Source organism: Misgurnus anguillicaudatus, chromosome 20 (assembly GCF_027580225.2).
Source record: "Misgurnus anguillicaudatus chromosome 20, ASM2758022v2, whole genome shotgun sequence".
NCBI classification, from domain to species: domain Eukaryota; kingdom Metazoa; phylum Chordata; class Actinopteri; order Cypriniformes; family Cobitidae; genus Misgurnus; species Misgurnus anguillicaudatus.
Window position 1 is genome coordinate 26,494,156 of NC_073356.2, and position 144,179 is coordinate 26,638,334.

Below are 144,179 nucleotides of genomic sequence, written 5' to 3' on the forward strand. Positions count from 1 at the left end.
GTAAGACTCTTTACCTGAAAATTTGTGTTCATATTATATTTTAATACAAATAGCATAAGTAATAATGTTTTTAACAACTTTTCATTTCATTTTCGATAACTCCGCGTTTTTAACATTTGCGCTATAAAGAAATTTTTTTGCTGCAGTTTCGCGCTTTTGGACCTGATAACATTGAACACAAAATCTTCAGTATAAAGAACAATCAATGTACCAAAAAAAAAAAAAAAAAACGGTAATGAATTACGTCATGTCGGCAAATCCGTCATGAAATGCACGCTACTTTACAATGATCGTAAAAGCATGCTATCAAATATTTTTGGGTTATTAATAAAAAATCTAAATATGCTGACTGGAATTTACACACAAGTTAGTATGTCGAAGCTTGTTATGTATATTTTCATTCAAAAATAATTTTTAAACAGTATCGGAAAGTAAAACGACATTTTATAATAATGCGAACAATATTAGCCGTGTGATCAAACCTTTCATTTAAACATGCTACTTCATGTATTATTTCTTCGTGCATTTTATACCACAACAGAAACAACTGAATCGTAACAAATTTCATGAAATATCATTAAAAAATGTTTTTTAGATTCCTATTGGTTCAGGAGCAGTGGTGTGATATGACCTCAGCGAATAAAGCCCTCCCATCTTGTACTGTTGCCTAGCAGCCATCTCACTGCTCATCATGCCCTCTAGCGGCTGTGCCTGTACATTACAAACAACTGCGCCCTCTTGTGGCCAGACCATTTCTAAATAATGCTTAATATTGTTGAATCTTTAAATAACTGCAACTAATCACATTCTGAGTAGCTAACAAATAAAAAGTTTGACATGCACCTTCACATGTTAACCGCTAAGAACCAACACGAGTGCTACACAACAAAGTTTTTCCAATTCAAGCGTACTTTTTTGTGATTGGACAGGCGGCCAGTATGATAATTTTGCTCTGACGTCACTTCCCAGTTGTTCAATGCGCCATTTTCTCGACGCTAAACGGCAAGCACAATAAACGAGTCCTGATTACAAATACTGACGATTACTTTCCATCGCTGTTTTCTATAGTTGAGAAAGTAAAATTGTTGTTTGAACATCCTATTCTGCTTCCACATCATCTATCATCGATTTTGGCATGCGCACGGATCATTGAAAGTAGCTAAATCCCCTCCCAGAATCGGTGTGGCGCTGAAAAAAGGTAATGTCCTCACAATTAGATAGCGCGAGGGAACATTAGCCATTGCGTTCAAAATGTAATCGGCTCGGTATGACGGCGTGGTGAGCAGGAAGTAGGCTACAACGTAGCTCATTGCACGATAGAAATTAGTTTATGTGACCTCACTGGGTTATTAAGAATCGCGCTGGTTACAACGATATTAAATCATATTTCGTTGTAGGGCGCTTAATAGATTGCAAATTGTAGGAGACGCAGATATTTAAATTTATCACATTTGGTGGGGTTAAGTGATGCTTATAAATAAATAGCTTATCAGGTTGTGCAAAATTAGATATGCGGTTGCGCAGATGTAAGTTATGCGATGCACATGGGAACTTATGCATGGATGAAGCTTTGTATTTGATCGTTGGATGGCGGGATGAGACGTACCTTATTTCTGTCATACAGTCAAGTACACTTCATTATCCTTTTCAAAAACTCGTTTGCAGATGTCATTTTTGCTTGTCCTTCAGATTATCATCGTGTTTTGGTGTAAGACCATTTTGTTGCATTAAATGTATCACATTGTTGCATTTTTAGCCTGGTAAACTACACTTATTGTTGGCTCTTAAGACAAAATGTTAAACGAATAAATGTAATCGGATAATGCATTTTCAACAGGCAGAGATTTACATTTAGCCCAAATCGCAACGTGAAGATATAAAAAAAGTAAAAATTATTATGACATTATTGTCATTACGATTGAGGGTGTACCCACATTCTCAACATTGTACTACGACAAAAAAAGATTAAAAAAAGAAACTGTAATGTGTTCATGGTTTTATTTATTTTTTCTGATTTAAAGTAAATAAAAAGCATTGGGAAGCCAGAACCAATCACATTTTAAAGATGCAGAAATTATTGTCAACACAATTAAAGTTAAATTAATTAGACTACCATGTTAGGTAGTTTTTGTGAGTCAACAGTTTTTTTTTTACATATTTGCATTATTAAGATAAAAAGACAATTTTTGGACCTGAGTTTTTTAAAATCAAAAATAAAAGTTTTTAATAATAATTAAATGTAATAAATTAATAAAACTGTAATAATACTACTAACACCAATAATAAAGGGCCTAGTTTTCTCTATAAAATAATACCTGTTTGCAAAATTATTAATACATTTATATCTTCATTTGTTCATTTTAATTGAGGGTTAAATAGGACATTTTCATGAACATCAACCTTGCTTGAAACTCCTTTTGAATTATGCATGACAAGCGTGACATAGTTATATTAAAATTTAATCCCCTTACCCTGGTATAGGCCAATTTGGAAATACGTTATATGTACATCATGCCAATTTAATGTTACCATAGCCTCAGGTCACGCCCACGGACGACTGGATAAAGGTCTGATGCATATGAAACACTTTTTTGGAGACACTTCAGTGATCGTTCTCCGATTGGTTGAACAAGATTTCTGCAAAAGAACGCTTTCATGTTTACATAAGTGACAATATTCTATAGATCAAGGTCGAATAAACGCTGCAGGTTAAAAAGGTATTTTAACGTGTTTGCTATTGTTGTTATAAAGTTTAGTGACGGTCGTGAATGATGGTTGCACGCTGGCCTGTTATCATTGGCAACATCTGCAAGCTCCTAAACATGACGCGTGATTGGTTGCCTTATGTGTCAGTCAAATGGCCTCTTCTGGGGCGGTCCTTCGCCATTCAAAGTTGCCATGGTTCCCAGATTTTCAGTAGTAAGGTCTGGCTGCAAGAGACGACTGTTACCACAACTATGGGATAACTTATGTGTGTATAATAAGAAAAAACTATATAAGAAGAATTGTTTTTGTTTGCCATAGCATAATGTTAGGCATAATTAAAACTCTTGATTACTCATCATAGACATTATACACTAAATATGTCATATTCTGGATTATACTGTACTACATAAGTATAACTGATTAATTTCACAGACTGAGTGAAATTTGATCTATTGTTACATTGACAGTTTATTCAATATCTGCTATCTACATCAGTTTCCATAGTAATGAAACAGACTGTAGGCTAATGAGTTGATTTTGTCGATAAGAACTGAGTGTGGATGAACTCGGTATGAAAATAGTAGGCAGAAAACTGGACATTTGCATGCCTTGTCTCGATTTACTCACTCATCCACACTGTGCATTGTGCGTGTTGTGCATATGTGATTTTAAGATTTGAAATGGACTTAAAAAAATCACATTTTGTTGAAAAAATTTAAATATCTGTGTGTTTATCTTCTTTTTTTTTTGTTCAGACTACAAAATCTAAACTGATTTAGATCAACTATGCTAAACGAATGGGATTTCAGCTACCTGTCTGAACAAAACCTGATTTCTGCCACAGTTTGTTAGTGAGCTGTTATTGTATCTTGCATAATTGAGCTATGATTAAAAATGACTGTACATAAAAACAACAAATATTTACATATTTACATTTATCTTTTTCAGGTGCGGAGCCATGTACCAGTTTCCAGTCAGAGGGTTGGAGAAGATCCGTAGAACGAGAAGAAAAGTGAAAAACATTCTTGGAGAATTCGGACTAGAAGAATGTCTCAGTTTAGGCCAGGTATGTTTGTGTATACAATAAAACATGACTAAAGTGTTAGTCTTATGCTGCGTTTACACCAGCCGCGGTAGATGCGTCAATGTTAAGTCAATGTGAAGACGCGTTGATGCGCATCTGGAGGTCTCTCGGCGTGAATGAGGCGTTTAGCGTGGTAGACACGATTCCCCCTCATTTGCGCGGCTAGTTCGCGCAAATTGACCGTTGCAGTGTCAATCGCACCAGTTGAAAATTTTGAACTTTGGCGGAAAAAACGCGCTGCGTTAACCAATCAGGAGCGTGCTTTAGTAGTGACGTGATTACAGAAAGCGAGCGGAGTGATGCGAATCCAATGAGGCAAATTTCCGCGTGAATGTCTCGATGACTATAATTTCGCACTTTCTCGCACGTATGAAGTGAGTACACTCAAGCAGCAAACTAGGCGCGGTAGACGCGATTTTGATACCTCAAACGCGGCTGGTGTAAACCCACGGTTAGAGATGTTCCAATCAGGATTTCTGCAGACGATATCGATTACCGATTTGTTAGCTTTGTGATCGGTCGATACCGATTTTTTTTTTTTAACTGATATGCAAGCTCTTTGATGACTGTAACTCAGTCCCTCCAGAAAAACGCGATTGTGCGATCGCGCGATATATTGCATAATCAGCCAAAGACCTCATATTTATGCGGGGCTGCATTTTTTCCAAATACGGCGCACTTTCGCCGCATTAATTACATATTTCCGCGCATAAAATATGCGGGCTTGCATGATTTCATAATCTCCGCATTTTCGTAGCAAAAAGTCACATATATACATTAGCAGAACATTGAAATATGTTGCATTTACTTCCCAAAAGCGCAGCCGTGTCCTCTATTGCCATGGGAACGTTATGAAGTGACGTGATTATGTGACGTGAACATCATTGCAGCTTTTGCAAGTTTCCGCAGTTTTTGCAAATTCCGCAATTTTCGCAAATTCCGCAATTTTCGCAAATTCCCGAAATTCCATTGCATAAATTGCATAAATATCCCGCATATTCCATCGCATTTTTTAAGAAAACGTGCCGCAAAATAGAGGATTTTTGCCCGCAACAATCACAAAAAACCCCGCGTTTTTCTGGAAGGACTGGTAACTGTTCAATTTTTTTGTTTACTTGCAGTAATTGGGTAAATTATTGTTTTAATAGAGAATCAAATAAATAAGCACAACAAATATTTATTCTGCAAAGATATATTTAATATCTATTTAAAAAGGTTTATGTCTCTTAAAAGTAATGAAACTATAACACTTCACAGTCCTTACAGTGTGAATATAATAAACACGCATTGTTATGAAGTACAACAGTTCTTTAGTCAAGAACAGAGAGTGATTTTATTGAAAGATGAATAAGGTTACTGCAACTTTAAGACGTGAGAGAGATCGCTCCATTCACGTGCACTGATGACAGGCTGCTGTGTGCGCACGGCGGGTGTACGCAGACAAGAGCATCTGTGAGGAAATGAAAGTTGAAATGCTCAAAATTTTAAAATGCATGCAAATGATAAACTTTTGGCATGATGATGCAGTTGTCCGCGATAGTTATGTGTTGTTTACGCTGTTTGATGGGTATGTGAAGACGCACCGTGTTGTTGACCGGAACGCATCCTCATAGAAAATAAACATAGGTAAAGAGAGAAAACCAAATCTGTATGTCGCACATGAGCAACGGGTTGTAAAAATGCTCGCACTGCATAAAAATGCTCTCTAATTGCAGCCGCATTAAGGATCTCTATGATGACAAAGGTAAACAGAAAGAACGGTCTATGAGATCGGCAAGTTTAGCGAGTACCGTTCGAGTCATTTAATGCCATTATCGGTCGATACCGATTGATCAGAGCATCCCTAGTTTACATGGGAACCAAATAAACCTTCCTATAAATTACAAACTAAAGTGTAACCTAAAGTAAGGTTTTTTTTCTTTACAACAGGACCTCCAGGAGTTTTACCCAGGAGACAATATTTTTGATGCCACAGACTGGAACAGTTTATCTGATGGATTTGATGGCCGGTGGAAAAAGAAGGTGATCTTTAAACGTCACTCTCTTGTTAACCTAAGCACTAATAAAAATAACAATAAGTTTTGTCTGAAATTCTAACCCATCCTTCTTATCTCATCATCAGTGGGATTATCGGACCCAAGGACTATGCTGCAGCTTGTGTCAGTTCTCTACCAGGTCCTGGCATACTTATAAAGTCCATATTCAGCGTTACCATGACGAAGAAGAGCGTCTGTGCAGGCTTTCATCCTGTAATTCCTGTCCATTTATAGCCCACCCCAAAGTTGTGTCCAAGCACCTCAGATTGTTCCACATTGAAGAGCCAATATTAGAACCGTCTGAGGTCCCCCAGTTCCCTCCAAAAGCTGTGAACGGATGTGTATTCCAGTGTCGAAGATGCCACATGCAGGATACTCTTTTGTACAGCGTGAAGAAGCATGTTCTCCTCTACCATTTCTCGTCCACCTTGAATAAATATGCAGGGCAGAGATCGGAGAGGGAACTCATAGCCCTAGGAGACATGTCTCAGAAATTCTACTGCAAAAGATGTATGGTGTCGGCTGAAACGTCGGAACACTTAATTTATCATCTTTTAACTTCAGCGAAGCACAGGGAACTTGATGTGCACATCAGATCTCTAATACTCGAGACTGAAAGCAAAAAACAGTATCCTGCTCTCGCACCGAAAGCCCAAGGACCTCCTGCTGTCTTAATGATGAACGATCAGCCAGGAGTGACCGCTACACTGGCTGCTGGTGGGATTAAAGCGGTGGAAAATGGCGGCTCTGCTGTCCTCGCTTCCTCTGGAACCAACCAAGCATTTCTTCCCACTCAAGCATCTGCCCTTGTTCAGCTTGCTAGTGCTGAGGCGAAGGGCTTACTGAGGCCTGGAGTACCGATGGCTTTTCAAAACACCCAAATGGTGAGACCTGCATCTGCTGTGCCTCCTGTGCCAAGTGGCATTCCTCCCCAACAGATGTCTGTGAATTTTGGTGTCCCTAGTCAGCCCCGTCAAATCCTCCTTCCACCAGGCGTTCGCCTTAATGTGCCCGCTGTTAGGCCATCAGCACCTCAATCCTTAATTGTTACTCCAAGATTCCCAGTAAATCAGCCCACCCCTGGAGGCACCATGCTAACTTCTCAGTCCCTTTTGAGTCATTTGGTCCCCACTGGCAACAAAGTCGATGGCTTGCCCACCTACACTTTTGCACCTTTGCAGGTCTTATCGGTCCAGGGAAATAACGTGCAAGGAGTCAACAAACCACCACCGCCCGTGTCCCAGAACAACCTGCCTATTCAGCAAAGCAAGCCAAACCCTGCTTTGCCGGTTCCCAAGCAAACCAAGAAATGGATCACGTGTCCAATTTGTAATGAACTTTTCCCATCTGATATCTACGAGTCCCACCCGGAGGTTCACAAAGACTATTCGAAAATGCCCAAGCTTGGTCTGGCTGCCCGTGCTCCATTTCTGAAAAAGATGCCAGACAAGACCGTGCAATGCCTGACGTGTAAGATCTTGATATCGGAAAGGGGCGTTTTTGAGCATCTCCTCCATGGCATGAACTGCTTATTCTGTACAGGGCTGTTTTACTCCATCAAGCAGCTCGTCGACCACATGCAGTATGATCATAATATGACCGAGAAGAGCAATTGTGACTTCATGAGGCGAGAATACCGGCTTTACACCGATGAATCGGGGAATCTGCTTTTTCCCTATTTCGACATCAGGACCACAGCTCCTAAGTTAATAATGGGTGAAAGGGAGCTCAATCTCGCGCTGGTGACCAGCTCCCTCGATCTGATCTTTCTGAAGATGTTGCCCAACAATCCTCAAGCTATTTGCAAGATGCCCACACCAAATCCTGATAACACCGAGTGCCCCTTTTGCACCGAGAAGCTTCCAAACAAAGAGTTGTATCACATGCATCTCAAAGAAAAACACTTCATTGTGCCTACCCTGCACGCTATACTTAAAACCCCATCGTACAGATGCCTTTACTGTGGAGGTGTGTACACTGGAAAGACCACTACCAAGGCCATCATTGTCCATTTAGCTAAATGTCGCAGTGCACCCAAGGGTCTAAAAGAGCCTGATAAAATGAGTTCTGGATTAGCTGTTACTCCTAGACCAAACAGAGCAATAATCTCATACCCGACCCACCCGAAACAGGTCAGTGGTCCGACCCCAGCTTCAGTCCAGCCTTCTGTTCCTGCCATACAGCCACCAGAAACCGAAGCAGAGATACAAAGCAAGTTGCGTCTGGAGATCGCTTTCAAAGAAGCCATGGAGGCAAACAGGAGAGAGCGAGAAGAAAGGTTGGCAAAGAAAAAGCAGCTGGAGAAAGAAAGATTGGCTGCTCTTACCGTCCCCACGCCTGAGATAATTATTGATCCCTCCGTGAAGTTTGCATTGGATCCCTCCGGAATGGAGTTGCGCCCCTTCGAAGAGCGACGTGATTTTGTCAATCGATATTTCAATGCACAGCCCTATCCGCTCAAGAAGGAGGTGGGTGCCCTGAGTAGCCGTTTACTGCTCAACAAAGGAGACGTTGCTTGCCAGTTCAGCAAGCACCGCACCAAATGTATGAAGACCTTACAGAAAAACAAGGCTGCGGTACTTTTAGGCTTCAATATGGCTGAACTGATGAAAGTGAATCACAATCTTCTTATTCCAGAGATTGAGCCTGAAAAGGTGGCTAACTCGACAGAAGCAGCAGATACGGAGATGGAGCAAGACTAGCTTCCCAACAGCCTAAACTGTTATGTTGTCCATAAAACAATGCAAAATATAAATTCACACTAAATCCAGTGTTAAAGAACTGTTAAACGAGTTAAAACTTGAGAGAATGAAACAAGCAGAAGTAATACTTGTTTTGGTTTGGCTGCTGTTTATTAACGTGTCCGTATGAATACTTTTGTTTTACGTTCGTTTTAGCTCTTCATATTAAAACGTTTATAATGATATGTTCATTAGTTTTTGGTATTCCCTTACTTCATGTGTTTATTAACTTACAGACGAAACTTGATTTTGTAGCCTAGTTATAGTTCTAGGGTTAAAAACTTCAATGTTTGTGCAGTTACAACTTTTCTTGTTTGCCAAAACATCTAAACTTTTTTTTGGACATTTTCTTTATATAAATTTTGAAAGCATTTAGGGAAGTAACTCATTTTCTTTTTATGTTAGACCATGTATCTCTCTATAGTAATCTGTTCCATGTATTGTCAAATATTTTCTGTTCTGCCTTATTCTTTTATAAATATGATATTTAAATAATAGTTTTGATTGTTCAGATTTTTGCCAGTTGTTCAGATTTCTCTCTGTCCAGTAAGAATGATTGGTGTTTAGAGGAATGGTCTACTCATTTTCAATGTCGAACTATGTTATTGCCTTGGCTAGGAATTGTTGATGCATCCCTCTATCGTCTGTTTGCGTGCACGTAAGCGCTGGAGCGCGCTGCGGCGCTTCGATGGCGTTTGGCTTGGCCCCATTCATTCGGTGGTACCATTTAGAGATGGAGTTGGAGGTGACCAAACGCGTCGGCGTTTTTCCTATTTGGGACGAGTGGTTGTACGGGCAAGTTTGGTGGTACAGAGTAAAACGTAGTGCTTTTCTAAGCGGATTTAAAAGAGGAACTATGTTTTGTGGCGTAGTGGCACTTTTGGGAGTACTTCGACTCGGCGCAGTAACACCCTCCCTCTCCCATTATGAGAGTGAGAAGGGGAGCGGACTTTTCAGGCGGGTCAAAGTGCTCCCAGGGGTGCTGTTGCGCCATAGAATATAGAAGGGCGCTGCGTTTTGTTTTGTACCACCAGACTTGCTCGTGTGGGTACTCGTCTTGAATGGGAGGAACGTTGATGTGTTTGGTCGCTTCTGGCTTTGTCTCTGATTGGTGCCATTGAATGGATGGGGCTAGGCTGGGTGCTGTCGAGGTGTCGCGGCGCGCTCCAGCGCTTGCGTGCGCGCGCACAGATGATGGAGGGATGTGTCAACAATTCTTGGTTGAGGTAAGGGCATAGTTTAGTATTGAAAATGAGTAGACTATTCCTTTAAGTGACATTCTATTCAGTGATACTGATATGTGTTTGGAAGGGGATTTGTGTGCAGTACAAGTTTAGATTTTTTTGTAAGCATTAGTTCACCAGTTTCACACTGAGCATAGTAATGATGACATCAAAGGTTGTGTAAATAAATTTAGAGTATATACACGCAAATGCATCTCATTTATTATCTTAGATATTTAGTTAATAGTGGGTATTGTCAAGCCATATTGTCATTATTCAGAAAACAAAATAAGCTAGCCAGTGTTGAAACATGTAACATGTTAAAACATTTCACATTTGCTAATACATTGTCAATTGATGATGCATTCAATTAAATATAAAGGATTTTAAAAAATAAGAAGTTTAGTGTTATGTGGGTTTTGATCTTAGAAACCTATTGATCTTATAGTGTTTTATGGTAACGCTTTACAATACGGTTGTATTTGTAAACATTAGTAAATGCACAAATACATATGAACAAACAAAGAACAATATGGTTAATATCATGTAATCATTCTTGTAAATGTATACTAGTCAACATTTGAAGTGGATCAAAAAAGTTTATCAAAGTTGTCCTAAGGCGAGAATGGATATTAGGAATTGGTTTTATGTAAACTTTTATTAAAGGTTTTGATCCACTTCGAATGTTGTCTAGTGTAGTTAATGCCAATCCCAATACAGTTATTCATGTTAGTTCATGGTGCATTAAGTATTGTTAACAGTTACAACACTTGATTTTATAAATGTATTAGTAAATGCCAAAATTAACATGAACTAAGATTAATAAATGCTATAAAAGTATTGCTCATTGTTAGTTTATGTTAGCTAATGCATGAACTAATTCTGCCCTACAAAGCCGAAGCGCAGTAACTATGCATTTGGTCAAAATTGAGTTAAGTGTTGTAATGGGCTTTGTGAGATCTGTTGTGTCTTTTGATAAAGTCTCCTGGTTCAATTTTGTCCCATTTCAGAGAAACGTGTGTGCCAAAATTGCAGTAACATGTTTGACTGCCTGGTGTAAAAAACTTTAACATTTTTCTCAGTTTCAGTTTTTGCATAGTTACTGCACTTAGCCTTTGTAGGGCAGAATTGTTAACAAATACACTGTTATTGTAGTTTTCTAAACAAAATTATAATTTATGACATCATTAATTTAGCATTTTTTATCTTTAAAATTAATAACCAAATTATTACCAAAAGCCAATAAAAGCCTAATATAGATAGGGAACTGCTCCAATATGTTTAAAAAGCATCTCATGATCTGTAAGAAGCTGCTTGATGAAATCCCAAAAGAACATTTTTGCAAATTCTTGGCAAAAGGTGTGTACATGGATATAGCTATAATGTAGCTATAACCATTTTAAAATTTAGCAAAGTTTCGATGTATTTTGGATTTGGTAACAACAACATTATTACAATGTGATTCCCATATCTCTGATGTCAAAATTGCAGCATAATTTACGTCACAACCGTGCAGTTCCCAGAAAACTCGAGCAGTGTGATAGTTGACATTAAGTGTAAAATTACAAGCAACAAAAGTTAATATTAATTTGCAAAAAAATTAAACATAATATTATAACAGCCTATAGCAGGGGTCTCCAACCTGTTTGTAAGCAAGGGTTACCACAATGGAAAAAACAATTTGGAGGGCTACTTTTTATATAGTCTACTGAAATCCTTTTTTCCTTTTATTTAAACCATGTAATAAAAATATTGAAATTGAAGCTATTAATGAAATGTGTTTTTGCTGGCAAGTTTTTGCGGGCCAGTGGTCTCCATGTTGGAGACCACTGGCCTATAATGTAGGCCTTAGGTGAGTATATACAATCATGAGGGATGTAATAATATTAAGTTCCATAACTTTTACATTCAGTCCTGCCTATTTTTGATTACGCTATATTAATAATACCAAAATGCATAATGTATATATATATATTACTTACTTTTATATGTATATATAAAATAATATATATATTGTAAATGTTATGTAAAATTATATGTGTGTGTGTGTTTGTGTGTTTTTTTTATTTATTTTTTTTTTTTATTGAAATTGTGAGTGGGGGGCTTTGAAATATTATTGTATTGTAGACAATGGGAAAATATTGAAGTAAAAAGGCTGAGTTCACAGATCTATCTACACCATGCTGCTTATATCATTCGGTTAAGTAAAGTTTCTGGAGAGTTCTTCTCACGACAAAAACGTCTGCTCCAATCCAGTAGAGGGCGATGTTGATATTTAATCCTGCGTTAGCCGCCGCCATTGAAGTACTAAAGCGCAAGTGAGCGTTTGATAAATATCCTTAAGAATCACATAACACACGCTTAATCCAAAAAAATTGAAGTGAAATCGAAAATTGTAAGTTTGTAGGGTAAGTATTGCAATTCAGGTTTCTTTATTTTATTGCCCTATACGGAAAATAACACGCAGCATCTGTGAGAGTTTTCTAGAATATTGAAAGCAAGTAACGTTAAAGTTAAGCTAAGAGCTAACTAGAAATTGAATTGCACTATGTAAACAATCAGCATCGCATTGTATGTTGTTTATATTTTGTATTAGTTGTGAGAAACGCAGCTTTAACTGCTTTTTAATAACATGTTAAGATATGTGCCATCTGTACACACGATTATGTTAACACCGGTTTCTTATCATCTTTTTTGTAGGAAGTGTATTTGAATCTTAAACACCATGTCTTACATGCTCCCGCATCTTCATAATGGCTGGCAAGTGGACCAGGCTATTTTATCTGAGGAGGATCGTGTTATAGTTATTCGATTTGGCCACGACTGGGACCCTACATGTATGAAAATGGATGAGGTTTTGTACAGTATTGCTGAGAAGGTATTGCATTTGCCAATCATTCAATTGTCTTTGATACAGGTTTTGGATTTGGAAAAACTAAAATCAAGTGTTTCCTTAGGTAAAGAATTTTGCAGTAATTTACTTAGTGGACATTACAGAAGTGCCCGATTTCAACAAGATGTACGAGTTGTATGACCCTTGTACAGTCATGTTCTTTTTCAGGTAAGTTTAAAGTTGGCTGTAATAATTGTGTACATTATCCCACATGTATATGGATCAAAACGCAATACTGGCTCAAAATCAGATGCCTGCTTTTTACTTCAAACGCAATACGCCAGCCAAATATCAAATTATTTCATGATTTACTCACCCTCGAGCAATTTGAGATGCATATGTCCATCATCTTTCAGACCAACACATTAGAAACAAGTCTTGACTTTCAAGCTCAAAAATGTGCATCCATTATTCACAGAAGAAATCCACACGGCTCCAAGGGGTTAATGAAGGTATTTTGTGGGTAATCGATGTGATATTGTGTGTAGAATGTCTATATTTTTAACTTTAAACTAGAATACTAGCTTCCGGTAATCATCTTGTACTCACAAGATTCACTGCGCAGCGTACCAATGACAACCAATGCTCACTATGATTAAACTTTTGCGAATCGCACAATTCTGAGATGGCATTGTTACTTGAAGCTAGTATTTACAGTTTATAAGGTTTGAAATATGGATATTTTTCTTACAAAATGTAATTGATTACCTGCAGAAGGCCTTTGTCGATCCATTGGAGCTGTGTGGATTGCATCTGTGAAGGATTAAGGCACTTTTTGGCGTTTAAAGTCAGAAGTTGATCTCTTTACCATTATAAAGCTTTGAAGAGCAAGGGCGATAACTAAAATGACTCCAAATGTGCCTGTCTACAAGATGATGTACAAATGTATCTCAGATTACTTAGGGGTGAGTAAATCCAGGGCCCAGTTTTTCAAAAGTAATCCAGTAGGATTTTGGATAACGGATTGGATCAAATCTTGAAAATGGGTTTTTCAAAAGAAAAAACGGATTACATAATCGGATTAGATCACGTAATCCAATCTTGGCTTTGATCCGGATCAAACCTTTAGTTTGGGTTTTTCAGAACTTTTTTGTAGGATTTGGATCACTTTGATCCAAAAAATCTGGATTAAACTGATCCCATCAGAAGGGTGGATTCAGCGTGGATTTCATGCCCAAAATGTAATGAAAACTTTAAAAATGTATCAAATAATAATATATTTGGATCTTGCAGTATCTTACAAGATATCCTATTTATTCATAAGGTTTTAATTTTATTTATTACACGGCTCTCTGGAATGCTTGATTCTGATTGGTCAGTTGAGACATTTGCAGGTTCGTTCTTTTCGAATAATAACCGCTCCAAAATAATAACGCATAGCCGGGACTACTTTTACGAGTAAAATCGCTCCGCGCCAATAAAGATTACTGTTTGTTTAGCGCCATCTTGTGACAAACACTGGACAACCACGACAAGACACAGACAGCTTACTGAGACTGAACTTGACAAAATAGAGCATGACAGCTACGAAACCAACACACAAAAAAAAATACAGAATGGGCATTAAAACTTCTCAAAGACTGGCTAAAAGAGAAATAAATGGAGACAGACAAGTATGAAGCAGAGGATCTTAATAAGGTATTACGATCATTTTATGCATCTGTGCAAAGTTTCGCGGAAGGATAAAAATGTTAATTTAAAACAAATATGCCAATAAAATGTTTCAAATTCATATTCATGTCCAGTTTTTTTCTTATGTGACAAGTAGCCGTGTAATAGGCTTGCCGCGATAGTCGGTGAAACGGTGATAACCGGTGCTTCAGCCTCTCACCGGTTATATCACTTGCCCACCGCGACACCGTCTTTACCGTCGTTTTGATATTTTCAAGTAATTAAATCATTTAGTTTCGTTAGAGAGAGCAAACACTTACAACTGAAAGTGTCTGTTGTCTGAATTCAGCGGGGCTGAACGCGCGTCACGTCACAGAGCAGCCGCAGGTGTCAGATTTCATTTGTTCCTGTCAGAGTTTGCAAGGCGAGCTGACTGACCAGATGATGACAGAAGCCGCGTGCTTTGCTCGTTTTTGTTATTATATACATATATGATGTTTAATATAAGCGAGATCGTTTTGTTGTTGTGTTTTTCATCAAGAAAAATATTAAACCCATCATTCAAGCAGCGCTTTTATCGAGAAGTAGCCGGTTGCTCTGCTTGGGACTGGCGGGTTCTGTGAGAATTACCTGCGCACATTGACTCAAGCACTTAAGTAAACCAGCTGTTGCACACATATCTATGGTTGCACTCACATTGCACGCAAATTCATAGGCGATTTAACGCAGCTTACGCAAGCGTTGCATTTAAACAGTTGCGTAATTCAAAAGTGAAAGTAAAATGTGCACGTCTGCATGCGCATTTATAAGCCCCTCCCACTAGGTGATACCGGGATCACCGAGTTTGTGACGCGCTGATTAACCGGTGGGAAAATGATGTCACCGCGGCAACCCTACCGTGTAATAAGCGGGATAATGTAGAGTCAGCCGGTAGTTATCGGGAAATAAGCCCCTTCAGTGTGATACAAGACCCTCCGCTTCGCGTCGGGTCCTGATCACACTGTCGGGGCTTATTTCCCGATAACTACCGGCTGCCTCTACATTATCCCTTACTTGTTCATCAGTCATGCTACAGTAATTAGGTAGGCTTTAACATATTCAGCCTTTCAGTATAGGCCTACAGCAAAGTCGAAAGAGTTTGGCATCATAAAATAATCCCCCAAACAGCTGTCAAAATTGACCAAAAACAATACATTTTATTCTGTCACTGATTGATATATATATATATAAATAAAATTCAGTGTTTGTGTTGTAGTAGGTCTCAGATGAGCAGACTGGAAGAGGATGGGATGGGGTGGGGTTTTTTCATTTATTTTTTAAATGTGTGTGTTTTCATTTTAAATAAAAATAAACTTTTATTGACCCCACACCAGCTATTCTACTTATTGCTCTTTAAATATCTATAGTTCTACATTGTGATTTCCTATCCTGTTGGAGCCCTGGTAATCCAGATTTAGTGATCCTGAAAAGTTCCTATCCGGATCAGATTGATCCAATCCGATGTTGCTTTAAAAAACTGGCTCAAAAGTAAGCTGGATTACGTGATCACGGATCGGAAAAAAAAGGATTACTAAATCCGGATAAATTTTATCTGGATTAAGCCTTTTGAAAAACCGGGCCCAGGGGTCATTTTGATATTTGGCTGGATTATCCCTTTAACTCTTTCCCTGCCAGCGTTTTTAAAAATTGCCAGCCAGCATTTATTATGATTTTTACAAAAGTTTAATGCCTTCCAGAGAATGTTCTTCTTTAAATATATAAACATGTATAACGTTTCATACTACCTTCATTTGTTCTCTTTTATCACCTCTCAAGTATGGTAAGGTTTCTTCAAAAATACCACATTTTGAGCAAAAAGGCTGAGATGATTTTGTTTTTGTGAGGGACTTTTGATAGAGATCAGATTCAGAGGGATCATCAAAACATACACAGAGTTCTAACTGTTTGCCTAACTGGACGTTCACACCAGACGCATTAGAGGCAGCAAGTGCGGGTGATTTACATGTTAACTCTTTCGCCGCCATTGACGAGATATCTCGTCAATTAAGAGAAAACGCTTTCCCGCCAATGACGAGTATTTCCGTCTTTCCGCAATACCACTATTATCCACTAGGTGGCCTTCCGCAACTTTTTAAACCCGGAAGTATTGCCCTATAGCAAGCTGCTGCATGTCTGTGTCTGTTTTAAAGATCGCTTTGAATGGGATCTCTATGAAAAGTCTGTCACAAAAATGGAATTATCTCTGCTTTTTGCTCAAAATGTGGTGTTTTTGCAGAATCCTACCCATATTCAAAAGCTGATTACAAAATAACTACTGAAGGTAGGATGAAACAGGTTTTTTTTTTTTTGAAAGCAGAGGGTCTGTTCTTTCATTTGGTATATTGAATGTTTATATATTTGAAGAAGAGCATTTTATGGAGGGCATAGAACTTTTGTGAAAATCATGAAAAACGCAGGCGATGGCTGTCAACTTTAAAAAAAAAATCTGGCGTATAAAAAGTAAAGTCAATGCAAAAACGCGATTAGGCATCCTGCGGTGCGGCACGAATTGAGCGTTGCCGGGGGAAACGCGCAAATTGAAAAATCTAAACTTCGGCAGATTTGCGCTCCGCGTTAACCAATCAGGACCTTGCAGTATTAGTGACGTGATTACAGGAAGCGAGCGGAGTCTCAGCGGAGTCGCAGAAACCCCTCCCATGACACAAATTTCCGTGTGAATGTCTCGAATGACTAGAATTTTACGTGTGAATGAAGCGAGTAAACTCAATGGGGCGGTTTCCCGGTCAGGGATTAGACTACTCCTAGACTTAAACACTTTTAAGAGCTTTCCAAACTCTTTGAAGCTTTACCTCAAAATGCACACAGGTAATGTTTTTAGTAAGGCATGTTACTTAAAACTAGTTATATTTCCTAAATAAACTAAAGCCTAGTCCTGGATTAAGCTAATCCTGGTCCGGGAAACCACCCCAAACTGTTCAAACGTCCAACTATGCGCGATTAGCGCGTTTTTGCCGCCTCTACCGCGGCTGGTGTGAACGCGCCATAAGGGGTTGGTTTTATACGTTGGGTAAGAGCGCCACCTGGTGGATAATAGCAGAAATACGTATTGCTGGAACAACTCGTCTCGGCTTTTCTCTTATAGGTCACGTTCTTCCTATCCTTATGTTAGAGTTTAAATGCCACTGAATTAATTTTGTGCAGTTAATTAATTAATTTGACAGTAAATCAGTAAATTTCTGTCCTGTGTGATTATTATTATTATTTTTTTAAACTATAAAGATTTATTTGAAATTAAATCTACATAGAACATTAAGGCAAAATAATTTGCAGTCATTTTATGATATAGTTTAGTTGTTGCTGTGCGTGCATGCGTGTATTTTATATTATAATATGTGAAGAAAGACATATCTTGGTGTCAAAAAGTGTCCCAATCTACCTTAATTTATCATATTTATTGCAAGGATTTGTAATTTACCATTTGACGAGAAGGCTTTTTTAAAAAGATATTGTGTAAAGTTGTCTTCTCATACCTTTTGCAAACTAGTTTATGGATTAACGGGTACAATTGAAATGCTAACTCTGCTTACTCTCTGTCTTTAAATTTACTGTCATAAGTTTCTTAAAGATCATGCTACTTTTAAAGTGTGTTATTTTCCTTACAACGTGTGTATTTATTCTTGTGCATTTAAACCCCAGGAACAAGCACATCATGATTGATCTTGGAACTGGTAATAACAACAAGATTAACTGGACCATGGAAGACAAGCAGGAGATGATAGACATTGTTGAGACCGTCTACAGGGGCGCCAGGAAAGGACGGGGTCTTGTGGTGTCTCCAAAAGACTACTCTACTAAATACCGATACTGATCTCTGCTTCGATATTTATTCATTATATATATTTTTTTCTTCAAAAGATGTGCATGGTTGGACTAGATCTGTGCATTCAGCAAAAACCTCATCTAGACTGCTTGTATCGTTTGATTTTTCAACCCATGTTTGAATGTTTTACACTTGTGGTCATTTGTCTTTTTATAGTTCTGTTTTCTTTAAATGCCAGTTTATAATAAATAAACGATGATTTCATGATTTCTACTGTTAAATGATTTCTGCTGTTTGTTCAAGCCTCAGTTTAGCCTGGCTATGCTAGTAAGTTATTTATCAGATTAAAATACCAATATTTACATATGAAGAGCTTAGATGCGAAACCTGTGCATCTGACATAAAATATTAAAAGTTTTTTAATCTGAAGGAGGCTATTTAAATATTTAAAATTACTTTTGTAGACATATATTAATTTCTTTCAGTAAAAAACAAATAAAACAATTGAAATGGTTGACTTAAACTGAATATTGAAGGAAAAGCAGCTATAGAGCCCAGAATAAATGTGAACTTTTTCAATTTTCAATATTGTTTAAACTGCATCTTATGGTGAAATTCAAGAAACTTCTTGATAAAATGCCATGTGTATGATTTTAGAAGTTGTAGAAAAGGGTGACTATACTGCAGATGTTAAAATATAACAATTTTGATTTATTTTGGATACTTTGTGTCAAAAATCCTATAGTTGTGTTATTTTGTAGTGTTGATGAGTTGACTCTTAGTAGGGGAAAATAATGAGTAAGTGTTTCCAAATATTTGACTGTATATACACCACCACTGACCCCTATGTTCCCTATAAGGTGGTTTCCCAAACACAGTTTAGATTAGGCCAGGACTGGGCCTTAAGTAAGGATGTTACTTTGTATAAACTAACATTGCAAAACATTAGGCTACTGGTGTGCATATTGGGACAAAACAATGGCACTGATATTTTATAAGATATGTAATATGTGCAAGCTGTTTTCAGCTCAAACTAGCACTATTATAAAAAAGTCTTGGACTAGACTTATGGTGTGTCCAGGAAACCACCCTATAGGCCTATCTGTTTTAGCAGGGTCATTTTGCTCATGTTTTAATTTGAGAATTTTTTTATATTAATTTTATGCATTATACACATAGGCATAAATCTTAATTTTAAGCAAGCAGCATGAAAATAATTGTTTTATGTGTTTTATAATTTTTCACGCATAAACTATGCAAAGTCTCACTCTAAAAAAACAAACGGTGCTATATAGAACCAAAACTGTTGCTTTGGATCGTAATCATAGAAGAACCGTTTTTAGTGCCATATAGCACCGGTGAAGCACCAGTGAAGCACCTGTGTAGAACCATATAGGGGCCATATAGAACCACTATAGCACCAAATATGGTTCTACATAGCACTATATGGTTCTACACAGGTGCTTCACTGGTGCTTTACAGGTGCTATATGGCACTAAAAACGGTTCTTCTATGATTACGAGCAAAGAACCACTTTTGGTGCTATATAGCACCGTTTGTTTTTAGAGTCACTGATGCACTTAACAAGAGCCATGAAAAATTGCATACCACAATCGTCATTATATTCCTATAGGCCCTATAGCCTAATGAGTATATTTTAAGGTCCTTGATGTTGCAAAGTTTTGACAAGATCCAAATACTCGTTTTGGTTTAAATTGTTAACACAGATTAAACTGACTGTTCTGCACCACAATTTGGTAAGATGTTTTTATATGATTCGTATGATTGGAATCTGGGTATCTTTCGATCATTCCATATCTGTTTTCAAATAAAAAACTGAAAAAATTAATTTTTCATTTCCATTCACAAAATAAAAAAAGAAACTACTAATTGATACATTTTTCTCACTGAGAAAAGTCTTGAAGTGGGGAAAGCAGAAACGGCAATGACATAGTAGGACACACAGATATATTAATTATAATATGATTTAAAAACTTTCTGCACACCTTTCACAAATGGGTGTACAAAAATGCTCTGCAATGAGTGTTTGCATATTTTGCAAAGAATACAATGTGAAAAGACATTTAGAGCTGGCTGTTGCCAGCAATGAGGTAAGTTTATTGTTATGTAAGGAAAGATTTGTTATAAATGCAGGACATTACGCCAAAAAATCAGCCTGCAAAAGCAAATTGTTTTTACTGATGATGATTGTGTCCATGGTTGGATCGAGAGGGGGTGCAAGGGTAGGCTATGCCCCCAAATCATCTCATTTCCAACATGGACCTTAACCTTAAAAAAGACTTGATAAGAGAATAATACTGTATAGTATATAACAATAGATATTTATAATAGTTATACATTTAGTAATATTTAATTTAAATTAATCGCATACAAAATAAAAGTGATTTTTTATGTGTGTGTACTGTGTGTAATTATTATGTATATTTAACCACACACACATACATATATTCATTTCAGATTTTTTTATTTATATATCATTTTTTATTAATATATAATAAAGAATACATAAAAATATAAATAAATATATATATATATATACACATGTAAATGTTTCTTAAGTATTGTATTTATATATAAATAATAATTACACACAGCACACACTCATATATTATGCCCAAAATCACTTTTATTTTGTATGCAATTAATCGCGATTAAACTTTGCCCAGCACTAAATTATATACTCCTCATAATTTTACTCCGTAATTTTGACTAATATAATATGGTAAATTACACTTACAGCACCAAGACTTATGAAATTTATTTTCACATTTTCTCCCCCACCACTTTTGAAAATCACATTTACCCATTTAGGAGAAATTGAAAACACACACACATAAAATATCGGAAACCTTGGATTTGACAGCAACATTATAATGGTATTCTGTGACAAATCCAGCTGACAAATTCATTTGTATATCAAATTTCTCATTAAAGCAGGAAAGGATTGAATTCTTGCCAATAAATCACTCCTAGGCTACTCCACTTTGTTTTTTTTCTGCAAGATCTTCATACAGTGATTAAGAAACCTGTAGGTTACATGCTTTCTTTCATAAACTTAAACCAAAAGGGTGCAGGATAAAAATAAGTACAGTATATGCTCTTAAGGTTTATCTTCACCTGATCCGAACACTGCCTATATGCTACATGTCATCGTCAGCACGATGATATAAGGTTATTGACTAGGAATTACTAAGCATAAATACAAGTCTTAAAGTCACTTAAATCACTGACAGTGTAATTTGTCAATATTACTGACTGCAAAATATTTATTGGTGATATAAATATATTGCAAAAAGAGTCACAAATAACTATATTAGAAAAAAATTTAATAGAATCGTTTATCCTCCAGCTGGACTGGGAATATGAATTGGCGGTAAGCTTGGCAAACAGTGGACACATTTTTTATTAATAATAAAATAAAAGAAGTCTCTTTTAAAATAATGCATAGGATATACCCAGTTAAGCATGTGTTGGAAAGGTTTAAATTGAATATTTACTCATGTGGTTTTTGTCAAGGTGAAAAGGAAACCATTTTTCATTTATTTTTTCATTGTATACACAGAAAGATGTTTTGGGTTGAATTGGAAAGATTTATTATAAAAAACTGAACATTGCTTTACAGTTAACTGGACTGGACATATATACTTCAATGATCAAACACTTGATAAAGAAAAGGAATATCTTATTCAAATGTTGATTTTACTAGGGAAATTTCACATTTATAAAGTAAAATGGTCTGACTCCAAACCAAACTTCTTTCACTTTAAAAATGAGCTTAAGAATTAATTAAAAAATATTTAACCCAGGGCTGGGTAACTATAGGACAGAACACATTTCTGGGTTAAAATTACCCAAATAATGGGTTGTTTTAACCCAACTGCTGGGTTATTGTTAATCAACCATGTTGAAACAACCCAGGAGTTGGGTTAAAACAAACCCATTATTTGGGTCACTTTAACCCAGAAATGTGATCTGTCCTATAGTTACCCAGTCAGGGGTTAAAAACAACATAATAATTTTTTATATGCTAAAGAACTGTAACGGTAAAAAATCAGACAGAGCTCACATGATTACAAGCAAATATGACATTGCTAGTTAAATGACACCTTTTTCTTTTCTCCTTCTCTCTCTCTTTGTAAGTTATTTATTTTAACTCTGGCTTGTTGATTGTATAACAATTGTATACTTTTGATTAATTGCATATTTCTCATTGTACTGTTGTTGATTGAAAATAATAAAAATAAAAAAAGAAATCATACGGAGGAGTTTGCTTTGAAATCGCTCTCGCAGAACTTTGACGTCATCCGGCTGTCCTTGCGGCGCCACATGAAGTCGAACAAGATTCGTTGAAAAAAAGGAAGAAACCATAAATAAGAGCTATACTCATTGAGAATGTTGATTGTGCTCCCTCGGCAGTGTCATAGTGGAATAGACTTTTTGATCATTTAAATTGTAATAATATATGGTCAAAAAGATTTTTACTTACAAACAAAGTAAAAAAAGTTTCTTATAAATTACATCATAATATATACCCTAATAAAGGTTTAAAGTAGAGCTGGGCATAGATTAATCTAGATTAATCTCATACAAAATAAAAGTAATTTTTTGCATAACATATGAGTTTGTGATGTGTGTAAATATTATGTATATTTAACCACACACACATACATATATATACATTTAAGAAATGTTTTACTTAAATATCGTTTTTTATTTCTATATAATTTAAAATATATAAAAATAAAAATAAATATATATATTCACATGTAAATGTTTCTTAAATACATACATGAATGTGTGTGTTATTATATACATAATAATTACACACAGCACAAACTCATATGTTATGCAAAAAATTACTTTTATTTTGTATGAGATTAATCTAGATTAATCTATGCCCAGCTCTAGTTTAAAGATTTTCTAAGAAAAATATTCAATTCTAATTTCGACACCAAATGTATTTTTTGTCAGAATGACACTGAAACGCTTCTTCATATGTTTTGGTTGTGCACTCAACAGTCTTAGAAATATGTTGGTTTGTTTATTTCAAATAAGATTATTAAAGGTTTTTTATGAGTCCTAAAATTGTTATTTTTGGATTCTTTGAAGGAGACTCAAAAGCTTGTTTTATAATAAATCTGATTTTGTATTTGTATTGTATTTGTGCAATTTTTTTAACTGTAGACCAATTTATTTTGTATTTTTACAAGAGTTAAAACAGTATTTAAACCATTTTATTTTCTCTCAACAAGAAAGCACTCAAAACATGCACAGTTTGCATGACTTATAATCTTTTCAATGTTTTTAATTTGTGATTTCTCTTAATTTGTCCTCCTTGTTTTTTCTGATATGAGCCATTATAATTCTTTTTTTGTTGTTTTTGTTCTTTATTAATTGTATTACAATTTTTAATGTGATCTCCGTGATTTTCGTGTTGAAATATTAAGGGGGGTGGGGTCTAACCGATGGATCTGAATATTCTGAATTACCCCCACAAACAAACTACGCCTCTGTCGCGTAATTATCTGCACCTGGATCACACCGACCTTATAAATGCGATATCAATTAGTCGAAGGTGTAGATGTTATGCCCGGCTCCTGACTGGCACGTAACATGATATTAAAGCGGATTTTTCCAGCATTATTGATAAGTTGGGAATTTGTATTATTTACATTAGCCCACCTTAACAAAGAAAATGCAGAAATAGAGTCGCTTAAAGCAAACCAGTATCGCGTAGACGATACAGGGTTGTACGTGAGAATCCCCGACGCACGAAATGAGAGCCCCAATCGAATAAGCAAAACTTTAACGCGACAAAGTGAGCCAGACGATAACTTCTTGACCGAATCTTCTTTCAAACGACATGCATGTTTGACGGGCCACAGTTTGGATAATACGTTTCGCAATGATGACTTTAACCAAACTACACTGAAGAGTCCCAAACAAGATGATTTTGAGGAGCTTCTCGATGGATCTAAGTCAGTCACCTGGAAACACCTAAAAAGTAAGAATCTGTGCTAGTAATATCTGTATGCTAATTTGAGGGTTGAACTGTGTTATGTTCGAGTAATATATTGGTAAAATCTGTTTATCAAGCGTATCAGAGGAGTTGGGATGGATTTTCGGTCTCTGAAGTATATCAGCCAATGTTTCATTGTGGCAAAGATGTACTTTCTATCAAGTTTGCAATGACCCGACACTCAGATCCACACCTGATGATCCGTAAGTAGGGTACCTTTTAATACACAATGTCATGAACTAAATGTTTTACAGCATTGATTAATCTTTTTGTTAAATGTAGGTACAATTGTTTGTTTGTTTGTTACTTCATTGTATGAACACGTATGTTTGATTTCCCTGCTGAAAAATCCAGCATGGACCAGCATGGGAATTATGTTGGTGTATGCTGGTTTGATGCTGGTTTAGCTGGTGGTCACCAGCATACCATCACCAAAACACAACATATGCTGTGTCTTCCTGGTTTGACCAGCATGGGATGCTGGTGCTAATGCTGGTTTGGTGCTGGTTTAGCTGGTGCTAATGCTGGTTTGGTGCTGATGCTGGTTTAGCTGGTGTTCACTAGCAAACCAGCACCAAAACACAACATATGCTGGTTGTGCTGGTATGCTGGATTTTTAGCAGAGTTGTGAATTAGTACATGACAAACATGTTAAAATAAGAAACACTGCATGGGAATTGTTTAGTATGAACTAATGTTGAACCTTGGCTTAAAACATTCTGAAATTGAAATTTGTAAACACAGCTTTACCCACTTTATTGTCTTTTTTTCACTTTTCACACCACAGGACTTTATAAAAATGTTCTATGTGTCTTGTGTTTTTTATTAGTATTAATGATCAACTTACAAGTTTAAGTAGATAGAAAGAAGAGAAACTTTATGTTGGCTTGACAAAGCCTGGCCTGAACATTTTAAACAGTTTATCAGAAGTTGAAGTTTTTATTAAGGCTGATTTAGTAGTTTAGCTGGTTGTTAGCATGTTTACTATAAAGCTAGCATGATTAAGTATGAAGCTAGCATGATTAAATGTGGTATAGCATGAAGCTGGTGTGGTGCTTGCGTGGTGCTGGCATCAAGCTAACATGATGTACCATAAAACTAGCATGATGCTAAAGGACAAGTTCGGTATTTTACACTTAAAGCCCTGTTTTCAGATTGTTTGATGAAATGGAACGCTTTTGACTGAAAGTTGGACATTTGATGCTGGCCAGAGAATTTTCTGGTTTTTGTTATATCACCTCCCACCTCTACAATGTGTGTATAGGTGCACTGGAACAATCCTTCCTAACGTGCATTAAACTTTCGTTTACAAAGACATGAAACTCACGGAGTGGTCAGGGGTGTTCACTGATATGCTCAACAAAAATCGGTGCAAAAGACGCATTCCAACAGGTTTTATCGTAGTCAACTCCATTGACTTGTATTAGATGTGCTGTGAGGTACAGTATTACTCCACGCCAAGAACGTTGTTTGTATTCTTGCAATTGGCAAAGGTGGATTATCGCCACCAACTGGGCTGGAGTGTCTATTATTCAAGCTCTCAACGGAAGAATATACGGGTGTGAGGCGTTTGGAAAAATAGGTCCACAAGTTTACAACGAATGTTAAAACACCTGTTGGAAAGCATCTTTTGCAGCGATTTTTGTGTGAGCATATCAGTCAACACCCCTGACCACTCGGTGAGTTTCACGTCTTTGTAAACGAAAGTTAAATGCATTTTAGGAAGGATTGTTCCAGTGCACCCACGCACACATTGTAGAGGTGGGAGGTGAAACAACAAACACCCGAAAATTCTTGGGGCAGCCACATATGTTGAAATTTCAGTCAAAACCGTTATTTCATCATAAACAATCTGAAAACAGGGCTTTAAGTGTAAAATACCAAACTTGTCCTTTAAGTGGGCACCATTTCTCAGAAATAAAAAGATTTAAAAAGACAAATGAGAGTTCACAATATGTGACCCTGTCTGTGAATATAATCTAAACATGCATGAGATTAGAATCAACAGTTTGATTTCCATCACTGACTTCAGTCTTACATGATGTTACTTGGTCAAGATTAGCGATACCAATATTGTATTTTCACAGAATGTTCACTTTAAGTAGGATGACTATAAAATGACTTTAGCTGGGTTTTTACATACTGGGTCACATAACTTACCTGACTTTCAGCACTTGTTTTTATTATTACTGCCTCAGTTGGACAGTTTTTAATAACAAAATGACAAAATACACATCAAACATTCTATTTTAAGCTTGTACTAAAATAATGCAAAGTGTAAGTGTCTGGTAGTATATCAACGAACTACTTTAAAATGTACACGTTGTTTCATCATATTAGCTGTTTGGATTTCTCAGGACAGCCACAATATAATTAGCTGGCGCAGTTCAATTACCTTCTAACTAAATGACGTCACCCGCTGACATTTCCGACTTCATTAAATAACATTTACAAATTGCAGCCATCTTTACTAATCAAATGCAGATTTAAACATAAACTAAAAAAAATTATTCATTGAATTTAATCTTTTTTTTTAAGGTAAGTGGTTGCAATCAATTTATTTAAGCTACATTTAAACAAAAAAGAATGGTAAAGTAAAATAAAATATAAAACTGTTGTTTAAATGTAGCTTAAATAAATTGATTGCAACCACTTACCTTGAAAAAATGTATTAAATTCAATGAATCATTTTTTTCAGTGTAATACATACATATTCATGCCTAAACTAATCTTAAAACTACATTTTGTGAACCAGAAAAAGTAATATTGAGAGGGCTATATGTCCAAGTTGGCTCTGTTTCAAAATGAATTTGGTTACACGAAAACTACCCAACACTAATAAAATGACTCAGCTGGCTCAACTCAGCCCAACAGGTTTTTAGAGTGTACAATACTTTCTCGATAGAAAGGCAAATGCATTCAAAAGCGTGATTATATGACGATCTTAAGACTCATTAGCTCTTTAAGGAAAATGAGCCAACCCCCTTGTCTCTGACACGTTGATGTAAAGATATTTTGACTGTTTATAATAGGCTTTATCCCCAGCTGCACTACTTCCTGAACTTTAGCCAGGTCCTTGTTTCCTGTCTGCCATTATTGGACAAACTGATTAATCCAGGTGTGCCTGACCTCAGTAGTCAAAACAACAATAATCAGACACACCTGGATTAATCAGTTTGTCCAATAATGGCAGACAGGAAACAAGGAGTTGGCTGAAGTTCAGGAAGTAGTGCAGATGGGCATAAAGCCTATTGCATGTGACCTGTCAGAGTTTATTGCATTAAGTAAATGGGCATTTAAAAATCTCCTGTTTTAGGATTTCTGTAAGTCAGACCTGATTAGAAAATAGTACACTTCTTCAGACCAGTCTGAAGGTCTGTGTAAAATTGTGGAAAGCTGTCGTACAAGTTAGTTTTGTCAAGCCAACATAATAAAATTGCAGATATAACTGAGTGAAGGGAATGTAAGAGAATTGTAAGTTAGGAGAAGTGATTTAAGCAGGGCTGCATTTTCTTTTTTTAATTACATAAAAGAGCTTTTAACACTTGTGAACGAAATCCCAATAATAATGGGTAATCCTTTCACCCCAGTTTGTGTTATTATCATGAATTTTGATATAATATGTTTTCAGAAAAAGTGGCTGGTTCGCACACACACAAGCAGTGCAGATGCATGAAAAGGAGTCATGGGTCGTCATTGTTTTTGAGGATCCTTTTTAAAGAGTGCTATGTTCACAACTGGGTAAGATTCTTTTACTCTAGACTTCTCTTGGCTTAAGCCCGGTGCACACTGTGAGATTTCAGCCACGATTTAGCTGTCTGGGACAAATTTTGAAATCCTAAAAGAATCCTGGAATCCTAGGCTAAAATCTGCCATCTCTGAATGCTAGTTTGACATGTTCACAAACAGCCGATTAATGACGTTGCGATCAAAATTATCCTCTGACAAAATTCTGGCAGTGTCAAAAAATTGAGACACAATCCTGCTATGTGACATCTCCATACGACAACCGGCAGATTAAGAACCAATAGAAGCATAGAACCCAATGACGGAATTAGTGTGACAATAACAAACCGAAAACAGGTTTTCGTTTTTCTTTTTATGCTCAAGACAAATAATGATTAAAATGAATGCTAGATGTTTGCTAGCCTTCACTTCAGCGTATGTTCACCCAGCAGTTGCCAATTAATGACCTAAAACTACGGACACGTTTGTTTGCGTCCGCCCGATTTTTGAAAGTCTTTAAACTCGTACAGTCTGACATTTGACAAAATCTGAGATCATACAATGTGACATGGATTTAACTACGAACTTGATCACACAGTGTGGCAAGCAACAATCCTTAAAAGACTATTTAAAATTGCACAGTGTATACCGGGCTTTATTATGAAAATGCAGTATACATTTATTATAGAAGTCCATGGTGAAGGTATTCCGGTTTATACATGGAAATGTGAAGTTCTTGTTAAAGGGACACAAGGCAGCATTTTTATGTTAATAAATCATCTTCGTAAGTCGGTATATGGTTAAATGACTCATTACATGACGAATGAAGACTCTCTCGCCCGCCCCTACCGTCTGTAGGAAGAATACCCCACTTGCAAGTTCTCTGTATCCGACCCGGTGTCCTTCAGTCTCGTAAAGTCTCAGATATAAGAAAGCATTTACTCCCAGACACTAGGGGGAGCTAGTAGAGAAATAATACTCAGACTTGCCTTGTGTCCCTTTAAAGCCCACAATTCAGTTTTTAAATTGTTATATTTGATACTCAAAATAATTAAATTAAAATGTTTGTTCTTTTTAGTTATCAATATAGTAAATGTTGGTGAATATTACACTGTGGGATAGTTGTATCTTTATATCTGTGTTTTGAAATGTTAATTAATTTAATAGATTTCAAGCATGATACTTAAGTTAAAGGCGCTCTAAGCGAATCTGCGAGACTTCACTTTTTGTTGATGTTTGAACTGTTTTCAAACAAACGGAGCATAGCTAACTCCTCCCCCACCCTTCTGTGCTTTCATGAATTCGCCCAACCCCCACCCCCAAAAACTTTTTGTTTATTGGCTGGAAAACATTTTGTTTTGTGGTGGGAGGTTTGGCCACTGTGTTTATATTGAAGTTTGTAGAGCCTGTGCTGTCTACAGAGATCGCTTTTTACAGTTTGATCAGCAGACAGGCAGCAAGCAGATAGTGAGATGTTTGCTGTATGTAACAAAAAATGTTTTATGGTCTAAGCGCGTGAATTCGCTTAGAGCACCTTTAATGGTTCCAATATAATTTATACAGCCAAGGTAGGTAAACGGTTTTGTCATTCTCCTTGGATGTCCATTATAGTTTTTTATTATCTACTAAAATCAATTACTGTGGTAAGTGATGGGGATCCGAACATTATGTTAAAGGCACATTATGTACGATTTTTGCATTAAAATATCCAAAAATCACTAGAATATTATGCATTTAGTTAATTTGTGTACTTGCATTATCCCAAGAATTTGAATCCAGAGAAATGTTCAATTTCGGAAAGGTGTTGTGTCCTACCTTCGTTGCTTGTCAATGACATCATATCCGCATTTTCCTTAGTTTACGTTTTTTACTGCTGTAGCAATCACAGATGTCTTTGACTTTCATATGGTGCTGCGCTGGCTGATCAGTGTATGACATCAAAGTATTGCAAGAGCGATTATAAGTGCAGTAATGTCGAGACGCTCTTTCGTGACAAAGCTTGACAATAAGGATATCCCAATGGCAAGGAACTGTCACAAAAATTTATCATGTGCTTTTCAGGCATTGCGAATTTAAATATTGCAGAAAAAACGTGCAAAGAGTTCACATTTTCTTGTGTATTATTGCGACGTATTTACCCCATACGTATTTATTTCAGAGTAAACAGTGTCAGTTCTGTGTAAATATAAACCATTCAGGAATTAAACACATGGGTAACAGTATATTGGATATGTGCATTGTTATATTTATTTGTGCTGTTGCTCATAGTGTGGTTATTTTATTAACGTTTACTTTTTTTACAATATTTATATAGGTTTGCTAGTAGTTTTTGGTGTCATAACCTTATTGATTAAGGTTACATGCGTCAAAAAAAATAATCAGGCATGTTGTTTTTTGTTTTGTTTAAGTACTTTTTTTGTGGTGAGACCGGGGAAAATTTTGGCAGGGCGGCAAGTAAAGATCTGAACCACCAGAAAAAAATCCTGGTTTAGCCCATAGACTGTAAAAAAATATGGACGTAGTGTCCGTGACGTCACCCATTGGCTTGTGAAGATCGCTTTTGAAGCTTAATGTAGGCGTTGCCTGCCGTCGCCATCTTGGCCGCGCGTCCCCGCGAATTACTCGCGGAAAACCGAAAATGGGTAAAGAGGCGGGATATGGGTGAAGCTTAGGTGAAACCACGCCCGCCTAGCGCGAGTCTAGTGACAGCAGTGGCTGTTCAACCGACACTCAAGCGGCCACGCCCTTAATTATGCAGAAGTTTAAGGCTTAATATAATCTAAACGGATGAGTTACAAAAAAATTCACCCCCCTCACAGTTGTCATGAAGGGCAAAATTAGCTATATAGGCCAAAAACACTTTTTGTACCAGGCTGTAAACATATTATTTTCTACTGTAAAGTTGGCCATTTTTAACATGGGAGTCTATGGGAATTGACTCCCTTTTGGAGCCAGCCTCAAGCGGCCAGTCGATGAATTGCAGTTTAAGTCACTTCCGTGTTGGCTTCATTAGAGAGATCGGAAGGTTGCCCCTCGGTTTAGCCCTGCTCTACAAGTCGCAAGTCACTTCCTTGATGTTACTTTGGCTCGGTTGGTAGGGCCTAAAAAAAAATTTGTTTGGTTCCGGTTTCCGACCGACCCTGCCAATTTATGTGCGACCCAAATTTATTTTATGAGCTTGGGGAAGAAATAATACACATTAAATAAATACACAAATAAAAAAAATTTGAGGCGAACTATAATTTACCTTTTAGTACAGCACCGTTTTTGTAAAGCACGCGTCCTCCAGCAACAAACAAAGCAGCTACACAGTCGTTAACACAATAGTTCACAGATCGTTGTCGCCACTTACCAAAGCACTGGTAAAGTGGTAATTTTTGGTGTGCATTCGAGATGCTGTTTCGTGAACAGCAACGTGATCTTTTGCCCCGCCGAAAGTTGTAAATTACAGACAAAAAAAGACGAGCTGAACAACGATATGCAAGTGGGCTTTTCTCTTCCAGAGAGCACAAACCAAGGCTCATTTTTGCTGGCAGTAAGTGAATTATAATATTTGAATTTATGGTATTATGACCAGGGCTTGACATTAACACCGCCAAAAGCGGGTAAGATTTCGGCCGTAAGGCGGGTCTGTTTTCTTAAATGTTATGCGAAATGATAAACAATACGCAATGCGACACTGGGAAACTACAACTTCCATGAGCATTCTGCACCCAGAGCAACGCACAGAGATCTGTTGAGAGACGCGCACGCGATCAGCGGGGCGTTGCGGACCAAAACGTCACCTTCCAGAGAGCGCGCGAGAGCTGATGGATTTGCGAATGCACAAGAGGACGCAGTCTGAGCGCATACACACTTCGGGAAAGATAAAACAATTGCATGGAAGTGATTGATTGGATATAAATTGCGTGCAAACTCTCAGGGCAAGAGCGAAGAAAAATTCAGCGCATACCTGAATGCACACGAAATCAAAAGAAACCCGCCATCGAGAGGTTCGCGCATCATTTTAATGTTACAATAATGCCCTCCCGACATTTGTCATTAAAAATCTTAAATCACTTTTATCAGAAACCATTTAGCTTATAAAATACATCTGCATGACAGTAAAATTAATGTACATATCTTGACAGTATTTACTGCTGTTGTTAATAAATATTTAAAGTGGTTATCGATGGGTTTTGTGTTTATCTTTTCAGTTTAGAATTAGTGTTTCTTCTACACCCCTGTTCTACTTTTAATATATTCATTCAAAGTTAATCTATTTATGCCTTACTTACTAGCATGTTTTTCATGCATCTTATATGATCTATACTGATATACCAGCTATATACCAGCTAAATGTTGTCTTAATTCGGGTAGTCAGACTGCATTTGAAATTCAGTCTGCATGTAATTTAGCAAGTAAATTTGCTCGAATTAAAGTAATTTTAGGATGCCAAAGTCAAATTTAATCATATACAATTCAACTTTGGCTAGTACCTTTGAAAAACAACTAGCCACTTTGGCTGGTGAGCAAAAAAGTTAATGTCAAGCCCTGATTATGCTACAAAGAGTTCCACTTTTATACTTTAGCCACAGGCTCACGTAAGATATTTTTCATATCATACAGACAGATTCAACACCGGCCTCCACATATTGCGTTTCGTTATTTATTTATTTTTTTACTTTAAAACACGCAGTGTATTCGTTCAGCTGCATTTACTGCTCTCTCTCGCTCTCTCTCTCTCTCTCTCTCTCTCACACACACACACACACACAAACACAATTAAAAAGAGATAATCCGTGGAGATCCGTGGCTCTGCGCTGCGTGAGACTAACACGCAATATGGCCAAAGTCACCTCAAATATATCCGCTATTCAATTTAAATATTTAACAATTTCCTACCTATCCCTTGCTGCCACTGTAAAAAAAAATAATAATAATAAATTCCCTACCGACCCATGACCTAAACTGACAACCAACCAGAACCAAACTTTTTTTTTTATGCCTAGGGTATTGCAGCACAAAGGTCATAGGTCTGATCTCCAGGGATCACATATAAAGTGTGTATCTTAAATGCATCATAAGTAGCTCTGGATAAAAGGCTTTAAGGAGGTTGCGTCACTGCCGCCATGTTTGCAATGCCTCCAGGTAGCCCTGTCAGATACTGCACAAAAACTATCCCCCAGATGATGTCCTTTAACAGTTGACCCTTGGCTTATTTTTACTGGAAGGCGGGACTAAAGCGTCCATATTGATGGTTGTGATCTCCCCCATTCAAAGCAATGTCTATAATATTAAATGTCTTTGATAAAAGCCCTAACAACCCAAATAATATTTTAACAAATAAACGTCTTGTCGCACTTTAAAATTATATTTATAAAAAAATAAAATGCCAGCTCCCGTGGTAAATGGCAGGCAGTTTCGTTTGTTTTCCCTCTCCCTATAGGTGCGTACGATGGTCAAAGTGAAAAATCAAATGTGATTTTGTTAGTTATTGTTAGTTCTGCTTACGACATAGAAACGTAAAACCAAAAGATCTGCATATTTGTACAGCAGAGTGAAGCAAAATTTACATCAGGATAGCAAAGGACACCTGCATTCACGAGCTACATTTGCCGCAATGTCATCAGCCAGATAACAGAGGTACAGTGTTCGATCTGCTTGGAGACAGTTGTTTGTGGAAAGAAATTTGCAACACAAGATTTGCTTGGTAGTATTTTTTGTGCCAAACTATATTCCCTTATGATCACTTACTGCTTTGCCAATGACATCATGCAGTGTTGACTGTTCTCAACAAATCAAAAAATATCAATGCAGTCCTCTGATGACTGCTCGCCTGAACAGTTTTTTTTTCAATTTTCAATTTGGCTGTTTCTCACTGAAAAAAAGATTCATTTAATTTAATAAATTTTTTAAGGTAAGTGGTTGCAATCAATTTATTTAAGCTACATTTAAACAAAAAAGATTAGTAAAGTAAAAATATAAAACTTTTGTTTAAATGTAGCTTAAATAAATTGATTTCAACCACTTACCTTAAACAAATTGATTAAATTCAATGAATAATTTTTTTCAGTGCAATATGCATTCTTCAGCGATCTTGCATCCTTGTGTTCTCGCTCTACGTCATTATTAACCGTCAAATTTCAATTCCAATTGTCAAAAACGCAAGTACAGAGGACGCATGAAAATACCTGGATGTGTTCTTGATATCGAGGATGCATCGATTGCAGACTTGCGTGCTGAAATCGCTTTACGCCCCATAAGTCTTTGCTGCAAAACGATGGCAGAGGAAGTATTAAAAGGAAGTATACATTTTAAGTATTAAATACAAAAAATGCAAATTTGATATTTAAATGTATGTTTTATTGGCATATAACAAGTAATCTTAATTGAGTTTCTTATTTTAAATTATTATTATTATTTCTTGACAAGGTATCTGAAATATTTACGTATTGGCCATTACAAAATGACATAATAAAAATATGTGATTATGAAGATTAATCACATAGAAAAATAAATGATTTTTGGCATATGTGTGTGTGCTGTGTAATTATGTATATGTAAATACACACATTCATGTATGTATTAAAGAAACATTTACATGTGTTTATGTATTTTTATATATTTTATAATATATAAAATAATAAAGTGTGTATATAAAAATAAAAAAATTCTGAAATGAATATGTATGTGTGTGTGGTTGAATATACATAATACTTACACACAATACACGCATTACGCAAAAATAACTTATTTTGTATGCGATTAATCGCGATTAATCTTTGCCCAGCACTACAAATAATGTATATACTAATGCATGTTGCAATGTTGAATCTGGGAAGGTCAGTTGACCAACAGGTAGATCGTACACGTCTCAATTCTCACAATAGCATTCTGTGTTCTCGCGACTCAATTTCATTCTTCTAAGGTTGCCTGGCAAGACCAATCTCTGAGAACGCAAGTCCGTTATTTGCGTTCATGGAATTAAGAGCCAGCCTTTGTATCTACTCTCTTTTGAACTTTAAGGCTTAATATTATTTAGACGGATGAGTTACAAAAAATTCACCCACCTCACAGTTGTCATGAAAGGCAAAATTAGCTATATAGACAAAAAAAAATTTTTGTACCAGGCTATAGACGGTTTCATCGGACGCACGTGATACACGTCTGGATCCGAACTTTACTTCTGGTTTCGTTTTTTCAATGGTCTGACTAGTTACTAAACTGATCTCCTGAACAAATGCCTCGTCGAAAATAACAAATGTTTTGGTTTCCTAGGTAATCTGTGTTTTTGCTTGTTATATAAATAAACTACGTTTAAAGTACTTTGTTATTTATTCTTAGCGGAGTTTACCGGAAGTTACGTGTGGACCGCGACAGCCGCTTGTTTATGTTGTTACTGCTGAAACGGTCTATAAACATAATATTTTCTTTTGTAAATTTGGGAATATTAACATGGAAGTTAACTCCCTTTTGGATCAAACCTCGAGCGGTCAGTCGATAAATTTCAGTTTAAGTCACTTCTGTATTGGCTTCATCAGAGAGATGGGAAGGTTGCCCCTCGGTTTGAACGTGAACTGACAGATACACTTAATCATGACAATATCATCTTAATTTTTATGTGGAAGCCCCGTCATCTCAGTCTAATGTAGTACATGTAAAGGTGAGTTTAAACATTTTCTTAATTTTTATGTTGCTGTTATTTAAAAGGTGGCTTTGGCTCTTTGAAACATGCTGCCTTGCATTTTTGACTGTTTTTATACTCTAAGCTTTGCCCTCCCTGTTAATATATATATCTCAAACATCTTTAAGGAACAGACCAACTATTAACCAACATTCTAAATAATTCTTAATTTCACAGATTAGAGGCGAAAAGAAATACTTTTCTTCAAGAGTGCTTTACTTTGATCGCCTTCTCTTGAGGAATTTGTCTGGCATCGCCACTTGTCATGCTAACATCCTACCTCACAATATGCCTTCTACTGAAGCATCACCTGAAGTTGTTTGTGGAAAGTCATATATGATTGTGAAATGGCCATCCAAGATGATAATAAATGCCAAAGTGTTTGGTGAGTGCTTCTTACTGATCTATAATTTTTGTAGGTCTTTCTAATTATATATTGAAACATTTAACTGTTAATCCAGACTTTACATGCAAAACAGCTGTGTTTACAGAGCTTTCAGTAAAAACTGTCAATTAAGGTTGAGTTAGTTTGTGTGATTGTTGCAAAAAACACTTAAAGTATTTACAGTTGACAATATTTTTAAACTAGTTAGACAATACATGAAATTAAGAAGCTATCAATTTTTTAACAAGGTGTGCCCATGCCTGAATCCTGCCCAGTCCTTTGGAAAAATCAACATAGTGTCTTTGTGAAAATGAAGCACTCATCAACTGAGGTATGACTCTATCAGTGTACATTTGAAGTTTTACGTTCATTTTTGTTTTAAAATCTTACATGTTGCAAACTACTAATTTGTGCCATGTCTCTAAAGGGCTGTATTGTCCAGCTGGATTATCTTGATATGACTGGAGAAGAGCGAAATATCACCGTGTCCTGTGTTCAACACAAAGTCCGATTTGAAAGATCTGTCCGAACACAAAAACGGGACTCATTTGATTTTACTACTGCTCCAAGTATTGTCACTACCACAGAATTTAAAGTTCCACCTGGTTTAACAACGGGTGAAGATTTATTTGAAGATTTTAGGTCAGATTTAAATTTGGATAATTCTGACATGTGGGATGTTTATGTAATTCCTACAGTTTCTCCCCATCCGCTTGATGAAACGCTTACAACCAACACACCAGCAAGTACCTCTAAAAAGCCAGACTTAATCACTGAATTTGTGAGTTCTACAGGGGAAGCAGTTGTAGATGTTTGGCCAGGTTTTGATGAGTATGATCTATGGGACCTTATTTCCACAGTTCCTTCTAAGGTACTTAAAGAAACAACCCATCAGACCTTTACAGCATCAAGCAGACCTTTTCAGTCAAACGCTGCTACATGGGCAAGCACAACCAAAAGCGTGGTGGATACTGCTCGTGTCACTGGTGCTAATGATGAGTATGAATTTGGGGTGAGGTTCTCAGTTGTGCCACGGGTTTCATGGAAACCTGAAGCTGTGACATCAGTTCAAGATATGACACCTACTAAAGCACCAGCCATTACTGAGACAATGTCTTCACCCAAAACATTTGTTGAACCTACTTCTGAAGCACTTACCTTACCTGAAACTTTGCCTGTTTTTGTAACAGATGTAAAAGTCACCAATGCAATGTCCCCTATCACAGCCTTGGAGGAGTTTTGGTCATTTGGTGCTTCAACAAAAGAAATTACATTGGATTTTGCTCGCTCAGTTAGCACCCCAGATGTTATATTGCAACCTTTCGCACCTGCAGTCATGATTACTGAAGCACCAGCCATTACAGAGACAATGTCTTCACCCAAAACATTTGTTGAACCTACTTCTGAAGCACTTACCTCAGCTGAAACTTTACCTGTTCTTGTAACAGATGCGAAAATCACCACTGCAATGGACACTATAACAACTTCGGTAGACTTTTGGCCATTTGAGGCTTCAACAAAAGGAATAACATTGGACTGTGCTCCCTCAGTTAGCAAACCAGATGTTATATTGCAACCTTTCACACCTGGAGTGATGGTTACTGAATCACCAGCCATTACTGAGACAATGTCTTCAACCAAAACATTTGATGAACCTACTTCTGAAGCACTTACCTCAGCTGAAACTTTACTTGATCTTGTAACAGATGGGAAAATCACCACTGCAATGGACACTATAACAACTTCGGTAGACTTTTGGCCATTTGCGGCTTCAACAAAGGGCATTACATTGGATTGTGCTCCCTCAGTTAGCACACCAAATATTATATTGCAACCTGTCACACCTGCAGTGATGGTTACTGAAGCACCAGCCATTACTGAGACAATGTCTTCACCCAAAATATTTGATGAACCTACATCTGAAGCACTAACCTCAGCTGAAACTTTACCTGTTTTTGTAACCGATGCTAAAATCACCACTGCAATGGAAACTATCACAACTTCGGAAGACTTTTGGCCAATTGCTGCTTCAACTGAAGAAATCCCATTGGATTGTGCTCCCTCAGTTAGCACAACATCAGTTTCACTGGAAACATACACGACTGCTGGAGGAACCACCTCAGCTGAAACTACACCTGTTGCCACAGATGGTAGTAGTACAACTGAAGAAATACCATCTGCAACCACTCCTTTAGTGAGCACTACAGCAGTTTCATTAGAAACGTCAACACCTGCAAGTACAACTTCTGGAAAGACTACCTCAGCTGAAACGACACTTGTCGCCACAACTCCCCATGAAACTACTTCTGCTGTTGAAACTAGCACTGTTGTGGGTACTACAACTGAAAAAATAACAACTGCAACTACTCCTTTAGCTAGCACATCAACTGCAACTACTCCTTTAGCTAGCACAACAACAGTTTCATTGGAAACATCAACACCTGCAAGAACAACTGTTAGGGAGACTACTTCAGCTGAAATGACACCTGTCGCCACAACTCCCCATGAAACTACTGCTGTTGAAACAAGCACTGTTGTGGGTACTACAACTGAAAAAATAACAACTGCAACTACTCCTCTAGCTAGCACGACAACTGCAACTACTCCTCTAGCTAGCACGACAACTGCAACTACTCCTCTAGCTAGCACGACAACTGCAACTACTCCTCTAGCTAGCACGACAACTGCAACTACTCCTCTAGCTAGCACGACAACTGCAACTACTCCTCTAGCTAGCACGACAACTGCAACTACTCCTCTAGCTAGCACGACAACTGCAACTACTCCTCTAGCTAGCACGACAACTGCAACTACTCCTCTAGCTAGCACGACAACTGCAACTACTCCTCTAGCTAGCACGACAACTGCAACTACTCCTCTAGCTAGCACGACAACTGCAACTACTCCTCTAGCTAGCACGACAACTGCAACTACTCCTCTAGCTAGCACGACAACTGCAACTACTCCTCTAGCTAGCACGACAACTGCAACTACTCCTCTAGCTAGCACGACAACTGCAACTACTCCTCTAGCTAGCACGACAACTGCAACTACTCCTCTAGCTAGCACGACAACTGCAACTACTCCTCTAGCTAGCACGACAACTGCAACTACTCCTCTAGCTAGCACGACAACTGCAACTACTCCTCTAGCTAGCACGACAACTGCAACTACTCCTCTAGCTAGCACGACAACTGCAACTACTCCTCTAGCTAGCACGACAACTGCAACTACTCCTCTAGCTAGCACGACAACTGCAACTACTCCTCTAGCTAGCACGACAACTGCAACTACTCCTCTAGCTAGCACGACAACTGCAACTACTCCTCTAGCTAGCACGACAACTGCAACTACTCCTCTAGCTAGCACGACAACTGCAACTACTCCTCTAGCTAGCACGACAACTGCAACTACTCCTCTAGCTAGCACGACAACTGCAACTACTCCTCTAGCTAGCACGACAACTGCAACTACTCCTCTAGCTAGCACGACAACTGCAACTACTCCTCTAGCTAGCACGACAACTGCAACTACTCCTCTAGCTAGCACGACAACTGCAACTACTCCTCTAGCTAGCACGACAACTGCAACTACTCCTCTAGCTAGCACGACAACTGCAACTACTCCTCTAGCTAGCACGACAACTGCAACTACTCCTCTAGCTAGCACGACAACTGCAACTACTCCTCTAGCTAGCACGACAACTGCAACTACTCCTCTAGCTAGCACGACAACTGCAACTACTCCTCTAGCTAGCACGACAACTGCAACTACTCCTCTAGCTAGCACGACAACTGCAACTACTCCTCTAGCTAGCACGACAACTGCAACTACTCCTCTAGCTAGCACGACAACTGCAACTACTCCTCTAGCTAGCACGACAACTGCAACTACTCCTCTAGCTAGCACGACAACTGCAACTACTCCTCTAGCTAGCACGACAACTGCAACTACTCCTCTAGCTAGCACGACAACTGCAACTACTCCTCTAGCTAGCACGACAACTGCAACTACTCCTCTAGCTAGCACGACAACTGCAACTACTCCTCTAGCTAGCACGACAACTGCAACTACTCCTCTAGCTAGCACGACAACTGCAACTACTCCTCTAGCTAGCACGACAACTGCAACTACTCCTCTAGCTAGCACGACAACTGCAACTACTCCTCTAGCTAGCACGACAACTGCAACTACTCCTCTAGCTAGCACGACAACTGCAACTACTCCTCTAGCTAGCACGACAACTGCAACTACTCCTCTAGCTAGCACGACAACTGCAACTACTCCTCTAGCTAGCACGACAACTGCAACTACTCCTCTAGCTAGCACGACAACTGCAACTACTCCTCTAGCTAGCACGACAACTGCAACTACTCCTCTAGCTAGCACGACAACTGCAACTACTCCTCTAGCTAGCACGACAACTGCAACTACTCCTCTAGCTAGCACGACAACTGCAACTACTCCTCTAGCTAGCACGACAACTGCAACTACTCCTCTAGCTAGCACGACAACTGCAACTACTCCTCTAGCTAGCACGACAACTGCAACTACTCCTCTAGCTAGCACGACAACTGCAACTACTCCTCTAGCTAGCACGACAACTGCAACTACTCCTCTAGCTAGCACGACAACTGCAACTACTCCTCTAGCTAGCACGACAACTGCAACTACTCCTCTAGCTAGCACGACAACTGCAACTACTCCTCTAGCTAGCACGACAACTGCAACTACTCCTCTAGCTAGCACGACAACTGCAACTACTCCTCTAGCTAGCACGACAACTGCAACTACTCCTCTAGCTAGCACGACAACTGCAACTACTCCTCTAGCTAGCACGACAACTGCAACTACTCCTCTAGCTAGCACGACAACTGCAACTACTCCTCTAGCTAGCACGACAACTGCAACTACTCCTCTAGCTAGCACGACAACTGCAACTACTCCTCTAGCTAGCACGACAACTGCAACTACTCCTCTAGCTAGCACGACAACTGCAACTACTCCTCTAGCTAGCACGACAACTGCAACTACTCCTCCCCTCTAGCTAGCACGACAACTGCAACTACTCCTCTAGCTAGCACGACAACTGCAACTACTCCTCTAGCTAGCACGACAACTGCAACTACTCCTCTAGCTAGCACGACAACTGCAACTACTCCTCTAGCTAGCACGACAACTGCAACTACTCCTCTAGCTAGCACGACAACTGCAACTACTCCTCTAGCTAGCACGACAACTGCAACTACTCCTCTAGCTAGCACGACAACTGCAACTACTCCTCTAGCTAGCACGACAACTGCAACTACTCCTCTAGCTAGCACGACAACTGCAACTACTCCTCTAGCTAGCACGACAACTGCAACTACTCCTCTAGCTAGCACGACAACTGCAACTACTCCTCTAGCTAGCACGACAACTGCAACTACTCCTCTAGCTAGCACGACAACTGCAACTACTCCTCTAGCTAGCACGACAACTGCAACTACTCCTCTAGCTAGCACGACAACTGCAACTACTCCTCTAGCTAGCACGACAACTGCAACTACTCCTCTAGCTAGCACGACAACTGCAACTACTCCTCTAGCTAGCACGACAACTGCAACTACTCCTCTAGCTAGCACGACAACTGCAACTACTCCTCTAGCTAGCACGACAACTGCAACTACTCCTCTAGCTAGCACGACAACTGCAACTACTCCTCTAGCTAGCACGACAACTGCAACTACTCCTCTAGCTAGCACGACAACTGCAACTACTCCTCTAGCTAGCACGACAACTGCAACTACTCCTCTAGCTAGCACGACAACTGCAACTACTCCTCTAGCTAGCACGACAACTGCAACTACTCCTCTAGCTAGCACGACAACTGCAACTACTCCTCTAGCTAGCACGACAACTGCAACTACTCCTCTAGCTAGCACGACAACTGCAACTACTCCTCTAGCTAGCACGACAACTGCAACTACTCCTCTAGCTAGCACGACAACTGCAACTACTCCTCTAGCTAGCACGACAACTGCAACTACTCCTCTAGCTAGCACGACAACTGCAACTACTCCTCTAGCTAGCACGACAACTGCAACTACTCCTCTAGCTAGCACGACAACTGCAACTACTCCTCTAGCTAGCACGACAACTGCAACTACTCCTCTAGCTAGCACGACAACTGCAACTACTCCTCTAGCTAGCACGACAACTGCAACTACTCCTCTAGCTAGCACGACAACTGCAACTACTCCTCTAGCTAGCACGACAACTGCAACTACTCCTCTAGCTAGCACGACAACTGCAACTACTCCTCTAGCTAGCACGACAACTGCAACTACTCCTCTAGCTAGCACGACAACTGCAACTACTCCTCTAGCTAGCACGACAACTGCAACTACTCCTCTAGCTAGCACGACAACTGCAACTACTCCTCTAGCTAGCACGACAACTGCAACTACTCCTCTAGCTAGCACGACAACTGCAACTACTCCTCTAGCTAGCACGACAACTGCAACTACTCCTCTAGCTAGCACGACAACTGCAACTACTCCTCTAGCTAGCACGACAACTGCAACTACTCCTCTAGCTAGCACGACAACTGCAACTACTCCTCTAGCTAGCACGACAACTGCAACTACTCCTCTAGCTAGCACGACAACTGCAACTACTCCTCTAGCTAGCACGACAACTGCAACTACTCCTCTAGCTAGCACGACAACTGCAACTACTCCTCTAGCTAGCACGACAACTGCAACTACTCCTCTAGCTAGCACGACAACTGCAACTACTCCTCTAGCTAGCACGACAACTGCAACTACTCCTCTAGCTAGCACGACAACTGCAACTACTCCTCTAGCTAGCACGACAACTGCAACTACTCCTCTAGCTAGCACGACAACTGCAACTACTCCTCTAGCTAGCACGACAACTGCAACTACTCCTCTAGCTAGCACGACAACTGCAACTACTCCTCTAGCTAGCACGACAACTGCAACTACTCCTCTAGCTAGCACGACAACTGCAACTACTCCTCTAGCTAGCACGACAACTGCAACTACTCCTCTAGCTAGCACGACAACTGCAACTACTCCTCTAGCTAGCACGACAACTGCAACTACTCCTCTAGCTAGCACGACAACTGCAACTACTCCTCTAGCTAGCACGACAACTGCAACTACTCCTCTAGCTAGCACGACAACTGCAACTACTCCTCTAGCTAGCACGACAACTGCAACTACTCCTCTAGCTAGCACGACAACTGCAACTACTCCTCTAGCTAGCACGACAACTGCAACTACTCCTCTAGCTAGCACGACAACTGCAACTACTCCTCTAGCTAGCACGACAACTGCAACTACTCCTCTAGCTAGCACGACAACTGCAACTACTCCTCTAGCTAGCACGACAACTGCAACTACTCCTCTAGCTAGCACGACAACTGCAACTACTCCTCTAGCTAGCACGACAACTGCAACTACTCCTCTAGCTAGCACGACAACTGCAACTACTCCTCTAGCTAGCACGACAACTGCAACTACTCCTCTAGCTAGCACGACAACTGCAACTACTCCTCTAGCTAGCACGACAACTGCAACTACTCCTCTAGCTAGCACGACAACTGCAACTACTCCTCTAGCTAGCACGACAACTGCAACTACTCCTCTAGCTAGCACGACAACTGCAACTACTCCTCTAGCTAGCACGACAACTGCAACTACTCCTCTAGCTAGCACGACAACTGCAACTACTCCTCTAGCTAGCACGACAACTGCAACTACTCCTCTAGCTAGCACGACAACTGCAACTACTCCTCTAGCTAGCACGACAACTGCAACTACTCCTCTAGCTAGCACGACAACTGCAACTACTCCTCTAGCTAGCACGACAACTGCAACTACTCCTCTAGCTAGCACGACAACTGCAACTACTCCTCTAGCTAGCACGACAACTGCAACTACTCCTCTAGCTAGCACGACAACTGCAACTACTCCTCTAGCTAGCACGACAACTGCAACTACTCCTCTAGCTAGCACGACAACTGCAACTACTCCTCTAGCTAGCACGACAACTGCAACTACTCCTCTAGCTAGCACGACAACTGCAACTACTCCTCTAGCTAGCACGACAACTGCAACTACTCCTCTAGCTAGCACGACAACTGCAACTACTCCTCTAGCTAGCACGACAACTGCAACTACTCCTCTAGCTAGCACGACAACTGCAACTACTCCTCTAGCTAGCACGACAACTGCAACTACTCCTCTAGCTAGCACGACAACTGCAACTACTCCTCTAGCTAGCACGACAACTGCAACTACTCCTCTAGCTAGCACGACAACTGCAACTACTCCTCTAGCTAGCACGACAACTGCAACTACTCCTCTAGCTAGCACGACAACTGCAACTACTCCTCTAGCTAGCACGACAACTGCAACTACTCCTCTAGCTAGCACGACAACTGCAACTACTCCTCTAGCTAGCACGACAACTGCAACTACTCCTCTAGCTAGCACGACAACTGCAACTACTCCTCTAGCTAGCACGACAACTGCAACTACTCCTCTAGCTAGCACGACAACTGCAACTACTCCTCTAGCTAGCACGACAACTGCAACTACTCCTCTAGCTAGCACGACAACTGCAACTACTCCTCTAGCTAGCACGACAACTGCAACTACTCCTCTAGCTAGCACGACAACTGCAACTACTCCTCTAGCTAGCACGACAACTGCAACTACTCCTCTAGCTAGCACGACAACTGCAACTACTCCTCTAGCTAGCACGACAACTGCAACTACTCCTCTAGCTAGCACGACAACTGCAACTACTCCTCTAGCTAGCACGACAACTGCAACTACTCCTCTAGCTAGCACGACAACTGCAACTACTCCTCTAGCTAGCACGACAACTGCAACTACTCCTCTAGCTAGCACGACAACTGCAACTACTCCTCTAGCTAGCACGACAACTGCAACTACTCCTCTAGCTAGCACGACAACTGCAACTACTCCTCTAGCTAGCACGACAACTGCAACTACTCCTCTAGCTAGCACGACAACTGCAACTACTCCTCTAGCTAGCACGACAACTGCAACTACTCCTCTAGCTAGCACGACAACTGCAACTACTCCTCTAGCTAGCACGACAACTGCAACTACTCCTCTAGCTAGCACGACAACTGCAACTACTCCTCTAGCTAGCACGACAACTGCAACTACTCCTCTAGCTAGCACGACAACTGCAACTACTCCTCTAGCTAGCACGACAACTGCAACTACTCCTCTAGCTAGCACGACAACTGCAACTACTCCTCTAGCTAGCACGACAACTGCAACTACTCCTCTAGCTAGCACGACAACTGCAACTACTCCTCTAGCTAGCACGACAACTGCAACTACTCCTCTAGCTAGCACGACAACTGCAACTACTCCTCTAGCTAGCACGACAACTGCAACTACTCCTCTAGCTAGCACGACAACTGCAACTACTCCTCTAGCTAGCACGACAACTGCAACTACTCCTCTAGCTAGCACGACAACTGCAACTACTCCTCTAGCTAGCACGACAACTGCAACTACTCCTCTAGCTAGCACGACAACTGCAACTACTCCTCTAGCTAGCACGACAACTGCAACTACTCCTCTAGCTAGCACGACAACTGCAACTACTCCTCTAGCTAGCACGACAACTGCAACTACTCCTCTAGCTAGCACGACAACTGCAACTACTCCTCTAGCTAGCACGACAACTGCAACTACTCCTCTAGCTAGCACGACAACTGCAACTACTCCTCTAGCTAGCACGACAACTGCAACTACTCCTCTAGCTAGCACGACAACTGCAACTACTCCTCTAGCTAGCACGACAACTGCAACTACTCCTCTAGCTAGCACGACAACTGCAACTACTCCTCTAGCTAGCACGACAACTGCAACTACTCCTCTAGCTAGCACGACAACTGCAACTACTCCTCTAGCTAGCACGACAACTGCAACTACTCCTCTAGCTAGCACGACAACTGCAACTACTCCTCTAGCTAGCACGACAACTGCAACTACTCCTCTAGCTAGCACGACAACTGCAACTACTCCTCTAGCTAGCACGACAACTGCAACTACTCCTCTAGCTAGCACGACAACTGCAACTACTCCTCTAGCTAGCACGACAACTGCAACTACTCCTCTAGCTAGCACGACAACTGCAACTACTCCTCTAGCTAGCACGACAACTGCAACTACTCCTCTAGCTAGCACGACAACTGCAACTACTCCTCTAGCTAGCACGACAACTGCAACTACTCCTCTAGCTAGCACGACAACTGCAACTACTCCTCTAGCTAGCACGACAACTGCAACTACTCCTCTAGCTAGCACGACAACTGCAACTACTCCTCTAGCTAGCACGACAACTGCAACTACTCCTCTAGCTAGCACGACAACTGCAACTACTCCTCTAGCTAGCACGACAACTGCAACTACTCCTCTAGCTAGCACGACAACTGCAACTACTCCTCTAGCTAGCACGACAACTGCAACTACTCCTCTAGCTAGCACGACAACTGCAACTACTCCTCTAGCTAGCACGACAACTGCAACTACTCCTCTAGCTAGCACGACAACTGCAACTACTCCTCTAGCTAGCACGACAACTGCAACTACTCCTCTAGCTAGCACGACAACTGCAACTACTCCTCTAGCTAGCACGACAACTGCAACTACTCCTCTAGCTAGCACGACAACTGCAACTACTCCTCTAGCTAGCACGACAACTGCAACTACTCCTCTAGCTAGCACGACAACTGCAACTACTCCTCTAGCTAGCACGACAACTGCAACTACTCCTCTAGCTAGCACGACAACTGCAACTACTCCTCTAGCTAGCACGACAACTGCAACTACTCCTCTAGCTAGCACGACAACTGCAACTACTCCTCTAGCTAGCACGACAACTGCAACTACTCCTCTAGCTAGCACGACAACTGCAACTACTCCTCTAGCTAGCACGACAACTGCAACTACTCCTCTAGCTAGCACGACAACTGCAACTACTCCTCTAGCTAGCACGACAACTGCAACTACTCCTCTAGCTAGCACGACAACTGCAACTACTCCTCTAGCTAGCACGACAACTGCAACTACTCCTCTAGCTAGCACGACAACTGCAACTACTCCTCTAGCTAGCACGACAACTGCAACTACTCCTCTAGCTAGCACGACAACTGCAACTACTCCTCTAGCTAGCACGACAACTGCAACTACTCCTCTAGCTAGCACGACAACTGCAACTACTCCTCTAGCTAGCACGACAACTGCAACTACTCCTCTAGCTAGCACGACAACTGCAACTACTCCTCTAGCTAGCACGACAACTGCAACTACTCCTCTAGCTAGCACGACAACTGCAACTACTCCTCTAGCTAGCACGACAACTGCAACTACTCCTCTAGCTAGCACGACAACTGCAACTACTCCTCTAGCTAGCACGACAACTGCAACTACTCCTCTAGCTAGCACGACAACTGCAACTACTCCTCTAGCTAGCACGACAACTGCAACTACTCCTCTAGCTAGCACGACAACTGCAACTACTCCTCTAGCTAGCACGACAACTGCAACTACTCCTCTAGCTAGCACGACAACTGCAACTACTCCTCTAGCTAGCACGACAACTGCAACTACTCCTCTAGCTAGCACGACAACTGCAACTACTCCTCTAGCTAGCACGACAACTGCAACTACTCCTCTAGCTAGCACGACAACTGCAACTACTCCTCTAGCTAGCACGACAACTGCAACTACTCCTCTAGCTAGCACGACAACTGCAACTACTCCTCTAGCTAGCACGACAACTGCAACTACTCCTCTAGCTAGCACGACAACTGCAACTACTCCTCTAGCTAGCACGACAACTGCAACTACTCCTCTAGCTAGCACGACAACTGCAACTACTCCTCTAGCTAGCACGACAACTGCAACTACTCCTCTAGCTAGCACGACAACTGCAACTACTCCTCTAGCTAGCACGACAACTGCAACTACTCCTCTAGCTAGCACGACAACTGCAACTACTCCTCTAGCTAGCACGACAACTGCAACTACTCCTCTAGCTAGCACGACAACTGCAACTACTCCTCTAGCTAGCACGACAACTGCAACTACTCCTCTAGCTAGCACGACAACTGCAACTACTCCTCTAGCTAGCACGACAACTGCAACTACTCCTCTAGCTAGCACGACAACTGCAACTACTCCTCTAGCTAGCACGACAACTGCAACTACTCCTCTAGCTAGCACGACAACTGCAACTACTCCTCTAGCTAGCACGACAACTGCAACTACTCCTCTAGCTAGCACGACAACTGCAACTACTCCTCTAGCTAGCACGACAACTGCAACTACTCCTCTAGCTAGCACGACAACTGCAACTACTCCTCTAGCTAGCACGACAACTGCAACTACTCCTCTAGCTAGCACGACAACTGCAACTACTCCTCTAGCTAGCACGACAACTGCAACTACTCCTCTAGCTAGCACGACAACTGCAACTACTCCTCTAGCTAGCACGACAACTGCAACTACTCCTCTAGCTAGCACGACAACTGCAACTACTCCTCTAGCTAGCACGACAACTGCAACTACTCCTCTAGCTAGCACGACAACTGCAACTACTCCTCTAGCTAGCACGACAACTGCAACTACTCCTCTAGCTAGCACGACAACTGCAACTACTCCTCTAGCTAGCACGACAACTGCAACTACTCCTCTAGCTAGCACGACAACTGCAACTACTCCTCTAGCTAGCACGACAACTGCAACTACTCCTCTAGCTAGCACGACAACTGCAACTACTCCTCTAGCTAGCACGACAACTGCAACTACTCCTCTAGCTAGCACGACAACTGCAACTACTCCTCTAGCTAGCACGACAACTGCAACTACTCCTCTAGCTAGCACGACAACTGCAACTACTCCTCTAGCTAGCACGACAACTGCAACTACTCCTCTAGCTAGCACGACAACTGCAACTACTCCTCTAGCTAGCACGACAACTGCAACTACTCCTCTAGCTAGCACGACAACTGCAACTACTCCTCTAGCTAGCACGACAACTGCAACTACTCCTCTAGCTAGCACGACAACTGCAACTACTCCTCTAGCTAGCACGACAACTGCAACTACTCCTCTAGCTAGCACGACAACTGCAACTACTCCTCTAGCTAGCACGACAACTGCAACTACTCCTCTAGCTAGCACGACAACTGCAACTACTCCTCTAGCTAGCACGACAACTGCAACTACTCCTCTAGCTAGCACGACAACTGCAACTACTCCTCTAGCTAGCACGACAACTGCAACTACTCCTCTAGCTAGCACGACAACTGCAACTACTCCTCTAGCTAGCACGACAACTGCAACTACTCCTCTAGCTAGCACGACAACTGCAACTACTCCTCTAGCTAGCACGACAACTGCAACTACTCCTCTAGCTAGCACGACAACTGCAACTACTCCTCTAGCTAGCACGACAACTGCAACTACTCCTCTAGCTAGCACGACAACTGCAACTACTCCTCTAGCTAGCACGACAACTGCAACTACTCCTCTAGCTAGCACGACAACTGCAACTACTCCTCTAGCTAGCACGACAACTGCAACTACTCCTCTAGCTAGCACGACAACTGCAACTACTCCTCTAGCTAGCACGACAACTGCAACTACTCCTCTAGCTAGCACGACAACTGCAACTACTCCTCTAGCTAGCACGACAACTGCAACTACTCCTCTAGCTAGCACGACAACTGCAACTACTCCTCTAGCTAGCACGACAACTGCAACTACTCCTCTAGCTAGCACGACAACTGCAACTACTCCTCTAGCTAGCACGACAACTGCAACTACTCCTCTAGCTAGCACGACAACTGCAACTACTCCTCTAGCTAGCACGACAACTGCAACTACTCCTCTAGCTAGCACGACAACTGCAACTACTCCTCTAGCTAGCACGACAACTGCAACTACTCCTCTAGCTAGCACGACAACTGCAACTACTCCTCTAGCTAGCACGACAACTGCAACTACTCCTCTAGCTAGCACGACAACTGCAACTACTCCTCTAGCTAGCACGACAACTGCAACTACTCCTCTAGCTAGCACGACAACTGCAACTACTCCTCTAGCTAGCACGACAACTGCAACTACTCCTCTAGCTAGCACGACAACTGCAACTACTCCTCTAGCTAGCACGACAACTGCAACTACTCCTCTAGCTAGCACGACAACTGCAACTACTCCTCTAGCTAGCACGACAACTGCAACTACTCCTCTAGCTAGCACGACAACTGCAACTACTCCTCTAGCTAGCACGACAACTGCAACTACTCCTCTAGCTAGCACGACAACTGCAACTACTCCTCTAGCTAGCACGACAACTGCAACTACTCCTCTAGCTAGCACGACAACTGCAACTACTCCTCTAGCTAGCACGACAACTGCAACTACTCCTCTAGCTAGCACGACAACTGCAACTACTCCTCTAGCTAGCACGACAACTGCAACTACTCCTCTAGCTAGCACGACAACTGCAACTACTCCTCTAGCTAGCACGACAACTGCAACTACTCCTCTAGCTAGCACGACAACTGCAACTACTCCTCTAGCTAGCACGACAACTGCAACTACTCCTCTAGCTAGCACGACAACTGCAACTACTCCTCTAGCTAGCACGACAACTGCAACTACTCCTCTAGCTAGCACGACAACTGCAACTACTCCTCTAGCTAGCACGACAACTGCAACTACTCCTCTAGCTAGCACGACAACTGCAACTACTCCTCTAGCTAGCACGACAACTGCAACTACTCCTCTAGCTAGCACGACAACTGCAACTACTCCTCTAGCTAGCACGACAACTGCAACTACTCCTCTAGCTAGCACGACAACTGCAACTACTCCTCTAGCTAGCACGACAACTGCAACTACTCCTCTAGCTAGCACGACAACTGCAACTACTCCTCTAGCTAGCACGACAACTGCAACTACTCCTCTAGCTAGCACGACAACTGCAACTACTCCTCTAGCTAGCACGACAACTGCAACTACTCCTCTAGCTAGCACGACAACTGCAACTACTCCTCTAGCTAGCACGACAACTGCAACTACTCCTCTAGCTAGCACGACAACTGCAACTACTCCTCTAGCTAGCACGACAACTGCAACTACTCCTCTAGCTAGCACGACAACTGCAACTACTCCTCTAGCTAGCACGACAACTGCAACTACTCCTCTAGCTAGCACGACAACTGCAACTACTCCTCTAGCTAGCACGACAACTGCAACTACTCCTCTAGCTAGCACGACAACTGCAACTACTCCTCTAGCTAGCACGACAACTGCAACTACTCCTCTAGCTAGCACGACAACTGCAACTACTCCTCTAGCTAGCACGACAACTGCAACTACTCCTCTAGCTAGCACGACAACTGCAACTACTCCTCTAGCTAGCACGACAACTGCAACTACTCCTCTAGCTAGCACGACAACTGCAACTACTCCTCTAGCTAGCACGACAACTGCAACTACTCCTCTAGCTAGCACGACAACTGCAACTACTCCTCTAGCTAGCACGACAACTGCAACTACTCCTCTAGCTAGCACGACAACTGCAACTACTCCTCTAGCTAGCACGACAACTGCAACTACTCCTCTAGCTAGCACGACAACTGCAACTACTCCTCTAGCTAGCACGACAACTGCAACTACTCCTCTAGCTAGCACGACAACTGCAACTACTCCTCTAGCTAGCACGACAACTGCAACTACTCCTCTAGCTAGCACGACAACTGCAACTACTCCTCTAGCTAGCACGACAACTGCAACTACTCCTCTAGCTAGCACGACAACTGCAACTACTCCTCTAGCTAGCACGACAACTGCAACTACTCCTCTAGCTAGCACGACAACTGCAACTACTCCTCTAGCTAGCACGACAACTGCAACTACTCCTCTAGCTAGCACGACAACTGCAACTACTCCTCTAGCTAGCACGACAACTGCAACTACTCCTCTAGCTAGCACGACAACTGCAACTACTCCTCTAGCTAGCACGACAACTGCAACTACTCCTCTAGCTAGCACGACAACTGCAACTACTCCTCTAGCTAGCACGACAACTGCAACTACTCCTCTAGCTAGCACGACAACTGCAACTACTCCTCTAGCTAGCACGACAACTGCAACTACTCCTCTAGCTAGCACGACAACTGCAACTACTCCTCTAGCTAGCACGACAACTGCAACTACTCCTCTAGCTAGCACGACAACTGCAACTACTCCTCTAGCTAGCACGACAACTGCAACTACTCCTCTAGCTAGCACGACAACTGCAACTACTCCTCTAGCTAGCACGACAACTGCAACTACTCCTCTAGCTAGCACGACAACTGCAACTACTCCTCTAGCTAGCACGACAACTGCAACTACTCCTCTAGCTAGCACGACAACTGCAACTACTCCTCTAGCTAGCACGACAACTGCAACTACTCCTCTAGCTAGCACGACAACTGCAACTACTCCTCTAGCTAGCACGACAACTGCAACTACTCCTCTAGCTAGCACGACAACTGCAACTACTCCTCTAGCTAGCACGACAACTGCAACTACTCCTCTAGCTAGCACGACAACTGCAACTACTCCTCTAGCTAGCACGACAACTGCAACTACTCCTCTAGCTAGCACGACAACTGCAACTACTCCTCTAGCTAGCACGACAACTGCAACTACTCCTCTAGCTAGCACGACAACTGCAACTACTCCTCTAGCTAGCACGACAACTGCAACTACTCCTCTAGCTAGCACGACAACTGCAACTACTCCTCTAGCTAGCACGACAACTGCAACTACTCCTCTAGCTAGCACGACAACTGCAACTACTCCTCTAGCTAGCACGACAACTGCAACTACTCCTCTAGCTAGCACGACAACTGCAACTACTCCTCTAGCTAGCACGACAACTGCAACTACTCCTCTAGCTAGCACGACAACTGCAACTACTCCTCTAGCTAGCACGACAACTGCAACTACTCCTCTAGCTAGCACGACAACTGCAACTACTCCTCTAGCTAGCACGACAACTGCAACTACTCCTCTAGCTAGCACGACAACTGCAACTACTCCTCTAGCTAGCACGACAACTGCAACTACTCCTCTAGCTAGCACGACAACTGCAACTACTCCTCTAGCTAGCACGACAACTGCAACTACTCCTCTAGCTAGCACGACAACTGCAACTACTCCTCTAGCTAGCACGACAACTGCAACTACTCCTCTAGCTAGCACGACAACTGCAACTACTCCTCTAGCTAGCACGACAACTGCAACTACTCCTCTAGCTAGCACGACAACTGCAACTACTCCTCTAGCTAGCACGACAACTGCAACTACTCCTCTAGCTAGCACGACAACTGCAACTACTCCTCTAGCTAGCACGACAACTGCAACTACTCCTCTAGCTAGCACGACAACTGCAACTACTCCTCTAGCTAGCACGACAACTGCAACTACTCCTCTAGCTAGCACGACAACTGCAACTACTCCTCTAGCTAGCACGACAACTGCAACTACTCCTCTAGCTAGCACGACAACTGCAACTACTCCTCTAGCTAGCACGACAACTGCAACTACTCCTCTAGCTAGCACGACAACTGCAACTACTCCTCTAGCTAGCACGACAACTGCAACTACTCCTCTAGCTAGCACGACAACTGCAACTACTCCTCTAGCTAGCACGACAACTGCAACTACTCCTCTAGCTAGCACGACAACTGCAACTACTCCTCTAGCTAGCACGACAACTGCAACTACTCCTCTAGCTAGCACGACAACTGCAACTACTCCTCTAGCTAGCACGACAACTGCAACTACTCCTCTAGCTAGCACGACAACTGCAACTACTCCTCTAGCTAGCACGACAACTGCAACTACTCCTCTAGCTAGCACGACAACTGCAACTACTCCTCTAGCTAGCACGACAACTGCAACTACTCCTCTAGCTAGCACGACAACTGCAACTACTCCTCTAGCTAGCACGACAACTGCAACTACTCCTCTAGCTAGCACGACAACTGCAACTACTCCTCTAGCTAGCACGACAACTGCAACTACTCCTCTAGCTAGCACGACAACTGCAACTACTCCTCTAGCTAGCACGACAACTGCAACTACTCCTCTAGCTAGCACGACAACTGCAACTACTCCTCTAGCTAGCACGACAACTGCAACTACTCCTCTAGCTAGCACGACAACTGCAACTACTCCTCTAGCTAGCACGACAACTGCAACTACTCCTCTAGCTAGCACGACAACTGCAACTACTCCTCTAGCTAGCACGACAACTGCAACTACTCCTCTAGCTAGCACGACAACTGCAACTACTCCTCTAGCTAGCACGACAACTGCAACTACTCCTCTAGCTAGCACGACAACTGCAACTACTCCTCTAGCTAGCACGACAACTGCAACTACTCCTCTAGCTAGCACGACAACTGCAACTACTCCTCTAGCTAGCACGACAACTGCAACTACTCCTCTAGCTAGCACGACAACTGCAACTACTCCTCTAGCTAGCACGACAACTGCAACTACTCCTCTAGCTAGCACGACAACTGCAACTACTCCTCTAGCTAGCACGACAACTGCAACTACTCCTCTAGCTAGCACGACAACTGCAACTACTCCTCTAGCTAGCACGACAACTGCAACTACTCCTCTAGCTAGCACGACAACTGCAACTACTCCTCTAGCTAGCACGACAACTGCAACTACTCCTCTAGCTAGCACGACAACTGCAACTACTCCTCTAGCTAGCACGACAACTGCAACTACTCCTCTAGCTAGCACGACAACTGCAACTACTCCTCTAGCTAGCACGACAACTGCAACTACTCCTCTAGCTAGCACGACAACTGCAACTACTCCTCTAGCTAGCACGACAACTGCAACTACTCCTCTAGCTAGCACGACAACTGCAACTACTCCTCTAGCTAGCACGACAACTGCAACTACTCCTCTAGCTAGCACGACAACTGCAACTACTCCTCTAGCTAGCACGACAACTGCAACTACTCCTCTAGCTAGCACGACAACTGCAACTACTCCTCTAGCTAGCACGACAACTGCAACTACTCCTCTAGCTAGCACGACAACTGCAACTACTCCTCTAGCTAGCACGACAACTGCAACTACTCCTCTAGCTAGCACGACAACTGCAACTACTCCTCTAGCTAGCACGACAACTGCAACTACTCCTCTAGCTAGCACGACAACTGCAACTACTCCTCTAGCTAGCACGACAACTGCAACTACTCCTCTAGCTAGCACGACAACTGCAACTACTCCTCTAGCTAGCACGACAACTGCAACTACTCCTCTAGCTAGCACGACAACTGCAACTACTCCTCTAGCTAGCACGACAACTGCAACTACTCCTCTAGCTAGCACGACAACTGCAACTACTCCTCTAGCTAGCACGACAACTGCAACTACTCCTCTAGCTAGCACGACAACTGCAACTACTCCTCTAGCTAGCACGACAACTGCAACTACTCCTCTAGCTAGCACGACAACTGCAACTACTCCTCTAGCTAGCACGACAACTGCAACTACTCCTCTAGCTAGCACGACAACTGCAACTACTCCTCTAGCTAGCACGACAACTGCAACTACTCCTCTAGCTAGCACGACAACTGCAACTACTCCTCTAGCTAGCACGACAACTGCAACTACTCCTCTAGCTAGCACGACAACTGCAACTACTCCTCTAGCTAGCACGACAACTGCAACTACTCCTCTAGCTAGCACGACAACTGCAACTACTCCTCTAGCTAGCACGACAACTGCAACTACTCCTCTAGCTAGCACGACAACTGCAACTACTCCTCTAGCTAGCACGACAACTGCAACTACTCCTCTAGCTAGCACGACAACTGCAACTACTCCTCTAGCTAGCACGACAACTGCAACTACTCCTCTAGCTAGCACGACAACTGCAACTACTCCTCTAGCTAGCACGACAACTGCAACTACTCCTCTAGCTAGCACGACAACTGCAACTACTCCTCTAGCTAGCACGACAACTGCAACTACTCCTCTAGCTAGCACGACAACTGCAACTACTCCTCTAGCTAGCACGACAACTGCAACTACTCCTCTAGCTAGCACGACAACTGCAACTACTCCTCTAGCTAGCACGACAACTGCAACTACTCCTCTAGCTAGCACGACAACTGCAACTACTCCTCTAGCTAGCACGACAACTGCAACTACTCCTCTAGCTAGCACGACAACTGCAACTACTCCTCTAGCTAGCACGACAACTGCAACTACTCCTCTAGCTAGCACGACAACTGCAACTACTCCTCTAGCTAGCACGACAACTGCAACTACTCCTCTAGCTAGCACGACAACTGCAACTACTCCTCTAGCTAGCACGACAACTGCAACTACTCCTCTAGCTAGCACGACAACTGCAACTACTCCTCTAGCTAGCACGACAACTGCAACTACTCCTCTAGCTAGCACGACAACTGCAACTACTCCTCTAGCTAGCACGACAACTGCAACTACTCCTCTAGCTAGCACGACAACTGCAACTACTCCTCTAGCTAGCACGACAACTGCAACTACTCCTCTAGCTAGCACGACAACTGCAACTACTCCTCTAGCTAGCACGACAACTGCAACTACTCCTCTAGCTAGCACGACAACTGCAACTACTCCTCTAGCTAGCACGACAACTGCAACTACTCCTCTAGCTAGCACGACAACTGCAACTACTCCTCTAGCTAGCACGACAACTGCAACTACTCCTCTAGCTAGCACGACAACTGCAACTACTCCTCTAGCTAGCACGACAACTGCAACTACTCCTCTAGCTAGCACGACAACTGCAACTACTCCTCTAGCTAGCACGACAACTGCAACTACTCCTCTAGCTAGCACGACAACTGCAACTACTCCTCTAGCTAGCACGACAACTGCAACTACTCCTCTAGCTAGCACGACAACTGCAACTACTCCTCTAGCTAGCACGACAACTGCAACTACTCCTCTAGCTAGCACGACAACTGCAACTACTCCTCTAGCTAGCACGACAACTGCAACTACTCCTCTAGCTAGCACGACAACTGCAACTACTCCTCTAGCTAGCACGACAACTGCAACTACTCCTCTAGCTAGCACGACAACTGCAACTACTCCTCTAGCTAGCACGACAACTGCAACTACTCCTCTAGCTAGCACGACAACTGCAACTACTCCTCTAGCTAGCACGACAACTGCAACTACTCCTCTAGCTAGCACGACAACTGCAACTACTCCTCTAGCTAGCACGACAACTGCAACTACTCCTCTAGCTAGCACGACAACTGCAACTACTCCTCTAGCTAGCACGACAACTGCAACTACTCCTCTAGCTAGCACGACAACTGCAACTACTCCTCTAGCTAGCACGACAACTGCAACTACTCCTCTAGCTAGCACGACAACTGCAACTACTCCTCTAGCTAGCACGACAACTGCAACTACTCCTCTAGCTAGCACGACAACTGCAACTACTCCTCTAGCTAGCACGACAACTGCAACTACTCCTCTAGCTAGCACGACAACTGCAACTACTCCTCTAGCTAGCACGACAACTGCAACTACTCCTCTAGCTAGCACGACAACTGCAACTACTCCTCTAGCTAGCACGACAACTGCAACTACTCCTCTAGCTAGCACGACAACTGCAACTACTCCTCTAGCTAGCACGACAACTGCAACTACTCCTCTAGCTAGCACGACAACTGCAACTACTCCTCTAGCTAGCACGACAACTGCAACTACTCCTCTAGCTAGCACGACAACTGCAACTACTCCTCTAGCTAGCACGACAACTGCAACTACTCCTCTAGCTAGCACGACAACTGCAACTACTCCTCTAGCTAGCACGACAACTGCAACTACTCCTCTAGCTAGCACGACAACTGCAACTACTCCTCTAGCTAGCACGACAACTGCAACTACTCCTCTAGCTAGCACGACAACTGCAACTACTCCTCTAGCTAGCACGACAACTGCAACTACTCCTCTAGCTAGCACGACAACTGCAACTACTCCTCTAGCTAGCACGACAACTGCAACTACTCCTCTAGCTAGCACGACAACTGCAACTACTCCTCTAGCTAGCACGACAACTGCAACTACTCCTCTAGCTAGCACGACAACTGCAACTACTCCTCTAGCTAGCACGACAACTGCAACTACTCCTCTAGCTAGCACGACAACTGCAACTACTCCTCTAGCTAGCACGACAACTGCAACTACTCCTCTAGCTAGCACGACAACTGCAACTACTCCTCTAGCTAGCACGACAACTGCAACTACTCCTCTAGCTAGCACGACAACTGCAACTACTCCTCTAGCTAGCACGACAACTGCAACTACTCCTCTAGCTAGCACGACAACTGCAACTACTCCTCTAGCTAGCACGACAACTGCAACTACTCCTCTAGCTAGCACGACAACTGCAACTACTCCTCTAGCTAGCACGACAACTGCAACTACTCCTCTAGCTAGCACGACAACTGCAACTACTCCTCTAGCTAGCACGACAACTGCAACTACTCCTCTAGCTAGCACGACAACTGCAACTACTCCTCTAGCTAGCACGACAACTGCAACTACTCCTCTAGCTAGCACGACAACTGCAACTACTCCTCTAGCTAGCACGACAACTGCAACTACTCCTCTAGCTAGCACGACAACTGCAACTACTCCTCTAGCTAGCACGACAACTGCAACTACTCCTCTAGCTAGCACGACAACTGCAACTACTCCTCTAGCTAGCACGACAACTGCAACTACTCCTCTAGCTAGCACGACAACTGCAACTACTCCTCTAGCTAGCACGACAACTGCAACTACTCCTCTAGCTAGCACGACAACTGCAACTACTCCTCTAGCTAGCACGACAACTGCAACTACTCCTCTAGCTAGCACGACAACTGCAACTACTCCTCTAGCTAGCACGACAACTGCAACTACTCCTCTAGCTAGCACGACAACTGCAACTACTCCTCTAGCTAGCACGACAACTGCAACTACTCCTCTAGCTAGCACGACAACTGCAACTACTCCTCTAGCTAGCACGACAACTGCAACTACTCCTCTAGCTAGCACGACAACTGCAACTACTCCTCTAGCTAGCACGACAACTGCAACTACTCCTCTAGCTAGCACGACAACTGCAACTACTCCTCTAGCTAGCACGACAACTGCAACTACTCCTCTAGCTAGCACGACAACTGCAACTACTCCTCTAGCTAGCACGACAACTGCAACTACTCCTCTAGCTAGCACGACAACTGCAACTACTCCTCTAGCTAGCACGACAACTGCAACTACTCCTCTAGCTAGCACGACAACTGCAACTACTCCTCTAGCTAGCACGACAACTGCAACTACTCCTCTAGCTAGCACGACAACTGCAACTACTCCTCTAGCTAGCACGACAACTGCAACTACTCCTCTAGCTAGCACGACAACTGCAACTACTCCTCTAGCTAGCACGACAACTGCAACTACTCCTCTAGCTAGCACGACAACTGCAACTACTCCTCTAGCTAGCACGACAACTGCAACTACTCCTCTAGCTAGCACGACAACTGCAACTACTCCTCTAGCTAGCACGACAACTGCAACTACTCCTCTAGCTAGCACGACAACTGCAACTACTCCTCTAGCTAGCACGACAACTGCAACTACTCCTCTAGCTAGCACGACAACTGCAACTACTCCTCTAGCTAGCACGACAACTGCAACTACTCCTCTAGCTAGCACGACAACTGCAACTACTCCTCTAGCTAGCACGACAACTGCAACTACTCCTCTAGCTAGCACGACAACTGCAACTACTCCTCTAGCTAGCACGACAACTGCAACTACTCCTCTAGCTAGCACGACAACTGCAACTACTCCTCTAGCTAGCACGACAACTGCAACTACTCCTCTAGCTAGCACGACAACTGCAACTACTCCTCTAGCTAGCACGACAACTGCAACTACTCCTCTAGCTAGCACGACAACTGCAACTACTCCTCTAGCTAGCACGACAACTGCAACTACTCCTCTAGCTAGCACGACAACTGCAACTACTCCTCTAGCTAGCACGACAACTGCAACTACTCCTCTAGCTAGCACGACAACTGCAACTACTCCTCTAGCTAGCACGACAACTGCAACTACTCCTCTAGCTAGCACGACAACTGCAACTACTCCTCTAGCTAGCACGACAACTGCAACTACTCCTCTAGCTAGCACGACAACTGCAACTACTCCTCTAGCTAGCACGACAACTGCAACTACTCCTCTAGCTAGCACGACAACTGCAACTACTCCTCTAGCTAGCACGACAACTGCAACTACTCCTCTAGCTAGCACGACAACTGCAACTACTCCTCTAGCTAGCACGACAACTGCAACTACTCCTCTAGCTAGCACGACAACTGCAACTACTCCTCTAGCTAGCACGACAACTGCAACTACTCCTCTAGCTAGCACGACAACTGCAACTACTCCTCTAGCTAGCACGACAACTGCAACTACTCCTCTAGCTAGCACGACAACTGCAACTACTCCTCTAGCTAGCACGACAACTGCAACTACTCCTCTAGCTAGCACGACAACTGCAACTACTCCTCTAGCTAGCACGACAACTGCAACTACTCCTCTAGCTAGCACGACAACTGCAACTACTCCTCTAGCTAGCACGACAACTGCAACTACTCCTCTAGCTAGCACGACAACTGCAACTACTCCTCTAGCTAGCACGACAACTGCAACTACTCCTCTAGCTAGCACGACAACTGCAACTACTCCTCTAGCTAGCACGACAACTGCAACTACTCCTCTAGCTAGCACGACAACTGCAACTACTCCTCTAGCTAGCACGACAACTGCAACTACTCCTCTAGCTAGCACGACAACTGCAACTACTCCTCTAGCTAGCACGACAACTGCAACTACTCCTCTAGCTAGCACGACAACTGCAACTACTCCTCTAGCTAGCACGACAACTGCAACTACTCCTCTAGCTAGCACGACAACTGCAACTACTCCTCTAGCTAGCACGACAACTGCAACTACTCCTCTAGCTAGCACGACAACTGCAACTACTCCTCTAGCTAGCACGACAACTGCAACTACTCCTCTAGCTAGCACGACAACTGCAACTACTCCTCTAGCTAGCACGACAACTGCAACTACTCCTCTAGCTAGCACGACAACTGCAACTACTCCTCTAGCTAGCACGACAACTGCAACTACTCCTCTAGCTAGCACGACAACTGCAACTACTCCTCTAGCTAGCACGACAACTGCAACTACTCCTCTAGCTAGCACGACAACTGCAACTACTCCTCTAGCTAGCACGACAACTGCAACTACTCCTCTAGCTAGCACGACAACTGCAACTACTCCTCTAGCTAGCACGACAACTGCAACTACTCCTCTAGCTAGCACGACAACTGCAACTACTCCTCTAGCTAGCACGACAACTGCAACTACTCCTCTAGCTAGCACGACAACTGCAACTACTCCTCTAGCTAGCACGACAACTGCAACTACTCCTCTAGCTAGCACGACAACTGCAACTACTCCTCTAGCTAGCACGACAACTGCAACTACTCCTCTAGCTAGCACGACAACTGCAACTACTCCTCTAGCTAGCACGACAACTGCAACTACTCCTCTAGCTAGCACGACAACTGCAACTACTCCTCTAGCTAGCACGACAACTGCAACTACTCCTCTAGCTAGCACGACAACTGCAACTACTCCTCTAGCTAGCACGACAACTGCAACTACTCCTCTAGCTAGCACGACAACTGCAACTACTCCTCTAGCTAGCACGACAACTGCAACTACTCCTCTAGCTAGCACGACAACTGCAACTACTCCTCTAGCTAGCACGACAACTGCAACTACTCCTCTAGCTAGCACGACAACTGCAACTACTCCTCTAGCTAGCACGACAACTGCAACTACTCCTCTAGCTAGCACGACAACTGCAACTACTCCTCTAGCTAGCACGACAACTGCAACTACTCCTCTAGCTAGCACGACAACTGCAACTACTCCTCTAGCTAGCACGACAACTGCAACTACTCCTCTAGCTAGCACGACAACTGCAACTACTCCTCTAGCTAGCACGACAACTGCAACTACTCCTCTAGCTAGCACGACAACTGCAACTACTCCTCTAGCTAGCACGACAACTGCAACTACTCCTCTAGCTAGCACGACAACTGCAACTACTCCTCTAGCTAGCACGACAACTGCAACTACTCCTCTAGCTAGCACGACAACTGCAACTACTCCTCTAGCTAGCACGACAACTGCAACTACTCCTCTAGCTAGCACGACAACTGCAACTACTCCTCTAGCTAGCACGACAACTGCAACTACTCCTCTAGCTAGCACGACAACTGCAACTACTCCTCTAGCTAGCACGACAACTGCAACTACTCCTCTAGCTAGCACGACAACTGCAACTACTCCTCTAGCTAGCACGACAACTGCAACTACTCCTCTAGCTAGCACGACAACTGCAACTACTCCTCTAGCTAGCACGACAACTGCAACTACTCCTCTAGCTAGCACGACAACTGCAACTACTCCTCTAGCTAGCACGACAACTGCAACTACTCCTCTAGCTAGCACGACAACTGCAACTACTCCTCTAGCTAGCACGACAACTGCAACTACTCCTCTAGCTAGCACGACAACTGCAACTACTCCTCTAGCTAGCACGACAACTGCAACTACTCCTCTAGCTAGCACGACAACTGCAACTACTCCTCTAGCTAGCACGACAACTGCAACTACTCCTCTAGCTAGCACGACAACTGCAACTACTCCTCTAGCTAGCACGACAACTGCAACTACTCCTCTAGCTAGCACGACAACTGCAACTACTCCTCTAGCTAGCACGACAACTGCAACTACTCCTCTAGCTAGCACGACAACTGCAACTACTCCTCTAGCTAGCACGACAACTGCAACTACTCCTCTAGCTAGCACGACAACTGCAACTACTCCTCTAGCTAGCACGACAACTGCAACTACTCCTCTAGCTAGCACGACAACTGCAACTACTCCTCTAGCTAGCACGACAACTGCAACTACTCCTCTAGCTAGCACGACAACTGCAACTACTCCTCTAGCTAGCACGACAACTGCAACTACTCCTCTAGCTAGCACGACAACTGCAACTACTCCTCTAGCTAGCACGACAACTGCAACTACTCCTCTAGCTAGCACGACAACTGCAACTACTCCTCTAGCTAGCACGACAACTGCAACTACTCCTCTAGCTAGCACGACAACTGCAACTACTCCTCTAGCTAGCACGACAACTGCAACTACTCCTCTAGCTAGCACGACAACTGCAACTACTCCTCTAGCTAGCACGACAACTGCAACTACTCCTCTAGCTAGCACGACAACTGCAACTACTCCTCTAGCTAGCACGACAACTGCAACTACTCCTCTAGCTAGCACGACAACTGCAACTACTCCTCTAGCTAGCACGACAACTGCAACTACTCCTCTAGCTAGCACGACAACTGCAACTACTCCTCTAGCTAGCACGACAACTGCAACTACTCCTCTAGCTAGCACGACAACTGCAACTACTCCTCTAGCTAGCACGACAACTGCAACTACTCCTCTAGCTAGCACGACAACTGCAACTACTCCTCTAGCTAGCACGACAACTGCAACTACTCCTCTAGCTAGCACGACAACTGCAACTACTCCTCTAGCTAGCACGACAACTGCAACTACTCCTCTAGCTAGCACGACAACTGCAACTACTCCTCTAGCTAGCACGACAACTGCAACTACTCCTCTAGCTAGCACGACAACTGCAACTACTCCTCTAGCTAGCACGACAACTGCAACTACTCCTCTAGCTAGCACGACAACTGCAACTACTCCTCTAGCTAGCACGACAACTGCAACTACTCCTCTAGCTAGCACGACAACTGCAACTACTCCTCTAGCTAGCACGACAACTGCAACTACTCCTCTAGCTAGCACGACAACTGCAACTACTCCTCTAGCTAGCACGACAACTGCAACTACTCCTCTAGCTAGCACGACAACTGCAACTACTCCTCTAGCTAGCACGACAACTGCAACTACTCCTCTAGCTAGCACGACAACTGCAACTACTCCTCTAGCTAGCACGACAACTGCAACTACTCCTCTAGCTAGCACGACAACTGCAACTACTCCTCTAGCTAGCACGACAACTGCAACTACTCCTCTAGCTAGCACGACAACTGCAACTACTCCTCTAGCTAGCACGACAACTGCAACTACTCCTCTAGCTAGCACGACAACTGCAACTACTCCTCTAGCTAGCACGACAACTGCAACTACTCCTCTAGCTAGCACGACAACTGCAACTACTCCTCTAGCTAGCACGACAACTGCAACTACTCCTCTAGCTAGCACGACAACTGCAACTACTCCTCTAGCTAGCACGACAACTGCAACTACTCCTCTAGCTAGCACGACAACTGCAACTACTCCTCTAGCTAGCACGACAACTGCAACTACTCCTCTAGCTAGCACGACAACTGCAACTACTCCTCTAGCTAGCACGACAACTGCAACTACTCCTCTAGCTAGCACGACAACTGCAACTACTCCTCTAGCTAGCACGACAACTGCAACTACTCCTCTAGCTAGCACGACAACTGCAACTACTCCTCTAGCTAGCACGACAACTGCAACTACTCCTCTAGCTAGCACGACAACTGCAACTACTCCTCTAGCTAGCACGACAACTGCAACTACTCCTCTAGCTAGCACGACAACTGCAACTACTCCTCTAGCTAGCACGACAACTGCAACTACTCCTCTAGCTAGCACGACAACTGCAACTACTCCTCTAGCTAGCACGACAACTGCAACTACTCCTCTAGCTAGCACGACAACTGCAACTACTCCTCTAGCTAGCACGACAACTGCAACTACTCCTCTAGCTAGCACGACAACTGCAACTACTCCTCTAGCTAGCACGACAACTGCAACTACTCCTCTAGCTAGCACGACAACTGCAACTACTCCTCTAGCTAGCACGACAACTGCAACTACTCCTCTAGCTAGCACGACAACTGCAACTACTCCTCTAGCTAGCACGACAACTGCAACTACTCCTCTAGCTAGCACGACAACTGCAACTACTCCTCTAGCTAGCACGACAACTGCAACTACTCCTCTAGCTAGCACGACAACTGCAACTACTCCTCTAGCTAGCACGACAACTGCAACTACTCCTCTAGCTAGCACGACAACTGCAACTACTCCTCTAGCTAGCACGACAACTGCAACTACTCCTCTAGCTAGCACGACAACTGCAACTACTCCTCTAGCTAGCACGACAACTGCAACTACTCCTCTAGCTAGCACGACAACTGCAACTACTCCTCTAGCTAGCACGACAACTGCAACTACTCCTCTAGCTAGCACGACAACTGCAACTACTCCTCTAGCTAGCACGACAACTGCAACTACTCCTCTAGCTAGCACGACAACTGCAACTACTCCTCTAGCTAGCACGACAACTGCAACTACTCCTCTAGCTAGCACGACAACTGCAACTACTCCTCTAGCTAGCACGACAACTGCAACTACTCCTCTAGCTAGCACGACAACTGCAACTACTCCTCTAGCTAGCACGACAACTGCAACTACTCCTCTAGCTAGCACGACAACTGCAACTACTCCTCTAGCTAGCACGACAACTGCAACTACTCCTCTAGCTAGCACGACAACTGCAACTACTCCTCTAGCTAGCACGACAACTGCAACTACTCCTCTAGCTAGCACGACAACTGCAACTACTCCTCTAGCTAGCACGACAACTGCAACTACTCCTCTAGCTAGCACGACAACTGCAACTACTCCTCTAGCTAGCACGACAACTGCAACTACTCCTCTAGCTAGCACGACAACTGCAACTACTCCTCTAGCTAGCACGACAACTGCAACTACTCCTCTAGCTAGCACGACAACTGCAACTACTCCTCTAGCTAGCACGACAACTGCAACTACTCCTCTAGCTAGCACGACAACTGCAACTACTCCTCTAGCTAGCACGACAACTGCAACTACTCCTCTAGCTAGCACGACAACTGCAACTACTCCTCTAGCTAGCACGACAACTGCAACTACTCCTCTAGCTAGCACGACAACTGCAACTACTCCTCTAGCTAGCACGACAACTGCAACTACTCCTCTAGCTAGCACGACAACTGCAACTACTCCTCTAGCTAGCACGACAACTGCAACTACTCCTCTAGCTAGCACGACAACTGCAACTACTCCTCTAGCTAGCACGACAACTGCAACTACTCCTCTAGCTAGCACGACAACTGCAACTACTCCTCTAGCTAGCACGACAACTGCAACTACTCCTCTAGCTAGCACGACAACTGCAACTACTCCTCTAGCTAGCACGACAACTGCAACTACTCCTCTAGCTAGCACGACAACTGCAACTACTCCTCTAGCTAGCACGACAACTGCAACTACTCCTCTAGCTAGCACGACAACTGCAACTACTCCTCTAGCTAGCACGACAACTGCAACTACTCCTCTAGCTAGCACGACAACTGCAACTACTCCTCTAGCTAGCACGACAACTGCAACTACTCCTCTAGCTAGCACGACAACTGCAACTACTCCTCTAGCTAGCACGACAACTGCAACTACTCCTCTAGCTAGCACGACAACTGCAACTACTCCTCTAGCTAGCACGACAACTGCAACTACTCCTCTAGCTAGCACGACAACTGCAACTACTCCTCTAGCTAGCACGACAACTGCAACTACTCCTCTAGCTAGCACGACAACTGCAACTACTCCTCTAGCTAGCACGACAACTGCAACTACTCCTCTAGCTAGCACGACAACTGCAACTACTCCTCTAGCTAGCACGACAACTGCAACTACTCCTCTAGCTAGCACGACAACTGCAACTACTCCTCTAGCTAGCACGACAACTGCAACTACTCCTCTAGCTAGCACGACAACTGCAACTACTCCTCTAGCTAGCACGACAACTGCAACTACTCCTCTAGCTAGCACGACAACTGCAACTACTCCTCTAGCTAGCACGACAACTGCAACTACTCCTCTAGCTAGCACGACAACTGCAACTACTCCTCTAGCTAGCACGACAACTGCAACTACTCCTCTAGCTAGCACGACAACTGCAACTACTCCTCTAGCTAGCACGACAACTGCAACTACTCCTCTAGCTAGCACGACAACTGCAACTACTCCTCTAGCTAGCACGACAACTGCAACTACTCCTCTAGCTAGCACGACAACTGCAACTACTCCTCTAGCTAGCACGACAACTGCAACTACTCCTCTAGCTAGCACGACAACTGCAACTACTCCTCTAGCTAGCACGACAACTGCAACTACTCCTCTAGCTAGCACGACAACTGCAACTACTCCTCTAGCTAGCACGACAACTGCAACTACTCCTCTAGCTAGCACGACAACTGCAACTACTCCTCTAGCTAGCACGACAACTGCAACTACTCCTCTAGCTAGCACGACAACTGCAACTACTCCTCTAGCTAGCACGACAACTGCAACTACTCCTCTAGCTAGCACGACAACTGCAACTACTCCTCTAGCTAGCACGACAACTGCAACTACTCCTCTAGCTAGCACGACAACTGCAACTACTCCTCTAGCTAGCACGACAACTGCAACTACTCCTCTAGCTAGCACGACAACTGCAACTACTCCTCTAGCTAGCACGACAACTGCAACTACTCCTCTAGCTAGCACGACAACTGCAACTACTCCTCTAGCTAGCACGACAACTGCAACTACTCCTCTAGCTAGCACGACAACTGCAACTACTCCTCTAGCTAGCACGACAACTGCAACTACTCCTCTAGCTAGCACGACAACTGCAACTACTCCTCTAGCTAGCACGACAACTGCAACTACTCCTCTAGCTAGCACGACAACTGCAACTACTCCTCTAGCTAGCACGACAACTGCAACTACTCCTCTAGCTAGCACGACAACTGCAACTACTCCTCTAGCTAGCACGACAACTGCAACTACTCCTCTAGCTAGCACGACAACTGCAACTACTCCTCTAGCTAGCACGACAACTGCAACTACTCCTCTAGCTAGCACGACAACTGCAACTACTCCTCTAGCTAGCACGACAACTGCAACTACTCCTCTAGCTAGCACGACAACTGCAACTACTCCTCTAGCTAGCACGACAACTGCAACTACTCCTCTAGCTAGCACGACAACTGCAACTACTCCTCTAGCTAGCACGACAACTGCAACTACTCCTCTAGCTAGCACGACAACTGCAACTACTCCTCTAGCTAGCACGACAACTGCAACTACTCCTCTAGCTAGCACGACAACTGCAACTACTCCTCTAGCTAGCACGACAACTGCAACTACTCCTCTAGCTAGCACGACAACTGCAACTACTCCTCTAGCTAGCACGACAACTGCAACTACTCCTCTAGCTAGCACGACAACTGCAACTACTCCTCTAGCTAGCACGACAACTGCAACTACTCCTCTAGCTAGCACGACAACTGCAACTACTCCTCTAGCTAGCACGACAACTGCAACTACTCCTCTAGCTAGCACGACAACTGCAACTACTCCTCTAGCTAGCACGACAACTGCAACTACTCCTCTAGCTAGCACGACAACTGCAACTACTCCTCTAGCTAGCACGACAACTGCAACTACTCCTCTAGCTAGCACGACAACTGCAACTACTCCTCTAGCTAGCACGACAACTGCAACTACTCCTCTAGCTAGCACGACAACTGCAACTACTCCTCTAGCTAGCACGACAACTGCAACTACTCCTCTAGCTAGCACGACAACTGCAACTACTCCTCTAGCTAGCACGACAACTGCAACTACTCCTCTAGCTAGCACGACAACTGCAACTACTCCTCTAGCTAGCACGACAACTGCAACTACTCCTCTAGCTAGCACGACAACTGCAACTACTCCTCTAGCTAGCACGACAACTGCAACTACTCCTCTAGCTAGCACGACAACTGCAACTACTCCTCTAGCTAGCACGACAACTGCAACTACTCCTCTAGCTAGCACGACAACTGCAACTACTCCTCTAGCTAGCACGACAACTGCAACTACTCCTCTAGCTAGCACGACAACTGCAACTACTCCTCTAGCTAGCACGACAACTGCAACTACTCCTCTAGCTAGCACGACAACTGCAACTACTCCTCTAGCTAGCACGACAACTGCAACTACTCCTCTAGCTAGCACGACAACTGCAACTACTCCTCTAGCTAGCACGACAACTGCAACTACTCCTCTAGCTAGCACGACAACTGCAACTACTCCTCTAGCTAGCACGACAACTGCAACTACTCCTCTAGCTAGCACGACAACTGCAACTACTCCTCTAGCTAGCACGACAACTGCAACTACTCCTCTAGCTAGCACGACAACTGCAACTACTCCTCTAGCTAGCACGACAACTGCAACTACTCCTCTAGCTAGCACGACAACTGCAACTACTCCTCTAGCTAGCACGACAACTGCAACTACTCCTCTAGCTAGCACGACAACTGCAACTACTCCTCTAGCTAGCACGACAACTGCAACTACTCCTCTAGCTAGCACGACAACTGCAACTACTCCTCTAGCTAGCACGACAACTGCAACTACTCCTCTAGCTAGCACGACAACTGCAACTACTCCTCTAGCTAGCACGACAACTGCAACTACTCCTCTAGCTAGCACGACAACTGCAACTACTCCTCTAGCTAGCACGACAACTGCAACTACTCCTCTAGCTAGCACGACAACTGCAACTACTCCTCTAGCTAGCACGACAACTGCAACTACTCCTCTAGCTAGCACGACAACTGCAACTACTCCTCTAGCTAGCACGACAACTGCAACTACTCCTCTAGCTAGCACGACAACTGCAACTACTCCTCTAGCTAGCACGACAACTGCAACTACTCCTCTAGCTAGCACGACAACTGCAACTACTCCTCTAGCTAGCACGACAACTGCAACTACTCCTCTAGCTAGCACGACAACTGCAACTACTCCTCTAGCTAGCACGACAACTGCAACTACTCCTCTAGCTAGCACGACAACTGCAACTACTCCTCTAGCTAGCACGACAACTGCAACTACTCCTCTAGCTAGCACGACAACTGCAACTACTCCTCTAGCTAGCACGACAACTGCAACTACTCCTCTAGCTAGCACGACAACTGCAACTACTCCTCTAGCTAGCACGACAACTGCAACTACTCCTCTAGCTAGCACGACAACTGCAACTACTCCTCTAGCTAGCACGACAACTGCAACTACTCCTCTAGCTAGCACGACAACTGCAACTACTCCTCTAGCTAGCACGACAACTGCAACTACTCCTCTAGCTAGCACGACAACTGCAACTACTCCTCTAGCTAGCACGACAACTGCAACTACTCCTCTAGCTAGCACGACAACTGCAACTACTCCTCTAGCTAGCACGACAACTGCAACTACTCCTCTAGCTAGCACGACAACTGCAACTACTCCTCTAGCTAGCACGACAACTGCAACTACTCCTCTAGCTAGCACGACAACTGCAACTACTCCTCTAGCTAGCACGACAACTGCAACTACTCCTCTAGCTAGCACGACAACTGCAACTACTCCTCTAGCTAGCACGACAACTGCAACTACTCCTCTAGCTAGCACGACAACTGCAACTACTCCTCTAGCTAGCACGACAACTGCAACTACTCCTCTAGCTAGCACGACAACTGCAACTACTCCTCTAGCTAGCACGACAACTGCAACTACTCCTCTAGCTAGCACGACAACTGCAACTACTCCTCTAGCTAGCACGACAACTGCAACTACTCCTCTAGCTAGCACGACAACTGCAACTACTCCTCTAGCTAGCACGACAACTGCAACTACTCCTCTAGCTAGCACGACAACTGCAACTACTCCTCTAGCTAGCACGACAACTGCAACTACTCCTCTAGCTAGCACGACAACTGCAACTACTCCTCTAGCTAGCACGACAACTGCAACTACTCCTCTAGCTAGCACGACAACTGCAACTACTCCTCTAGCTAGCACGACAACTGCAACTACTCCTCTAGCTAGCACGACAACTGCAACTACTCCTCTAGCTAGCACGACAACTGCAACTACTCCTCTAGCTAGCACGACAACTGCAACTACTCCTCTAGCTAGCACGACAACTGCAACTACTCCTCTAGCTAGCACGACAACTGCAACTACTCCTCTAGCTAGCACGACAACTGCAACTACTCCTCTAGCTAGCACGACAACTGCAACTACTCCTCTAGCTAGCACGACAACTGCAACTACTCCTCTAGCTAGCACGACAACTGCAACTACTCCTCTAGCTAGCACGACAACTGCAACTACTCCTCTAGCTAGCACGACAACTGCAACTACTCCTCTAGCTAGCACGACAACTGCAACTACTCCTCTAGCTAGCACGACAACTGCAACTACTCCTCTAGCTAGCACGACAACTGCAACTACTCCTCTAGCTAGCACGACAACTGCAACTACTCCTCTAGCTAGCACGACAACTGCAACTACTCCTCTAGCTAGCACGACAACTGCAACTACTCCTCTAGCTAGCACGACAACTGCAACTACTCCTCTAGCTAGCACGACAACTGCAACTACTCCTCTAGCTAGCACGACAACTGCAACTACTCCTCTAGCTAGCACGACAACTGCAACTACTCCTCTAGCTAGCACGACAACTGCAACTACTCCTCTAGCTAGCACGACAACTGCAACTACTCCTCTAGCTAGCACGACAACTGCAACTACTCCTCTAGCTAGCACGACAACTGCAACTACTCCTCTAGCTAGCACGACAACTGCAACTACTCCTCTAGCTAGCACGACAACTGCAACTACTCCTCTAGCTAGCACGACAACTGCAACTACTCCTCTAGCTAGCACGACAACTGCAACTACTCCTCTAGCTAGCACGACAACTGCAACTACTCCTCTAGCTAGCACGACAACTGCAACTACTCCTCTAGCTAGCACGACAACTGCAACTACTCCTCTAGCTAGCACGACAACTGCAACTACTCCTCTAGCTAGCACGACAACTGCAACTACTCCTCTAGCTAGCACGACAACTGCAACTACTCCTCTAGCTCGCACGACAACTGCAACTACTCCTCTAGCTAGCACGACAACTGCAACTACTCCTCTAGCTAGCACGACAACTGCAACTACTCCTCTAGCTAGCACGACAACTGCAACTACTCCTCTAGCTAGCACGACAACTGCAACTACTCCTCTAGCTAGCACGACAACTGCAACTACTCCTCTAGCTAGCACGACAACTGCAACTACTCCTCTAGCTAGCACGACAACTGCAACTACTCCTCTAGCTAGCACGACAACTGCAACTACTCCTCTAGCTAGCACGACAACTGCAACTACTCCTCTAGCTAGCACGACAACTGCAACTACTCCTCTCGCTAGCACGACAACTGCAACTACTCCTCTAGCTAGCACGACAACTGCAACTACTCCTCTAGCTAGCACGACAACTGCAACTACTCCTCTAGCTAGCACGACAACTGCAACTACTCCTCTAGCTAGCACGACAACTGCAACTACTCCTCTAGCTAGCACGACAACTGCAACTACTCCTCTAGCTAGCACGACAACTGCCACTACTCCTCTAGCTAGCACGACAACTGCAACTACTCCTCTAGCTAGCACGACAACTGCAACTACTCCTCTAGCTAGCACGACAACTGCAACTACTCCTCTAGCTAGCACGACAACTGCAACTACTCCTCTAGCTAGCACGACAACTGCAACTACTCCTCTAGCTAGCACGACAACTGCAACTACTCCTCTAGCTAGCACGACAACTGCAACTACTCCTCTAGCTAGCACGACACCTGCAACTACTCCTCTAGCTAGCACGACAACTGCAACTACTCCTCTAGCTAGCACGACAACTGCAACTACTCCTCTAGCTAGCACGACAACTGCAACTACTCCTCTAGCTAGCACGACAACTGCAACTACTCCTCTAGCTAGCACGACAACTGCAACTACTCCTCTAGCTAGCACGACAACTGCAACTACTCCTCTAGCTAGCACGACAACTGCAACTACTCCTCTAGCTAGCACGACAACTGCAACTACTCCTCTAGCTAGCACGACAACTGCAACTACTCCTCTAGCTAGCACGACAACTGCAACTACTCCTCTAGCTAGCACGACAACTGCAACTACTCCTCTAGCTAGCACGACAACTGCAACTACTCCTCTAGCTAGCACGACAACTGCAACTACTCCTCTAGCTAGCACGACAACTGCAACTACTCCTCTAGCTAGCACGACAACTGCAACTACTCCTCTAGCTAGCACGACAACTGCAACTACTCCTCTAGCTAGCACGACAACTGCAACTACTCCTCTAGCTAGCACGACAACTGCAACTACTCCTCTAGCTAGCACGACAACTGCAACTACTCCTCTAGCTAGCACGACAACTGCAACTACTCCTCTAGCTAGCACGACAACTGCAACTACTCCTCTAGCTAGCACGACAACTGCAACTACTCCTCTAGCTAGCACGACAACTGCAACTACTCCTCTAGCTAGCACGACAACTGCAACTACTCCTCTAGCTAGCACGACAACTGCAACTACTCCTCTAGCTAGCACGACAACTGCAACTACTCCTCTAGCTAGCACGACAACTGCAACTACTCCTCTAGCTAGCACGACAACTGCAACTACTCCTCTAGCTAGCACGACAACTGCAACTACTCCTCTAGCTAGCACGACAACTGCAACTACTCCTCTAGCTAGCACGACAACTGCAACTACTCCTCTAGCTAGCACGACAACTGCAACTACTCCTCTAGCTAGCACGACAACTGCAACTACTCCTCTAGCTAGCACGACAACTGCAACTACTCCTCTAGCTAGCACGACAACTGCAACTACTCCTCTAGCTAGCACGACAACTGCAACTACTCCTCTAGCTAGCACGACAACTGCAACTACTCCTCTAGCTAGCACGACAACTGCAACTACTCCTCTAGCTAGCACGACAACTGCAACTACTCCTCTAGCTAGCACGACAACTGCAACTACTCCTCTAGCTAGCACGACAACTGCAACTACTCCTCTAGCTAGCACGACAACTGCAACTACTCCTCTAGCTAGCACGACAACTGCAACTACTCCTCTAGCTAGCACGACAACTGCAACTACTCCTCTAGCTAGCACGACAACTGCAACTACTCCTCTAGCTAGCACGACAACTGCAACTACTCCTCTAGCTAGCACGACAACTGCAACTACTCCTCTAGCTAGCACGACAACTGCAACTACTCCTCTAGCTAGCACGACAACTGCAACTACTCCTCTAGCTAGCACGACAACTGCAACTACTCCTCTAGCTAGCACGACAACTGCAACTACTCCTCTAGCTAGCACGACAACTGCAACTACTCCTCTAGCTAGCACGACAACTGCAACTACTCCTCTAGCTAGCACGACAACTGCAACTACTCCTCTAGCTAGCACGACAACTGCAACTACTCCTCTAGCTAGCACGACAACTGCAACTACTCCTCTAGCTAGCACGACAACTGCAACTACTCCTCTAGCTAGCACGACAACTGCAACTACTCCTCTAGCTAGCACGACAACTGCAACTACTCCTCTAGCTAGCACGACAACTGCAACTACTCCTCTAGCTAGCACGACAACTGCAACTACTCCTCTAGCTAGCACGACAACTGCAACTACTCCTCTAGCTAGCACGACAACTGCAACTACTCCTCTAGCTAGCACGACAACTGCAACTACTCCTCTAGCTAGCACGACAACTGCAACTACTCCTCTAGCTAGCACGACAACTGCAACTACTCCTCTAGCTAGCACGACAACTGCAACTACTCCTCTAGCTAGCACGACAACTGCAACTACTCCTCTAGCTAGCACGACAACTGCAACTACTCCTCTAGCTAGCACGACAACTGCAACTACTCCTCTAGCTAGCACGACAACTGCAACTACTCCTCTAGCTAGCACGACAACTGCAACTACTCCTCTAGCTAGCACGACAACTGCAACTACTCCTCTAGCTAGCACGACAACTGCAACTACTCCTCTAGCTAGCACGACAACTGCAACTACTCCTCTAGCTAGCACGACAACTGCAACTACTCCTCTAGCTAGCACGACAACTGCAACTACTCCTCTAGCTAGCACGACAACTGCAACTACTCCTCTAGCTAGCACGACAACTGCAACTACTCCTCTAGCTAGCACGACAACTGCAACTACTCCTCTAGCTAGCACGACAACTGCAACTACTCCTCTAGCTAGCACGACAACTGCAACTACTCCTCTAGCTAGCACGACAACTGCAACTACTCCTCTAGCTAGCACGACAACTGCAACTACTCCTCTAGCTAGCACGACAACTGCAACTACTCCTCTAGCTAGCACGACAACTGCAACTACTCCTCTAGCTAGCACGACAACTGCAACTACTCCTCTAGCTAGCACGACAACTGCAACTACTCCTCTAGCTAGCACGACAACTGCAACTACTCCTCTAGCTAGCACGACAACTGCAACTACTCCTCTAGCTAGCACGACAACTGCAACTACTCCTCTAGCTAGCACGACAACTGCAACTACTCCTCTAGCTAGCACGACAACTGCAACTACTCCTCTAGCTAGCACGACAACTGCAACTACTCCTCTAGCTAGCACGACAACTGCAACTACTCCTCTAGCTAGCACGACAACTGCAACTACTCCTCTAGCTAGCACGACAACTGCAACTACTCCTCTAGCTAGCACGACAACTGCAACTACTCCTCTAGCTAGCACGACAACTGCAACTACTCCTCTAGCTAGCACGACAACTGCAACTACTCCTCTAGCTAGCACGACAACTGCAACTACTCCTCTAGCTAGCACGACAACTGCAACTACTCCTCTAGCTAGCACGACAACTGCAACTACTCCTCTAGCTAGCACGACAACTGCAACTACTCCTCTAGCTAGCACGACAACTGCAACTACTCCTCTAGCTAGCACGACAACTGCAACTACTCCTCTAGCTAGCACGACAACTGCAACTACTCCTCTAGCTAGCACGACAACTGCAACTACTCCTCTAGCTAGCACGACAACTGCAACTACTCCTCTAGCTAGCACGACAACTGCAACTACTCCTCTAGCTAGCACGACAACTGCAACTACTCCTCTAGCTAGCACGACAACTGCAACTACTCCTCTAGCTAGCACGACAACTGCAACTACTCCTCTAGCTAGCACGACAACTGCAACTACTCCTCTAGCTAGCACGACAACTGCAACTACTCCTCTAGCTAGCACGACAACTGCAACTACTCCTCTAGCTAGCACGACAACTGCAACTACTCCTCTAGCTAGCACGACAACTGCAACTACTCCTCTAGCTAGCACGACAACTGCAACTACTCCTCTAGCTAGCACGACAACTGCAACTACTCCTCTAGCTAGCACGACAACTGCAACTACTCCTCTAGCTAGCACGACAACTGCAACTACTCCTCTAGCTAGCACGACAACTGCAACTACTCCTCTAGCTAGCACGACAACTGCAACTACTCCTCTAGCTAGCACGACAACTGCAACTACTCCTCTAGCTAGCACGACAACTGCAACTACTCCTCTAGCTAGCACGACAACTGCAACTACTCCTCTAGCTAGCACGACAACTGCAACTACTCCTCTAGCTAGCACGACAACTGCAACTACTCCTCTAGCTAGCACGACAACTGCAACTACTCCTCTAGCTAGCACGACAACTGCAACTACTCCTCTAGCTAGCACGACAACTGCAACTACTCCTCTAGCTAGCACGACAACTGCAACTACTCCTCTAGCTAGCACGACAACTGCAACTACTCCTCTAGCTAGCACGACAACTGCAACTACTCCTCTAGCTAGCACGACAACTGCAACTACTCCTCTAGCTAGCACGACAACTGCAACTACTCCTCTAGCTAGCACGACAACTGCAACTACTCCTCTAGCTAGCACGACAACTGCAACTACTCCTCTAGCTAGCACGACAACTGCAACTACTCCTCTAGCTAGCACGACAACTGCAACTACTCCTCTAGCTAGCACGACAACTGCAACTACTCCTCTAGCTAGCACGACAACTGCAACTACTCCTCTAGCTAGCACGACAACTGCAACTACTCCTCTAGCTAGCACGACAACTGCAACTACTCCTCTAGCTAGCACGACAACTGCAACTACTCCTCTAGCTAGCACGACAACTGCAACTACTCCTCTAGCTAGCACGACAACTGCAACTACTCCTCTAGCTAGCACGACAACTGCAACTACTCCTCTAGCTAGCACGACAACTGCAACTACTCCTCTAGCTAGCACGACAACTGCAACTACTCCTCTAGCTAGCACGACAACTGCAACTACTCCTCTAGCTAGCACGACAACTGCAACTACTCCTCTAGCTAGCACGACAACTGCAACTACTCCTCTAGCTAGCACGACAACTGCAACTACTCCTCTAGCTAGCACGACAACTGCAACTACTCCTCTAGCTAGCACGACAACTGCAACTACTCCTCTAGCTAGCACGACAACTGCAACTACTCCTCTAGCTAGCACGACAACTGCAACTACTCCTCTAGCTAGCACGACAACTGCAACTACTCCTCTAGCTAGCACGACAACTGCAACTACTCCTCTAGCTAGCACGACAACTGCAACTACTCCTCTAGCTAGCACGACAACTGCAACTACTCCTCTAGCTAGCACGACAACTGCAACTACTCCTCTAGCTAGCACGACAACTGCAACTACTCCTCTAGCTAGCACGACAACTGCAACTACTCCTCTAGCTAGCACGACAACTGCAACTACTCCTCTAGCTAGCACGACAACTGCAACTACTCCTCTAGCTAGCACGACAACTGCAACTACTCCTCTAGCTAGCACGACAACTGCAACTACTCCTCTAGCTAGCACGACAACTGCAACTACTCCTCTAGCTAGCACGACAACTGCAACTACTCCTCTAGCTAGCACGACAACTGCAACTACTCCTCTAGCTAGCACGACAACTGCAACTACTCCTCTAGCTAGCACGACAACTGCAACTACTCCTCTAGCTAGCACGACAACTGCAACTACTCCTCTAGCTAGCACGACAACTGCAACTACTCCTCTAGCTAGCACGACAACTGCAACTACTCCTCTAGCTAGCACGACAACTGCAACTACTCCTCTAGCTAGCACGACAACTGCAACTACTCCTCTAGCTAGCACGACAACTGCAACTACTCCTCTAGCTAGCACGACAACTGCAACTACTCCTCTAGCTAGCACGACAACTGCAACTACTCCTCTAGCTAGCACGACAACTGCAACTACTCCTCTAGCTAGCACGACAACTGCAACTACTCCTCTAGCTAGCACGACAACTGCAACTACTCCTCTAGCTAGCACGACAACTGCAACTACTCCTCTAGCTAGCACGACAACTGCAACTACTCCTCTAGCTAGCACGACAACTGCAACTACTCCTCTAGCTAGCACGACAACTGCAACTACTCCTCTAGCTAGCACGACAACTGCAACTACTCCTCTAGCTAGCACGACAACTGCAACTACTCCTCTAGCTAGCACGACAACTGCAACTACTCCTCTAGCTAGCACGACAACTGCAACTACTCCTCTAGCTAGCACGACAACTGCAACTACTCCTCTAGCTAGCACGACATCTGCAACTACTCCTCTAGCTAGCACGACAACTGCAACTACTCCTCTAGCTAGCACGACAACTGCAAGTACTCCTCTAGCTAGCACGACAACTGCAAGTACTCCTCTAGCTAGCACGACAACTGCAAGTACTCCTCTAGCTAGCACGACAACTGCAACAAATCCTCGAGCACGCACGACAACTGCAAGTACTCCTCTAGCAAGCACGACAACTGCAACTACTCCTCTAGCAAGCACGACAACTGCAACTACTCCTCTAGCAAGCACGACAACTGCAACTACTCCTCTAGCAAGCACGACAACTGCAACTACTCCTCTAGCAAGCACGACAACAGTTTCATTGGAAACTACTTCTGCTGTTGAAACTAGTACTGTTGTGGGTATTACAACTGAAAAAATGACAACTGCAACTACTCCTCTAGCAAGCACGACAACTGCAACTACTCCTCTAGCAAGCACGACAACAGTTTCATTGGAAACTACTTCTGCTGTTGAAACTAGTACTGTTGTGGGTACTACAACTGAAAAAATAACAACTGCAACTACTCCTCTAGCTAGCACAACAACAGTTTCATTGGAAACATCAACACCTGCAAGAACAACTGTTAGGGAGACTACTTCAGCTGAAACGACACCCGTCGCTACAACTCCTCATGAAACTGCTTTTGCTGTGGAAACTAGCAATGTTGCAGGTACTACAACTGAAAAAATAACAACTGCACCTACTCCTTTAGCTAGCACATCAACTGCAACTACTCCTCTAGCTAGCACGACAACAGTTTCATTGGAAACTACTTCTGCTGTTGAAACTAGTACTGTTGTGGGTACTACAACTGAAAAAATAACAACTGCAACTACTCCTTTAGCTAGCACTGTTGTGGGTACTACAACTGAAAAAATAACAACTGCAACTACTCCTTTAGCTAGCACAACAACAGTTTCATTGGAAACATCAACACCTGCAAGAACAACTGTTAGGGAGACTACTTCAGCTGAAACGACACCCGTCGCCACAACTCCCCATGAAACTACTTCTGCTGTTGAAACTAGCACTGTTGTGGGTACTACAACTGAAAAAATAACAACTGCAACTACTCCTCTAGCTAGCACGACAACTGCAACTACTCCTCTAGCTAGCACGACAACTGCAACTACTCCTCTAGCTAGCACGACAACTGCAACTACTCCTCTAGCTAGCACGACAACTGCAACTACTCCTCTAGCTAGCACGACAACTGCAACTACTCCTCTAGCTAGCACGACAACTGCAACTACTCCTCTAGCTAGCACGACAACTGCAACTACTCCTCTAGCTAGCACGACAACTGCAACTACTCCTCTAGCTAGCACGACAACTGCAACTACTCCTCTAGCTAGCACGACAACTGCAACTACTCCTCTAGCTAGCACGACAACTGCAACTACTCCTCTAGCTAGCACGACAACTGCAACTACTCCTCTAGCTAGCACGACAACTGCAACTACTCCTCTAGCTAGCACGACAACTGCAACTACTCCTCTAGCTAGCACGACAACTGCAACTACTCCTCTAGCTAGCACGACAACTGCAACTACTCCTCTAGCTAGCACGACAACTGCAACTACTCCTCTAGCTAGCACGACAACTGCAACTACTCCTCTAGCTAGCACGACAACTGCAACTACTCCTCTAGCTAGCACGACAACTGCAACTACTCCTCTAGCTAGCACGACAACTGCAACTACTCCTCTAGCTAGCACGACAACTGCAACTACTCCTCTAGCTAGCACGACAACTGCAACTACTCCTCTAGCTAGCACGACAACTGCAACTACTCCTCTAGCTAGCACGACAACTGCAACTACTCCTCTAGCTAGCACGACAACTGCAACTACTCCTCTAGCTAGCACGACAACTGCAACTACTCCTCTAGCTAGCACGACAACTGCAACTACTCCTCTAGCTAGCACGACAACTGCAACTACTCCTCTAGCTAGCACGACAACTGCAACTACTCCTCATGAAACTGCCATTGTTGCAGGTACTACAACTGAAAAAATAACAACTGCAACTACTCCTCTAGCTAGCACGACAACTGCAACTACTCCTCTAGCTAGCACGACAACAGTTTCATTGGAAACTACTTCTGCTGTTGAAACTAGTACTGTTGTGGGTACTACAACTGAAAAAATAACAACTGCAACTACTCCTTTAGCTAGCACTGTTGTGGGTACTACAACTGAAAAAATAACAACTGCAACTACTCCTTTAGCTAGCACTGTTGTGGGTACTACAACTGAAAAAATAACAACTGCAACTACTCCTTTAGCTAGCACAACAACAGTTTCATTGGAAACATCAACACCTGCAAGAACAACTGTTAGGGAGACTACTTCAGCTGAAACGACACCCGTCGCCACAACTCCCCATGAAACTACTTCTGCTGTTGAAACTAGCACTGTTGTGGGTACTACAACTGAAAAAATAACAACTGCAACTACTCCTCTAGCTAGCACGACAACTGCAACTACTCCTCTATCTAGCACGACAACTGCAACTACTCCTCTAGCTAGCACAACAACTGCAACACCTCCTTTAGCTAGCACAACAACAGTTTCATTGGAAACATCAACACCTGCAAGAACAACTGTTAGGGAGACTACTTCAGCTGAAACGACACCCGTCGCCACAACTCCCCATGAAACTACTTCTGCTGTTGAAACTAGCACTGTTGTGGGTACTACAACTGAAAAAATAACAACTGCAACTACTCCTCTAGCTAGCACGACAACTGCAACTACTCCTCTAGCTAGCACGACAACTGCAACTACTCCTCTAGCTAGCACGACAACTGCAACTACTCCTCTAGCTAGCACGACAACTGCAACTACTCCTCTAGCTAGCACGACAACTGCAACTACTCCTCTAGCTAGCACGACAACTGCAACTACTCCTCTAGCTAGCACGACAACTGCAACTACTCCTCTAGCTAGCACGACAACTGCAACTACTCCTCTAGCTAGCACGACAACTGCAACTACTCCTCTAGCTAGCACGACCACTGCAACTACTCCTCTAGCTAGCACGACCACTGCAACTACTCCTCTAGCTAGCACGACCACTGCAACTACTCCTCTAGCTAGCACGACCACTGCAACTACTCCTCTAGCTAGCACGACCACTGCAACTACTCCTCTAGCTAGCACGACCACTGCAACTACTCCTCTAGCTAGCACGACCACTGCAACTACTCCTCTAGCTAGCACGACCACTGCAACTACTCCTCATGAAACTGCCATTGTTGCAGGTACTACAACTGAAAAAATAACAACTGCACCTACTCCTTTAGCTAGCACATCAACTGCAACTACTCCTCTAGCTAGCACGACAACAGTTTCATTGGAAACTACTTCTGCTGTTGAAACTAGTACTGTTGTGGGTACTACAACTGAAAAAATAACAACTGCAACTACTCCTTTAGCTAGCACTGTTGTGGGTACTACAACTGAAAAAATAACAACTGCAACTACTCCTTTAGCTAGCACTGTTGTGGGTACTACAACTGAAAAAATAACAACTGCAACTACTCCTTTAGCTAGCACAACAACAGTTTCATTGGAAACATCAACACCTGCAAGAACAACTGTTAGGGAGACTACTTCAGCTGAAACGACACCCGTCGCCACAACTCCCCATGAAACTACTTCTGCTGTTGAAACTAGCAATGTTGCAGGTACTACAACTGAAAAAATAACAACTGCAACTACTCCTCTAGCTAGCACGACAACTGCAACTACTCCTCTATCTAGCACGACAACTGCAACTACTCCTCTAGCTAGCACAACAACTGCAACACCTCCTTTAGCTAGCACAACAACAGTTTCATTGGAAACATCAACACCTGCAAGAACAACTGTTAGGGAGACTACTTCAGCTGAAACGACACCCGTCGCCACAACTCCCCATGAAACTACTTCTGCTGTTGAAACTAGCACTGTTGTGGGTACTACAACTGAAAAAATAACAACTGCAACTACTCCTCTAGCTAGCACGACAACTGCAACTACTCCTCTAGCTAGCACGACAACTGCAACTACTCCTCTAGCTAGCACGTCAACAGTTTCATTGGAAACTACTCCTCTAGCTAGCACGACAACTGCAACTACTCCTCTAGCTAGCACGACAACTGCAACTACTCCTCTAGCTAGCACGACAACTGCAACTACTCCTCTAGCTAGCACGACAACTGCAACTACTCCTCTAGCTAGCACGACAACTGCAACTACTCCTCTAGCTAGCACGACAACTGCAACTACTCCTCTAGCTAGCACGACAACTGCAAGTACTCCTCTAGCTAGCACGACAACCGCAAGTACTCCTCTAGCTAGCACGACAACCGCAAGTACTCCTCTAGCTAGCACGACAACCGCAAGTACTCCTCTAGCTAGCACGACAACCGCAAGTACTCCTCTAGCTAGCACGACAACCGCAAGTACTCCTCTAGCTAGCACGACAACCGCAAGTACTCCTCTAGCTAGCACGACAACCGCAAGTACTCCTCTAGCTAGCACGACAACCGCAAGTACTCCTCTAGCTAGCACGACAACCGCAAGTACTCCTCTAGCTAGCACGACAACCGCAAGTACTCCTCTAGCTAGCACGACAACCGCAAGTACTCCTCTAGCTAGCACGACAACCGCAAGTACTCCTCTAGCTAGCACGACAACCGCAAGTACTCCTCTAGCTAGCACGACAACCGCAAGTACTCCTCTAGCTAGCACGACAACCGCAAGTACTCCTCTAGCTAGCACGACAACCGCAACTACTCCTCTAGCTAGCACGACAACCGCAACTACTCCTCTAGCTAGCACGACAACCGCAACTACTCCTCTAGCTAGCACGACAACTGCAACTACTCCTCTAGCTAGCACGACAACTGCAACTACTCCTCTAGCTAGCACGGCAACAGCAAGTACTCCTCTAGCTAGCACGACAACTGCAACTACTCCTCTAGCTAGCACGACCACTGCAACTACTCCTCTAGCTAGCACGACCACTGCAACTACTCCTCTAGCTAGCACGACAACAGTTTCATTGGAAACTACTTCTGCTGTTGAAACTAGTACTGTTGTGGGTACTCCAACTGAAAAAATAACAACTGCAACTACTCCTTTAGCTAGCACGTCAACAGTTTCATTGGAAACTACTTCTGCTGTTGAAACTAGTACTGTTGTGGGTACTACAACTGAAAAAAGAACAACTGCAACTACTCCTTTAGCTAGCACAACAACAGTTTCATTGGAAACATCACCACCTGCAAGAACAACTGTTAGGGAGACTACTTCAGCTGAAACGACACCCGTTGCCACAACTCCCCATGAGACTACTTCTGCTGTTGAAACTAGCACTGTTGTGGGTACTGCAACTGAAAAAATAACAACTGCAACTACTCCTCTAGCTAGCACGGCAACTGCAACTACTCCTCTAGCTAGCACGGCAACTGCAACTACTCCTCTAGCTAGCACGGCAACTGCAAGTACTCCTCTAGCTAGCACGGCAACTGCAAGTACTCCTCTAGCTAGCACGGCAACTGCAAGTACTCCTCTAGCTAGCACGGCAACTGCAAGTACTCCTCTAGCTAGCACGGCAACTGCAAGTACTCCTCTAGCTAGCACGGCAACTGCAAGTACTCCTCTAGCTAGCACGGCAACTGCAAGTACTCCTCTAGCTAGCACGGCAACTGCAAGTACTCCTCTAGCTAGCACGGCAACTGCAAGTACTCCTCTAGCTAGCACGGCAACTGCAAGTACTCCTCTAGCTAGCACGGCAACAGCAAGTACTCCTCTAGCTAGCACGGCAACAGCAAGTACTCCTCTAGCTAGCACGGCAACAGCAAGTACTCCTCTAGCTAGCACGGCAACAGCAAGTACTCCTCTAGCTAGCACGGCAACAGCAAGTACTCCTCTAGCTAGCACGGCAACAGCAAGTACTCCTCTAGCTAGCACGGCAACAGCAAGTACTCCTCTAGCTAGCACGGCAACTGCAAGTACTCCTCTAGCTAGCACGGCAACTGCAAGTACTCCTCTAGCTAGCACGGCAACTGCAAGTACTCCTCTAGCTAGCACGGCAACTGCAAGTACTCCTCTAGCTAGCACGGCAACTGCAAGTACTCCTCTAGCTAGCACGGCAACTGCAAGTACTCCTCTAGCTAGCACGGCAACTGCAAGTACTCCTCTAGCTAGCACGGCAACTGCAAGTACTCCTCTAGCTAGCACGGCAACTGCAAGTACTCCTCTAGCTAGCACGGCAACTGCAAGTACTCCTCTAGCTAGCACGGCAACTGCAAGTACTCCTCTAGCTAGCACGGCAACTGCAAGTACTCCTCTAGCTAGCACGGCAACTGCAAGTACTCCTCTAGCTAGCACGGCAACAGCAAGTACTCCTCTAGCTAGCACGGCAACTGCAAGTACTCCTCTAGCTAGCACGGCAACTGCAAGTACTCCTCTAGCTAGCACGGCAACTGCAAGTACTCCTCTAGCTAGCACGGCAACTGCAAGTACTCCTCTAGCTAGCACGGCAACTGCAAGTACTCCTCTAGCTAGCACGGCAACTGCAAGTACTCCTCTAGCTAGCACGGCAACTGCAAGTACTCCTCTAGCTAGCACGGCAACTGCAAGTACTCCTCTAGCTAGCACGGCAACTGCAAGTACTCCTCTAGCTAGCACGGCAACTGCAAGTACTCCTCTAGCTAGCACGGCAACTGCAAGTACTCCTCTAGCTAGCACGGCAACTGCAAGTACTCCTCTAGCTAGCACGGCAACTGCAAGTACTCCTCTAGCTAGCACGGCAACTGCAAGTACTCCTCTAGCTAGCACGGCAACTGCAAGTACTCCTCTAGCTAGCACGGCAACTGCAAGTACTCCTCTAGCTAGCACGGCAACTGCAAGTACTCCTCTAGCTAGCACGGCAACTGCAAGTACTCCTCTAGCTAGCACGGCAACTGCAAGTACTCCTCTAGCTAGCACGGCAACTGCAAGTACTCCTCTAGCTAGCACGGCAACTGCAAGTACTCCTCTAGCTAGCACGGCAACTGCAACTACTCCTCTAGCTAGCACGGCAACTGCAAGTACTCCTCTAGCTAGCACGGCAACTGCAAGTACTCCTCTAGCTAGCACGGCAACTGCAAGTACTCCTCTAGCTAGCACGGCAACTGCAAGTACTCCTCTAGCTAGCACGGCAACTGCAAGTACTCCTCTAGCTAGCACGGCAACTGCAAGTACTCCTCTAGCTAGCACGGCAACTGCAAGTACTCCTCTAGCTAGCACGGCAACTGCAAGTACTCCTCTAGCTAGCACGGCAACTGCAAGTACTCCTCTAGCTAGCACGGCAACTGCAAGTACTCCTCTAGCTAGCACGGCAACTGCAAGTACTCCTCTAGCTAGCACGGCAACTGCAAGTACTCCTCTAGCTAGCACGGCAACTGCAAGTACTCCTCTAGCTAGCACGGCAACTGCAAGTACTCCTCTAGCTAGCACGGCAACTGCAAGTACTCCTCTAGCTAGCACGGCAACTGCAAGTACTCCTCTAGCTAGCACGGCAACTGCAAGTACTCCTCTAGCTAGCACGGCAACTGCAAGTACTCCTCTAGCTAGCACGGCAACTGCAAGTACTCCTCTAGCTAGCACGGCAACTGCAAGTACTCCTCTAGCTAGCACGGCAACTGCAAGTACTCCTCTAGCTAGCACGGCAACTGCAAGTACTCCTCTAGCTAGCACGGCAACTGCAAGTACTCCTCTAGCTAGCACGGCAACTGCAAGTACTCCTCTAGCTAGCACGGCAACTGCAAGTACTCCTCTAGCTAGCACGGCAACTGCAAGTACTCCTCTAGCTAGCACGGCAACTGCAAGTACTCCTCTAGCTAGCACGGCAACTGCAAGTACTCCTCTAGCTAGCACGGCAACTGCAAGTACTCCTCTAGCTAGCACGGCAACTGCAAGTACTCCTCTAGCTAGCACGGCAACTGCAAGTACTCCTCTAGCTAGCACGGCAACAGCAAGTACTCCTCTAGCTAGCACGGCAACAGCAAGTACTCCTCTAGCTAGCACGGCAACTGCAAGTACTCCTCTAGCTAGCACGGCAACTGCAAGTACTCCTCTAGCTAGCACGGCAACTGCAAGTACTCCTCTAGCTAGCACGGCAACTGCAAGTACTCCTCTAGCTAGCACGGCAACTGCAAGTACTCCTCTAGCTAGCACGGCAACTGCAAGTACTCCTCTAGCTAGCACGGCAACTGCAAGTACTCCTCTAGCTAGCACGGCAACTGCAAGTACTCCTCTAGCTAGCACGGCAACTGCAAGTACTCCTCTAGCTAGCACGGCAACTGCAAGTACTCCTCTAGCTAGCACGGCAACTGCAAGTACTCCTCTAGCTAGCACGGCAACTGCAAGTACTCCTCTAGCTAGCACGGCAACTGCAAGTACTCCTCTAGCTAGCACGGCAACTGCAAGTACTCCTCTAGCTAGCACGGCAACTGCAAGTACTCCTCTAGCTAGCACGGCAACTGCAAGTACTCCTCTAGCTAGCACGGCAACTGCAAGTACTCCTCTAGCTAGCACGGCAACTGCAAGTACTCCTCTAGCTAGCACGGCAACTGCAAGTACTCCTCTAGCTAGCACGGCAACTGCAAGTACTCCTCTAGCTAGCACGGCAACTGCAAGTACTCCTCTAGCTAGCACGGCAACTGCAAGTACTCCTCTAGCTAGCACGGCAACTGCAAGTACTCCTCTAGCTAGCACGGCAACTGCAAGTACTCCTCTAGCTAGCACGGCAACTGCAAGTACTCCTCTAGCTAGCACGGCAACTGCAAGTACTCCTCTAGCTAGCACGGCAACTGCAAGTACTCCTCTAGCTAGCACGGCAACTGCAAGTACTCCTCTAGCTAGCACGGCAACTGCAAGTACTCCTCTAGCTAGCACGGCAACTGCAAGTACTCCTCTAGCTAGCACGGCAACTGCAAGTACTCCTCTAGCTAGCACGGCAACTGCAAGTACTCCTCTAGCTAGCACGGCAACTGCAAGTACTCCTCTAGCTAGCACGGCAACTGCAAGTACTCCTCTAGCTAGCACGGCAACTGCAAGTACTCCTCTAGCTAGCACGGCAACTGCAAGTACTCCTCTAGCTAGCACGGCAACTGCAAGTACTCCTCTAGCTAGCACGGCAACTGCAAGTACTCCTCTAGCTAGCACGGCAACTGCAAGTACTCCTCTAGCTAGCACGGCAACTGCAAGTACTCCTCTAGCTAGCACGGCAACTGCAAGTACTCCTCTAGCTAGCACGGCAACTGCAAGTACTCCTCTAGCTAGCACGGCAACTGCAAGTACTCCTCTAGCTAGCACGGCAACTGCAAGTACTCCTCTAGCTAGCACGGCAACTGCAAGTACTCCTCTAGCTAGCACGGCAACTGCAAGTACTCCTCTAGCTAGCACGGCAACTGCAAGTACTCCTCTAGCTAGCACGGCAACTGCAAGTACTCCTCTAGCTAGCACGGCAACTGCAAGTACTCCTCTAGCTAGCACGGCAACTGCAAGTACTCCTCTAGCTAGCACGGCAACTGCAAGTACTCCTCTAGCTAGCACGGCAACTGCAAGTACTCCTCTAGCTAGCACGGCAACTGCAAGTACTCCTCTAGCTAGCACGGCAACTGCAAGTACTCCTCTAGCTAGCACGGCAACTGCAAGTACTCCTCTAGCTAGCACGGCAACTGCAACTACTCCTTTAGCTAGCACATCAACTGCAACCACTCCTTTTACTAGCACTGCAACAGTTTCATTGGAAACATCAACAACTGTTAAGGAGACTACTTCAGCTGAAATGACACTCGTCGCCACAACTCCTCATGAAACTACTTTTGCTGTGGAAACTAGCACTGTTGCAGGTACTACAACTGAAAAAATAACAACTGCAACTACTCCTTTAGCTAGCACAACAACAGCAACCACTCCTTTAGCTAGCACAACATCAGCAACCACTCCTTTAGCTAGCACAACATCAGCAACCACTCCTTTTACTAGCACTGCAACAGTTTCATTGGAAACATCAACACCTGCAAGAACAACTGTAAGCCATACTACTTCAGCTGAAACAACACCCGTCGCCACAACTCCTTATGAAACTACTTTTTCTTTTGAAACTAGCACTGTTGCGGGCACTTTAACTGAATTAATAACATCTGCAAGCACTCATTTAGCCAGCCCAACAACAGTTCCATTGGAAGCATCAACACCTGCATTTTCAACTGCTAGAGAGACTACCTCAGCTGAAACTACACATGTCTTCACAACCCCTTATGAGACTACCTTTGCTGTGGAAACTAGCACTGCTTCAGGTACTACAGCTGAAGAAATAACTTCTGCAACCACTTCAGCTAGCACAACAACTGCAACCACTCTTTTATTGAGCACAACACCAGTTTCATTGGAAACATCAACACCTGCAATGACAGCTGCTGTAACAACAACATCAGCTGAAACGATGTCTGTTGCCACAACTCCTTATGAAACTACTAGCACTGCTTCAGGTACTACAGCTGAAGAAATAACTTCTGCAACCACTCCTTCAGAAAGCACAATGCCAGTTTCATTGGATACATCCACCACCGCTGGTGAAACTACCTCAGCTGAAACTACATCTGTCTTCAAAACCCCTTATGAGACTACCTTTGCTGTGGAAACTAGCACTGCTTCAGGTACTACAGCTGGAGAAATAACTTCTGCAACCACATCTTCTGTGAGCACAATGCCAGTTTCTTCGGAAACATCCGCCACTGCTGGAGAAGCCATGTCAGCTGAAACCACACCACCATCTTATTATTTTTATCATTATCCTTGCCTATCATCTCCATCCAGTCCTACAGTGAGCACAACACCAGTATCATTGGAAACATCCACCACTGCTGGAGAAGCCATGTCAGCTGAAACCACACCACCATCTTATTATTTTTATCATTATCCTTGCCTATCATCTCCATTCAGTCCTACAGTCAGCACAACACCAGTATCATTGGAAACATCCACCACTGCTGGAGAAGCCATGCCAGCTGAAACCACACCACCATCTTATTATTTTTATCATTATCCTTGCCTATCATCTCCATCCAGTCCTACAGTGAGCACAACACCAGTATCATTGGAAACATCCACCACTGCTGGAGAAGCCATGTCAGCTGAAACCACACCACCATCTTATTATTTTTATCATTATCCTTGCCTATCATCTCCATCCAGTCCTACAGTCAGCACAACACCAGTATCATTGGAAACATCCACCAGTGTTGAAGAAAGCAGATCAGCTGAAACCACACCACCATCTTATTATTTTTATCATTATCCTTGCCTAACATCTCCATCCAGTCCTACAGTGAGCACAACACCAGATTCATTGGAAACATCCACCAGTGCTGGAGAAACGGCGTCAGCTGAATCTGCACTACCCTATAATTTTTATCATTATCCTTGCCTAACATCTCCGTCGAGTCCTACAGTGAGCACAACACCAGATTCATTGGAAACATCCACCAGTGCTGGAGAAACGGCGTCAGCTGAATCTGCACTACCCTATAATTTTTATCATTATCCTTGCCTAACATCTCCGTCGAGTCCTACAGTGAGCACAACACCAGATTCATTGGAAACATCCACCAGTGCTGGAGAAACGGCGTCAGCTGAATCTGCACTACCCTATAATTTTTATCATTATCCTTGCCTAACATCTCCGTCGAGTCCTACAGTGAGCACAACACCAGATTCATTGGAAACATCCACCAGTGCTGGAGAAACGGCGTCAGCTGAATCTGCACTACCCTATAATTTTTATCATTATCCTTGCCTAACATCTCCGTCCAGTCCTACAGTGAGCACAACACCAGATTCATTGGAAACATCCACCAGTACTGGAGGAACGGCGTCAGCTGAATCTGCACTACCCTATAATTTTTATCATTATCCTTGCCTAACATCTCCGTCCAGTCCTACACTGAGCACAACACCAGATTCATTGGAAACATCCACCCGTGCTGGAGAAACGGCGTCAGCTGAATCTGCACTACCCTATAATTTTTATCATTATCCTTGCCTAACATCTCCGTCCAGTCCTACAGTGAGCACAACACCAGATTCATTGGAAACATCCACCAGTGCTGGAGAAACGGCGTCAGCTGAATCTGCACTACCCTATAATTTTTATCATTATCCTTGCCTAACATCTCCGTCCAGTCCTACAGTGAGCACAACACCAGATTCATTGGAAACATCCACCAGTGCTGGAGAAACGGCGTCAGCTGAATCTGCACTACCCTATAATTTTTATCATTATCCTTGCCTAACATCTCCGTCCAGTCCTACAGTGAGCACAACACCAGATTCATTGGAAACATCCACCAGTGCTGGAGAAACCACGTCCGCTGAAACTGCGCCACCCTATAATTTTTATCATTATCCTTGCCTAACATCTCCATCCAGTCCTATAGTGAGCACAACACCAGATTCATTGGAAACATTCACCAGTGCTGGAAAAACCACATCAGCTGAAACTGCACCACCCTATAATTTTTATCATTATCCTTGCCTAACATCTCCGTCCAGTCCTACACTGAGCACAACACCAGTTATATTGGAAACATCCACCACTGCTGGTGACTAGGTCATCTGAAAGAACACCAATTACACCTTTAATAATTACATCATTTTCATCATTATCCTTGCCTAACAATGACAACTGCTGCAGAAATGACCTAAGCTGAAACTACATCCTTCCCTATACTGCTCCATTAGAAATGGAATTTGCTGTGGAAACTAGCACTGCTGCAGCTACTACAATGGATGGAGATGGTATTTCTTCAACTCTTTCATTGAGGACAGCACCAGTTTCATTTAAAACATCCACCACTACTGTTTGTCCAGCTGCTGAAAACAGGTTCTGTAGTTACCTTTGTACCAAGTTCAAAAACATCTTTTGAAACCAATTGCTGTTGTGGTCAGCCACCTCAGTTTTAAACTGTAAACAGTTAATTTACTTTCTGAACAAGTGGTTTGTGATGTTATTCATGGAGTTCTTGTTGCCTTTGTGCTCTTTGCGTGGCAACTACAAAGAAAATTCAGACAACCTACCTTTCAACATTTACATTGTTCTGCCCTGAAACTTTGCAAGTTTTCTGCTTTTTAATATTTTTAAATTCTATTTTCACTTGTCTTGCAACTTTAATCAATGTATTGTGTGTCTACATTGACTAAACAACATTAGTTTAATGTTAGCCACAATGTAAAGGTTATGTATTTAAGTTGTATATTCTCTAATTGCTAATGTGCAATGTGAAATATTAAGAATTTTTTAGTGTTTGTTTTTGTGACTAAAATTTTTCTAATAAAGATGTCAACATGTATGCCTGCATTGGGTTTTGTTTGTTAGTGTTTTGCAAGTTTTTCCCAGACTGGAGAATTTTCTATTTTGACTGAAATTACTGCCAAACATTAAATGTAAATTCATCTTTGTAAACCTTAATTTGAACTTTAAATGAGTACAAAAAGACTATTTAAATCTCTCACAGCCTCACTTTTGTTGCCCTCAAAATGAAATGCGTAACTCGATATTATAGACGTATGCAACAATGTGCTACAGTGCTTCTAAAAATGCACTTTGTTAATATAATCGATCATTACCTAGGTATGCTACTGTATGTTTGAGACAAACATGACCTGAAATGAGATCAATACATTACTTTAATGCCTGGTTTCACAGATAAGGCTTAACAAAAGCAGGAAGGGCTTTAAAATGTTTAAATTTAAGGCATGTTTATGAAATATACTTAAAGACAATACTGGCGTGTATCTTGAACAAAATCAATGGAACTGGCATATATTGAAGTTGAGACTTTTTTGTGCCATTCTAAATTAATTAAATGATTAAAATTTGAATATATTTAGCAATTTTATTTAATTATATTGTAAAAGAAATATTAAAACCTTAAATAAAAGTATATTATTATCAGGCCAATAAATAATGGACCTTACCTGCCAAATTGAAAAATATTCCTGGAGATTGTAGTGAAAATTAAATATCAGATCATCAATTGTAAAGGGTCGTTCACATTATAACGATACGCGTCTACATTATAATGATAACTTTATGCTAATTCGCTCACGTGCGGCCACTCGCGCAACTTGCCTTTAATGACATTTAACTTTTATTTTATATTTCTTGTAAACAACTGCAAAAGTTTGTATTACATGTCACTGAGTATGTAAATATGCTGTCTTGTTGCATTTACACAGCGGGTAACTCAGCAGATGTTCAACGTTGCGTTTCGTGACGTGTAAACAGTAACTTAGATTACACAAAGTCACTGTGACTATCTTACCTTTTGGCGTAGTCAGTGTGGTAGAAAAAAAAACATAACATAGTGAATTTCACAGCAACTGCATCAGCGCTGTACACCTGAGGTAATTTTATGTTATAGACCTCCGCACTGAGCTTTTCCTCTGTCATTTTAAGTGCGCGTGCACTTGAAGATCAAATAGATTTGATTGGCTGTCAATGGTTTATCGTTCATCAGGTGGGGGGAAATCGCTCAGAAAGTGATGCCAACGATATCGTTCGTTGTATCTTTATCGTTATAGTTATGGTGTGAACTTTGCTTTGTCTTTAAAAAATGTAAAACGATTTTTAAAACTATATTATAGGCTAGTTATCGTTATCATGTGAACGGCCCTTCCACCAATATTAAAATCAAATGTAAATGTGAATAAATAAATAAAAAATCATTTTTGAAAGGCATTTTTATTAACGCTCACACAATGATAGTGACAAAAGTCTAATTAAAATTTACAATGATTAATTTTATGTTCTCTTATTTAATGGTTTTCATTTTCACCTTGTATGCAAATTGAATGTTAATCAGTGGGTGGGGTTTACTTGGATATTGTCTGAAGCAGTGTTCAAAACTAAGCAGCTTTATTGCTACATTTAGCAACTTTTAGACCCATTTAAAGATAACTCGCAACTTTGGATGAACCACATCTGTGCAGATAGGTACTGTCACTTGCACTAGTGCAAGGTTTACTGTCACACAATGTTCACATCTGTACTATCTGTATGTCTGAAGCTAATTTCACTGACACGGCACAGGCTCTGATGTGTGAATATACACACGTGCTTACTGTAACGGTGGACCAGCCACTTTAGTGTTTTGTTTAAGAATTGATTACATTTTAAAGGAGAAACCAACACTGTTTTGTGGATCATCCACTCCTCAGCTCACATTAACGAATTAACATTCAGTGATTACCATTGAATTTGCATACAAGTTGAAAACAAAAAAGTGAAAATAGAATGCAATTGATGATTTGACATTTAATTTTACAACTTGGCAGGGAATATTATCACCTTGAAAATAAAATAATTTATTTAAATGTCTTAATTTCTATTTGATGATTTAAATAATTTAAAAATGGCAGAAAAAAACTTCCATAGATCGTCTCAAATGTGTTTTAGTCTAAGACTAGTCTTAAGCATTGTCTGCGAAACTGGGGGAATATGAGTCTGTCCCAAAGTTACTGTTCTAAAAATGCGCCTTGGCCAAAAGGCAAAGGATGGAAGTGTTGCTGCACTTTATTAGGACTATTATTAATATTACCCAGAGGTCTGATTTTAAATAATTATTTTTAAGTGATGTGGATATTATAATGTTATCACCATGGACACCATGAATTTATCAAAGAAGTTGTTGACTTTTAAATAAGACATTCTTAATGAGCTGGTCAAAAACGTGTAACTCCTCATAATCATACTTTATTGTCATCATAGGACAGTGCTAAATCTACAGTTCAGCAGCAGAGCGAAAACATTTCATTTCACATTTCAGATCATTATAAAGTATCTTGTAAAATCAACTTCTTTCGACAAATGATTAGCTTGTCATCATGGTTAAATCTCTTTACTTGTGTTACTCAACCTCAGTTTTTAAGCCTATTCTTGAATCGGTGGCATCAGGGACGGACTTAAAAGGATTCTGTTGTATTCTCTGCAGAAGTCTACCGGAAGTTAAGTTTATGTTGCCGCTGAAACATTTGTTTATATCAGTTGTAGTACATACACACAAAGAACATTTCATACCTTTTGTATAATATGACATATTTCTTCTTCATACCTATTTGCCTTGATTTTTCTTAATATATCCAATATTTTCAGGCAGATTTTTAAACGATTAACAACACTTTCAGTCAGATTTTATCCAAATAAATGTTTAAACTGTACGCTTTATACCTTTATACATTTTTTAATGCATGTGCCATCATAATCTTTTAGAAAAAAATGCAAATCTCCTCCCCTCCTCAAAAAGATCTCTTTACTTCTGGTCATATGGAATGGCAGGTTGACAGGTCCGGAAAAAGATTGCAGCCATAGACATTATATAACGTTGCCGCCATATTGGTTGGGTCTCCTCACTCTACGCTAGCACCAGAGTCAATCGGAGTCAACAATAATTTTGTTTATTTTACCATTTATAATATGTCATCATAACCAACGTTACTTACGTGTAACCATGGTTTAAAAATTCAGGGAGTTATGATTGCTGTAGTTGGGGATACACCTTCCTTATAAGTAAATGCAGGGGGGGCGCACGTATTGGGGACCCATCCAAAGGGGAAAGCATTGATGTCACTTTTCCACGTGACCACGACGGAGCACGCCCTGTTGAGTGGCAAACATTCAACCAAATGGCTGGTTTTCATAGTCATTGGCATTTTTGTAACAATCACTATTATCAGCTTAAATTGAATTTAGTTGGACTTGATATCAGAGGTGGATAATACTTAGTTACATTAGTTAGATTTTCCAAGCATCTGTACTTTATTAGGTTGTTTGTCTTGGGAAAAAATTTACTTTACTACATTCTAAAGCATAGAATCATACTGTGTATTCTTCTATATTGCATATAAAAATTTATTTAATACCTAATTACATTAAAATTGTGTACTTTTACTTGAGTAAAAGTACGTTAATGTACTTAAATATTAAATGTACAACAAAAACTTGTATTTTATTCGTGTTTTTCTTTAGAAAACATACATTCCAAAGCATATTATCATAATTTTTACTCTATTACATTTCATAAATACAAGCACTTGAAAAATACTTTTTAGTAGAAAGTAAAACCTTTCCTTGATAGTGACCCTAGCAACTTGTCAACCCCTCTTTGGTTCTGTGTGGACGTTGGCATGAACGATCTATTTACTTCTCCTTTGGTGTTTTTTGGCAGTCTCTAAAACGATAGCTCGGAATTCTTGTTAGTCTGGTAACTTAGTACAGTCTATCGCACAACCGCTGTTTCCCATTTAGACGCGTTTCCCCCGTGTTTTCGCCGATTTCACACTATACTCAAACTCAGCCGCTCTGTCTTTCACCACTCAGTGGGTGTAACCGCAGTCACTTTCGCCGAAGGTGACGTCACGTGCATACCCTCTATGAGGCGTGATCGCAGCAATCAGTTTTCAATGGACGAATTCAGGGATTTTTTTTTCAGAAGCTGTTTCACTCGGATATACATACATGTTTATATGTTGAACAAGAAAAAGTTTAATTAAAGGACACGGATAAATTATATAATGTATCATGAAAGGTATTTCATAAGTACAAAAATGGACTATAAGCCTTAATAAAATGTAAAGTGTAATATTTCGTAAAAATAAAAATACGTTAATTTTGAATAAACATCAAGCACTTGCGTTTGGGTGATATACGTGCCGTATTCACAGACTTTTATTTTGAAAACCATTAGTCTTCTCTGAACTCTCAGGTCCGGTTGCATAGAGTTCCGCTTTTCAAAACGCCGCCTGTGGGAAGACAGTTAGGTACGAAAAAAGTGTAATTTTTACTTAAATTATAATTTACTGGGTTTGTGAATGAATTACGTAGAGCGACTGATTAATTACTACTGGACATTGCATCAACACTATAACTTATAAGTAAATTGTTTATTATAAACTCGAGTAGGATGCATTGTTGGTTGAAACCTTTTCTCAAACTTTAAAAAAATCTGCAATTTTCAAACCTTCATAATGTTAGATACGTTATTGCTTCGTGTCCTGAATGCAGTTTATGTACTTCATAAGCCCAACCAGCCTGTCACCCTTTAAAACAGCAAATGATGTTGTCAGCAGTTAAAGTGCTGGGAGGAGTTTCTCTTGAAGATAAATCTCTACAACACGTCAATCTTTCTTTCTTATAGAGAAGGTCGTTTCTCCCTGAGTGATCGAATCAAGCAGAACGATGTCATACCTGCCAGCACTCTTTAAATATGTGGATGAGCACCAGGACCAATATGTTCAGGTATTAAATATCTTCCTTCTTCATACCAACTTTTCAAATTTTCTCAGTGAATGTACTGTAATATAACTTTCTCGACCTTGTGACTGTATGAAGCGCCTGGCTCAATGGGTTGAAGTACAGAGTGTGTCTGCCTGGCCAGAGAAACGAGGAGAAATTAAGAAAATGATGGAAATGGCAGCCAAAGATATCGAGAGACTCGGCGGAACTGCTGAGTTGGTTGACATTGGCATGCAGAAGGTGGGTTTCGCTAAGGTTCTTGGCTGTTGGATAGTAAATTTGTATAGTCTCTTTGTTTTTTTTGTTGGTATAGTTGTGTCTGGCTTTAAAACTGTGAAAATAGTATTGCATTTGCAATGGTGATATACTGATATTGCAGACTATACTTTTTTCTTTCTATGTTTGTGATTGATCACCTGACTGAATTTGTCATGTGCATGCTATGTTGCGGTTGTGTTATGTAATGTCTTAAGTCCAGACTAAATGATTTGTGATTACATAACATTGTTTTACAATAAAATTAGCCATTTTGATTTAAAATACACCAGTATGTCTTGACTTATGGTTAACAATTAGTTAAATGAAAGCAGCTCTTCATACAGTAGATATGTCTGTACTTTTAAACTTCTTAAGCATTCTCCATACACTTGATCTTGTTTTAGTTACCAGGAGGTGAGCAAATCCCTCTTCCTCCGATCATTCTGGGCAGACTTGGCTCAGATCCAGGGAAGAAGACTGTATGCATCTACGGACACTTAGATGTTCAACCAGCCAGCATTGAAGATGGCTGGGACACACCTCCTTTTACTCTTGTGGAAAAAGATGGTATAAACAAACATGTGCTGCTTTAAACATGCCATCTCTTTTTAAGGTGTACAATAGCATTCTCTGGGGCTGGTGCAAACTAGTTTTGTAGCTTGCTTTGTGTTAAAGAAACTTGTTTTAATGCAAATGAACACATTTTCACGTGATTGGTTTTGAACAATATTATGCAAATGTAATCCGGTTAAGATTAGTCCACTAGTGTTTTGCTAAAAAATTGTCCCGTTTGCATGTGGCTGATGACGCACAATAAGGAAATGTCAACAGCTCAGCATTTTACATTTGTGTTCCTCCATCTGAAAAAAGTTTAAGACAAATACTTTGGTATTTTTTGCTGAGACAGATAAGACGCCCGAGTCAAGGCTTGTGACCTGTCAGCTGATTGCCAACTATTTAGCTGGAGCAAATTTTATATTATATGCATATATATGCCTATAATATTTGCATAAACGTCTGATAAAGTTTCATTTCACAACTGGGTTCCCATACAAATTGTCTCCTTTTAAGACTTCTGTTTTGCTTAGTATTTGCTCTTTACATTTTAATAAAGATTATAGTAAACAGCATGCATTATTTTAAATGAAATGTTTACTTGATATCAAGGCTATGCTTATAAGCTGTATTGTAAGTTGCTTCCTGAAACATTGACATTTAACTATAATCCTATTTTCAGATACATTGACATTAAACATTATGGAGACACTATATTCACTTGTGTTTTAGGCAAAATGTATGGACGAGGATCCACTGATGACAAAGGGCCTGTACTAGCCTGGTTCAACATCATTGAGGCCTATCAGAAGATTGGACAGGTGCAAGCACTTTTGTTTACTAATACAGTACATTTTGATACGTATAGCTTTAAAGACATGTGCAGAGTTCTCTATAATATAACCTTTAAGAGAAGCAAAATTCATTGCAGTATCATTGGTTCAGAATGCCACGTAATTTAGTTTATAGCCTGCATTGCGTAAGCCAGTCATATGACATTGAATTTATTCATGGCAAAAGAACAAGCAAGTTTCAGTTTCATGTGAATCACGTAACAACTGCACGTACAACTACAAAATGTCATTGTTTTTAGGACATTACCTTAATTACTGCTTGTATCTAGATTTCCATCATTATTATCTTTCAAGTGAACTATGTGATTAGTTTTAAAGGACTATTTGACAGCTTTATAGCAGAACAGTCTAAAGGTTGTTTTGATGATCTTTGTCTTCTCTTTCATCATTGAGCTGCTAAAACAATGCACTTCAGGCACAGACATTTAAAGGCTGCTGGTTTGATTCCAGTTTAACACAGTACACTGATTAAAAGTTAGTAAGTTGCTTTTGATCAAAGCATTTGACAAATGCATAAATTGAAATTAAATGTGTCTTGCTTAGAAAATGCACAACAATACAGCCACTAGTTAAATTAAATACACCAGGCCAAACTTTAAATGCAACACTCAATTATAAATAAATAGTAACATTTCTTTTCCACCAAGTTGGCATGAAAGAGGTTCTTATATACGTTTATTTACCACAGGAACTTCCAATCAATATAAAGTTCTGCTTTGAGGGAATGGAGGAGTCTGGCTCCGAGGGATTGGACGAGCTGGTTTTCTCCCGTAAAGATTCTTTCTTTAAGGATGTCGACTACGTTTGTATCTCTGATAACTACTGGTTGGGAAAGACCAAGCCCTGCATTACCTATGGGCTGAGAGGGATCTGCTACTTTTTTATCGAGGTATGAGTTAATGACTGAGTGGGAGTTTCTATGTATATCAGAAACCTTGGGCACTGCGTGCTTTTAGAAAACTACAACACATCATTAACATTTGAAGAGCTCAGATGTGCTCTAAGTGTGTCTGACATGTTTTGACTCCTATTGTATTTAGCAAACAAACCAGTATTTCTGAATGGCCTAAGGCTGGGATTAAGCAGATTTAAAGCAAAAGTATTTGATTTACATATAATACTTGACGAAATCATTCGGGTTAATGGCATTATCTAAAATTTGATTTGGTGGGTAGTGGCATTTGCATCTAAGCCTCTTTCTTAATGAATTAACAGTGTGCAACAGTGAATATGTGTGCAGCCGGGGGACTTATTACAAATGGGAAATGGTTTATTTTACTCTTTGTTTATGATTATTAAAGGTCACGTTCTTTTTGGTCCCATTTTTTAAACCCTAGTTAGTGTGTAATGTTGCTATAATAGCATAAATAATACCTGTAAAATGACAAAGCTCAAAGTTCACTGCCAGGCAATATATGAAGAGTTTGGTTCCAAAACGCAATAAACGCCATTTTTGAAAAAAAATGAGTTACTGCCAGAATCAGTATTATATCAGGTCAGTATTATAAAGTAAATTCTTAATTTTATGCAAAATCCAATTTCCGCAGTGTTATTCTGTCATCTTTTCTCCCTTTTTTCCCAAAATGCAATAAACGCCACTCCCCCTTTTCTACAGAATGCCATAAATCCACTCCTCCACAGATTACAGCGCACCTCACGCAATTTAAACAAAGAATGGCGGCGCGTTGAGTACACGGAATCCTAGTTTTCCTCATCTACTATGTACTTTGTGATCACCAAACAAACAAAAACAAAATAATACTTTGATAGCATTGATAAACCTGTGATAGTTTTCTGTGACGGGAAAGAAACGTAAGCCATCAACATCTAATAATTTACGCAGAGGAACTCGGGAGACCGGTGCTTGTTTGGCCGGGCCGACAGCATCAAGTTACTGTCATGATAACACATTGACCCCAGCGGATCTTATGAAAAACTTTCCATAATTTTACTCAAAGTCAACGAAAATCGAGCAGGACCAAAACATTTTACAGCTGATCGCTTTGAAAAACGTTAAGAGACGACGTCAAGTTTAACCGATGACTTCTTAATATCACAAAGTAAGTGTTTTGATTAATGACATTAATGTTTATATTTTTAATTAGTGTGTACAACTAGTCAACTAAATGAATATAACATGGCAAAGATGAATGCACATTTATATAGGCGATTGATTCAATAGATTTATAGCATTTTGAATAAAAACTTGTCATGGATTTATTGCATTTTGTGGAAAAAATAATCAGTTTTTATAATAAATCTTTGAAAATCAAGTTATGGATTTGAATTTTTTATGTTTTTATAACCTAAAGATGCTATGTGAAAGTTTGTAACAGAAAATAGTGGTTTTCATCTTGTCACTTTCTTGGTATAGAAAACACGTTTTTACCGAAATTTGTCAAAATGGATTTATTGCGTTTTGGAACCAAACTCTTCATATTTTCTTTAACAGAAGTCCCCTTTCAAAGCCTACAGCGAATGGCCGGTTTGGACTACAGCCCCCTACTTCCTGCTTTATTGATGTCAGTAGAACAGTTTTTTGAATAAACTCCGCCCACAGTAATACGTCAGTCGCCAGCTAAGCCTCTATCGAATCACAACACACTAAACAAACTAAACAATCAAAACTCGTTAGGTATTTCTGAAGGAGGGACTTCATAGAACAAGGAAGACAGTGAAAACAGCGGTATACAGATGAGTAAATTGTGTTGAAAATACCACGTTTTTTTTTTACACGTTAAACATGAACATGTGTTATATTGCGCACTGTAAACACAATAAAAGCTTCAAAAACAAAGAAAGAACAGGACCGTTAAATTGTGTGTGTCATGTGATGAATTTTGAGATTGAAAGTGTAAGCCAAGGGTAAAACAAGGACAACCAAATATAGAAGGAAACTGAAATGTAGCAAAAGTAGACAAAGGCATATTAAAGGATTTCAAGATGTTTTAATGTGAACTTCATGTAACAACAAAATATTTCTTGTGGTTTTAATACAAATAAATCCTGGGACATACAAGTTGTCATCTGAAAGTTTCCTTCAGTAAATAATAGTTATTCCACTGAATAATGCCAAAATTAAGTTTTTCAATAAAATGACAAATTTCATTTTCACTAGCCTGACATAATGTGATAGACATAATGTGCAGTAAAATTAGTTGTAGTATTTTCCACCAAATATACTCATAATATACGACTCTGTTTGTGAAATCCAAGCTAAAGTCTGAGATTAGGAGCATCAAAGTTTGATTTCACATTGATTTCAATCTTTGACATGGTCTTACTAAGTCAATATTACAAAATGTTCTTTAGATTATATAGAAAGATTTTAAGTTGGAAACAAAAAATGAATAGTTGGGTTTTTATAGGCAAGATCACATATATTCATAACCTGATTTTTGTTGAGAGTTTGATCTAATGTCTCTTGTTTCCAGATGGAATGCTGTGATAAAGATCTTCACTCTGGAGTGTTTGGAGGATCTGTTCACGAGGCTATGACAGACCTTATAGCTTTGATGGGTAAGACTGGGCAGATAACCACATGGTTCTTACAGAGCAACTATCAATGATTACCAACGCATTAGATTATTTAATTTGATAGTGTTTATAAACTCAAATGCTAGATTTTACATGTTGTGTTTTTAGGCTCTTTAGTAAATAGTAAGGGAAAGATTTTAGTCCCTGGCATTTATGACGATGTGGCTAAATTGACTGACGAAGAAAAAAAGCTCTATGAGAAGATTGAGTTTGATATGGAAGAATACGCCAAAGATGTTGGAACAAAGAAACTGATGCATGACACCAAGGTTAGATATTAAATTAGATTTCTAGAGCATGTCACATACAATGAAATTTGTGTGCGTTTCATTAAACTTTAGAAGCTTTTACATATAACATATTTAAAACAATGTATAACATGTAATGTCTCTACAGGAACAAATTCTCATGCACCGTTGGAGATACCCATCTCTTTCTTTGCATGGCATTGAGGGAGCATTCTCCGAAGCAGGGGCCAAGACTGTTATTCCTCGCAAGGTCATCGGCAAGTTCTCTATCCGTCTGGTACCTGACATGGATCCTAAACTGGTGGAAAAACAGGTTTGCATTGTTTTCCGGTTTGAAAAGTCATCTGCAAACCTATATGGAATACATGTGTTGACATGCATTGTTTATCACACAGGTAATTTCTCACCTTGAGAAGAAGTTTGCAGAGTTGCAGAGTCCCAACAAACTAAAGGCATATATGGGACATGGAGCCAAAGCCTGGGTGTCTGACTTTAACCATCCTCACTATATGGCTGGAAGAAAAGCTATGAAAACCGGTAGGGCTTATAGGCCAATATGCAAGTTTTTTTGCGTCTATAATTCATTTTTAACACCGTTTATTGTGCTGTACTTAAAGGATTAGTTAATTTTCTTAAAAAAAAAAATATCCAGATAATTTGCCCGCCACCATGTCATACAAAATGTCTTGCTTTTCTTCAGTCGAGAGGAAGTTGTGTTTTTTGGGGAGAACATTCCAGGATTTTTCTCATTTTGGTGGACCCCAACTCTTGACAGTTTTGATGAAGTTTAAAATTGCAGTTCTCAAGTGAGGCATGGGGGTCTTGACTGGCGAAACGATTGTCATTTTTGGCAAGAAAAATGGAAAGGATTCACTTCTAAACCACAACTTCTCGCCGTCAAGAGGTCACGGATGACGTTTTGAAACTACGCCCCAACGTTTACAAGTGTGGAGAAAGAGGACCGTTCCGACGTTGTTATATGTCGAATGATACTAATTAATTTCTTTGTGTCAGTTTATTGTTTAAAATGGTTCGCAAATGTGCGTTTCATATATGTAACACGTGACCTTTCCATGGCATTACGCAATTGTGTGAGGTCACACTGGCTCGTCACACAGCCGGAGGAAGAAAAGAAGTTGTGGTTTAAAAGTGCATATTTTTATTTTTCTTGCCAAAAATGACAATCGTTTTGCTAAATAAGACCCTTATGCCTCGTTTGGGATCATTTAGAGTCATTTGAAACTGCAATTTTAAACTGCATTAAAACTGTTAAGTGTTGGGGTCCATTAAAATCCATTAAAATGAGAAAAATCCTGGAATGTTTTCTTCAAAAAACATAGTTTCTTCTCGACTGAACAAAGAAGGACATCAACATTTTGGATGACATGGTGATAGGTAAATTATCTGGATTTTTTTTTTTAAAGAAAATGGACTAATCCTTTAACTTGCTTAATTTTTAGTGTTTGGTATGGAGCCTGATCTCACCCGCGAGGGAGGAAGTATCCCTGTGACCCTAACCTTTCAAGAAGCTACGGGACAAAATGTTATGTTGCTTCCTGTTGGCTCCTCTGACGATGGAGCTCACTCTCAGAATGAAAAACTCAACAGGTAATGTTAATGTGCATAGCTATAACAAACATCTTGTTGTTCGGATCTGATTATGAAACTTGCCTGTACCTGTACTTACACATGATTTCCCTCACAGGCAAACTGTTAATGCCAACTAAGAAATTCTTCTGTGTTATATACCTCTAGGATTACGAGACAATGCAAACAGCAATCATTTCAGTGTTTTCTTCTGTTTTTCTCCCTTAACAGATCCAACTATATTCAGGGCACCAAGATGTTGGGAGCTTACTTCTATGAAGTATCTCAGCTTAGTTAACTGGAATGTCTGGCTCGCCTTTGACTAGGCTGGTGTTTTTTTAAGGATTTGCAATATGAAATACTCAGAAAAGGGTACAGCCTCTAAATGATGTCATATCATACAAGCTTTATTTCACCCTGGTGGCATTTATGTGTCGAAAGAGAACACCTGTAAACTACACTTTATGTGTATGTGTCACCAGTTTGCTTTTACCGTAGTCCATTTATTAAATGATACGCTATACAGTAAATGATCTACTGTAGTTATAAAAATTATAAAAATTTAAAAACACACCGTTCATTTATGCTTATGTATCTCTATATCGTCCATAACATATTTCTGCTTATGTCTTAATATCTGTTTTTTTATTTTCGGCTGTCATTAATATGAACTATGACTTCATGTTATTGGTGATAATACGTTTGTATACATTACATATGCACACCAATTACCTGCAAATAATCTTTTTTAATTGAAACTTTTTGATTCCTTTCCTAAATGCATTTTACCCAACTATTGTATTGCTGCTAGACAACTTGATGCACTGCTTGAAACTGATTTTGGATATCTATACAATAAAAATCTGGAGTCTTAAACTGTTTGATGCAGATTTGTGACCGTGCCTGTGTGCTTGCATACATCATTTGTGAGTACGCATATATATGTGTGTAAACATATTTGTCGCAAATATTAAACAGGCCCTAGATTGGAAGCACCACCTCCCTTTGATTTTGATATCCCTTCCTAGCATAGGTGTAGCGGAGGATTTTCTCGAATTTTCGAAAAGAACCGCCTTCTTCACTTTAAAAAAAAAAATGCAATTGCGCAACACTCCTGATTGACAACTAGGAGGACCAATAGTCTTGATGATCCACCTGGAAAAAGAAAATCCTTTGCAATACCTTTTAATGTTTTAATGCAGTTAAATGAACTTCAAAAATCATTTAATTTCACAAGAGTTCATTTACAAGAGCATGTATAGACTGTACTGTGACATTTTTTGTATGTTAGCTGATGACTGGTGCTCACAGGTGGACTGACAGCACACTGGTAGGTCTGCACTTTTTGAGCGGTAGGTCACATTTCTCCCGTACCTCCTCCTTTATAGCCTTAGGTACTGAGCAACAACAGCGAAGCGAGGTGAATGAATCCAAATGGACAAACTTGTCTGGTGGCGCTATTTTCCTATGACACTGAGTTGCTAAATGTGAGCAGACAGCCCATTTCTGCCCTTAAGATTCTTTTTACGTCTCTCCCTCTCTTCTGCCTCTGTTCCGAACAGTTTCGGCCCATCTGACATTTTTTTTATGTACCATGTTGAAATGCACATCGGCCTTGTGAGATATTGTGGCCTGTGGCAATGGCTGTCAGTAGGAAGAGTCGTGATGCAGGAGAATTTGAATACGAGACTGTTTACCGGCCTCGCTGTGAGGAGCACAGCCACATTTCATCAGGTCTTACTGGTTTAGAAGAATGTCAGACCTCGCAGTGAATGCAGGTTGTCCTGCTATGATCTAAAATTGGCCGTGAAATCGTGTTGCTGGTTTGACGTTTACAAAGATTGAAGTTTGGAACGGATTGTTGAATAATTTTCTTCATGATTTTATGGTTGGACATGGAAAACTTTCACCTGCCTTAGGTGAACATATAAACGTGTTTAAAGTTTAATCTCCTTATGCTTCACAAAGTATTATACGTGACTTGTAGATGCACTCACTCAGGGCAAGATGTATGGATAAGCCTCTCTCCCTGGGCCCAAATAGTGGACTGTACCCCAAATCTCCCTAGTATTGTAGGGTCCTCTTAAAAGACCTTTTATGTATGTGCTTAACAAAGGTTTGCTGTGAACTAGTCGTTTTCTTATGCTTACCACTAGATGGTGACACATGCTCACATATTTTAAAGCATTTTTACCGTACTGCGTTACAGTATGTTGGCACCTTGTTGATACATTTTTTTTTTTTGGCAAATCATCTCCTTATGGACAAATATCATGGTAACAACAGTAATTAACAGCAATAAGCAATCATAAAAAAATACTAAAAGGGTAAAGCTTTTTAAATGTTTTTTTTTTTTGTTGGTATATTTGTTTTGTTGTATTGCCACTGCTGGTGCGTAAACCGCTTCATTCATTTTTGCAGTGCAGGGCTGTACCCATGAACCTTTGAGTTATAGGATAACTTTTACTGATGTATTGGATGAGGACTTTGAGTTACTGTATCATGCTGATACTCAGATATATATGAGAAATAAACATTGTGTAATTTGCCTAGTTATAATAAAGATAGAAATCATGACATAATTTATTTAGCTCATTTAAAGCATTATAAACCTTAAACCGAATTTTTGGTGTGTATGTTAAACACGGCACATGCTGTTGGAAAGTAAAATATACAGTAAATCAGAAGTCTCACCTGCAGCCAGCCTCTATAAAACTAAAAGAGGGAGTTGAGGTCCACCAGTTTTATGAGGTCTGGCTCATTACCAGATTACATTAATGTAACTATCTTACACATTAATAAAAAAATTTCAATTTTTGAAAACTTTTAAGCAGTGTTTGCCCTTTTCTTTTGCTCTGTATAAAATGCTGTCTTACAGACGAGTTTCAGATCAGAAGTAGGCAATCTACAACTTTGTCCTTTATTCATATACTGAAGATTTATTAAAACATTTTTAGTGCAAAATTACACAACACATGTGCAAATATTGAAAAATATAATCAAAGCAAGGGAGGATATTATTAACTAATACATTTGTAATCAATGTCTACTTCATGGGTCTCCAATGGGGCACCTGTTCTGCATATTTTGGTTTCAACCCTACACACCTATGGCTCAAAATTTTAGGTATAGCCCTGAACAACGTCAGCAGGTTCAGGTGTGTTTGATTAGGGTTGAAACTGAAATCTGCAGGACAGGTGCCTTAGGAACAGTGTTGGAGACCATGTGAGCTTGTTTTCTGTGCATTTTTGTGTATTCCCTAAATTTGTCAAATAAATACTAAATTCTACATTTTGTACAAAACCATTTTGATAGTTTAATCAAACCTAAGGTGATTATAAACAAAAAAATAATAAAAAATTCGTAGCCCTTGCGTCATCACTTTCGGCCACTTCACGCGCGCCCAAATGTATCAGCCACGTGCCTTGCGAGTCTCCAGCGTAAAGAACATCTTTGGATATGTTATTTTATACCAAAGTGAGACGCTTTAAATACTTTTAATTTTTTATGTTAATGTTAGATTGCCACGACGCGTGCTAAGCATTTACGTCAGTCAACTCTTCAACTTTTGTAGGCTACATAACGATATCACATTTCAGGTGCTCGTGCAGTTGTGGGAAATATAAAAGGTCAGTCAAACACGATTTCTGTCTGTTGTTCATATAATAAACATCCTTCTGCATTTCATGCTTTACTGAGGAAGGAGGGCGCCTACATTTAATGTATTTCGTCATGACGTACCGTATTCATATCAACTCGATCTCAACATGTTGTCAGTTTGCTGCGCGTGCCTCAAAGCACAACTCATTTCAGATATTATTCAGTACTCTAAAGCCGTTGATCAGCATACTAAATGATGATTTCTGAACAGCCTAACACTCTCCTAACCCTCTAATACAATTAGGGCAAGACATCTCTGCTGGTTATGTTTAATGGGGATGACATCAGAGGAGATAGCACAGAATGAATAAGTCATTCTTGGTCTCATTTCAAATGTGAAAGATTCATACCAGTAATTTAGATGACAGTATTAATTTAACATGACACTGCATTAATGGTCGATTTTAGATTCACAGAACTCGTTTAAGTGGAATGGACTTCCTTAATTTGATGAGATGTGATGGCAGTGCTATGCCACGTCTCTCTCTCTCTCTCTCTCTCTCTCTCTCTCTCTCTCTCTCTCTCTCTCTCTCTCTCTCTCTCCCCCCCTGCGGCATGGCGCGCGCGCACACGCGAATAGATGCACTGTGCTTTAAACTGGTGTCCTCAACACACACATCAACCGACTGTCAATGTGTTTTGAAATAAGTTTAGAGCTTGCTTTTTGGGTGACTTTCTTTACAGCAGAATATGAGCATGATGCATTTTGATTCTGCTTTAATCAAAATGCATTCAGATTGTAATGCTACAAATGCATTATGTAGGGTTTTTAAAGATATAAACATCCATCATATTTAAAGGCAATACTTCTATTCAATACAAATACAAATCTAGTCATGTATAAAATTGATAAAAAATTTGTGTAAGCGAGTGAGTTTATTCAATTTTTGATTATATGTATTATTTTTTGCAACATAAACCCACTAGAAAATGCCGGTTTTGTATTGGTATTTGGTTTGCATTCTTATATAAACAAAAATCAGACATTTTAATTGTCAGAATATCAATATGAGTGAAAAGTTTTCGTATAAAATGTACTTGAATTTGACAATTTCTTAATATTTGGTCTGTCGCCCTTTTGAGCCGACATAATTTGTCAGCTGTATTTTCCTATTAATTGTTTAGGTGTTCCTGTTGTTTAATTGATAGAGCAATGCAAGGGTCATGCGACTGACCCCAGGGAACTTGCATACTGATAAAATGTATGTTTGGAAAAGCATGTACCAAATAGGTAAATGTAAAGTTTTTGGATAAACCTAATGATCCATGTTTTGCCCGCATGATCTGAGAATTTAAAAAAAAATCTAATTTTAAGCGTAAAAAAGTCCAGAAAGTACAATGTGCTGTTTCAAATTCTATATATATATATATATATATATATATATATATACTGAATTTGAAACGGCACATTGTACTTTCTGCATTTATCATTAAATTATTTATTAGTAATACAGTGGAAATTAGTAGAAATGTGAATATTTGGTTAGCATGTTGATTTACGGTGTGTGCCCCTAAATTTTCCGGTTGTGCCCCTAAAATTTTCAGTTGGGGGCCACTGTGCTCCTAGTGAAAAAAGTTAGTTATATATATATATTTCCTCTGCATTTTACACCTCAAAACATAAACCTTAAAACTTTACTTCTTAGTTTTAATAGACCACAGTTTTTTAAAATTCAGACTACGGTATAAGCATAGCCTATGTGCATAATTATAAAAGCACCCATCCATCATGGCAATGTTTAGCTCATTTTCAAATCTATACTGTTGTTACTGTAAACTCTTAGAAATCCCAAAAGTCACCTGCTTTTAGCAACATCTTTCTCTCATTTTAACTTACTCCTGTATTTGACTGATGATTTGCCGAGATCGGACTCTCCTGGCTGGTTACAGAGCCACAGGTTGATGAAAAAGTTGCCTATGTTATTGTCTGCGCCGCCGAGTCCCCAATGCGACCGTGTGTCTCAAAGGCTTCTTAATGACTGGACGCTTCTGCTCTCTGCCTCACTGATGGATGGCGAGCAGGGACGGCCTCTCTTTCATCCCGACAGCCTGACTCGTCTGATTTATTAATGACAATAATTAGGAGTAAACCTCTCTGCAACCAAACCCAGAGTGATTAGCACAGTAACGATGGCGGGGAGGGGCTGTGGATATGGCGATCTGATTAATGTCGGCCATTTTGACCTTTCCGAGCCAGGCTTCTCTGCAGTCTAGCGAGAGATGGGAAGGAAGAAGGTGGTGTCCACTCACAATTAGGTGGCGAATGAATTAGAATGCAAAATGTAGCACTCGGGTCATTATCTGTGCTGTTCACGACACGGTTATTGTATTGGAACGAATTGGTCACTGAGTTTTCGTATTATTTATATGTGACAAAACAGCACTGGTCACTTTATTTGAAATAACCTGCATTTAGCTGCACCAGCGCGAGCATTCTTATTTCAGCAGCGTAGTTTATAATTAGATTCAATCTTCCTTTTCTCTTAATGATACAAATAAATCTCGTGTTACCTGCACGTTGCATCTTGCTTTTTTTGAGCAAAAAACCACTGCATTTTAACTAAAGATTATCCTTTAACTGTTTCCCTGGACACGTACCACTAGCAGCTCTTTCTATTTACCTGTTTGAAACACAAATCTTCTCGGGAGACGGACACAGACTCACTGATAACACCCAGACTCTGTGTGACATTTGATTAACGAATGTAAATGAAGGTCAAGAGTCATTTTGTGTGGCCATCTTCCCTTTGCCTGGCTTTGACAACGAAATCTGTGCGGACACCGGCTCGGTAATGGCCACATTTAAACTGCAGTCGTTTAAAAGCTTGTACCCAGTACAGCTGCATGTAATGGAGTTGGTCGGAAAGGTCAGAGTCTTTATCTGGGTCAGATTGGAGTCAGTGAAGTCGGCAGCAGATGAATCCGAGACAGGGGAGATCAAAGTAAAAGCCATGTCAGGTAGTGCCGGTGAGTGATTGCGGAGCTGGACTTCAACGACCTGATTTGGGATCAGCTTTAGGTTTCGGTTTACCGCGGTTGTGAGGTGGACGACTGATTCTAGAGCTGCGATTTGTCAGGTGCGGGAATGATGCGGTGTGTGTTTAGCTTTATTCTTTTACTGGGATTATATTAATGTCATATTACAGTAAATATGATGCTGAAGGACAGATATGCAGGTGTAAACAATTCAGTGTACTTTTTGCCGAGTATGCACTAACGCAAACGGCTATCGTAGATGAGAGTCTCAGCGTTCAAAGTATAGATTCGGTGTGAGGGTTTAAAATAACATTTGGGATAGAGCCTCTGTAGTTTTGACAGCCAGCAAACTGAAAATCGAGGTCGATCAGCCTGTCAATATGACTTGAATTAGCAGATTCGAAGAAAGTAACGCTCTCTCCATGTAGGTCACGTAATGAAACTTCTTGTCCCTTGCAGCTTTCCACTGCTTTAAAGTCTTAAAGTCTAATTTGTCCTCATTAAAAGTACCCCTGCCTGGTGTTATTATTTTCCTACCCCGTCTCCTAAAACACGGGGAACTGATTGAACGCAGGGTAAAGTCGGTCATCATGACATGACCTGCAGAAACAGCAGAAAGAAGGCGATGGCTGACCCCGGCAAACTGCCTGCCTGCACATATTGCACAATCCTTCATATTTAATGGGGAAACACGAGCCTGTGATTTTGTCTACATTCTCTCTAGTGTCTGCTGCTCGGGGTGGAGTGAAGCCACTTAATGAGAATCCCCTGTTCTCCTCCATCATTTTTAAACAGGCACTGCACTCAGCAGCCTTGCCTTTCCTCTAAGGACCCCCCGCCCCCCGACATGCTGTGCTCGTTTTTGTAAGCGCTAAATTATGTATCAGCTCCTTAAATGCTGTGAAACATTGGTTTAATATGGAGTAAACTTGTTTTCCATAATTTCGCGCTCAAATTAGGGCAAGATACTTAACTTTGTTGGGTGTTTGGGTTTTCTCGTCCCTCTGTTGGAGGGCCTCGATTGCTTATTTTGTCTTTTTGAAACAGGGAACGGCACTATATATGAATTTTGGAGTTTTTTCTTATTTTATCCATTATCATTTATATGATAATAAAGTCGTATGGAGTTCATAAGAGGATGGGTGCGGAAACGGAGGGTGTTGCTTGATCTTTCCTCATTTAGATTAAACTCTAACATCAGTAATACTTTGCCCCCCAACAATAATGTCCCTCCGAACACATGTGAGGTCTGTCTTTGACAGCGAAAACGACATCTTGACTCGTCTCATCCCAGCCCAACACAACTGCTATTGTTCAAAGGTCTTCGCAGGCGTAATATCTTCTAATCCTCGAGTTAAAACTACAAGCGCCAAACTATTTTTACTTGCCTCACTAGTTGTGGCAGATGAGAAGGGATCTCTGCGTAGATGATTATATTGTCATCCCCTGATCTTTACTGCTGGAGTAATTGTAAATCATTGCCTCATGGCACGTCAGAGGTTGTCGGTAGCAGGCAATTAAATGGCACAATATAATAGAGGAAATTATTGCCTGTCAGATTTTGAACAACACAGTTGGTATTTGAATTACACTTAATCATTACATGCATTAGAAAGCTCATTGGAATCCTGCTTAGGACTGAACATGAGCCATTGCATTATTTAAACCTCTAATTGTGAAAGCCATTTATTTGTGGTTACTGTACAACAAAAAGAGACTCACCAAACGGACTGGGTTTAAAAGCCCGATATATCCAAATCAACGTCTTGAGATGCATAAACCAAATTGGCCAAAATGGGCAATTTTACTGGGGTGGAAAAACATTTAGCCATGCAAAGTGTTTTGTAATTTCAGACGGTGCGGATGAATATTAAATATTTACTTTTAACCAAGCCCAAGCCAGGTCCCCTCTTTGCATAATTCATTAGGCAAAACAGATGAGGTTATAATTTGTCTAGACGCCACATATCTGTTTCCCAGGGCCTGCTTATATCCCTTACCTAACAACACGATTTCTCAGCAGTCGCAATTCGTCAAAATTTTCGAATGGAAATATTTTAAGTAGCGGCAGAGTTTGTGTTGACTTTTTAACTGAAAATACTCGATTTTACGACCGTTGTCGTTAAGAAAGATGATTATTAAGTTAGTCGTTTTAAGGTTTCATTGCGAAGCTTTTAGGGAGATTATATCAATTTTTTACAGTTAATGATACCTGTAACACACAGGACACCTAAGCGAATAATCAATTTTTGTTTCGCTTTGTTGACAACGTTAATTATTAGTAGCGTATTAATCATATTCTTTCACAACATTGGAGGAAGTTACTTGCTTTGCGCAATCTGCCACGAGGGCCAGAACAGACACCCTATATTAACAAGACTTAAGTACTGTTGTCATGGCTGTAGCGCCAGCTCATAGATTGTAATTATTGGTTAGCGCTATACTGTGATGTGTATGGGTTGAATAACAATATTACGAAGCGTTGTCTCAAAACGGACTCTGATATCAGCTTGTCAGGTCTCTCTCTATCCAAATATGTCATCACCGACGATTATAGGTAGAGCTGTTCGATGATTTCTTGTAGCTCAGGCCTAAATCAAAATGTTATGGGTTCGATCCCAAAGAAAAAACACAAAGTAGTATACCTTGTAATGCACCGCAAGGCGCTTCGGATAAAAGCGTCTGCCTAATGTGTAAATGTAATGATTTGTTTATTAAATGATTTGATTATCTATCCTTTCAAAAGTTTTGAATTTGTATAATGATTTTGGAATGAATAAATGTTTCATGTTGGCAAAGTTGTGTTAGAGATCCATTTTGAAAGTTCTCTTATAATTTGTTTCTCTACACGGTCGGCACCCAGGTCTTGTGAGGCAATGCTGAGTTTTTTTTCTAGGCCTTTCCTGTTGTTGTCAACCCATCTCAGCCCTGTCTGTCATATCATATCAGTTCACCACTCCCACTGTGCGATGCGCTGTTTAAAGTACCGCTTTGGCTCATGTTACTCCAAGTCAGTTCCTCTCGAAACATCTGCTTCTTTTCAGAGGGAGGAGAGACAAATAGGCCCATTGTCACCCCTGTATCTGTACTCATATCGAGTCCTTTGGCTTTTCGGACAGGTTGGAATTATCGAGGGAGGGTGAAAGGCAAATAGCCCTATAGCTCAATCACCATTGTTTGGAATCAGTCAGTGGTAATATTAGTGTTGCCCAGAACACAATTACTCAATAGCGGCGTCTTTAACGTCGACTTGAATTTATCCTCTTTGACAGATCCGGAGACTGATAATTTAATGCAAGTTATGATTAAAATCCCCTTACTGTCAACCCCTTTGGAACAAATAACAAATACCTCTGTTTGGAAAAATGACAGTTTTAAAAATAAATGAAATTACACGTTAGAGCCGGCGCGAGGAGGGGTGCGCGGGAATTTATTGAGCTGCGAGACGTTGCGCGGGAGATTTAGGATTCGCGCACGGGAGGGGGGCGGGAGAAGTTAATGACTGATTAACAACAGCAATTAAAAGATGAGGAAAAGGTATATAATTAAAATGGAAGTTCTTGCTTGTCAAGTGCGTGCGTGTCATCCATTGTGCCGCTTGTTAAAAAGCCGGAGGAAAAGAAACCGGCACTTAATTCCAGGCTTTGGCATCGAGGAAGGGCGTTGATCGCGTGCCCGCGGACGCTTTTCTGAAGGCTGTAACTCAGCTGAAAGTGAGGCCGTGTCATTAGAAGTTCAAAGCCATGCATCTTGTGTTGACAGTCATCGGCAGCGAATATTTGGCAGTCGGGAGTAATTTAACTTAATTAATGGGATGCATATTTGATGGGGGGGAATGAAATATTCAAGCTCAGCAAAGTGGAAAAAAGGAAAGATTTAGTGGTGAGTGAAAAGGTGGAGGGAATGTAATTTGTGCATTCAGTTCAGAGGCTACTGAGGGATACAGATAGAAAAATGCAAGGACTGAGGAAGAGAAAATGCAAGGGAACTTAGAAGATAAACAGTGTTAAAAATTAAAAATGAGAGGAAATGGTGGCAGTAAAGCAAACTGATAGAAACGAAAAAGATTGGATGATGACCACAGCCATATACTGTACTGTATGCACGCAGAAATAAAGAGATGGCCACTATACCACAACATCAACCCTAGTCTGGTAACAGAAGTACACAAGCATGCAGCACCCTGCATGAAGTTGACACATCCTCAGATAGAGCATATGGTAGAGCGGTTTATTACCATACGTATGCCTACAAGTACACATGGTGGGTTCTTATACTGTAGCTTACAGGTGAAATAACAAAAAAAGATATTAAGAGAGTTTGGCATCTGACTGATGTTAAGAGTTATTACGAGAGATAAGACTCGAAAACGATCTTCCTCGCGCTGACTGACATATCTGAAGCAATCAATTTATTTCAGCTACATTTAAACAAATGTTTTTATTTTATTTATTTTTTCTAATATTTTTTGTTTGAATGTAGCATAAAGCGTAACTAAACCCCTGGTCAGAGCCTGACTCCACCCACTGGCAATATTTGAAAAATGCAAGAAAAGTGGGCAGATCCCAAGGAGATAGAGGGGACGAACTAAGTGTGTGGTGAGATCGTAACAAGGGCGTGGTGATTTTGAACCTGCTTACATCACGAGTCATTTTTTGGACCCACCATCCAATAGGAAAATTCAACTGCAGTAGCCACCGTTCAACCTGAAGAGGGCAGCACTCAGACGTTTTTACACCATATATTGCAGTATTGAAACCATCCAAATGTCAAAAAACTTACTAAAATCAATGAACAGCACTAATAAAGCCCCATTCTTACAGATCATTAACAAAAAAAAGTTGGTTTAGGGTTTAGTTACGCTTTAAATAAATGGATTGCAACCACTTACTGTAAAAAAAATGGGTAAATTGAATTAATAATTTTTTTCAGTGCACGTGCACAGACGCAGAACTGCCCAACCCCGGGCCCAGTATATACTGTAGATACATGGACAGAGTTACAGTTTTAAAATATCTGTTTTGACAAGAATTCACACAGATATAATCTGATATGTCTTAAGTGAATGTTTGGTTAACAGTTGGGGAAAAATATCTAATGTGTAACATTATTTAATCCTTGCATTACCGTAGATCTTAAAGCTGTCTCAATGTCAATCAAACAATAAAAGAAAAGAAAAAAGTTTAACATATATTGATATTGTTTTTGACTTTGTGTGTGCTAAATCTATTATGTTTACCAGTGATTTTAAGGTATGGATGTGAACTTTTTTGTTAATTTTGGATGTTTCTCAAAATTAACTTTGCTGACTCTGAGTCTGTCAACTTTAAAAACATGTAGCTCTTGTGTTTTGTCAGATCCAACAAATCATGCATTGTTTTGAAGTTTTTTTTTTAAACGAGCATGTCAAAATGTTGAAAATGTGTTGTTTCGACCCAATTTGCCAGCACAGGCCACAAATGATGTAGCAGCAAGCAGAAATGTGAAAAGAAAAAGGCCTTCTGAAAGGAAAATTTGTATATTTTTATAACAACTCATCTCTAGTCAAGATAAATAATAGTAAGTTGAAATGACTTGTAAATCTAAATTGATTCAACAAAATTTTTTAAGGCAGCAAAGTATTTTTTTACAGTGTGCCATACATCTAAAATATTTTAATTTTTAAATAAACATTTAACAGGCAGTATTTTTACAGTGTCACTAGGTAGTAAGTGTTCAATTACTGTAAAAGTTATGCATGCGCTGTATGTACGTATTTATACAAGTTGAAGTGTTGACTGTTGTTGAGAATAAGCATGAATCTAAATAACTCCCCTTTACACGCCTGTCTGATATTAAACTGTGCCGTCCCTATTTTTTCTTGCATTCTTCCCAAGCAGCTGTCTATTATATTTATATTTTGAAATTGAACAATCCATGTCCAAGTATATTATATTTGTATTTTATATAAATATATGCTGAGTTAGTTTCAACCCGTTGGCTCAAAAAATAAATAAATAAACAAAGAACCCCAGAAGAATTTAACCTATTTTACAATTGTTGGGTTAAATATAAACATTTTCTGGGTTAATTTATCCCAAAGGCTGGGTTTGTCCTATTTAAACTTTATATATTTTATATATATATAACTTAGTATTTACCTATAATATGTATTTATGTATGTATATATATATATATATTTACTGTACTGTACCAGCTACAACTAAAATGAATATAATTTATTTGCAGTTATGCATTTTTTATATAATTTGATCAATTTTTATAAATGTGTATATATATTTAAAAAAAAAGAAACGTTTAATTGCCACAGTCCTCTGTGTGTTTCTGGCCGCCACATTTCGAGTAACAGTGAAGAAGGCTTTAAAGGGAAATGGAGAGCTCCCTACTAATGACTTGAGGGCTTTCTGCTTATTGTGTGTTCAAAAGCCAATGAGTTAATGTGTAGCACTCAGCCAGCAGAGTTCCACTGCTCTCTCAACCCAAGAGACTCCGCGGGCCGGGATAATTGGCCAAAGCTTGTCTTCCCTTTTTTTAATTGAGACTCGTTATTTACATGAATTTAAGTTCTTTGCTCGGAACATTAAGGCAAAGAACATCTTTCAAGAATGCGGCTAATTGAAGTTTTCCCCCCTTCTTTCAGCGTGTCAGGGCAGAATAAGAAACTGAAATAAATGATAAGGCAAGGAGATGAAATTGTCCCCTTTAAAATTTGCAATTATTTCCCAATTAAGGCAGGCTTGGATAGAGATGTAGGTGCTGTGGGGTAGTTTGGGCTCATGTGGACAGTAGATGGCGTCAGTTTTCTTTTTGATACAAGAGGCCGATAAAGCTTCGAATGGATTGCACTGCGTATGAAATCATCGTCAAAGTGCACTAATTTGATTTGAATGTCAAAACCAAAAATGTACCCGGACAGTTCAACGAAAATCAGAGCATCTGACCAATTTTTTTCTTAATTGTGCCGAGCATTAGCTGGAGTGTTGATGGTGCACGGCTCAGGAGAAATCATTTACAGACAGCGTGTAGGGTGTGCGACACACACAGGGGTGTTATTGCAATGGATCCTTTGGGCAATGCACAGGCTAGGTGATAGTAAGGATCCCATGGGATCTGTGGTGCTATGTCCAGGGACCTTGTACAGTACGTTGAAGTGAGTGAGAAAGAGAGAGAAACAGAGAGAAAAAGAGAGAGAGAGAGAGAGAGGGGAAAATGGGGTGTCGGGAGGGCAATTATGGCAAGGACAAAGCACGTGTAATAAGAAATCCCCGTATAGAGCACCTTAATTAAAAGAAGACGTACAGTAAGAGTGTGCCACTGCTGCAATTAACAAGCACTGATGATAATGAGAGTGTAAGATCTGTGAGGTGTGTCTATGTGTGAAGTTTGAAGCCTGGCCATTTCTGTCTGACTGCGCCCCATATACTGTACAAAGCAGATGTTATTTGGCATTTTTAAAATACACAGATTATGATACAGTTTTTTGGTAATGTAAATGTGTGTGTGCGTTCGAGTTTGTGTTTCAAAACAATATTAAAGGTGTTAAATGCAAGAAAGCACACATGGTCAAATAGTTTATTACATGTTTTATTTGTGATGTAAAATAGGACTACTTGTATTTTGTGTGTTCAATTATGAATTACACCATTAATGCAAGCCTTTGATATTTTAAGAGTCTTTATGTTTGTATTACATATTTTATGCAATTATGCAATTTTCAAACTACAATAATTACAGTATGTTATTTAATTCTCGACTCTAAACAGCTAAAGTTTTTGTTTTGTGTTATTTTTGGATGAAAGATAAATTTCAGTTTCAACATATTTGTGTTTATTTGCAAAGATTTACTTGAGTTTTACTCTGAGAAGGCATTTGATAGCATCCCTAGTACACGCACACACACTCCAGCCAGATCTGATAAGGAACACACAAGGGCCTATTCAAATCATTATGTGTTGGGGAAGAATAGAAGCGAGTAAACATCAGGTCTGATAACACTACAGATGGCAGAGGGAGGAAAAATCTGCCCCAGAAAGCCGACTAAAAATGGGATTATTATTTAAAAATAAATAAATCTGCTCACCTGCAATATTATGTGGCTACTGCAGTCAATAAAAAGCTATTTATAGAATGATATATTTAAATAAATGAGTTTTTTTTTTTTTTAATTTTTCAGAAGTCTCATTTTTTGGTTGTGCATTCCAATTAATATCAATTCATCTGCAGTTGGTTTGTTTTTATTTAAACCCTCATAACTTAACAATTACAGCTAAGTTGCACCATAAAACAAAATAATAACATGATAACATAATAATAAACATGTTTTCACAAAAATGTTAAAAACGGATTTATCTCGTTTTGCAACGAAAGTCTTCAAATATAATATTATACAATATAAAAAAAATTAGCATTATGTGTTATTTTGTGTTTTTACATTTTAAAATACATATTTAAAAATATATACTCCTTTTTTTTTAAATATAGTAATGCATAATTTTGTTAAGTTTGATTATTAGACAAAATATTCAAAAGTATTCTGTTTTGATTGCAGTGGGAGTTTTAATGAAATGTGAGTTGGGCTCCATTGACATTATAAAGACTATGACTGATTTTTGCCCCACCCACTGTGCCGATCTATTAAAATGAATTAGTGTAATGAGTGAACACCTAGCCAATGAATGACATTTTGTGTAGATAGCATTAATTATGCATACATTTCAGATATTAGCATACATCTAATTGCATTTTATAACATGGATCAGATACATTAAATTACTGAATATTGTTTAATATTATAACGGAGGCAAACAATAGAATATTTGCATTTGCAATTTAAATGCTAACGCACATTTTGACAAAATGATTGAAAACTTCACCATGGTCATAAAGTGATATGTGATGTAAAAAAGTAAATGACACTTGATTTTATATTTTGTAAAATATTTAAATCGTTTTATTTTACAGAATTTAACCCATAATAAACTTAAATTAAAAAAATAAGTATGCTTATATGTAATGCAAGGTTTTCGTTCGATAATGACACTCACCGCAGAGCCTGTTTTATTTTGCACATTTCTCTGCTGTTCGATGCAGCCAACTGTCCGAACGCTAGTCAATGTTGTTGCATGTGTGTGTGTGTGTGAGAGCGAGTGTTTGTGTGTTTTTGGACGTCTCCTCCTGTTGGGAAGCCTATAAATAGTGACACCCCGTATAAAGGGATGTGGCAGAGAAAGTTTCCCCGTCGGAGAACAGAGGGCCAGGTTCTGCCTCTCTCTCAAACCGTGATTGAATTTGTCGTGAAGGAGTGTCACACTTAATCACATGTTTATGTACAAAGGTTACCAGGCTCGCTGTCTCTCTATCTCTCTCTCGCTCCATCTCTTCCTCTCAGAATCCTACTTGCTTAAATCTCAAAGCTTTATTGCTATAAATGATTTCAGTTTTTGACCCTTAAATTTCGCGGTTAGGAGCGTGTGGCCGCAAAGCAATTACAGCAATCTGCCTTCCTCTATCTGCTCTCTTTCCTCTCGACGGAGTTAAAGCCGGCAACGAGAAATGGTTGTTTTTTAGGGATTCATATTTTTGATAAGTTCTTCCTCTTTGGTTCAGTTCTTTCCTCTTCTTCATCGGCCAAGCAAAGTGATGATGCTTTGAGGACATAATTAAACATATCGTTCAAAACATATACTCGGCGCATCCCTGAATTATCACCGTCATTAAAATCGTACAAATATGGAAATATGATTGCCAGGGGCGGATAAATCAATGATCAGCCAGGCTTCCAAATCCAATAAATATGCGGAGTTAAATACTTAAATATGCAAATTGCATGCACACGATTTGCATATGGTAGTATTTAAGGGATATGTCTGCAGTTGTAAAAAATGGTGGAGGTATGGTGAATGAGAGGCAGAAATAGAGAAAAAGGAGTTGGCAACTTAACGTCGTTGCTTTTTTATTTCCAAAATCAGGCTTGGTCTGGTTTGCCAAATGTTGTTTTAGAAATTTTGAAGAATGTTATCTGCTTTGATATGCTTTGTGCAGAAGTGCTTGTTCTTTAGTACGTCTAAATGCCTTGGAGAAACGTGAATAATTAAGGCATAATTATTCCTCCTCATTCATCTCTTAATCCAGAGACAGATTTAGGGGAAGGAATTTATAATTGTTCCTTTTTTTTGTCTGGTGTCCTATGTTGTCACAATGGGATAATGCAAGGTCACATTGCATGAAGCTGCTGACCTCGCAGTGTTTCTTTAAAGCGCATTCATAGTTTTGATTATAGATTTTATAGGATAAAAAGACAAAAAACACACACAAAATGATTTCTGTAAATTACGCTGTATTATATCTTTAATAATATTTATATTGTTAGTGGAGAGCACAGCATGGTATTGGTGGACATGCTGTAGACACAACAGCAGAGGGTGCAGTTTTTACCTGGATTTTGTCACATATCCGAATCTGAAGGGATTCTGCAGGGATGCTTTCCTTAATGCAATTTTTTCTCCTCCCCAATTTGATATATTTTCCATTTTTCAATGTCATCAAACCGCATAAAACGTATTTAATTTACTCGAATAATAAATCCTCTCGCAAGCGACTACTTATTGATTGATGTTTGATATGAGAATTTACATTAGTTAATTTGATTTCCATTTCTAAATGCACACTTGGCTCTGAGCATAAATAATAATATGTGAGATTTAACAAGCAGGAAAATACATTATAATCTCTCGAGAAATGAATTTGGCAAATCATCCGACGACGGTCCCAAACAAGTCATTTGGGCGGCTGCGATGCACCCAATAGGCCCACCCAAACAGAATGTAACTTCTAAATGCTGAAGGATCGTGGTGTCAGAGACCAGGAATCAATGGCAGCGGTGGTCTGGCCATGTTCAGGGGCACGTTGACATGGTCAGGTTAAACAGAGACGAGATCCTCATCAGGAAAATCAATGTTGTGGTAGGATGTGACCCACATGGTCGTGGAGTGAGCGAGTCACATTACTCTACCTCTCTCCGAGCGTGTGTGCGTGTGGCGCCCGCAATATTGACAAAAGGAAGAGACATTAACACCATGCATACTGATGACAATTGGTGTTAAACAGAGACATGCTAATCTTGTTAAAGTGCATGTTAAAATACTTGTGTGTTTAGCACTGGAGCTGTGATTATTAACATTATTGATAGGTGAGACTTAATCTGTGTTTTCACACTGTAGAAAAGCAACTTTTTTATTGCATTTTTGCAGACATATAAAAGATACGGAATCAGTTACAAAGTGGAACAAGATGTGTGAGGAAAGCAACTTTATCTGTTCTATTTAAGTTTAGACAGATACAGAATAAAATAAAAAAATTTATACTCACAACCGTGTGTGTGTGTGTATACTGTATTTAGCTATAGACAGTTTCAGCAGTAACAACATCAACACGCGGCTTTCGTAGTCATCACGTAACTTCCAGTAAACTCTGGGAAGAATAAATAACAACAAAGACCTTTTTAAAGTAGTTTATTTATATAGCAAGCAAAATAAACAACACGTAGATTACATAGGAACCCAAAACATGTTATTTTCGACGAGGTATTTGTTTAAGAGTTCAGTTTCAGCAACTAGTCAGACCATTAAACAAACAGAAACAGGAAGTAAAGTTCGGACAAGACACTTATCATGTAACCGCACGTGCGCCCGATGAAATGGTCTATAGACTTAAATCTGATTTAAAAGTAGTGCTGCCTCACGATTAGTCATGACTAATCATTTGCAGAATAAAAGTTTTTGTTTACATAATATATGTGGGTGTACTGTGTATAATAATTATATAAACACACACACACACACACACACACACACACACACACACACACACACACACACACACACACACATATATAATTAAGAAACATTTGCATGTGTATATACATGTTTATATTTATATATAATTTATATTATATATAAATATTTATTATATAAATATATATTTTTCTTAAAATTAAACATGTATGTGTGTGTATATATATATATATATATATATATATATATATATATATATATATATATATATATATATATATATATATATATATATATATATATATATATATATATATATTCTGTATATACAGCACACACAAACATATATTATGTTAACAAAAACTTTTATTCTGCAAACGATTAATCGCGACTAATCGTGAGGCAGCACTATTTAAAAGTATGTTTTTAATCAATTTTTAAATCCAATGTGTACTAAAATTAGAATACGTCTTTAATAATTAGCTTTTTTATATAAAACAATAGGTATTTATATACTGTAGCTAATTGTGAGTGTGTAAGTCATGAAAAGAGCGTATCTGTAAAATGTCTCTGTACCTGTCAATGTTCTTTCTTCCCAGAATTCAAATGTTCACAATCATATAATGAAATGTAATGATAATTGTATATCTGTTCAGTGTTATGCCACAGTATAACCCACAGGATGAAGGAAAAGAGTGTGAGGAAAAATAGACTCTGGAAGATGTTTCCTCCCAGATTTTACAACCTTTGGCTCTCGTTCACGTCCCGTGCACTCTCATTTATTCCTTTCCTCGACTTGAAAACGTCAAGGATGAAAGAGTGTGTGACATCACCGTTATGATAATTAAAGTCTAATATTTCTAGGGGACCAGGCTGACGGCTATTGGTGGATGGGCCCCAAAAACTGGGAAAAATATGTGCCAGTGTTAAACTGGCATCTGATTCCGTTTTTGATCTCAAACGGCGTGTTGCGTAAGTGCGCTCAGATTGTAAACATTTAAGCTCCCATGTATAAATTCACATACATTTATTTAGTTTATACAACTTATTTCAGTTTTGTTATCGTTGCTGTTTATACAGAATTGTAATATAAGAGAACTTCTATTGAAATGTGCTGCAGTATTTTTGTCACATGTCCGATCTTATTACTCGCTGCAAGGATAGAAGTTTTCCCTTTCCTTGTTTATTTGAGAAACGGTACATAAATCCATACGCCACTTACCTGAGGAGACAGAGGGAACATAAAGCCGAATATTTGCATTCAAAAGTGTAACTTTCCCCAAATAATTTGAATGGAGATAATTTGAATTTATGGAGAAACACTCAGCACTGCATTTCAAAGTTCCTCATAATGAAATCATCCAACAGTAGAGACAGTGGGAGCTGCTCCTGCACGCAGTAGGTGGGGGTAGTTATAGAGGTGCAGGTGGGGGATGGAGGTACTCAGAGTGCCCTGTGGAGGCATTAGTGTGGACGGGTCATTACATCAGGGATGGGAAAGGAGAACACACACCACTGAGCAGCCCATGTCATTTACGGAGGCCATCAGGGCCCATAGCACACTATAACATTCACTGCTTCATTTCCCCCGAGCTATCGCTCTTTTTTTTGTAAATGAAGGGATGTAGATGTTCAGAGAGAGGGAGTTTGCAAGTCGCATAGGGAACAGTTTCAGTTTAGTTTGATCTTTTCGGAAATGCGGCAGAATTCTGTTTGTTTAGGTCTAGCGCAAATCTGTTTTCCCTATAATTGTATAGGCAGCTTCGACAAATGGCTTCGTTCGGGAAAACAAGTTGTTTGAGGGTGGGCTTTGGTTATTTTATTTGTAAAACTTTTCTGTAAAATCATTAAGATTTCATTGTGCCGTTATTTTACTTTCTTTGCGGTGCAGTACACAAAATATTTAAACGGTTGACCCTTTTGTAAAAAAAAAATAGAGGACAACCGTCACAGTCATGAATATTCGCACATCCAAATTTAAAACCCTCAGCAACACGTGTCCCCTTAATCAAGTACTTATTTTAATTCGTTTCCTCTCAGGGTTTTATTAGTATTCTAGCCGGTGGCTAAATGATTATGACAGGGCTGCGTTTTCACCGGATTCAGGCGGGATAAAAATACACAGGAAAGCCCAGCAACCCGACTTTAAACCTGTCTCCCGCATTCCTACAGCGTGATGACCTTGGTCATTAAGGACGCTCGCGGTTTTGTTTAGAAATGAAATGACAGAAAACAGAAAAATATGAAGTGTCGAGAGGAATTGTTTGTTGTTGGTTAAATTATGCAGCACGTCATTATTTGGTGGCATTGCTATTATGAGCTGTTTATGTCTCTGACCTTAATTTTGGTGTAATGTAAGCAATTCTTTCTTTATTTCTCTCTCGCTTTCGTCAAGCACCCACTTTTGCATTTAAGTACGTTTAATATGGCATGATTGTTGAAAGTATAATAAGGAGCCGTGTACGGGTGGGCTACAAAAAATACAAACCTAAATCAATAAAATATTAAAAAAGCTCCAAACAATAATCCGAGCAGGACAAATAAAGACTCTAGTATAAAGTTTCTTAAAAAACTACGGTATGAAATGATAAAAAAAAAATTCTCACTATTTGACATTAGGAGGATATTTGTTTTATTTTGCACATATAGCAGAGGTAGTAATGGTGGTGGTGGTGGTGGGTAGGCACCCCGTACATTTCTAAACCCTTTTTATATCTGTGCACTTTATGCTTCTGAATGACTCTGAGGCCGGCGAGCCAGCAGAGATGCAGCCAAGCGCTTGGTCGGCTGAATTTGTTTGACTCAGGTAATTGAAAGTGTTTTAAACTATTATAGCAACTTGAGGGCTTGTTTAAGTGTCGAGCTGTCCGTCAAACGTACACGGGTGGAAAGCATTGGCCTGTCACCCTGTCAGTCACGGGAAACGAGAAGTGTCGGCCTAATGGATTTCTTCAGGCGGACGTCGGCGCGGCGGCAGAAGTAAAATCAATGTGTTGTCATGTGTGAGAGCAGAGCATCAAACAGGCAGGTGAATTGGAACTGTAGTTTAGTTGTAACGTCTACATTTGTGGATGGCGGCCGGAGACAGACAGATGCTGCGTGGCTGGAGATGTGAGACCGCGGAGGGCCGCTTGTTATGATTGCCAGCGTGAGAGGGGTGCCTGACCTGCTTTTCCTTTTGTGTTGTGGCTCTTTCCCCGCTGCTTGATGGTTCGGGGCTGGCTACAATGTGTGTGTGTGTGTTTACTTTGTCATCACACTGCATGCTTCGTATAAGAAAGTTTGGGTTTGTTTTCACTTGCAGGACACAGCGCGACACTGCGGTGCTCTGATTAATTGTGGTGATGATCTGAATTCACAGTACAAAATCTGGTTTGTCTGGTGTGTTTAATGCACCACTGCATAGCAGCAGTACTGCGTCCATGTTTAACAGCTGCATTGCCATTGTCTGGTATCTACTGGAAAGTAATTTGGGGGAATGTTTGTGTGTTTTTAGCTCGTGCCAGAATGCGAATTGAATTTCAAAATGTAATTGATACTTTATAGGGCTGCTGCTATATTGAAGAAAAATGCTAAGTGCGGAAAATGCGCTAAATGATAAACTGTATGCAGTACAGTACGATAATGCTATTTTTAAAGTTGTGAAATCAATATAAACATGTTTCACATTTACTCTGATCGTTGATCATCTACCACATGTCAAAACATACACAAGCACTCCTTCATGTGCCAGTCTCTTTGACTAAACATAACCTTTGGAAATATTAAAATGATTCAGTTATTGCATATTGTTGCGATATGCATATTGCCATACTGTATGAACATCTGTGCCATTTAGATCATTTTGATATATTGTGCTGCCGTATTACTTCATATAAAATACTTTCAAAATGTTTTCTGTCATGTTGGCTTATACCTGGACAGTCTCAGCCTCAGTTGTCCACCGTCCATTTATTGACCGGCTGATGGATGTTGTACACAAAACCAGCAGGTTCCAATATAATGGCTGACTCGAGCTTTAGCCAACATACATACAGACTTTTTAAAACTTTGTAACTTTTTTGCTTCAGAATCAGTAATAAAAAACTGTACTTCAGCAAGTACAGAAAAATGTCTTCTTACCCTACCATGCTTCACAACATTAAGCTCAAAATAATGATTTATAAGTTGAGCCACTAAAAATGTTGTTTTTTAAAACACGTAAATATAAGTACGTAAGCTAACCTGCAATTTTATGTTTCAAACAGAGATGGAAATAGAGAGGCAAAGATTTTGCATTGCAGCTTTATTGATCTTGCATTTACAAGTTCATTTTAAGTACTTAAAATTAAGTACTTATAACTTTTTGGATTTGCCAAAGGTTTAGATCAGGGGTTTTTGAACTATTTTTGTCAGCCTAACCCACTTGACCTAAATTATTTACTTGAAATGATGATCTTTTAAAGTTTTTATCAGTAGTAATTTACATTGTTATTGTTATTATTACATGTTATTGGAATAATTATGTATTTACATTTTATGATTTAACGTTTAATTTTTTTAGCAACTCACAGACCTCCTGCAATTCCCTTGTGAACCACTAGGGGTTTACGAACCCCAGATTGGGATACCAGTATCAATATCTTAGACAATGGCATTAGATTGTTGCAAGAATTCTGGAAGAGTGGTGTCTGATTTACTTAGTATCATAATATTAATATGTTGTCCAGGTTTTCTTTAGATAGTTTTTTTCTCAGAAAAAGCTGCAATATATATTAACTTTGATGTAGTGTTTAAAGATGTAATTAGTATTAGCCGCTAGATGGCGCACAATCAAAACAATAACAATGACATAGATTATAGGGATGCTCCGATCGATCGGCCGATGATGCTTGCTATGTTTCTCAATGAAATATGGTGAAATGCCGCTACATCCAAAAGCCAGAGGGCGCTCTCGTGCAGAAACTCAATATGCGCTGTAGACGAACCATACACGCGCAACTATGACACGCAGCTCCAGGAAATGGCTTAAGGATACATTTATATTATTAATAAAGAATATGTATAATGGTTATGTTTGACGAGTGTTGCTTTTTCAAATGCATGTTATAAACAACGACTAAAAAACTAACAGTGATTTCAGATTGGTAAGGACTTACGGATCAAAAGCCGTAGTACATGAAATAGCTGTAAATATTGGCTGTGCGATTCAGAATAGTTACACGTATTATTAGTGTATATCGGCATTTATCGGAGCACCCCTAATAGATTAATAACGCTCTGAAGCAGCATGGAATGATGGAATTTGTTGACTTTAACTCAACCACTGATGGCCATCAATCAGATGAGAATTAGAAATCATGTTAACATATGAGGTAAAGTTATCAAGTTTTATAAATGTTGCGCTTGATGACATTGTTTTATTTCATTATGTTAGGTTTCATGTAGTGATGCACCGATGTATCGGCCGCCGATATTTATCGGACGATTTTTGATGAATTTGAAACTATCGGCAATAGCACGAGAAAGGCCGATATCGATTGTTTATTAATTAACTGCATAAAGAAATCCATTATATGTAAAAAACGAGTTAATGTTGTTAATAAAATAAATGTTGAATAGCAAAAACCACCTTTGAAGGTTGTCATGCTGTCTTATTATATTTGTTTTAGCTTAATTTGTGCCTCTCTTATTACGTTGGTCAGTTGAATGTTAATTAGATCCAATCCATGTTCAGTAAAAAATATTTGATGCAGAAATAAACTAGCAAATAGACCAACTATATAGTATTGTATACAAGTGTTTAATATCGGCATCGGTATCGGTCAGAAGTTGTCTGTTTAAATCGGTATCGGCCCAAAAAATCCTATCGGGGCATCTCTAGTTTCATGTAATGTTCAAAACGCAATTGTTAGTCATAGATGTTACAGTATTAGTCCAATACGATGGTGTGTTAACATAGCACAGAAATAAGTGTTCAGATTAACAAACTTACCATAAACAAGCAAGTGGCCCGACAGACGCTATTACTTCCGCGTTTGTCCACGACACTGTTGTCATGTGGTTTTTACGTCAGTAAAGGCGGTAACGTGGATATTAACATTATTAAGAGGCGACTGCACTGCCCCATGTCACTGTTCAGAATAGCAATTATCTCATAATTTACAAGTAGTTGAAAACATTAGGGATATTGTTAGAAATCAGCTGGACAAAATATATAACACTTGCCTAGTGTTTTTTTAATATTTTACTGCAAATATCTTACAAATTGTACCTTTAAAGTCTATGCAAAGCAAATAATCACTTTTTACCTTTGAACTTTCCTGTAAGCCTCTGTATTATAAGAGTGATACATGCATGTATTCAATAATGCGAGATAAGTTATAATCACCAGATTATGTAAATGAATTTACACATTATACATGTTCTAATGGCTTCGGTTAATCAAATCCATTATGTGATTAAAATGGTTCACTGTTTGACGCAAACACACAACTGTGTCTTACACGTGCGAAGGACACACCTGAGATTACTCCCAGATGGCTGTAACTTTAACCAGACCCCTCTGCACACATTCTCTTGGGTTCCCCAAACGCCTCAATCTGGACCAATCACCTCTGTCAGAGCCCATGAGTCACCTGACAGCACAAATGTTCAGTTTTATCCTTTGCGGACCTAGTGGAAAATATCACACATAGTAAATTTCATTTGTCAGGGTTTTCTAGCTTTATAGATTCTGATTTGCAACATTTATTGTAATGATACTATTCTATTTTTTTGCAAGTACTAGGCAAATACTGACAGGTGACTCATATTAGGCCTGTTTACAAATTGACTCATGACTTTATTTATTCTCTCCCTCTAATGCAGGTCACGACGAACAGCTGTTTTTCCCTCCGCATTGTCATTTCCTCCCAATACAACTATAACGTGATTTATGGGCGACAGCTCCGATTCCGTCACTACGTGAGATCCGGTGCTGTCGTGCGCCGTGCTAACTGGATACAGACGCGCTGTCGTTTTTGAGCTAAGCCAGACCTGTCTGAGAACCAATCAACTTATTTCATCATGTTGGAAATGAAAAGACATAATTATTCATAATTGGCCTTTATATTTTGCTCTTCGTGATTTTTGCCGCATTTAAGGTGACATTCATTCAGCGCTTTGGAAAAAAGATGCGAACAATTTTGCGTTCTTGAAAATGATTATGCGTGACGCGTGACAGTTTCCCCCCCTCCAATTGCTTAGATTTTCGTGCTTTGATAATGCTGTTACTCTTTCGTTTCGAGTTTTGTAGCCTAGTTTTCTCTTTCTGTCTCAGTCAATGTTATTACCTCTGAAGCTGGGGGGGAGTTTGTAAAAGAATTGAAGTAGCTTATTTCAGCTGCTTGTGCCACTTCTGCAAGTCACGTTAATAATGGGAGCCAGTGATCCAATACAGCTTTCAAGCATTTCCAAGCTGAGTTTTCTGTTATAACACACTTTGTGCCATGTGCACCAGAATGTGCTGAGGAGAGAATTTTTTTATACCGTCAGTGATAAATCTGTTTTGGTTCCAGGCTGCACAACATTTTTACACTCACTTTATATAATGTGACAATTTGCTTAAAATATTTTTCCCACTTTCACCTGTACTTAGCTCTGTGGGGCTTTAAAAGTTGTTTTTGTCTGTTCAAAACATAAAAATATGTTGTATTGTGCTGTACTACATGAACCGGCGCTTGCACGGAAAAGTATATGTGTCGTTCTACCAAATGAATACCTTATACAGCTTACATATGTATAAAAAATAGCTTTAATAATGAAAATCTGATGCCAATTTTGTGCATTTAGACACAATGTTGTCTGAGCGCATCAACTTTGTCAAGTTTTGTTCTTGTGTTTTCAATTAGCATATAAGCAATATAAGCAAATTATCAAAATTCTGTATTCTTTTGCTATGTATTGTTTGTTTTTTAAGATTTGACTATGTATGACTATGTATTATACTAAGTCTCCCTAGGTTATGCATCAAATCTGATCTTTTAATATTTTTGAATAAATAAAAATAATTTTTATAATCAATATAATGATAAATCAAATTTGTGAATCATTTTATAGTGGATATTAGTTAGCATTATCAGTTTACTATTACATATTGTACAATATTATATAATTAATATATAACACTTTTAAAAACAAAGACTCACAAGTAGTATAAATATTCTGCTGCCGTATGAGTTTTCCAGTTGTATTAAGTTTTAAAAATCATAATGACATCATACTTTCAGTAAGTGAGCTTTTTTAGAGCAAACCATTGCCTTTCGTTTTAAGCACTTAATTGTATTTTTAATCTTAATGCTTGCATTAGAAGCCCCAAAATGTGTCAAAAATAAATTAAATAACAGCATATAAAAATATCTTTGAATGACAGATCTTGTAGACCACATTGTTGTTTTACTCCACTTTAATTATTCAATACAATAAAACCTTAAGCAAAAGCAAAACTAGTTGACCCCAGAGTAAAGAAACACGGAATAAAGAGAGACTAACAGACAAAGGGACATACACGGCGTCATATTGCTCTAGTTGAACGCGTGAGACTGGGAGATATGACAGTGTGCCACGGGTGTTTTTCAGACCTTTTTTTGTGACTGTCTGTCCACATCAGGGACTTGTAGCACTGCTGGTGGCTGGTTTGTCATAGCAGGCGGGTGAACGGATGCTGTGCGCTCATCTCTTGGAAAAATGATGGATTTGGTTTGATCTGAAGCCCAGGAACAGGTTTTCCTCTGCGAAGGATGGGGCCGTCTTTCTGTGTGACTTCCTCTTTGCGTTTGCAGTTGCTTGGTTGATATCTCTTTGTAACTGTGTGAGTTCTGGATTCGTACCTGTATATAGTTGGTTTGATTGAGAGAGTGTTTGTTTGGGTTTCTATAATGCTTGGATATAGATTTTAGCACTCTTTAACAAATAAGAAGTGGTCTAAATTAGTGATTTCTTAAAGGGGACATTTCAGAAGACTTTTGTAAAATGTTAAATAAGTCTTTGGTGTCCCCAGAGTACATATGTGCAGCTCTAACTCAAAATATATAGATAATTTATTATAGTATGTTAGTATGCCACTTTGTAGGTGTGAGCAAAAATATGCTGTTTTGGGTGTGTCCCTTGAAATTTAAATGAGCTAATATGCACTAAATGGCAGTGCTGTGGTTGGATAGTGCAGATTAAGGGGCGGTTTTATCCCCTTCTGACATCACAAGAAGGAACCAAATTACAATGACCTATTTTTTCACATGCTTGCAAAGAATGGTTTACCAAAACTAAGTTACTGGGTTGATTCTTTTTCATATTTTCTAGGTTAATAGAAGCACTGAGGACCCAATTATAGCACTTAACAAGGAAAAAGTCAGATTTTCATGATATGTCCCCTTTAACTTTTTTGTATCGTTTAAACCCCACAGCTCCATCAATAAGGCCCCTTATATAAAACACCAAACCATAAATGTGTTCATTTTTTTAAGTCTTATTATACACAATTTTAGTAAACTTTCATAATTTTATTATAATGGTATTTATATTATATGGTACACATAATGGTATTTACAGTTCTTGGGCCCTATTTTAACGATCTAAGCGCATTTTTAAATTAGCATTACTTTTAAAACGATTTTTAAAAACATTACTTAAAATGTTTCTCATCATGTCCACAGGTACAAAGTCATCATATACAATAAATCCGTAGAGTAGCATTTAAAAATAGATGCATTTGTTTAAAGCAAATCATTTATTTACTTACCAGGCTACAGGTGAAGCAGCTCTTTACACCTTCGAACATCTCATAATCGGTCCTCATTTATGTCCAAGAGACTAAATAATATTTTTTTACATTTTAATCTTTTATTCTTTCATATTTAAAAGCATTTTTGTGCTGCTGCGCATTCATGTATATGATAAGCAAACCCACGATGTTGTCTCGTTTATATTTCTATGCATATTTCTAACATGCTCATTAAATAACAAAAACAATATTGCGCCATTGACTTTAGACTTTAGACCAGGTTTTTATTGGTCAATGGGGTAGTCTATTTTAGTTGCCTCAAAATAGCAACACGCGCCTGAACACACCTTGTTTTCAGACCAGAACTCCCATGGGCGCAAAATTGGGCGCAAATGCATTTGCTATTTAAACAACATGCCGCTAAATGTGAAAATGATAATTGCACCAGGTTGAAACAAGCAAAAGACACTTGCGTCGTGCATTGCTGTATGATAGAGCGCCTTAACTTAAACAAATTTCACAAGGTAAATCCCAATGTTATTTTAATCAATTAATTGTTAATAATTGGAGTTATAAGGAAAAATCTAAATCCAAAAAGTTTCCCTGGGAATCTAAATGTTTTTAAGTCTTTATTTTGGATCTGTAAAGCTGCTCATTGTGTGTGTGGCACAGAAAGTTTTGAGGGTATGTTATGACTCAATATAACCAAAATGTTCACAATTCAGTTACTATGGGATTTAAGACCTCATCAAAACAAACACGACTTCAACTTCAATGTCCATGGACTGAGTGTCAAAGAAAACCCTGTTTAAATATGCCCTGAATCCAAGAAGTTTTACACTCACACTCACTAAAATGTTCATACTGTACACTGCCAACCAAATATTTGGACACCTACTCATTCTCATATTGTAAATACTAAATGTAATATATGCAAGTTTGTAACATGAACCATATAACATCTCTTGTAAGGTCAACAAAAGCATTGAGCATTCAGTCAGAAGATGATAATGCTGGGATTACAAGGATCATTAGGTTTTCCAGAAAGTTGATTTGTTCCAGCTTGAGTACATACAATTTACATACATTTTTACATTTATATACAATATACAGTAAGTAGGGAAAAACAAATAGTCTAATTGTGAAAAAAAGAGAAATAGTATATAAAAGTGATATAATACAAAATAAATGCATTTTACACGTGGTCCCAGATTTTTGGACCCCACTGTATTTCTCTTTAAAACAATTAAAAGTAACTTTCCATAATTTTAACATACTAAAGAAACGTAAAACTGCATGCGAATGCCCAACTAAAGTCATTTTTGAGATTTACTGTTTTCTATATAAAATCATCCTACATAATGCGTGAAAATATTACTTTAATATCTTTAATATTGGCCATGTCAAAATTAAAATCAATGACTGGAATCAAACTTTGATTGTCCAATTTAAGTGAGAATTTATCCTGGATTTTACTAACAGGGTCACAAATATTTTGCAAAGTGTGCCCATGATGGAGTCAGTGTATTGTCATTTGAATGCACAGATTACATGCATTTCTTTACATTGATTTAGATACAAAAACTTGTTTTTCATTTTCTGTTCTTCACACACAAGCATTCAGAGTGGCTTAAGCCTCTGGAGAGCTGGCATGTGACACATAAGTTCTGTGCGAGGACTGAAGGTGTGGTAAGATGCATTGAGACAACGTTTCTTCAACTTACCATGACTTGACCAGCTGTGTTTCCAGCCAGCAGCGGGTGACGTGCAATCGGGCCTGATGGGTGTGCTCTGTTCGTCTCTCTTTTCATGCATTCATCTGTTTATACCTCCTGCCCCAGTGTCTGCTTTGAGGACGTGCCCTGTCACTTCAGGTGTGTCACGCCTCCCATATGCCATGGATATCTGAATCTCGGCCAATCAGACGCCATCCCACTGACCTTCTCTGGAGCAGTGAGCATGATGGGAGCTGAAGGTTGGAACTGGTGGCGCACTGATGGTGAGAGACTCTTAGGACGTCTGGGAAGGGTGGGGGGGAGTCTGGGGTCGAGTTCTCGCCCCCATATAAAATCAGGTTCGGATTAGATGCCGTTTTGTTGGGACATCACCCCGCCCCCATCTCTTGACCTCCACTGCACCCCTCCTGCTTTTGTGTGTGCTGAAGCCGGGCATGGTACGGATTTACATGCCTGTTAATTAGAGTGGAAGAAGTGATTGGCTGCTAGATGCATCGTGGTAAAGAGCGCACAGATGCAGCCATGCTGGCGAGAGTAACGCAGGCAGGCATGGTGCATCAGCCCACGTCACACCACTGCAGCTCAGGCGAGCCCTGCCCTGTCTAACACGATTTGCTGAGTGTCACCACTATCCCCACTCATGTACTGCAAATCCCTCCCTCTTTTATCCTTTCCTTAAATCCTTATTTTCTCCATCTATTTTTCTTTTCAGTTCAAACTTTTATATTCTCTCAGGTTTTTTCCCTTTATGCTATCTCTCGGACACTCTTTGTGGGTTTTATTTAATTGCAAAGATAACGGGACATTTAAGTTACTTTTTAGGTCGCTTAAAATGCACCACTATATGAAATTGCAACTATACATGTTTCCCGTATAGTTGGTTTACATTGGCCATTGGTCAGGCACGGAGGTAGCCCCGCCTCCAAACTATTTGGTGAGTCAATGTTGCTGTGTTAGCCTGTCTGGGATGCTCAAATGCTTTATATTGCTACAGTTCCCCCATCTGCATATTAGACAGTAATAGGAGAAAGCATTTTAACCTCTCCCACTTCACCTTTACCTCAGTCAGTTTTGTCCTAAAATCTTTGAAAAGACATATCTGAATAAAAGCATGCAACTTCCTATTACACACTGGGGCACATTGTCCCATTGGTGTAGCCGCTTTCCCTGTGATGTCACAATCAGCATCTGTTGGCATGGCGATGATGGCAGAACGGTTAGTCTCAAGACAGAGGTGGCAAATTGATGGTCCCCTCTCATTTAGTGCAGAAGAATGAGGAAGGACCAAGGTCTCATGGTTCTCTCAGTTTAAATGCATGGTGACATTGTATGAAAGCGTCAGGGGGGTCAGAGACTCAGACCTCCACCCAGACTGGCCCATAATAACCGGGGTCTTAAATCAACACCAGGCTTGTAATAACATTTCAGCCAGTGTTATTCCACTGGCAATTAAAGCTTTCACAAGGCTCCGGTTTTGTGTCTGATGCCTCCTTTGATTTTTTTAGGCCAGCCTGGTGAAGGGCTTTTTCCCGTTTTCATTTTTTTCCAATGAAAATTTGCTTCTCTCCTTACACTCAGCAGAAGATGTGGCAAAGTGTATAGAATTACATTCATGCCCAAAGCGTCTACATTTCACCCCGATCCCCCTAGGGCTTTGTAACTACGTGCACACACTTGTGTGTTCATTGCATAGGAGAGAGGAGAGAGGTGTTAAGTAAGGTAGAGCTTGTGACAAAAGTGATTGCATTTATGGGTCTGTGCATGAGCTAAAGGTACATGCAATACACACACATATATATTTATCTCATGCGAAACACAAAATGAGAAGTTTTTAAATAAGTAATGGTTCATCATTCTCATACAATTACAGTAGCTGCTTTCACACAGGCTTAATAGATTAATAGCTAATAGATTTAATAGATTTTTAAAATACTGGTATATCAGTCCTGGCAATTTACCAATAAGGGAAGTTCTAAGATCATCCTCACGCAGATTAGAAGAAGTAACTTTGACTTGAGTAAAGGTAACTTTGACTTGAGTAAGTAACTTTGACTTGAGTAAAGGTAACTTTGACTTGAGTAAAGGTAACTTTGAAACTAGGGATGCACCCAATTTTAAGAAAAAGTAACTTTGATTTGAGTAAAGGTAACTTTGACTTGAGTAAAGGTCACTTTGAAACTGTTTAAAACAAAAGTAAAAGTAACTTTAATTTAAGTAAAAGTAACTTTGAAACTAGGGAGGCACCCAATTTAAAGTAACTTTAACATTGTTAAAAACAAAATTAAAAGTAACTTTGACTTGAGTAAAGGTAAATTTGAAACTGTTTAAAAACAAAAGGTAACTTTGACTTGATTAAAGGTAACTTTGACTTGAGTAGAAGTTACTTAGACTTGATTTAAGGTAGCTTTGACTTGAGTAGAAGTAACTTTGTCTTGAGTAAAGGGTAACTTTGTCTTGAGTAATGGGTAACTTTTTCTTGAGTAATGGGTAACTTTGACTTGATTAAAGGTAACTTTGTCTTGAGTAAAGGGTAACTTTAACTTGATTAAAGGTAACTTTGACTTGATTAAAGGTAACTTTGACTTGAGTAAAGGTAACTTTGACTTGAGTAAAGGTAACTCTGACTTGAGTAAAAGTAACTTTGACTTGAGTAAAAGTAACTTTGACTTGAGTAAAAGTAACTTTGACTTGAGTAAAAGTAACTTTGACTTGAGTAAAGGTAACTTTGACTTGAGTAAAGGTAACTTTGACTTGAGTAAAGGTAACTTTGACTTGAGTAAAGGTAACTTCGACTTGAGTAAAGGTAACTTCGACTTGAGTAAAGGTAACTTCGACTTGAGTAAAGGTAACTTTGACTTGAGTAAAGGTAACTTTGACTTGAGTAAAGGTAACTTTGACTTGAGTAAAGGTAACTTTGACTTGAGTAAAGGTAACTTTGACTTGAGTAAAGGTAACTTTGACTTGAGTAAAGGTAACTTTGACTTGAGTAAAGGTAACTTTGATTTGAGTAAAGGTAACTTTGATTTGAGTAAAGGTAACTTTGACTTGAGTAAAGGTCACTTTGACTTGAGTAAAGGTCACTTTGACTTGAGTAAAGGTCACTTTGAAACTAGGGATGCACCCAATTTTAAGAAAAAGTAACTTTGATTTGAGTAAAGGTAACTTTTACTTTTGTTTTTAAACAGTCTCAAAGTAACTTTGACTTGAGTAAAGGTAACTTTGACTTGAGTAAAGGTCACTTTGAAACTGTTTAAAACAAAAGTAAAAGTAACTTTAATTTAAGTAAAAGTAACTTTGAAACTAGGGAGGCACCCAATTTTAAGTAACTTTAACATTGTTAAAAACAAAATTAAAAGTAACTTTGACTTGAGTAAAGGTAAATTTGAAACTGTTTAAAAACAAAAGGTAACTTTGACTTGATTAAAGGTAACTTTGACTTGAGTAGAAGTTACTTAGACTTGATTTAAGGTAGCTTTGACTTGAGTAGAAGTAACTTTGTCTTGAGTAAAAGTAACTTTGTCTTGAGTAAAGGGTAACTTTGACTTGATTAAAGGTAACTTTGACTTGAGTAAAGGGTAACTTTGTCTTGAGTAAAGGGTAACTTTGTCTTGAGTCAAGGTAACTTTGACTTGATTATAATTTGACTTGAGTAAAGGTAACTTTGACTTGAGTAAAGGTAACTTTGTCTTGAGTAAAAGTAACTTTGACTTGAGTAAAGGTAACTTTGACTTGATTTAAGGTAACTTTGACTTGAGTAAAGGTAACTTTGACTTGAGTAAAGGTAACTTTGACTTGATTAAAGGTAACTTTGACTTGAGTAAAGGTAACTTTGACTTGAGTAAAGGTAACTTTAACTTGAGTAAAGGTAACTTTGACTTGAGTAAAGGTAACTTTGACTTGAGTAAAGGTAACTTTGACTTGAGTGGAAGTACTTAAACTTGAGTAAACGTGGGCCGATGCAATGTGTGGGCAGAGAATAGGATTACAGCCTGAGCATGTACTTTAAAAGTAAGAAAGCGCTGACAGCCTCTGGCCAATCATAACATTCTGACACAGATGACACATTTACCCTTCCAACGCATTGTTTACAGAAGTTTCTCTCCACAAGCTGCTTAACTTAGTCAAGCTACACCTAAATGTTATCGACCACATCTGTTTAAAACCATTTCCCAATTCAGTTATTTTTTTTGCATCACTCTCTGCGAAGCCTTATGTATGGACATTACTGCTGTTTCAGACGCAGTTTGTGACTCTCTCCCCTACATATTAGTTTGAAGTAATCTAATACATTTTGTTTGGTCAAGAGCGACTGCAGATATATCAGCGTTTTCCCCAGAAGTGAAAACTTTAAAAATACAGGCCGTGGATTAAGTCATAACCCACCGTTGTTTACGAACACAACATCGTCCTCACTGTGCGGTGGTTTAGAGGAAACTTTCACTTTTTGAAAGAGTTTATTTTATTACTGATGTGTGAATGATATTTTAGGTGTAAAAAGACGGATTGTCAGCACATTTGCCTATTTACTGTTGAAGTCATTCTGGTAATTTTATGGCAATTTACCAAGATTACTGTTTGAAAGATGCTAATGACAAGTGTTACTGTATAACAGCGGTCAAAATGCTGTTGTTTTCTTACAAGTCTTATGATAGCTTTGTGTGACTAACAATCATGAGCAACAATGTCCTATTTATGAAAAAAAAAAAACGCTATTTAGGTCTGAATTTTTCATTAAGTCTGTTGTTCTGCTTTGTGTTTTAATGACTCATTTAGGCACGACATATACAGAATGCATATACAATGCAAAAATAATGAATTTTTGGGTGAGCTATTCCTTTAGTATTACATGAAACCAGGTGAATGCTTATGCATGTTTGTAATAAGTTGATTAAAATAGAAAAGGAGAAATGTAGAAACATACAGTCTAAGGGTAAAATTGAAGGAAATAACTGCCTTTAAACCCCTCACTGTCAGTGCCCTTTTCTCCTTAGAAACTCAGCTGTTTGAAAAGCAGTGATGATGTTAACCACAGCAATTACCTGCCTCTTAGATGGAAGAAAAGGGAGGGACTCATTCTTCTGCGTTTATGTCTTTGAATACGTACTAAAAAACTGACATGCCTGCCGATGTCAACCTTGCTTGTGTGCATAGGCGGCACCTTCATTTGTCTAATATATCTGTTTTTACCTTTTTAAGGTCTGTGACACCATAGGGCTTCAAGGGGCCAAGAGACCCCCGGCCCCACTTACAGCGACTGATACAATCCACCTCTAAGTGTCACTCTCTGTCTCTCTCTCTCTCTCTCTCTCTTTCTGTAGTAGGCCTTTGAAGTGGGGTGATGAGGGTAAGTTAATTATCCCTATTACACAGGCCTGGCTACATCCAGCCTTGCCTCAGCCCCAACCTTCTTTTGCCTGTAATTACACTGAGAGGGAGGCAGAATCTGTCAGCAACATTTAAAACAGACCGTCTGATAAAAACACTCCGGTAGAGAGCGAGAAAGAGAGGGAGAGAGAGCGACACTGGACCCAGATGTTGATGCAAACGTTTTGAGTGATTGAATAGAGGACAAAACTGATGTCTTTGTGTACTGAGCATTAGGATTGGGCTGGTGTGAGATTTTGGCGGTATGATAAATACCACAGTTTTTATGGTGTTGCGGTATTGCCATTACAACACTAAAATGTGTTTGCATATACAAACAACTTTTCAGCTAGACACAATCCATTTCATTAATTATAAAATAAATATGAAATAATTAAAATAAAATTATAATATTTCTTTAAAACAAATATTTTTGTAATATATTAAATGTAAACATCAAATCAATTACATGACTTTACGATTAAATTAATTTTGTGTAAACACAGATCATACTGGAAACGATATCACAGAAAATTGTAGTGATTTTTAAACCTTGACTCTTTAAAACCTCGGTATACCTTGAAACCGGTAACATACTCTAATATTAAGTTACCTATATTTTAATGGTAACACTTTACAATAAGGTTCATTAGTTAATTAAATTAAATAACATGAACAAACCATGAGCAATACACTTGTAACAGTATTTATTAATCTTTGTTCATGTTAGTTAATAGAAATAAAGCTTTTAATTGTTTGTTCATGTTAGTTCACAGTGCATTAACTAATGTTAAAATGATTTGAATAAAGTATTATTAATTGTTGAAATAAAATTAACAAATATGAATAAATGCTGTATAAGTGCAGTTCATTATTAGTTCATGTTAACTAATGTAGTTAACTAATGTTAACTAATGAACCATATATATATATATATATATATATATATATATATATATATATATATATATATAATTAATAATAATAATAATAATAATAATGATAAAAAAAAAATAATAATAATAATATATTAGTTAATATATATATTTACATTTTATTAAATTGTATTTATATTTAATACAATGTAAATATTTAATATATTATGCAATTTACAGTTTATTATGTGACACATCATTTAAAAAATTTAACTTTAAAAGTTGATGTTGATAAGAATAATTTAAATAATTGAGTTTGGAGCTCAATTGCTACAGTGCAAAGGTCATGGGTTTGATTCCCAGGGAACACATACTTATAAAATATGCACTTGGATATGCTGTTTGCCTTTTCCGTAAATTTTACAGAAATAAATGTGTATGGACTTGTTATGCTTCAACCATAAGGTGTTTTAAATGAGAATACGCAAACATAATTGTGGCACTGAAAGAATGGGCACGACAATAAAAATGCAAGTGAAATGTTGGTTTTTTGTAATCTGAAGTGACATTCTCTCGTTTCCCCTCAAAACCAGCTCATCTTCTCTGCGCTCCAAACAGAAACCTCTAAAACTCACCAATACTTCTCAATAACATTATCGTGCCTTAAATTCAGCCGGCAAACTCGCACTTAAGACACAGCGAAACTTAAGTTCATTTCTGAAACCACATGATAAATGCTTTGCTCTGAGAAATCTATCATGGGCAGAAACAAGATTATAGAAATAACAAGATACCGAGGGTGAAATATGAGCTGGTTTTGGACGAAGAGGAAAGAGATAACAGCATGAGATTAGGATGAAATCTAAAGAAGTCTGGCTGATTTCTTTTTGATGTCTTATAAAATATACTGTACGACATGGCGACTATGAGAAGTGGTGCTCACGATGGTAGCTAAGCCTCGCTCGTGACTTGATTTTTATCCTGTTATGATTTTACATTTCGCTACGCTCTTCCACTCCACACCCATTTTTCTCTGTAATCAAGAGTTCATGTTCAAGCAGAGGCTTTGAGGATACAAACCCGGCCCGGGGAACGTGCATTATTTTACAAAGTATAAGCCGAGTGCTATGTTGCTGTTTTGCCTGTTGGGCAAACTTTATAGCTTGTGTTCAGAATATAGTGTAATTCAACGCTCGCTTTTACGGCGCGTGCATTAAACAAATGAAGACCTAATGAAGACCTCACCTGTTCGGTTTGCGCTCAGAACATTCTAATTGCAAAAAAATTAACCTGTCAGATGTTGACATGGCAGTTACCTTAACTGGAGCAGTCAGATTTCAAGGCTTTCTGTATTTTCTTTCTTTCTCTTTTTGTACCTCTCTCCTTTTTCTAGCTCTGTACTGGGCTCGGTGGGGTTCCAATGGCTTCCCTGAGCCAAAGCACCGAGGCGAGCAATTAAAATGGAAAATGACAGCATGAGGGATGATGATTACCGTTATACAAAAAGCCACATTTATGAATTTAGCAGATAACTGTCACTTCTCCCTTGGCTCTTATTTGCCCTGTGCTTTTGTTAACTTAATGTGTTCAGCGATTCTCACCCGAGGAGAGGGCCAGAGTTCTCTTTTTAATTACTCTGACACTTGACACCTCTGAACTGTTTTTCCTGTTTCAACAGAAGAATCAGATTATTCTTTCTATTGTTTTCTCTCCTTAAAGGGATAGTTCAGCATAAAATGAAAATTACCCTATGATTTACTCACACTCAAGCCATACTCGATGTATATGATTGTCTTTTTTTCAAACGAATGCCATCTGAGTTATATTAGAAAATGTTCTGGCTGTTCCATGCTTTATAATGTTAGTAAATGGTGCTTCTGATTTGAAGCCTAAAACAGTCTATCCAATCTTCACAGAAGTAGGCATCAAAGGCCTTCTGCGAGCAATTGATGCGATTTTGTAAGAAAAATATCAATTTTTAAAAGGAACAGTATGTAGGATTGTGTCCAAAACAGGTATTGCAATAACAAAATGTGTGGCTAAAACTGGTACTGCAGTCATCCAACTGGTGGCCAATACACAACATGACAACAGAAACATCATTTGAGGGCTGCAACTCCACTTTTTAAATGACAATATCCTGGCCAGACCACTTTTGTGAGTGATATAAGTATTTGAAATGAAAATGATTTTATTCCATTTTATGATTAATTGATATAAATTCCTTACATACTGTTCCTTTAAAGCTACAAACTAAAATAACTAGCTTCCGTTAGCAACTGATGCGCATTCACGAGAGAGTGGTGGAAAGAACGGTTAAAAAAATTGATGACATCATTTAAAACTGAGAATTAAAATAAAATGCACCAGTGAATTGAACACGTAACACTCTTAAAAATGAAGGTGCTACAAATAAAGTCCTTTTAAAGAAGTCTTAACGCTATTTCAATCATGCAAGGCTAAAGTCCTATCTGTTTAACTCATTCCCCGCCAGCCATTTTTTGAAAAGTTGCCAACCAGCATTTGATTTTCCCAAAAGTTTCACAAAATGAGTTCGACAAATTTTTTTCTAAAAATATGTAAACACACAAATATATCAAATGAAAGAACAGACCCTCTGCTTTCAAACAAACAAATAAACAAACAAAACAGGTAAAAATCTATGTCTCAAATCTATCTACTGTATATTTTTTTCTCTGCTTATAAACTTTTAAATATGTTTTTTTTAGCAAAAAGTTGAAATAATTGCATTTTTGTGAAGATCAGAGATCAGATTCAGAACGATTATCAAAACACACACAGAGTTTAAAATTAGTAAATAACGTTTTGGCTTCAGTTTTATCATAAATTGGGTAAGTGCTGGTATTGGATATTGGATAATTGTGGTATTGCAGATTAACATAAAAATTCATCAGGAATACTTTTTTATGCAAATATTTTCTTTTAATTGACGAGATAACTCGTCAATGGCAGGGAAAGACAGATATTAAAGGGCACCTATTTCATTGCAAAAACAATGTTATTTTGTGTATTTGGTATAATACAATGGGTTTGCGTGGTTTAGGGTTTTAAAAACACATTATTTTCCACACACCATACATTTTTGTAGCTCCAGATTTTACTCTCTTCCTAAAATGCACTGCTTTTATACAAAACGTATAGATTTGAAAAGCTTTTGTCCCTGATTGGCCGGCTAATTTGTACGTTTGTGATTGGCCTGATACCTCTCACGTCAGCCAGAAATGTGACGCTCCTTACCTTGTTTGAAAGATTCAGTTGCTAACAAGAGTTAACTTACAGAATCCGAAGCGTGAGGAATTATGATAATGTCGGTCTTGTCTACATCACCAATCCCAGGAAGTAAACTGTTGCCTGCAATCTGTGTGTTTGTTGTAGTCCAAGAAAAGAGATTTACGTTGGAGACGATTACTCGCGTCATTGTTTACTTTGGGGTATTGCATATCGCTAACATGTACTAATACACACTTACACATCAAAGGAAATTTAAAATCATAAATCGGACAATAGGTGCTCTTTAAGAGCATTAATTTTCATTTTTCTAGTAAATACCGCAGGTCAATTGTGATTTCACTTTAAATTGTCTCGTCTATTAGTTATCCATAGCTCTTAATTCTCAAGGTCAGAGTCTTTCTAAGCGTACAAAAGAGTAAATATTAGTTAGCCTTATTGCAATCAATCCCTTTAATTGTAGTCTAAATGAAACTAGGGTTGGGTGTGTTAAGATGCCAAATCTTAAAACCA

General features: G+C 41.3%; 4 protein-coding genes across 6 annotated transcripts; all 4 read left to right on the plus strand.

Annotated features, from left to right (window-relative positions):
- The first annotated feature begins 961 nt into the window (after positions 1-961).
- On the plus strand, positions 962-9,064 carry adnp2b (ADNP homeobox 2b). Of its 3 annotated transcripts, XM_073858417.1 has the most exons (5): positions 962-1,198; positions 3,462-3,553; positions 3,655-3,772; positions 5,720-5,812; positions 5,913-9,064. In XM_073858417.1, the coding sequence occupies exons 3-5, from the start codon at positions 3,665-3,667 to the stop codon at positions 8,526-8,528; spliced, it is 2,817 nt and encodes a 938-aa protein (XP_073714518.1). In that variant the 5' UTR covers positions 962-1,198; positions 3,462-3,553; positions 3,655-3,664; the 3' UTR covers positions 8,529-9,064. The 3 variants fall into 3 exon arrangements, with proteins under 3 accessions (XP_073714518.1, XP_073714517.1, XP_073714516.1); XM_073858416.1 differs by lacking the exon at positions 3,462-3,553; XM_073858415.1 differs by lacking the exons at positions 962-1,198; positions 3,462-3,553 and adding an exon at positions 1,300-1,708.
- A 2,978-nt stretch (positions 9,065-12,042) lies between these two features.
- txnl4a (thioredoxin-like 4A) lies at positions 12,043-18,381 on the plus strand. The gene is made up of 4 exons (XM_073858418.1): positions 12,043-12,190; positions 12,484-12,668; positions 12,748-12,851; positions 17,991-18,381. Exons 2-4 carry the CDS (start codon positions 12,516-12,518, stop codon positions 18,160-18,162), a joined length of 429 nt encoding a protein of 142 aa, XP_073714519.1. The 5' UTR covers positions 12,043-12,190; positions 12,484-12,515; the 3' UTR covers positions 18,163-18,381.
- Positions 18,382-23,730: 5,349 nt separating this feature from the next.
- On the plus strand, positions 23,731-91,554 carry LOC129454596 (uncharacterized). Its single transcript, XM_073858722.1, has 15 exons — positions 23,731-24,139; positions 24,232-24,357; positions 27,786-27,895; positions 35,724-35,931; positions 36,180-36,262; positions 36,359-38,696; positions 67,349-67,446; positions 69,742-69,789; positions 70,882-70,926; positions 74,752-74,799; positions 75,862-75,906; positions 78,202-78,249; positions 81,781-82,966; positions 83,483-84,544; positions 89,105-91,554. Exons 1-15 carry the CDS (start codon positions 23,749-23,751, stop codon positions 91,552-91,554), a joined length of 8,286 nt encoding a protein of 2,761 aa, XP_073714823.1. The 5' UTR covers positions 23,731-23,748.
- Positions 91,555-97,084: 5,530 nt separating this feature from the next.
- On the plus strand, positions 97,085-105,151 carry cndp2 (carnosine dipeptidase 2). Its single transcript, XM_055220418.2, has 11 exons — positions 97,085-97,239; positions 97,333-97,476; positions 97,899-98,061; positions 98,782-98,870; positions 99,592-99,792; positions 102,338-102,422; positions 102,549-102,709; positions 102,837-103,001; positions 103,084-103,225; positions 104,149-104,296; positions 104,507-105,151. The coding sequence occupies exons 1-11, from the start codon at positions 97,180-97,182 to the stop codon at positions 104,571-104,573; spliced, it is 1,425 nt and encodes a 474-aa protein (XP_055076393.2). The 5' UTR covers positions 97,085-97,179; the 3' UTR covers positions 104,574-105,151.
- Positions 105,152-144,179: the final 39,028 nt, after the last annotated feature.

What these genes read in the sequence shown, in the direction of transcription:
- adnp2b (XM_073858415.1), top strand. Translation starts at nt 1,596, where the DNA reads ATGAGACGTACCTTATTTCTGTCATACAGTCAAGTACACTTCATTATC. An exon ending in AATGTCTCAGTTTAGGCCAG is followed by an intron (nt 3,773 to 5,719) that starts GTATGTTTGTGT and finishes TCTTTACAACAG; the next exon opens with GACCTCCAGGAGTTTTACCC. An exon ending in ATGGCCGGTGGAAAAAGAAG is followed by an intron (nt 5,813 to 5,912) that starts GTGATCTTTAAA and finishes TCTCATCATCAG; the next exon opens with TGGGATTATCGGACCCAAGG.
- txnl4a (XM_073858418.1), top strand. Translation starts at nt 12,516, where the DNA reads ATGTCTTACATGCTCCCGCATCTTCATAATGGCTGGCAAGTGGACCAG. An exon ending in TGTACAGTATTGCTGAGAAG is followed by an intron (nt 12,669 to 12,747) that starts GTATTGCATTTG and finishes GTGTTTCCTTAG; the next exon opens with GTAAAGAATTTTGCAGTAAT. An exon ending in ACAGTCATGTTCTTTTTCAG is followed by an intron (nt 12,852 to 17,990) that starts GTAAGTTTAAAG and finishes TTTAAACCCCAG; the next exon opens with GAACAAGCACATCATGATTG.
- LOC129454596 (XM_073858722.1), top strand. Translation starts at nt 23,749, where the DNA reads ATGATATTAAAGCGGATTTTTCCAGCATTATTGATAAGTTGGGAATTT. An exon ending in TGAAGCACTCATCAACTGAG is followed by an intron (nt 36,263 to 36,358) that starts GTATGACTCTAT and finishes ATGTCTCTAAAG; the next exon opens with GGCTGTATTGTCCAGCTGGA. An exon ending in CTACTCCTCTAGCTAGCACG is followed by an intron (nt 70,927 to 74,751) that starts ACAACTGCAACT and finishes ACTGCAACTACT; the next exon opens with CCTCTAGCTAGCACGACAAC.
- cndp2 (XM_055220418.2), top strand. Translation starts at nt 97,180, where the DNA reads ATGTCATACCTGCCAGCACTCTTTAAATATGTGGATGAGCACCAGGAC. An exon ending in TACTCTTGTGGAAAAAGATG is followed by an intron (nt 98,062 to 98,781) that starts GTATAAACAAAC and finishes CTTGTGTTTTAG; the next exon opens with GCAAAATGTATGGACGAGGA. An exon ending in AGACCTTATAGCTTTGATGG is followed by an intron (nt 102,423 to 102,548) that starts GTAAGACTGGGC and finishes TTGTGTTTTTAG; the next exon opens with GCTCTTTAGTAAATAGTAAG.